General features: G+C 52.7%; 2 protein-coding genes and 1 long non-coding RNA gene across 5 annotated transcripts; 2 read left to right on the top strand and 1 right to left on the bottom strand.

Annotated features, from left to right (window-relative positions):
* Positions 1-478: 478 nt before the first annotated feature.
* AGO2 (argonaute RISC catalytic component 2) lies at positions 479-92,144 on the top strand. Of its 3 annotated transcripts, none has more exons than XM_043879088.1 (19): positions 479-661; positions 43,133-43,328; positions 51,181-51,301; positions 56,188-56,369; positions 58,005-58,141; positions 58,606-58,740; positions 59,389-59,476; positions 60,895-61,042; positions 61,725-61,844; positions 61,988-62,110; positions 64,647-64,780; positions 66,331-66,515; positions 67,548-67,707; positions 69,728-69,818; positions 70,287-70,481; positions 74,691-74,825; positions 78,258-78,359; positions 80,059-80,258; positions 80,515-92,144. In XM_043879088.1, the coding sequence occupies exons 1-19, from the start codon at positions 640-642 to the stop codon at positions 80,621-80,623; spliced, it is 2,583 nt and encodes an 860-aa protein (XP_043735023.1). In that variant the 5' UTR covers positions 479-639; the 3' UTR covers positions 80,624-92,144. The 3 variants fall into 3 exon arrangements, with proteins under 3 accessions (XP_043735023.1, XP_043735024.1, XP_043735022.1); XM_043879087.1 differs by lacking the exon at positions 479-661 and adding an exon at positions 4,862-5,022; XM_043879089.1 differs by lacking the exon at positions 43,133-43,328 and having other exon boundaries at positions 480-661.
* A 3,400-nt stretch (positions 92,145-95,544) lies between these two features.
* CHRAC1 (chromatin accessibility complex subunit 1) lies at positions 95,545-98,943 on the bottom strand. The gene is made up of 3 exons (XM_043880253.1): positions 98,680-98,943; positions 96,754-96,880; positions 95,545-96,168 (listed from the first exon to the last, which is right to left on the bottom strand). The coding sequence occupies exons 1-3, from the start codon at positions 98,824-98,826 to the stop codon at positions 96,056-96,058; spliced, it is 387 nt and encodes a 128-aa protein (XP_043736188.1). The 5' UTR covers positions 98,827-98,943; the 3' UTR covers positions 95,545-96,055.
* A 73-nt stretch (positions 98,944-99,016) lies between these two features.
* Positions 99,017-107,167, top strand: LOC122679501. The gene is made up of 3 exons (XR_006336419.1): positions 99,017-100,002; positions 100,695-101,565; positions 107,056-107,167. It is a non-coding gene; the product is annotated as an uncharacterized LOC122679501 (long non-coding RNA).
* The last annotated feature ends 2,177 nt before the right edge of the window (positions 107,168-109,344 follow it).

The following is a 109,344-nucleotide window of genomic DNA, read 5'->3' on the forward strand; positions in this document are numbered from 1 at the left end:
GCGCGAGTCAGGGAGGGGAGGGCTGTGTTTTCTTTTCTTTCTTCCCGGTCTCGGCGGCGGGGGTGCGGGGGCAGCGACGCGCCGCCCGCTCCGCCCAGTCGGAGGAGACGTCGCGCTTCTGAGTGGCTGCAGGGGACCCCGCCCCCCCGCCCCGCGTGCGCCCCCGCTGCCGGGCCTCGCGCCACCCTCGCCGGCCCCCGCCCCTGCCGCCGCGCCCCCCGCCCGCCTCGGCCGCCGAGCGGGTCCGCCCCTCCCCTCTCCTCCCCTCCCTGCCCCGCCCCTCCCGCTTCCTCGCCCCGCCCCCGCCGCGCGGGCCCCGCCCTCCCCTCCAGCTTCCCTCGCCCCGCCCCCTGTCGCGCGGGCCCCGCCCTTCGCCCCGCCCCCGCACCTCCCGCACCTCCCTTCCCCTCCTGCCCCGCCCCCGCCCGCTCCCTCGCCCCTCCCCCTCCCCTCCCCTCCCCCTCCCCCGCCCGCCCGCCGCCGCCTCCGCCCGCCGCCCCGGCCGCGTCGGGTAAACCTGTTTGGCGGCCGCGCCGGGGCGGATCGTGCGGCCGGCGGCTCCCTCGCGGCTCGCGGCGTCGGGGCCCGTGGCGCGCGCGCGGCCGCCCCTCGGCCCCGGAGCCCCTCGGCGGCGCCACCATGTACTCGGGAGCCGGCCCCGGTGAGTCCGCGCGCTCCTCCCCGCGGCGGTTGGCGGGCCGGGCGCGAGCGCGGCGCGGGCGGGCGATCGCGGGCCGGGGGATCGGGGGGCCCGGGGGTCGGGGGGCTGCCGGCCGTTCCCTCGGTCCCAGGGCGGACACGCGGCCCCGGCCTCCTCTTCGGGCCCGAGTCGTCGGGGCGCCCCGCGCGGCCTGGGCCCTCCCCGCGCCCCGTCTCCGCCGCGGCCCGGCGGGCTGGGACCGGGCCGGAGCGTGGACTGGGCCAGGCGGCCCGCGTGTAGGCCTGAGGCCCGGGCGCCCGCCTGCCCGGCCTCCTGCGCCCGGCGCCTGGGCGCCTGGGCCCCTGCGCCGCGCGGGGCCGGCGGGGCTGAGGCCGGGGCCGCGCTCGAAGCGCCCGGGGGCGGAGAGGCCCCGGCCGGGGGCGCCGAACTCGGGGTGCGGGCGGCGCGGGGAGGAGCGCGGCAGCTGGGCGCAGACCGAGCCGCGGCGAGCCTGGAGCGCTCCCAGTTTCGTTTTTCTTTTTGCCAGCACTTCTGCGGCCCCTTCTCCTAAGGAAAGTCTCGAAATGCTGAATTTTGGCCAATTCTTGCTGGTAGTTAGGACCGCGGACAGAGAGGGATAGGAAGGCGCCCTAAAACCCTAAACCTGCGCGCGCCTCATTTTCATTCCAGACACACAGGCTCCTTATTCAAGTGTTAATTGCCTTTTACAATTTACTAGAGGAAGGTGAGGGGATGTGCTGATTTCCTTAGCATCTTTTCTCACTAGCCAGCCTCCCTCTCTTTAGAAAAGTTCTGAAAAACTTAGAGCAGTAACACATTTTTTTAAGAACTTTTTTTGGGGGATGCAGAGTAGACGGGCGATTAACTTGCTGGGCCAAGAAAATGGTCAAATGTTGTTACGCTTTCCCCCTTCTCCCGCCAGGCACGTGGCTTCTAAATTTCCCGCTGGCCCTGCCACTTGGACAGGGCACATCCTGTCCCCTTTGTCCACCAGGCTCCAGCGGGCTGCAGGCCCTGCCGGCTGGGTCCTGCCTTCTGTGGGCCCTGGCCCTCCCAAGCCTCCTGCTGCTGGGGCTTTGGCGGGACCTGTTGAGGCTCTTCTGATCCATTTGGATCCCGTAACACTTTCTGCTCACAGTCCGGTGCCTTGTCAATACTCACTGTCTTGTTTTCTGATGTCACTTAGTTAGAAAGCTTCTCCAAGGCTGAGCCAGAGCAACTTTTAAATTGCTCTCAGCAATTTGATAGAAGAATGGTTTTAACTGTAATGGTTTTAACTGTAATCTGGAAGGTGACTCAGCCCTGGTGGGGAAAGGCCCAGGGCTCCAGTCACAGTCCTGGGGGCAGACAGACTTGGCTTCTTAGAACCCTGGGTGGGCAGCTCCCACCCATGACGTGGCAGGGTAGCCCGCACACCTGGGTGAGAATCTCCCCACCCATCCCTCTGAAGGAACCCAGCAAGTCTTAGCCACTACACTGAACATTTTTTCAGATTTTCAGTATAAAAGCTGGAGGCCCAGAAAAAGTGAAGAACCTTGGGGAAGGTCAAGCTTTTGTGTTGCGTCTGACATTAACTGACCCACTGGACAGCTTGCTAAGTTGGTGGTGGTCATTTTGAAGATGGACAGCAGAGGCACAGAGAGGTTATGAGCCTTTCGAAGGTCATCCAGCCAGCGAGCAGTAGGACGATGTGTGTGATTCCAAGCAGACTCTCCATACACTCCCTTTAGAGAAGTGGCTCTCGGTCCTTTTGACCTTGACCCCCAAGAAGAAACACCTGTTACATGTAGACTGGACCCAGGGCTCGGGTGTTAGAGTATAATTGAAACACGAGCTTCAGGAAGCACGCTCGCCAGTGCTGTGTGCTCTGCACTGGGATATTTTTTTGTCTATTTTCCAAAAAGCTTTAGTTCTCTGAATCTCCAGGCTCGTTCCGAGTTCTCCATGGCTCTTGGAAGAATCTTGCTCTGATGTGGGCCTGTGCATCGTGGCCTGGTGGGGAGGGGGCCTCTCATTCACTGTTTGCAGATAAACCTGCTCTGAAATCGGACAGCTTTGGTTGAAAAAATAAATGAGTCTGTAGGATAGTTCCTAGCCAGTGAACGGCAGGATGGGAATGAACCCAAATTTCAGGCTCTACAAGCGTGCTGTAATTATAAGGTTGTGATGCAGTTCAGTTTTATTCTACACACTCAGGCTTTTAATTTTATTTAAGAGGGGTATTTGGAATAGTCTCTTCGGTGAAACTCTTTTTAATGTATTTCCTAATTTAGAATAATAAGACATTTGAACTGGATTGTAGAAAAAATTACAAATGGTTTTGCTACTTCCCATTTTAATACCATTATTAAGTGACTTACTAAGTCAATTAACTTAAAAAATAGAGTCTTGTGATGGACTGTGTTGTACCTGTTAGAAATGCTAGTAGGTATGTGAATTGGTATCTGGACTCTAAAGTTAGGTAGTTACTATTTCTTAGTTTTTTGTTTTTGTTTATTTTTTTAATTATTCGAAAGAGTTAGTGGTTTAGGAGGGGTGGGTTCTCCAGTGACCCTGAACCTTCATAGATGAACAATTTTGTTTTTTTTTTTTTCCCAAACCACTTAGAGACCTTAAAGGGAATCTCAGTATTGCCTCCTGAAGGGGGCTTGTTGGTCCGTTTCACTGTGCTCAGACTCTTGTGGGTTACATTCCTCACAGACCTGCTACAAAGTAACTTCTGCCACATGGAAGTCTTGTTGGAAAGTTGTCTGAACAGGATTGTGACTTTAAGAATGAGGGACTTTCACTGTGGTTTCTAGAGTCATTTCACTCCTCCTGCACCCCGCTGCTTCTCCCCCCCCCTCCGCCCCCCCAGTCATCTCAAAGAAGATCTGGGCCAGTTACTGGGCCAGTCTCCAGTAACGGGGCACCTTTGCCGAGCGGTAGCCAGCGCTTCACCCCGGGAGCTGCTGCAGCCACAGGGCATGGCTGGCTTGTGGTCCACCTCTCCTTGATGGATCTGTTAAACCTTGAAGGATTTAAGTTTAAATGTGAAAGGTTCAACTCCTAAAACTTATGCAGTTCAGAAGAATATTGTTTCCTGTTAACTTCAAGTTTGTGTCAGAGTTTTTAAAAGGCCAGTAGGGTTTATTCTTTATAATCTGTTATGCAACACTATGGCAGAGTCCCAGTCTGATAAAATATATTTTTGTTTTGTGAATTGCTATTGTGAACACTCAAAATGTATCGCTTGACTTTTAAAACAGTATCTGTATGTGAAATAATCTAAAATGCACAGAAGTAGAGTGACTGGTATCATACGCTCCCATTTATCCATCACCAGCCTCAGCAATTATCAAGATTTTCCACATTTGCTTCACATCTTCCCTTTCCCCCCTTTTCTCTGTGGAGATAGTCTAAAGTGGATTCCAGCCCTGTGGTTTCACCCTGAATGCTTAAGTAACGTGTCTGAAGAATGGGGGCATTTAAAACTCAATGCTGTTGTCACACTTAACAGTCCATAATCAATTTCTCTCATTATCTCAGAAGTGTGTTTACTTCCTGGTTGTTTTGGATCCTGAATTTTATTAAAAGTTCACACATGAATTTGGTTTTACGCCTTTGAGGATCTTCAGAGTCTCCCGCTACTCCCCACCCCACTGACTTGTAAGATCTCTTCTTCAGAGGGTGTGTATCTTTCCCCCTAGTTTCCTTTAATTGTTTCTAGAAAGAAGCCGGCTGTTCAGGGTCCCTGGGCTTCCTTGGGGAAGGCTGATGAGACCCAGCCGCTCATGACTTAATTCAGACACACTTATCTTCAGCGACATTTTGGGGCTGGCCACTTGGCGTCTTCAGCATTCAGTGTGGTAGAGCCCGCTTTTTACGCGGGGCTGTTTCTGCAGAAGGGTGGCGGGGTGAAGAGGGGAAGCCCTGCTTCTCCTGCAGCTTCACTCCTCCTCATCCCCAGGAGGAGGGAAGGACCAGCAGGCTGTGCGGGGAGAACCATGCGTCGTGTTTGCATGCATCAAGTTTGAGGTTCTGGGCGGCTGAGGCGGCGCTGGAGGGGGTCTCGGGCTTAGGCGGACACGAGTTCGTGGACCAGCCCACAGCCTGGGCTCGGTGAGTGGGACCTGGCGCCCACCCCACCAGCTGGTCTCAGAATCACCTGAAGGCTTTTCTCCACCTCTGCCCCTGCAGACCCAGGAAATTATATTTTGCAGGTGTCCCAGGTGCTTGCTTTTTAGAAGGAGCTTGAGACCCATTGGTGTTGGGAGGCGGGGCCAGAGAGGATGTTGAGATGAGCCTGGAGCAGCCTCCACGGAGCACCTTCATTGGGGGTCGCCCCCGGGAGCAGCCCATGCCTGAAACACACTTTGGAGGTCAGCCCCCAGAGAGTGGGGTCGCCGGCCGGGGTGGGTGGGGGTTTGGGTGTGTGTCTAGGTGAGAGTGTGGGTGTGCTAAAGGGCCTTTATGATGGACCATAAGAGGTTAAGTTTACCTGTGGTTCCCTGCCTGGTAAAACTTAAAGGTCTGATTGAATGACAACTGCGCCTTTCATTGACTGTATAGTTGTGGTTCATATTGCTGAGGATGCAACTTAGAATTGGGGCAGAAGGAGGCTTCTATAGGTTGTTACTGGGGACTCCAGTAAATTCTCAGTGAAAATTGTTGTGTATCCATCTTTAAGAAGCCATAGCAACAAACAAGCAGAATTGTGGCCGGGTTTAAAACCAGCTGCCTTAGGAATTCAGGTACTTTCTACCTGCCTCTGTCTCATTGTATCTGAATCCTGCTTGTCCCTTGGAGCCTCCTGCCTCCCAGAGGCAGTCTCCCAAGGGGCATTGTTTTTGGGGTTCTTCAAGTTACTTCTGGGTGTTTCAGCTCTGAGCTCTAGTTCTTAGAGAGTTGCACATAAAAGGTCAAAATACTGAGGTTCATAGGTCAGAGTCATTTGAGATGTTCTGTCGGCTTTGACTCAAAGTGAAACAGTATAGCCTCTGAGAGTCGGTTCTCACAACAGCACGTTCATGTCGGTGGAGGAGCTTGAGCCCGGCTAGCCGGCCGTTCATGTGGTTGAGGGCTGGGTGGGGGCCTTTGTGTGTGAACCGGGAGCGGGGAGGCCCGTGCGCTGGAAACTTGCTTAGCCCCTTCTCAGGCCTCCTGGGTCAGCCTTGCTTTCACCGAGCTTACGTAGGACACGAAGGTGTCAGGGTGTTTGGTGTGACCGGGGTGTCTGGTAGCGGGGGCTCTGGGGGGCGACTGCCTCTGAGTCTCAGAGACTGGCTGATGGTCCTGACCTGGCAGTGCTTGTGTTCTCAGGGTCCTCACCGCTGCTCTCGTGGGCCGTGGGCCCGTCCACGCGGCGGGCCGAGCAGGGCCAGGGAAAATGGAGGCCTTCTCCTGGCCTTGCAGGCGGTGGCATCACCTGCTTTTTGTAGGAACAAAGGAACAACAGAGAAGTACAAGTAAGAAGTGGAGAGAAAGCAAAGAAAGACAGTGACGAAAAGGACAACTTTGAACAAACCCGGGCCGCCGGCGTGTCTGCCGGGAGCTTCTGGGAGCCAGGTGTCGTCGTGACGCAAGCCCAGAGCACAGGCTCCAGGTCAGGCCGACCTCACTCGAGTCCTGGCTCCAGGACTGGGCGCACGCTTAGCCTCCCTGGACCCCAGTCTCTTCCTTGTGCAGAGAAAGAGCGCCTGATGGTGGAGGCGTTCTGCTTGGGGAGAGGACGCGGGAGGTGCTCCTAGTTATTGCCGTCCCCCCACCCCACCCCCCTCCCCCCGGCCCTGCCGCAGTCGGTTTATCCTGTGTCTCCTCTGCGCACAGTGGCTTCTCCCACTCTGGTTCCGCCCAGTGACTGCTCCTCTCCGTGACCCTCCTGGCTGACCTTTGGGTCTTTACTTCGCAAGCCCTAAGAGCCACATCGCTAATAACTGCCACAGGTGCCGGGTGGTCACAGCTGCTTTGAAGGCTCAATACTGGGAAAGTGAAAGCTTAGCCCTGATGCTCAGAGTGCGTGCTCCTGGCAGAGTCATTCCAAGCAGACCCAGCCGGGCAGCAAAGCCTCTGCAGACAGGCCTGGGGAGTGGACGGGCACGGCCCACGGGGGTGACGCCGAGGGAGCGCCGGGCTCTGTCTGCAGGTGGGGAGCCGGCAGAGCTGGGTGAGCTGGGAGACGCTGCTCTGCTCGCGATCCCACCAGGGGACATTGCTGGGACCTTCGGTTCCCTCTGCGTGCTGCTGCCCCAACAAGTGTGCTGCTTGTTAAATGTGAATGCGTGTGGCTCAGTCCACGAACCTCACATTAGACTTGGAGGGCATCTCAGGGCCAAGACTGGTAATTACAACTTAACCTTGGGCTGGAGGCATCAAAAGCTTTTGGGGGAGAATGGCAGGAGCCCATGTGAGGGGGGATGGAGACGCGAAGCAAGTCGTGCGCAAAAACGGCGGTTGTGAGGTGTGTCTGGGGCCCCTGCCCGGCGCGCTGCCCGGGACCCTGTGGAACGGTGGCCAGTGCAGCTGCATTGAGAAGGTGTCTTGGAGCAACCTGGGCCAGAAGAAGGGGTGAGAGGAAAGTCAGGCTGAGCTTGGAGCCTTTGGGGGGACGTGGAGCCCAGGAGCGGCTAGAGATAGTTTTTTCAGTGTTGTCCATGGGCTGGTGGAGTCAGGGAGCTGGCCCGGAGGGGCTGAGCCGGGGTCAGCTGGAAAGTGTGGGCAGAGGAAGGAGCCCGTGTGCCGCCCCACCTGCACCCACGGATGGCCCTGTCTCCCCGGGACCGTGGTCCCCGCCCTGCCCCTGGGCTCGATGCAGACCCCAGGCGTCTCGGGTCATCTCCAGCAGGCCGGAAGAGTCCCGTGAGAGCAGGGGGTCTGTCTTTACCTCCCCGCCCCTCCCGTGACCCCTGGTTGCCAGTGTCCCGCACCACGTGCTCAGTGTCCGTATCTGTTAACGGTTGGTGAGCTAGGATCCAGGTGAGGCCCACATGTGACTGGCTGACGCATCTCTTTGGGATTGCCTTCAAGTGAGAGCTTTATCGACATGGAACTCATGTACCTTTGCTCTTTAGTCTCTCAGTCATGTCCGACTCTTTGCGACCCCAAGGACTGTAGCCCGCCAGGCTCCTCTGTCCATGGATTTCCCAGGCAAGAATACTGGACTGGGTTGCCACTTCAGGGGGTCTTCCCGACCCAGGGATCGAACCCCTGTCTCCTGCATTGGTAGGCAGATTCTTCACCACTGCACCAACTGGGAAGCTCAGTGTAAAACGCAGTGTGTTTTATTTAGGACATTCAGACTTTTGCAGCCATCACCACAACCTGACTGAGGACATTTTTGTCTCCCGTCCCCAAAGAAAGGCTGTACGCGTTAGCTGTTGTTCCTCACCCCAGCCCTGTCCCTGAGCGGGCTTCACACTCTGTCTCTAGTTGTCGCCTTGCTCTTCCCCAGTGCTTACTGTTGCTGGGCTGAAGACACTGGCTCGTGTGTGGTATCTCGTCTCCACTGCTTGGACTTGGCTGATGGCGTCTCCTTGGTGTAATTCAGCATGTTTGTCCTGTGTGACCTTCCTGCAGATTAGTGGTCAGATCCAAAGGCAGGTTCTACTGTTCTTGGGTTCTGGTGCTTTTTTTTTTTTTTTTAGTGTGAATACTACCTGCTGTTGATTGTTAATCATTCAGTTCAGTTCAGTTCAGTCGCTCAGTCATGTCTGACTTTGCGACCCCATGAATTGTGGCATGCCAGGCCTCCCTGTCCATCACCAACTCCCAGAGCTTACTCAAACTCATGTCCATCGAGTCGGTGAGGCCATCCAGCCATCTCATCCTCTGTCGTCCCCTTCTCCTCCTGCCCCCAATCCCTCCCAGCATCAGGGTCTTTTCCAGTGAGTCAACTCTTCACATGAGGTGGCCAAATTAGGTTCCATTAATTCATTAGAGTTGGTACAATACTGATGCTCTGTTTCCACAACAAAAACTTCCCCTGGCTGGCCGGCTGGCCGATCAGGTTTGTATCTGTCTTAAGGCAGAGAAGTGTCAGTGAGCAGCATTAATGACGGCAGGAGCCTGCGGAGAAGAGAGGTGGTCCAGGTAGGTGGGCGCTGGGCATGATGTAGGAGGTTTGGGGGGTGATGCTGTGGGTACATGAAGGTGGGCTGAGGGTAGGGCTCTTTTGTTCTGTAGGTAACGGGGACCCTCTGAGAGAATTCGGCAGTTGTGTTGCAGGAAGGGGTGGTCTGGCCTGGTGGCAGGAGTCTTTGTCTGTGTCTGGTGGGATCTTGGTCAGGTTTCCTATTGGTGGCAGGTCAGTGCCAAGCAGAGCAGCATGTGTCTGGGGCGGGGTGAGGGGTGAAGACCATGCCCCCAGCTGACCTGCTGGCCTCTCAGTGCTGACCCCTGACCCCGGGGAGGAAGGAGCAGCAGGGGTCAGTTATTTTTTATAGATATGCTAAATTTAAGGCGATTCTAAGAAATCCAGGAGATAAAAATCTGTGGTCTTCACTTTGCATCTATTTATATAGCACCCAGTGTGCTTTGCCTAGGGGAGTCTGTCTTTGTCCACTTGTAAACTCCCTTTGCTTGCCCCCAGGACCATCTTGGTCTCTTTCTGGTGTCTACTGTAGTCTATTTTCTGCAATAAATCCTTATTGCAGTCAACTCTTGATTGTTCAAAAGTTAAACCTGTTGACTTGAAACTTGTGTACACTCTGAACACCCACCCTGTGCTCTGCGTCTGGAGTGGAGGTGACCCCGCAAGGATGCTGTTGAGCAGTGTGGAGGAAAGTGGGTCACGGGGGCCACTGGCCGGTTGATTTGCTTAAATAGACAGTGGACGCGGACGTCCGTGCAAAGGTAGACATATAGCCTCTCAGAGGCAGGTGGTGGTCTTCCCCTCTGGTGAGTAAGTTGGCTCCCAGTGTTGTGAGATTCTCTGACGTGAGCCACGCTGACCTGGCCAGTAGAGGCCGAGGCAGGCAAGGCTAACCGCCTCCCTCTTGGCTTCCTTAGATCTTGTCCAAAGCTGTGCCCTCAGGAGACAGGCCTGGAAGGCGCCCAGTTAGAAGCTCTGTGGGCACGTGGAGTGGGAGCCTGAGGAGGCAGCCGCGCCTGGTTTTAGCCCAGTGTCTTCACGAGTCAGTCAGGGGTGAGTGCCTCCCTTCCTGTGAGGGTGAAGTGCGGTAACGCCCAGGGCGGGGCTGGGCAGGTGTGGGACATGGGCGCAGCTGTGGTTTCACCAGGTATGGGGTCCTGTGATGCAGGGCTGGTGAGCCGCCTGTCTCACTGATGGGATTCTAGAGGTGCCTTAAGGAAGAGGCATCTGGGTGAAAATTCTCTGAGAAATAGTGCTGTGAAGTAAATAGAAAAGATGGTGAGAAATTTGGTTGTAAAGCTACAGGAGCTCTGGGTGACTTTTTTTTTTTTTGTCTTTTGTCTTTAGAAGAAAGAACTTGGTTGGCTTTTTAAGGGATTTGAGGCTCATTTCAGCAGGAGGCATCTCAGCTGATGGTCGCAGCCCTGGATGCTGGAGCACCATGGCAGAAGGGGCTGAGCCCAGTCTGGGCTTATCGCAGGAGGAGGGGCACCCAGACGGGTTTATCAGCGCCCACCATGGGGCGGTGGGTGAGGGTGGTGACCGCCCGGGTGGCCGGCAGGTTGACATCCCTGTGGGATGAGACACACCCCGCTGAGCTATCTGATGGTTCCTGGTGTTCCAGCAAGCACTTATTTGAAGAGTAGTTTCTATTTTATTTTTGCGTGTTTTTCTGAAATAAGATATTTTTAAGTCCATGTTGTAGAGTGATGGCTGTTGACGAACTTTGCAGAGTTGCTTTTTGTTGGCGGAGGTTGGGGGGCCAGTGGTGATTCTCAGACTGTTGCTGCAAGGTCTGGCTTGGCTCCCCTGCTCCAGGCCCCCTGGCCCCCTGCTCTGCACCCTCAGCACAGTTAGGAAGGTCTTCCCTTGCCTTAGCTTCGGGACGGGCCTGCAGCCCTTGTCCTTGACTCTTTCTGTTACTTGTGTGGTCTGTCCCAAGTGTGTCTGAATGTTAACAAATGCAGAGAAAAAAGATCATCAGTGTTTCAGAGAGGCCGTGTTTTTCAGAATGTCATAGGCTCTTTGTTTGATTGAGCGGAGACTCACACAACATAAACTGTTTTAAAGTGAACAGTTCAGCGGCATCTAGTACATTCAGTGTTAGGTAAGCATCACCTCTGTCTAGTTCCAAAGCATTTCCATGACCCCAAAAGGAAACTCTGCCCATTAAGCAGTCCCTTCATTCACCACTCCCTCCAGCCCCGGGCACCACCAGGCCTCATTGCCTGTGGATTTGCCTCCGCTGGGTAGTTCACATAAGTGGAGTCATAGAGCATGTGAGCTTATGTGACTTTGCCCGAGCGTTTCAGGGCTCGTGTCTCCGTGTGTGTGGCACTTGGTGGCCGACTGGTCCGTTATGTGCTTCCTCACAGTCTGTCTGTCCATTTTTCTGTGATTGATGGGTGTTTGGGTGGTTTCTACCTTTGGCTGCTGTGAACATCACAGCGTGGTGTGTGGCGTATGTCTTCATTTCTCTTGGGTGCGTACCAGGAGTGGAATTGCTGGGTTTTACTCTGACTTTGAGAGGAACTGATACACTGTTTCCACTGAGTGGTTTCGGTTTCTCCATATCCTCACCAACACCGATTATTGTCATCACAGCCTTTTAGAAAGTGAAGTTAGTACTGTAATATATCACGTCTGGCATATTTTATTACTTACCAAAAGTAGAAAAAAAATACTAGATTTAGGTGTATTTTACCCAGATCTACCTAATAGCTGTAAGGTGCATCCATTTCTTTGTGCTAGAGTTTAGAGGATGTTTGGAACCTGGAAAACTAGATAATACAGTAAAACTTCATAATTTAATAGGGTGGGAGAGAAGGTAAGAGTCCAATATCCAGCTCCGGCCTGTGTGTCTGAAGGCAAAAGTGTGCACTCTCTGGGTACACGCTGAGTGCCAGGCGTCGTGCCCGATGCCCAGCGCCTCCTGTGTCCCCCTACCAGCTCACTGAGTCAGCACCACCCAGTCACCACAGATCCCTGGGAGACGTGCGAGGAGGGCACATCCCAGAGGGAACGTGACGGGGAGCCTGGCTGGGGCAGGGGACGGGGTGGGTGGTGGCCTGAGACTGGGCGGGGCAGAGGCCGCCCTGAGCACATAGGTTTTCATCCAGAACCCTGGGGGCAAGTGGGAGAGATGCACCAGGCCATGTGTGTTTCCCGGGAGCCCCTGGCTGCGGGTGGAGGGCAGGGGGGAGGGGGCTTAAAGATGCCCAAGACTGGCACGCTGGAGAGGCAGGGGGTGGCCGACGGAGCACGTGGGGGTGGGGGGCAGGCAGTCCAGAAGATGTCTGATTGCTCTGGGATGGCTGGGCAGTGAGGCAGTGCACTGGTAGAGGCAGGCAGATTTAAGTTGTATCTGCAGGCTTTGAGAAAAAATTTTGTGTATTTTTTTTATTGGAGTATAATTTTGAGAAATAGTTTTAAAAGACTTTTTAATAAGGAAGCATTCAAATATTCAGAAGAGTCGAGGAGACAATAGGAGGCCCGTGTCTCGGCACTCCGCCCGGCCGTGCGGTCAGCCTGGCGTCAGTCCCGCCCTGCTCCCCTCCGCTAGCGGAAGCCTGTCAGTGCGTTTGTCGGGGCTCATTTACTGTGGGAATGTCAGACTTACAGGAAAGGAGCCAGAGGTACAGAATTCCCACACCAGCGCCCCCCGGTGTTACCCTCTTGTATCGTTCGTTCGAGGGCAGTTACCAAAATCGGGAAACGAGCATGGGTCCAGTGCTGCGAGCTCGTCTGAAGGTCTTCCTCAGGCCTGGCTGTTCTGACTGCGTCCGCGTCCTGGACACCCCCGGCCAGCCTGGGGGCCTGCCTTCGTTTGCTGTCACGGCCCCGCGCCGTCTCTACACTTGAGAAGGCTGGAGCCCCTCTTCCCCCCGTCTTTTGTGACCTCGCTGTGGGCGCTCTCAGGCTGCGCTGTGTCTTCTCGGCTCACCCCGTTGTTTTCTGGTGGCTTCCCTTCTGGACCTGCAGGACACTCCAGCCTCTGTTGTGATTTTCCAGCCCCGCTTCACTTCATCAAGGAGCCCTGGTTCTTCTTTTGCTGGAGAAACGGCGTGAGGAGCTGGAGACCTGGGTGCTGAGTGTGCTCCTGGCTGCAGGCTGTCCTTGCGCCTGCTTCTCCGTGGACACAGGATTGACGTAGGCGTTTCTCTGTGTGTATTAAAAACTGCGTTCTCACCGGCGTTGCTGATTGCAGCCCAGTGTCTCTGGGTTTACTCTCGCCTCCCTCTGTCCTTACTTAGAGCTTCTTCTTCAGATAGTTGGGTCTTCATCAGACAGTGAGAAGTCTAGGTCTCGTTCCCCCAGTGTATTTGCTCATTTGTTTGGGCTGAGCAGACGTGGAAAAGTAGTTTCAGAATTGCTGCCCGCCCCTGGAGAGACAGGCAGACCCGGAGAGCCGGTCCGCGTGTGGCCGCTCCACGTCCGGCCGGGAGCACACGGTCAGGGTGTCTGCCTCCTGAGTTCTCCCTCTGCACGCTTCTAGTAAACGAGAGATTCAGCTTAGGGACTTCCCTAAGCTGGTCCAGTGGTTAGGACTCCAGGCTTTCACTGCCGAAGGCGTGGGTTCAATCCCTGGTCGGGGGACAAGATCCACAAGCCACACAGTGTGGCCAAAAAGGAAAAAAGAGGGATTTGCTTTAACACTTGTGAACAGTAATAAGCAGCCCGGTGTGAAAATAAGACCGTTGTCCGCGTTGCAGTTGAAATCGGGAACGAATGGGCAGACGCAGGACCCCACTGTTGTAGGTGCTGCACTTGGAACCGTCAGCGTGGTAACTGGGCCGTCCCCCTGCAGAGGCGCGGTGCTGAAGAAGCAGCGAGGAGCCGGGCGCCGCCCGCTCACTGGCTCGCGTGGACCCTGAGGGCCGGGGCGGCCTTCCTGGGCCGGGAGCAGCAGTGCGCTCCTGGCAGGGCCCGCGCCCCACCCCACCCCGAGTCCGCCTCGGAGCTTTCTTACCTGGATGTGACCACAGGCGCTGTTGGCTTTTGGTTCTGTTTTTTTTTTTAATTATTTTATCTTTCATAATAAAAGGAATACATGCTTATTTCAGATAATTTAGAAGATACTGAGACAAAAGGAGAAAAAAAATCCACAGGTGATGACCCTTGGAAGAAGTAGTGAATGTGTTTGCTTCCGGACGTTTTTTTCCTGTGCATACGTAGATAGCTGGGGGCAGCCTACACTTAAAATTTTGCGTTGTTCCTTTTCACCTAATACCATGAGCCCTTCTGAGGGGCGTCTACATTTGCTGGGGGGATGTTTACAGTGATGTTTAAAGTAAAAGATGATTCAGGCGCTCGTGTGGGGCGGCAGCCTCCGGGGGCAGCCGCAGCTTGGTCCCTGTGGCTGCGTGCCCCCCGGCCATGGGGCCAGCCTCGCCCCCGTCTCCCCAAGGGTGCCGTGCAGCGCTTCTTCAGGGCCTTGATGACGGTCCGGCGGGTCGGGGAGCTCGGGCGCTCCATGGCTGCAGGCCTCTCACTGTCCTGACACACGCTAGGAGCACGCGCCTCTCCTTCACTGTCCCCAGTGAAGTGCCGAGGGGCGGCCGGGAGTCTCTCGCCAACTGGAAACTGCTAGAGGGCAGGACCACGTCTCCTGGCTGCATCTTCACTGCTGTTGCTGGGAAGCAGGTCGTCGGGGTCTATCTGGTGGAGGGGTGTGTGTGCTGGAGACAGGCGGTTTAGCAGAAACGAAGCACGGGCTCTTAGCTCTGCCTATCCTCTGTAGTCAATTACAGACACTCCATGTGTGAGGCGGGCTCCAGGACCCCTGTGAGTCCCCCTTGAGTGGGCACTGGACCCTGAGGCCCTCCCCTCTTCGGGGGAGTCCCCTGGGAACCGGGCAGGGCCCCTGCAGCTGCGTCCTGGTTTGCGGCATCTCGTTACTTCTGGTGCCTGTAAAATGGGGGTGATAACTATGTATTCATGTAAAATGATGTGTCAGAGAGCCAGCAGAACATTTGTCGACATATTGTATCTATAATGTAGAGAGAGTTTAGTTAGAGCAAATGTTGATTATGCATACTTACTCATAATTATCAATGTCATATGATTGTTTCATTACATGTGTTCAATGTGCCTGATTGTTACAGAGATCATATTTAACAGCCGTTTTATTGTGACAGTAAAATGAGTTAACATGCTAAAGTGCCTGCTGGTGCCTGGGATGTGCTCAACGCATGTTACTTCTTATTACCGCAATGATTTTTTTGTTTAGTTGCTAAGGCATGTCTGATTCTTTGCGACCCCATGGACTGTCAACCGCCAGGCTCCTCTGTCCATGGGATTTCCCAGGCAAGAAGACTGGAGTGGGTTGGTGATGTTAGTGGGTGGAAGAAATGTCTCAGCTTCTTTGAGGAACGTGCCCTTCTTAGGGGATTTTGAAAGTGACACTTAGAGGCCCATTTGTGCCAACGCTGCCTGGGGCTGGTGAGGGCTGCATGAGGTGGATATGGCTGAGGTGGTGATGGGGGGGTGGATGGGGAGGCTTCTGTCTGACCTGGACCCTGGAGGTGGAGAAGTTGGACAGGGCTTGGTCACGGGGGTGCCTGTGCAGGGACACGGACCACCCAGTGCAGACCCCCAGAGCTCCCCCAACACTGCACTGGTGAGCCCCATGTTGCTGCACGTCCATCAGTCCATGGGATTGTCCATTATGTTCCAGAAAGACGCATCCACTGGGGGCAAGCTTCGGTTTGGAGATTAGAGATTACAAATTGATACAGATGAGTGGTGTAGCATGTGTCTCATAAAATGCCCTTCTTCGGACGGGAACAGATGCTCCTGTACCTCTAACTGGCTTTGCTGTCTTTGGTCCCAGTTGTTTGCTTGGACATTGTCAAAGTCGTTTCTAAACAAAGCCCCAACAGAAACAAAGCAGGCGCGTTAGTGCTGTAACTCAATAGTGTGTTTTAATTTAAAGCAGACCTTATGGACGGCGGCCGTGGAGCTGGAAATTGACCCTTGCAGGAAGCGTGCCCCTTCTTTTAAATAAGCAAGACTACTCTGAGCGTGTTAAAGTTTCACCCAGCCTGTGTTTATCTTCCCCAAATATGCCGCGTTCCGCAGAAATGACTATTCTAACCTGATGCGTGGTGCCCTTGTATCCGGAGCCGAAATGCCGGCTGCCAGTCCACTAGTGGAGAGGTCCCTGCTGCTTGGTCTCAGTTCTTGGGTGTTGTTTCTGCCGCTGCTCAGACGGTTGTTTCAGGGTCATGCAAGGTGGGCCATGCGCTCGGCGCCCTCCCGCCAGGCCCGGGGCGGCCCTGATGGCCACCTGTGGGGCCTGGGGCCTGAGGACCGGGGTAGGTAGCTGATGGAGGCTGACCCCTGCTTGGCCGCTCCTGGGCTGCCGGGACCTGAGTGCTGCATGGTGGCCTGTCACCGTCCACTTTATTGCATTTTTGTTGATTTTAAAAGTGGTTTGTTTTCAGTGTTTGCATTTGGCCAGTCGATACCTGTATCCTTACAACTGAGAGTGCTGTTCACAGCATGATCACGGGACTTAGGAAGCAGTTAGTAGTGGACCGTGCTGAAAGCTATGAATGAGTGAATGGCGCTGGCCTGCAGGGAGCGGCCACAGGTCTGCGTGTGAGGAGGGCACTGGTGAGCATCACACCCGTGGCGTGGCTTCTGCTGCCCGGCGTGCACCGCGAGGTGCGGGAGGCCAGCAGGTGAGTTTGGCCGCAGCAGCTCGGCGGGCATCCTGCCGGCGGAGCACCAGGCACCCGGGTGCTTTTCGGGTGTGGACTCGACCCTGGTGGGCCCAGTTACCCGCCCCCCGCCCCCCACCATTTTAGGAGAGAGGGAACTGAGGCACAGAGTGCAGGCAGGACAAACAGCAGGAAGTGCCGGATCCCGGATTCAGATCTGGGCAGCGCCCTGCGGTCCTCGGACCTTGACCCCAAGGGCCCTGGCAGGTGGGTGAGGGCACCGGGCTTGATGAGCACCCAGGGAAAGCAGCCTTCCGGCTTTGCTGCAGTTATGCAGATGTGCAGGACACTGTGAGAGCGTTCCGTGTCGTAGGGCAGACTTCTTTACACAGTAAAGGGAAAACGGACTCAGCTTAGGTGGGTTTGGGTTTTCCAGTATTTTAATTCAAGAGCAGTCAGTTGATTTGGGGGGTGGGGAGTGGAGGGATGCTGTTTTGAATTAGTGGGTACTGACTTGCTTTTTGCTTTCTGTGAAACCGTGGATTTCTGAGTCTGTTCTGGGCCTTGGTGCCCTGGTTTGCCGCGGAGGGAATTCCCGTTAACCATCCTGTGCTAACTTCTCAGGTGTTTTCTTTTTTTCCCTCACTGCCCCTGCTGCTCACCAATCATTTCACGTGCTTTGGTGGCAGGTGATGACCAGGCTGGGGTGATGGGGGAAAGGCCTTGTGAAAGCCCAGCTCCTGGATCTCAGCACCTGTTTCCCCCACTTTTTATGTCAGAATGAAAAGGGCTGTGCCTGGTGAGCCCCAGGTGCCCGGATGCTGCTGCTCCCCTTGGCCTGCAGGACGGCCGTCAGCCTCGGTCTGTGTCATCGTAACGGGTCACTGTGCTGAGACCCGGTTCCACCGTGTGGCCGTCAGCCTTGGTCTGTGTCATTGTAACGGGTCACTGTGCTGAGACCTGGTTCCACCGTGCGGCGTCCTCATGCAGGAGGTTGTGGGAGAGGGTGCGGGTTGATCTGAGGGACAGGAGGGCAGGCTGTGGCCATTCTGAGAGTCCGCAGGGGCCATCCCCTTTCCCCTGTGGTCTCGTGACCTGTGGGGATCCCGAGCCAGGTGAGGAGAGCGGGCCCCGGCCAGTGACCCTCCATCGAGGTGCCTGCTGGGGACGCTGTTTGCTCCCTGAAAGTGGTGAAGAGAGCCTGTTTGCTCTGATCTTGTCCTGGTGAAACGTTGTGTATTTTGAAGTGGATGATGTTTGTCTTTGACTTGAGCACTTGATAAATAGTTGTTTAAACTGAAGTAACTGGATACACTTGGAGGTAACATGATGATTTGCCAAACCTCAAAAAAAAAAAAAAACCAAAAAACAAAGCGGACAGGAAGTGTGCGCACTGCATGCATCTCTGTGTTACCGGGTCCTGGGAGTTCACCGCCCGCACAGACCGGTCCCCACCTTCCCCCAACCCGGGCTGTTTACACCAGGAGGAAGCCAGCAGGGCTCATCCGACGGCCCTGCAAGTCGGTTAGCCATTGAGGCCGGTCGTGGATCATTTCAGTTCCTCTGGAACAAGCGTGGACGACGCACTTCCCTGTTTACTGGTGGTTGGGCCTGTGTTTCCTCGGGTGACACTTCCTGTGTCCGTTTCCTGTCCTGGTGGACCGCTCAGTGCTCACATCAGCGAGATGCAGCCCCGGTGGGGCGCCGCCTCTGGTCGCCGGTGCTGGTGGGAGAGTGCAGCTGCCCCGGTGGGCAGACCACCCAGCCTCTGGCGTGGCCCTTCTCCTCCTCTGCTGGGAGCCAGATCACACATGGCCTGTCTGCGGGGCCTCTGTCTGCTCCGTCTCTGCTACGTCCCTGGCATGTGCTGTCCTTGGCTTTGTTCCTGGAGAAGTGCACGGTGCACCCACCGGCTGACAAGACACACCCACAGAATGATCAGTTCCGGTGGTGGTTCTGAACGCTTTCTGTTTCAGGACCTCTTTATATTCTCAAACTATCGAAGGCCCAAAAGACCCTCTGTTTATGTGGGTTAGAGCCGTCATTACTGTATAAGATATTAAAATTGAGGGCATTAAAATGTTAGATGGGCTGTAATGACCGACATTTAATGTATTATGCTGACAAGAAATCTGATATGTATTAATATATTTTTATGAAAGCATTGTTTAAAAAAAATGAGTATTGTTTCAGGCTTTTGTAAACCTTTAGGTTTGCTTGATAAAAGCAGCAGTCAGTTTGTGCTTTGCGTCTGCTGGGATGTGCTGTTTTGGTTGCAGTATATGAAGAAAATCTGGTCTCATGCTGACGTGTGGCTGAAAGGCAGGAGTGTTAGTGGTCTTCACATGTGGTTGTGCATGCTTTTCTTTGCCACCACGCCAGAATGCAACAAGTCGTAGTTTCTTAAAAGCTAGTTGTCCCGCAGGGTCCAAAACCAGGCCAGGTGCAGCGTGAAGCCGTCTGTAGCTGGTGGCCGTGTGACGTCACGCGTCGTCGCTGGAGAACATTGGATCTCAGACACGGGGGCCTCCAGACACAGGGAGGTGTCACATTCAGGAACATCACATCACTGCTGCTCTCGCCACAAATCTGTAAGTGTTTGGAGCCTTTACGCTCATGGTGGCCAGTACATGTTTTCCACAGTTCTAGTTTTCACTTTAAAGTTTGAATTTTATTATTACAGCAAATACCGGCGGCCATTTTCCTGGAGGGACAGGTCGGGTTTTGAGAAAGTGTCTGCCCAGCTCCCAGCCCCGGTCTCTGAGGAGAAAGGGGTCAGCCCACAGCTCACCCTGCTGTGGTCACTCTTCCTCAAGATCCTGTTGTTCTTGGGGAACAAGCGTTTCCTGTTTCTCTCACAGAGTGGGAAGGCCGGAGCCCGTGCTTCGTGAGGCACCTACGGCCCCTTTAAGCACATCACCAGGATAACCGCCTCCCCGCTCCTCTCACCATGAGTGTGTGTCTGCTGGCGGACCAGTGATAGCCCAGCTGGGCCGCTGCCTCCACCGGAGCCGAGGCACCTGCAGCTGTCTCTGCCCGCAGAGAGGGAGTGTGCCGGCTCAGTGTCAGAGGAACACAGCTTTAACCCCAGGAAGCCCCTCCAAGGGCCTTAGGGACCCCCCAGGGGTGCCAGGAGCACTCGGGGAGGACTGCTGAGTCAGGGGGACCCTGCCTGTGTGGTGTGTCTCCCGAACCATCTGCATGCACATCCTTAATTCCAGCGTGTGTAGAGAGACGTTCCGATTTGATGAAGTGGTTTCATGGCTTACAAGCATGGTTTCATAAAACTGCCCAAGAAGTCAGTCTGACTTGGGGTCTGAGTTCTTGGCTGTGTGGCCGTCTGGGACTGCAGCAGGGTCTGGGGCTGGGACAGACCTGGACGGCCTGTTCCGTGGTGCCGGTGTGGGTGGGAGGCCACAGGAGTGACCGTCTCCGGCGTGGAAGGACATGGGTCGTCCGCTGGTTCTTGGTGAAGGAGCATGGCTCTCCCTCAGGCCTTAGAACTCTTTGTGAAAATAGGCAGCTCCCGTGAGCGGTGTCCTTAGTTCTCTGAATTCTGCTTGTGTTTTCTGTGAAGGTGTTTGTGAAAGTTGTCTGTTGCGAAAGCCCCTGTGTTTGCCAGCAGTTGCTAATGGTTTTTACGATGCCCTGAGTACGCGTTGTGTTTGGGTGTCCATCTGAGAGAGATTGTCAGTCTGGAAGGGCTTCCGTTTCCGGCTGGCATCCAGACTGAGTTTAAAGCATTTCTGTGGGCCTAGGCAAAGACCCTCCCCCTTCCCTGCCACCGGTCCTGCTTGCTCTTCATCACCTCTGTGTTTAAAAGTAAAGGATACTCATAGGTGCAGACAAATGCTGTTCAGCTCCACTTTCACAACAGTAGTCAAGTTTGTAGAGGCAGAAAGTACACTGGTAGATGCCGGGTGGGGGGAGATGGGACGTGAGTGTTTGACGGGGACAGAGTTTCAGTTTTGGAAGATGGAAAACTCTGGAGATGCATGAGGGTGAGAGTTGTACAACAATGTGAATGTCCTGGGTGCCACAGCCAGCTGCTGAGCGGTTAGATATGGTTAAAATAGTACGTTTCAATTTATGCGACTTTTACCATAAGTAAAATGAAATTTAAAAATATCCTTTGCAAAAAAAGAAAAAATATGCTTTGCCATTAAAAAAAAAGCACGGTGTGTTTCCCCTCCCTCCCCAAGAAGCTGCCCCGAGGTGCCCGGCTGGGGTGCTGGCGTGAGGCCCATCAGCTTGCTATGTCTCACAGTGGTGGTTGTGGGCTTCTGCTTGTGGCTTCTGACCTGCCCCAGGAGAAAATGGGAGTGAACGGTGCAACCTACATAGAGGATGCCTTCTAATTGATTGCTGACCAGCGGGCAGCCACTCCGAGTGCGTGAAAATTGTTGGTGAAGAGTTAATGCTGACATACTGCTGCCTTGTCGCAAGCCTGGCCCAGGGACATGGCAGGAACCTCACTGTCTGTGGCCGAGGTCAGTGCTGCCCCTACCCTGGCCGCCCTCTGGGCTCTGGGTGGGGGCACCTGCTCTGGCTTGTCCCGGATGCCTGAGAGAGAGTGGTCCAGAGCAGAGGGTTCCAGCTCTCAGGGAGCTTGTGGTCTGGGGGCAGATGGGCGAGCAGTCAGCGGGTAAAGGGTACGGGCTCGTGGTCAGGAAGGAGCTCCAGACAGCAAGTCCCCGCGGGAGTCAGGAGTGGCAGGTGCCCTGCTGGCGCAGTCCTGTGGGCCTGCGGCCAGGGCCCTGCTGTGGTCACACTGCCCGCTTGGACAGAACCAAAGGTTGCCGGCTATTTATGGAACTCGGTCTAACCCCTGGAGCGGCGTCAGGGCCAGGACGTCGCCCGGCTCACCTGGCTGCCGGCTGCCCGCCGCCGGCACAACCTCCACACCCCACCTCCCGGCCCGGCACTTCCCCTCCCCGGGACCCAGCCCTTCTGGCCCCCAGTCTGTGGTCTCAGAGATGGTCCTGGCCCCGGCCCTGGCCCCCTTCCTGCGGATGGAAAGTCCTTCTCAGGATCTGTTCACAGCGGGTTTCCTATGAAACCCGGTTGGAATGCCCCGGTCTCCCGCACAGTCCACCGGCAGCCAGCTTGTTTCCGAGTGTTTGTCTCCTTCCCTTCGTGTCGGCCGTGACCTTGTAGGCCCGTCTCCCCCACGACGTGACTGGCCAGCCCGTCAGGGAGCCTGTGGTCCTGCCAAACCGGTCAATGGGGTCTGGAGGGGTGGGTCCCTGGAGGTGGTGCAGGTGGGGCGTGGAGGGAGGCCCAGTGCAGTGTGAGGTGCCAGGTGGACGGGAGGGGCAGAGCGCTGGACGTGGACGGACGGACAGACCTGGTGCTGAATGCGGCTTTGTGATCTGCATCTTGGCCGCGCTGGTCTTGTGTGGGGGACCCTCCTTGAGGCCATAAAGGTGCCCATTGAGGTGTCTAGGCCTTCAGAGCACTCTGTTCTCTGACCCTGTCGGCGACCCTGGGGCCACTCTGGAGCAGGAAACCTCACTCCTGCTCCCGTCCTGCCCCTTTAGCGTTTAGGACACCTGGCATTTTAGGGCTTGTAGATTGCGGACTGAGTGCAGGACCTGCTCGTTTTCCTGGCATCCACGCCTGCCTGGGTAGCTGTGAGCCACGGGCTGTGACCAGCCCTCCGCCCGCCAGGCCGAGACCATGTGTTGGGGTGTCCACTGAGATGAGAGGGGCTGAGGCCGTGTGCCTAGGGGCTGAGCGGGGCGGGCCCCGGAGGGGGCTGCAGAGAGGCAAGAGGTGGAGTCAGTATCATGAAAGAAATGGCTAGAAACCTGTGTTCTGATTGGCTATCTCTGTTCTATATGACACGGATATTCAAAAAGACAGCAGGCTCATTTTCTTAAGATGCAGCTCGCAGAGCCCCAGGTTAGCACCGTGTTGAAGATCTGAAGAACCTGCCAGAGCTGATGACCCTGCAGTGAGTGCATCTCCACTGAAGCTCCCGAAGCGGGGTGCTGAGGAAATGCATCCACACAGGGGCAGGTGTGTGTGTGTGTGTGTGTTATAAAATATATACGCCATAACATTTACCATTTTAAAGTGTACCGTTTGGGGCATTAAGTGCATTCAGAGTGTCTGCAAATCGTTGCCTCTTGCCTGGGTCCAGAACTTTCGCATCGCCCCGAACGAAGCCCTGTGCCCACAGCCCTCAGTTTTCCATTCCGTGTTCCTCCAGCCGCTGCCGCTGCCCCTCTGCCTTCTGTCTCGGTGTGTGCCTGAGTGGACGTTCCGTAGGAGTGGACCAGGCGAGAGCTGGACTGTGGCATCCGGCTTCCTTCCAGGGCTCATCCAGGCAGTAGCAGGTGTCAGGCTTCTTTCCTCTTTATGGCCAAACAGTACTTCACCAGGAATAGACCACCTTGTGTTCCCTCCACTCATTTGTTGATGGAAATTTGGGGTTATCTCCAAACGTTAAATTTTTGAATCACGCGATTCTTAGTTTGCCGTGCCTCTGAGCCTTGCCAGGCTCCCATCGGGGGCTCGCCTTGTGTGGCGCCGGGAGACTGCTGCCGTTGGGCCCTGTTTGCGCTGTGGGAGGGGCGGGCAGCTGCAGGTGCCTGCTGGTGGGCCCCCTGAGCCCCTCCTCGGGGACTAGGAGCTACCTGATTCCTTCAGGCTAATTAAAACACGGTTCATGTTCTTCAGTGTTGTTCCTCTGTGTATTGCCAGGGGGAATCGTAACCTTATTTTCAGTAAACCTTTCTGGGCTGTAAGGTGTGTGTTTGTTTTTGTTTTGTTGCTTGCACCATGGGGGATCTTAGTTCCCTGACCAGGGGTCAGACCCACGGCCCCTGCAGCGGAAGCGCCGGGCCTTAAACGCTGGACCGCCGGGCAGGTCCCAGCTCTAAGGTTTAAGTCAGACTCCGTCAGCATGACTAAGCTATAAGCACGAAAAAGCAACATATTCTGCCTAATTTGTTTATCATTTTTTTTTTTTTTTTTATCATATTGGTCATAGTATATTTCAAGACCTGAAGGCCCAGGGTGTTAAACAGTGGGGAGAACAGTGACTTTTGACACTTGGCCGAGGATCTCTGCAGGCCTGGAGGTCTCCCCTGCCCGAGTGCTCCTAGCGTGCCTGCTCCCGCTCTGCTTCTGGGCCGGCGGGAGGCCTCTGAGCAGGCTTGCGGCTTCCACTCCCTCCGGAAAGGTTCCCCTCGCTTAGCTTCGCCGGCTGTGTTTGTGGTCACTCATCTCCCTGCTCATGCGAGCGGGCAGGAGGAAGCTGTGGAGGCCCATGAGCCCGTACCGTGTGCAAGGGTGCCATCGGCTGGTCCCAGGGTTCCCGCTGGCCTGGCGGCTCCAGCCCCGCCACGTGGTTCCCAGAAGGTCAAGGCAGGCTGTGCCCCTAGGGTGGGCGGGACTCCATGTGCAGGCCCTCAGACCCCCCTGTACGGCTCCACGTGGAGACAGTTCGGCAAGACTGCCCTGAGTGAAGTTCTGCCCCACGCTAGGACGCGCAGGTCCATTTGTGTGACATGCCCGTGTAGGTGGAAGGCTGAGGCAGAGCCCATCAGTGGCCCCCAGGGGACAAGGGTAGGCAGGGCGTATGGTTTCTTCTTGGGGTGATGGAAGCGTTCTGGAAATGCGTGGTGATGGTTGCAGAACGTTGTGAATGCGCTAAAAGGCAGTAAATTGTACATTTTAAATGGTTAGGATGTAAATTTTATGTTGCGTGAATTTTGATGTGGTTAAAAGAACAAACCCCACCTTGATCATTCCTTGCATATTCATGACCCCAGATTTCCCTATGTGGCCTTGAACTCGAAAGCACCGGCACACTTGGCCTTGAAGGATGCCTTTTTGACTCCCGACCAACCAAAAATGACATTTGGGGTTCCACCTTAAGCTCAGAGGGGCTCACCAGGATGCAGGAGATCCCGACCTTGCCTTGGCCAGCCTGCAGACGGCACTGGGTGTGCCTGGAGGTCTGGCGTGGATGGGAGAATGCCATGATTGTGTCATTTCAGGGCGAGAGCCAGCTGTCTGCATCGGGCACCTTCCACAGTCAAAGCCATGGGCCAGTGTCATTCAGCTTTTTTCAGTCTTCTGAAAAACGCAGAAATATATTTCTAGTATGTTTTAAATCGTGAGCCTGTTTCTCTTATAGAAGAATTGATTAAAGAGACCCAACAGTCCTGTTTGGTTTTCAACAAATTTACTCCTAATTAATTATTCTGACTCAGAAAGACTGTGCCTCTCCGGGATGCCACCGTTTAGAAGTGAGGTCTCAGATATCTGGTTATGCAGATTGGGGGGTTTTTCCAATTTCTGTTATTTGGTGAATTTGCTTTTACGTGTCCCCTCAGGGAGTTGTTGGTTCCAAGTGTGGGGATTACAGATGAATTAGTGCCCAGGTGAATTGGATTCAGCCGTGAGTATCAGCCACAGGAGCCTTGCTAAAGTGTGCAAGGAAATTTTATTTCTTAAAGCTAAAGCTTATTTATTATTTAGTCTTTTCAGATGCTCTTCTTGGTACAAGAACATTCTGGGATTTGTTTAGTAAGAGCATTGTGATGTTTGCTATTCAACATGTGCCTTAAAAAAAAATGTGCCTTGTTTTATTAACATTAAAGTAACATTTCTTTTTGAAGTGTTGCAATTATAAGTTAAGACAAACATAAGAGTATTCCTATAATAAAATCTTAGTTGAAATGCTTGGTTTCTAAATATATCACTAAGAAAGGAAGTATTCTTTTGCTCTATTACCATGGCAGTGTTGTGGACATGACCCTGTAGATTACCCAGCCTGAGAATAGTTTGATGTGTAACAAGAAACCATGTTTTACCAAAAAAAAAGATATAAAGAGAGGCTGAAGTTTTTCCTTAGTAATGTTTATTTTTAACCTCTGTTTTACTCTATTGAAAAGACTCGTATTCACAGTAGAAAACATAGTGACAGCAAAAGGGTGTATTATTAGTTGGGGCACATGAAGCCCTAAATAGACCCCAACATCACATCTCCTGCAGGAATCCAAGCCTGTGTGTGAATTTCCAGGGGCGTGTGGGCTTCCTGCTCTGTCCCAGGGGCCAGGCTCAGCGTGTCTCTAGGCGGGGCAGGCGAGGGGCCTGGAGGGGAGGAGGTACATGGGGTTCCAAGGGATCCACCCACAGCTGACCTCCTGCCTCCACACACCTAGCCCTCCGCTGCCTGCACAGGCCGTGTGGCTGGGCAGCATATGCCCACATGCCGGGAGGAGCAGGCAGCCAGGCCGTGGCAGACGGCCAGCAGACTCTGCCATGGCGAGGGAGCGAGAAGGAAGCGAGAGTCTACCTGAGCTGGCACGTCAGGCCACTCCGGTCCTCCCGCCTGCTCTCCGCCACGTGTTGCCCCGAGTGCTGGCTGTGCCTGGTGCAGGGAGGACCCACGTGGAGCACGCCAGGCCGCGGATGCTGTAGAGGCCGCTGGAGCGGGAGGGGGCGGCGGAGCAGACGCTCCGCTGTTTCTAGCCAGGCGGTCAGCAGTGTCCTCTCTTAAGAAGGTGACCCCTAAACAAAGACCTGAAAGAGTGAGCAAGCCACAGGGATGGCTGAGGAAAGAGGGTTTCAAACAGACGTGACAGGCGCAAAGGCCCTGGGGCAGGAGCCTGTGGTGCAAAGAGGGGAGAGAGGCCAGGGCAGCGACAGGACTGTCCCTCTGGTTGAGGTGGGGGCCGCTGGGGCTTGAGCAGCCGCACTGTTGGTCCTCCAGTCTGCAGCTGCTGCGAGCACGCGGAGGGGCCCTGTTGGGAATTGCAGGGCCGTCCACCGGGAGATGGCGAGTGATGGCTGGGACCAGCATGCCAGCAGCAGAGATGGTGAAGCTGGAGGCGTCTACACGGTGCAGCTGGGAGTGGGGCCGGTTGGCTTTAGTCGTGGGCCAGGTGAGGGGCAGAGGCGGGGCCACCAGCACGCTGGCCTGGCCTCGTGAGTGAAGTGAGGACGCGGGCTGGGGGTGGGTGTCAGTCATGCAGGGTTCTGGTGACCCTGCCAAGCGGGCTCAGAGCGGTCGGGGGAGGGTCAGCAGGTGGGGAGGGCGGGGTGGGCAGGTGCCATCAGAGTCCAGGGGTCTGAGCAGAGGTGTTGCGAGCGCAGCAGGGGGCCTGGACAGCATGGACCAGGGAGGGGTCCAGTGGAGGTCAAGAGGGCTGGCAGCTGTGCCGCCAGCCATGGTCGTGGGGTGTGCTGTGGCCGGACAGAGCGGGGCTGAGGGGCCGCAGGGGCCAGAGCAGCAGCAGGGAGGCAGGGAGGGGAGCTGGCGGAGAGTGTGGGGCTGTTGGGGGGCTGCCGCGGGCAGGGGCGCAGCCTGACTGGAGAGGGAGGGAGGAGCTGGGGGAGATGAGCGTGTGGGGCCAGCTGCTGGGCCGCGGGAGCGGGGAGTGGGCGCCAGAGACTGTTTCTGCCCCTGACGTCTGTTGGGGCTCGCTGAGAGCATCCTGAGCGTCATTCTCTCGAGGCCGTTTCTCTGAGGCACGTTTGTAGGCTGACGGCCGTCCTCTTTAGCACGTCGGTCTTCCTCTTCTGTGGCCGTCTGCTTGCTTTATCACGGTCTGTGTCTGTCGCCAGTGTCTTGCCTTTTCTCTGTCTTGTTTAAGATGGGAGTGCGCACAGTGTGAGCTGGCGGGGAAGGGGGGGTCATGGCTCTGGGAGGAGGAGGGCTGGGGGAGCACCCCGACGATGGCCACGGTCTGCAGGGTGGGGGTAGGGTGGTCCCGGTGAGCCTCCCCCTGCCCTGTTTTATCCTGATGGCAGGCGAGGGGCACAGAGCCCGGGCTGGGGGTGCTGTAGGAGCTCCCTTCTGATGGCAGTTATTCCCTCTGAAGTACCAGGAGCTGGGAGCAGGGTTGGGGGGCAGGGCGGAGGTGCCAAGATGTGGGCAGGCATGGGCCGCGGGCGTACACAGAGGGTCCCAGGAAGCTGGCGGCTGCAAGGGGACCCTGGGACCAACTGATGCATGGTTTCTGTCCCCCCACCCCCATGCCTGGTCAGACAAGCATTGCGTCAGCATCAGTCCTGGGTGGCAGGGGACCCACTTTCTGGGAGCTAGCTGTGCCCTCAGAGACGTCCTTCCTCGGCACGGCCTCCCGGCCTCGGTTGCCTGGCACTGGGGGCCCCTCCTAGCGCCGGCTGTCTGTGCTCAGAGTACCCGGTGACCAGACTCGTGCCGTCCACCGCTGTCCCCTGGGTCCTGGTCGGGAAGGTGGCCGTCAGAGGAGCCCCTTGCCTCCACGTGTCTGTTTGAAGATCTGCACGTCCCTGCTTGTCCCCACGGGTCTGAGGCGCAGGAGGCACTGCTTGGAGGTCAGCACTTACCCCAGCGTCTGGTGCTGCAGACTCGCCGGGTTGGGGTCTGGACCGGGCACAGTGTGGGGGGTCTCTGCTCTGCAAAGCCTCGGCTGTGGGGGAGTGTGGCGGCTCCTCATTGGGCTCCTGGGGGCCCGGTCCCCAGGGCCGGGACTGTCTGGGGACCTCCCCTCTCATGTCTGGCTCCTGGGCCAGAGGGCTGACTTCGGCTGGGCTGCCCGCCAGGGGCCTCTCCCTGGCTCAGGCTGGTTCCTGAGGGGGCGGGAGCTGCCTGGCCGTGGTGGCCCGGCTCGCCGCCCCTCCTCTCAGCCGGCCCGGACTCACGGGCTGGGGGCATGGACCCACCTGTACGTGCGGAAGGACTTGGCTGTTTTAAAACAACTGGTGTGTCGTCCTTCCAAAAACTACAGGCTTAAGCAGCAGCCTTGCGGTTGGCTGTGTTGTTGGCAATGACGGTCGAATGCCGGGAATTCCTTGGCGATGGGGAGGTGCGGGGGGGCGCCTGGTCCCTGTGCTGAGTGGCAGCAGGAACCGCTCGCCCTCCCGGATGGACCCCGCAGTCCTGCCTCACTGCGGGCTGTGTGACCGGGAAATGTGAGGTGCCTGCCGGCCAGGTCCTGGGAGGTGTCCCTGGGGACAGCCCCGCCAGGCTCAGCAGGGCTCCTGGAAGAGGGTCAGGCCGTGAGCCTCTGCAGCATCCTCACATGAGACGCCCCCCGGAAGCTGAAAGAGGGACGCTGCCTGGATCTTTCAGACCCCGTGGTGTGTACTGCGGGAGTCTGACACAGCTCTTCTGTCACCACGAGGCCGGTGGCGGCTGTCGCTGAGGGCAAGACTAATTAACTGAAACACCTTTGAAGTCTGATTGTACCTGCCTCCCTTTTGCACCTTACAGGTGGTGCTTGTCTGTGAGTTAGCTTCCCTAGTCAGCAGGCGCTCGCTTGTGGGGATGCAGCGGTTCCTGCAGGCTTCTTTCCAGCAGCCCTGCCGAGCCTTTAGTGCTGGCGGCGTCTGAGGGTGCTGTCTTGACTTTGTGTTGGTGGCCGTGCGGCCCGCGTGGGGCAGTTCTGTGTCTCTCCGGTGGCACTGCGTGTTTCGTCCTCTCGTCACTGCACCTGCCCAGCTCTGCTCACGTGGGGGCTGCAGGCCTTGTGGCTTGGCTCTGTCCTCAGAAGAGATGCTTTGCTGTGGGACTGCGTTCAGCAGGCTTTTTACTAGATGGTTGTTACCGGGTCGAAGAAGTCCCACGTGCTAAGTTGGAAGGGGCTTTTGTCTATTTTGTTTGTTTTTATTTTCTAAATTGTGAGAGGATCTTGTTTTCCAATAAGTAAAAATTTAAAATAAGCCATAGAAAGAACATCTGTATACGTGCCACGCAGTTTAACAAAGTAGCTTTAAAATGGTTCGAAGTGCTAGGGCTGCTTCTATGTGTGTGTCGAACGTCTCAGTTGGGGGCTGCTGCCCAGACCTTCCAGGCCATGTGACCTCAGCACCCCAAAGCCCCTGATTCCCCGGGCAGAGGCAGCCCCCCGTGGCCGCACAGTTGTGAGTCCCCATGCTCCTGGCTGGCTGGGGTCTTCATCGTCACCAGGGGTGTGAAGCCTCAGATTCACGCAGTCTTTTCCTTCAAACCCCAGCGTGTCTCCCTTCTAGCTGCGGGGCCCTGATCATTCATTTCAACCCATCCCGTCTATAAAAGGGAGCTGGCAGTGGAGCGCTTTAATGAATTCTTAATTCCTGTTGAGAAAGGGAATCCAGTCCATGGTCACACATCACATGGCGGGTGTTCAGTAGGCAGCTCATTCAGACTCGGGCTCACTCGTCAGCGGGGTACGCACGTTGTGGCAGGTCCAGGAGCTCTCACCCGCAGCGGCCCGCCAGGTCCGACAGCGTGTGTCAGCCTGTGGGACAGCGGGCAGCTCGGCCTGTGAAAAGCCCAAATGCCGGGTAGGACGGACCTGACACACATACGTGGAGAAACGTCCCGAGGGGAGAGGTGACCTGGGTGGGGTCACTGTTGCTTCTCTCCAGGTGAGCAGGCAGAGCAGATGTGGAGTCCTGGGAGGTGTGCATCCAGGGGGCTTGTGAGCCCTGGAGGTCTGTCTGCAGGGCTTCCCGGTTCCAGGGGAGGGAGCGAGGAGTGGCTCACGAGAGGGTGAGGAGAGGGGCAGAGAGTGAGGAAGGGCTGGGCCTCGTGGTGGTAAAGTGATCTAAAAGGCAGTAGGTTGAAGAGGAGGAAGTGTGAAATCATCCCAGGTAGAGGTTTTGGTGTGACGGTTGTTTAGGGGGAACTGCTGTGTGACGTCACCTCTGGGGACCAAGCCAGAATTCTGACCTGCCGAGTCCTGCTGCCTCGGTTCCAAGATAGTTCTTTTTGGTGCAGTGACTTCAGAACAGCTGGCCGTCACCCCTGAAGTCACCCTCCAGGTAGGGACGGGCTAGGTTCCCCTGCAGGTCAGATGTGGACACCCTGGAGTTTATCCCACTCCCCCTGGTGTGGCCACGATGGGTGGCTGAGCCGCGTTGAGGGCACTTGGGACTGTCCCTTCTTGTTGCTCTTCCTCCTCCTCCTGTGCTGGACCTCGCACAACAGTTGACTTGGTGGTGCAGCCTGGGCATCCGGGGCCACCCGTCAGTTCCCCAGACGGGCAGGTGACCTGGCACTTTGGTTCTGAGTGACACGGGCGTGTGTCAGCAGGCAAAGGGGCGATGCTGACTGGTGGGTGGCAGAAACAGATGTTTACTCTTTTCAAGGCAGGCAAAATGCTGAGACCTCACTCAGAAGCCCTGTGGGACAGAACTGAATGTTTTCATTCTTGATGTTATTTTTTTCCTTCATGGTGCTTTTTCTCTTAACATTCATCAGGCCTCACCGGTAGTGCTGAGAGATCGGGTTTTCGTGGATTTACATTATCTGGAGCTGTGTGGGTGCTCCGAAATTGAAGTTAAGGCTTGATGTCAGGAGGCAGTTCCCAGGGAGGAGGCCCTGGCTCGGAAGCTGGTCAGCAGCCAGGCCCTCAGTGGGGGTGGGAGGAGGGGCGGGGTGGGGACCAGCCCCTCCGCCCTGCTGCTCACCTGTGTGTTTGCAGAAGGCAGTGCCACCCGTGGGCTGCCACCTGCCGGCCGTGTTGCTGTCCCAGCCGGGCTGAGCGCTTCTCTTGGACCTAGCCCCGCCGAGTGCAGCTCATGCTCCCCAGGGCAGGCCTGCGGTGTGGGGATCCCCCAGTGCCACATGCAGACCTCAGATGATTCAGCCTGTGTGGCTGGAGAAGGGGGATCCGGCCTGAGTCAGCAGCGCGCTGAGCGGAGAGCAGGCCCCCCCCCTGGTGCTGCCAGCCACGTTCGCAGATGGGCAGTACCAGCTTCCGAGAGGCTTTTTGCTCATGTGCGGTTCCAGTATGGGTCCTGTATCTGGGCTGGAAAACCCAGACCGTGGCCTTAATCTTGTGTTTCAGATAACATGTGCACAGGCAGTTTTGGGGCCCGGACGGCCCGGTTCCCACCCTGCCCCGGACAGTGGGTGCCCTTTGGCAGCTCCCCAGGCACTGCTTCCACCTGGGGTCCTGCCAGCCTCCTGGCTGCAGAGTGAGGCAGTGGTGGCCTGTCTTGAGACAACGGAGCCGGGAGCTTGCTGCCTGCCGTGGGCAAGGAGCTCCACCTGCCCGTCTCCCTCTGTCCATCTGTAAAACACAGATGGAAATCTTAACCCGCCTGCCGCAAATCCTGAATTAGGGAAGTTTAGAATTAATATGGACATCTATCAAATGGGGGTAATGACTGCCTACATCTTGTAATCAGTATTTTTCCAATAATAGATACAATGCACTCATGTACAAAATACACAGGCATAAAGACCAATTGTAGTATGGCCACTAGGGAATTATCACTGTTAGTATTTTGTTTTATGATCCTTCCATAAGTTTTGCTATTCATACCCCTGGGGTGTGTGTGTGTAAATAGAGGGCAAATGCAATTTATTACATCAGATACTGTTTTGGAACTTTCTCCTGCTTGGGCATTGTTCCATGTAACAATTGTAGATGAGAGGTAACAGGAAATTACTGTAGTGGTATTTTACATCATTGTCAATTGTATGATTTTGATTCTACAATAAATGCTCTTAGGCATAGACTTCCCTGGTGGCTCAGAGAGTAAAGCGTCTGCTTGCGATGCGGGAGACAGGGGTTCGATCCCTGGGTTGGGAAGATCCCCTGGAGAAGGAAATGGCAAACCCACTCCAGTACTCTTGTCTGGGAAATGCCATGGACAGAGGAACCTGGTGGGCTGCAGTCGACAGGGTCACAAAGAGTCGGACACGACTGAGCAACTTCACTTTTACTTTGATGAGTATTTTAGAATGAATACCTAGATGTTGAATTACTAGATCAAAAGGCACATGATTTTAAAAGATTTCTGAGACATGACATTCCTTCAAAATCACCTAGTTTGGATGACAGTGGTTTCTCCCCCAAGTGCTAATAAATGCCAGATGGGCAAAAAGTTACAGTTTTGTTTGTTTGTTTTTGTATTTCTTTGACTAAAGGCTGAATGTGTTTTCTATGCTTTCTGGCTGCTAGGGTTTTCTGTATCACTATCCACTCATAGATGCTGCCCGTTTCCCAGTTAGTCTTCAATCTTCAGAAATTCAAACTCTGTGTCCAGGTTTATGCCTTCTCTGCTGACTGGGTGGTAAAGAACCCACCTGCCGATGCAGCAGACTCAGGTGTAAGCCCCGGGTCGGGCAGATCCCCAAGAGTTGGACATGACTCGGCCACAAAGCAACCATCCAGCTTTATATTTTTGGGTTTGTGAATTTATCATGTCTAAATTTTGTGAGTCTATCCAGTGATTCCCTCATAGCTCAGCTGGTAAAGAATCTGCCTGCAATGCAGAAGACCCAGGTTTGATTCCTGGGTTGGGACGATCCCCTGGAGAAGGAAATGGCAACCTGCTCCAGTATTCTTGCCTGGAGAATCCCATGGACAGAAGAGCCTGGCGGACTACAGTCCATGGGGTCACAAGAGTCTGTCACGACTTAGCGACTAAACTGCCTACCTACCTATCTAGTGATTAGAGAAATCTAAAAAATTTCATGTAGTCAAGCTTGCCTCTTGTGATCTCTGCCTCCCATCCTATAATTATAAAAGGTTATTCAATTTTAATATATGCCTTTGGATGTTTTTGTTTCACTTAGAGATGTCTGTTTACAGTTGGTACCCATTTGGAACTTATTTTTAGTAATGTGTAGAAGCTCACCCAAGTTTTTTAACATCCAGGAAGCTGTTCTTGTCCTGTCCACCTCGTGGACGTGCCACCTTCGCCTGCCCTGCCCTGTCCTGGCGGCCTGCTTACGGCCTCTGTGCTGTCCCTGCCTGCCCGCCTTCTGAGGACGAGCCGCCCGAGCACAGGGCTGTCAGGGTGCTCGGGAGACGCCTGGGGAGGTGGCGCTGAGCTCGGGAAGGGCCACGGGCAGCGTGCGCGGCCAGCTCACACGTCTCGTGTGGTTCACACACACCTGTTCTCTCAGGGGGCCCGAGGCAGCTGAGCTTGGTGGTGAAGCTCCCATGTGGTGACAGCAGCAAGACCCGTGTCTGGGTCCCGGCTTTGCCTTCCGTCGCCTCGTTTCTCGTCCAGGGTTCTGCTTGCCTCCCCCGTGAGGACCGGAGGGGACCCAGCGTCTGTGCCTGCACCCCCTGTGGCCATGGCCCCTGCGTCACTGTGGGGGCTTCGCGTGATGATACGCACCTTACAAAGAAGGCGCGTGTTCCTTTCGGTGCTGAGAGTTGTTCTGAACGAGGACGGAGGAGTCAGTGCGGAATGGCAGGAAGCGGAGTTTTCTGAGCTTTCCCAGCTGCTCTAGAGGGACGGTTGATTAGATTCTTGTACACTGCAGGGGATAAGAACGATCTAGGTTCTTTGGAGAGAGACTTTCCTGAAGCAGGAGAGGTGCCGTGTGGGCTCTTCCGTAGGGGGCCTCAGCAGGGCCACTTGGGGCCGGCATGCAGCCTGTGATCTGGCGGCGCCTGCTGTTGGAGCCGGCAGGTGTGGGGATGATGTGTCCTGGTGCTTGGTCATCTCTCTGGCCTCTGGAGGTGAGATGGGCAGGTTGCTCGCCGGAGGTGGAGTGATAATCTTCACCCTCGTGGCGGCCTCGTGCTTTTCTCCAAAACATGCCTCTGCTAAGAGTTAGTGAGACACTCATATATTCCCTTTTTCATCTGATCATTCGTTTGTTCATTTATTCATTGAGCAGTTGCACCAAGCCAGACGTAGTCTCTGCCCTGGTGATGCCAACATTGGTGGGAGAGGCAGTTACCAATCAGAGAGTCACTGAGTGGATGTAAACTCAGAACTAGTCAATGCTGCAGAGAAGTGTGTGGGAGAAAGGCGCAGATAAGCCAGTGTTCACGTTTTCGCGGGTTTTTATGTAAAGTGCGTCTAAATGTTCTGACAGGCGCTGGAAAGAGCTGCTCGTCCACGCTAGTGTCATAGCAGTCGTTTGGGGGAGTGTTTCCATGGGAGGTAATTTACATTTTACAGGTGTTTCTTTAATCCTTCCTTGTATTTATTTAGGGTATTTCTAACATTGCTGAGTAGTGACAGATGGTGAATCAGAGGGGACAGTTTTAACTTAAGAGGGGAAAGTTTATTAAAATACTTATTATGAGGGGAAAAACGTTTTCTTCTTACCGATCACAGAGGTGGCTTTGGGGGCCACTCCTCAAAGAAGACTGTTTTAGATGCTGGTTGGAGTTTCAGGCTAAACCACAAGAGACCACCTAAAACCCACTGCCGTCGGCGTTCTCTGAGTCTGCCGCAGACACAGAGGCGGCTGTCCTCGCGGGCACGAGGCAGCTGGGTGCTCGTCCTGTGGGCACCCCGAGCGCCAGTCCGGCTTGCGGCCCGTGGGGCCTGCCCTCACCTGGGCGCACCTGCCCATCGTCTGCTCTCTGTTCAGGCTGCCTTCGGGGCCCTCTCTTTGGGCTTTACCAGGAACCAGGCTGAGACAGGTGGGAATTTCCCCCGAGGGAGGGGGAAGTGAAGGGCTTACAGGAACTGTGGCCATGTGAGGCTGACACATTTCCAGAGAATTGCCTTGTGCCCACGCTGGCTGCCTTTCTCGGGGGCTGTCCCCACCCCCTCTCTGGTCTGGGGAGGCCACCCAGGGGGTCAGCAGTCTCTGCCTAGCTGCCCTTCCTGCTCATCTGGGTGGAACTGCTGACCAAACCTGCCCGAGGGCAGGAGGAGGAAGTGAAGGTCCTCTGGGCCCATGGGCCTGGGGGTGTTGGGGGGAGGCCTGACGGTCAGCCTCTCCAGCACCCCCTGCGTTGCTGCTGACCACCTGCTCAGAACCCCGGTCGCACCAGATGCTCCTGGTTTCCATGCTGCTGGGGGTGATTCCTCCCTCCAGTGACTGGGGCCGGGTTCTCCCTGCCCCAAGCGTCCCCCTTCCTTCGTGTCCCCCAGCCCGGGGGGCACGAGCTGCCTCTGAGTCTGCAGGCGTCTGGGCCGAGCCTGGACCCCCCTGGCAGGGCTCTCGCTGGATGTGCAGAGAGTCTTCCTGGGCCGTGGCATCTGGCCAGACGTCGGTCGCCTCTCTGGGAGCTCCGCAGGGTTCAGCCCGTTTCTGTGCTCCCGGTGGGCTGCGGGCGCCCGGATCTGGGCCTGTGGTCCTGTAGATGGTGTGTGTTTGACTTGCCCTCCAGCCAACAGTGTTCTGTCTGCGTTCTCAGAGCTTTGTCCCAAGGCTGCTTCCACTCACTCCACCGAGGAGCCCGGTGCGATGGTTCGACAAGGTTCAGTCAGCTCAGGCCACAGGAGACCGGCCCGTGTGGGCAGCAGGTGGACTTGCCCGGTGGCAGCCGCATGCCCTGGTTTTAGGGGAGAGTGCTGGTCTGACAGTGTCTGCTTTCTGGCCCGTGCCCTCGATGAGGCGTGGTGTGGGGGACACACAGACCCTGGAGGTGGTTCTGCGTGGCCACTGCCTGACCAAGGGACCCTGACACATGACTCGTCCCATGCCTCTGTGTTCTCCTTACAGTGACGTCCAGAAGCGCAGAGCAGCTGCACCCCCAGCTTGGCCGCAGGCGTGGCGTGGAAGGGCTCAGTGGCTCTGAGCTGCTTTCATCACTTTCTCTTGCCCTCATAGTTGCTGTGAGACCCAATATGATGAGCGCAGAATTCTAAAAGGAAGGTAGAGGATACGTGACTTTGAATAATAATGCGTGCTTTGAGATTCTGCAAAGAGCTTTATGATGGCTTCCTGGTGTTTGGGTGCCAGCTCTTTAATCCCAGCCCCACTAAGACACGAGTGCCGGTGGGCTGGGCTCGCATCCCAGAGGAGGGCCCTCCAACCTCTCCGAGAGGCTCTGACCCAACTTCCAGGGGCACAGAACAGCCAGTGAGTACAGCCCAGAACCTCGGTCCCCTTGCCAGTAACCGAAGCTGCTTAGTTTAAGAGCCAGGATGTTCGTTTGTTTATTGACTCTGTAATTTAGACCTTTCTTAAGGAACATTTCAGTCACCCGGGAGTGAACAGTCAGGCAGATCTTTTTGCTTTTGAAGGTCAGCTAACTCGTAATAAGACGAGGCGGCAGGAACACTGTGTGTGGGGGCGGGGTGGTGCAGGCAGCTGAGCCCCTTCTGGGAAGCCCTGGTGCCCGCTGCCTGGTTGGTACTTCCTGTTTCCAGCCCTTCCCTAGACCAGCCCCCAGACCTGTCTCAACGTCACGGCCCCAGCACTTGCCCAGAGCCCTTCGCAGTCCATGACTCAGAGCAGGGAGTGGGGAGGGGGCTACCCTCTCTCTCTGACTCTAAGGTGACTCCTAGCTCCAAGTTCTGTGATTTATTTCCAGTGGTCTGTGGCCAGGGATGCTGTTCTCAGACTGATGGTGTCGGCTGGCCCCTGTTTGTAGCAGCAGACACCCCATGAAGGCTGGAGTGAGGCTGCCGCAGGCTGTCTTCTCCCCATCAGATTTCCAGGTCCAGTGCCTGACCTGATGTAATTTGCAGTTTTTGGAAAATTCAGTTCTATGGGCTTAAGTATGTGGAAAACAGTGGAAATGAAGTGCTTCTCTGGACAGTTCTGCTTGTCCCCCTGCTCACCGGGATGGCCTGATTCCACACTTCTCACCGGGACACTTGGCTTGCTGCCGTGGCCCTGGGTGAACTGCGGGCAGAGCCTCCAGGCTCGGGGGCGCTGCTGTCAGGCCTTATCAGAATGTCTGATTTCCAGTTCCCGACTCTGCCGTGTGGTAGGCGGCCTGTGTGATGAGCAGAAGCCTGGAAAGCCTGTTGTCATGGCAGCGGGTACATTGTGAGCTCACATCACATCAGGGATGGGTGATCACGGGGCAGCCATGGAGACAGAGGCCCCGTCGGCCCGTACGGCTGTTCCTGGTGGAGGAACATCAGACCTGCCCACCCTCCATGCCGCCGCAGAAACCGCAAAGGCTTTGTGACGTTAGCAGCCACCAAAACATCCTCTTCCCTGCTTAGAGACGAGGCCACCCTGTCCCCTTAGAGGAGGGGGTTCCCCAGGGCCTGTGGTCAGGAGCCCCTCTGTCAGTCTGGTGATACGTGTGATGAGTCCCTTTCCAGAGTGATGGTTTTTTAAGGCAAAAGCAACGCACATAGGATGACAAAGAAAACTGGTTGTATTGAAATGGTTTATCAGGAAAGCAGAAGGGTGACACCGTAACACGTTAGCACGTTTAATAACCAGGCCCAGCAGCAGGCTGTGCACTCCCTGAGTTTGAAGAAGCACCTGTGAGTGCTGCCGCCTGACAGGCAGGCCCCACGTGCGCTGCTCCCCCCGGGCGCACAGTCAGACCTCAGCGGGTGGCGGCTGTGATCGTATGCCAAGTGCTGATCAAGGGACCTTGCGGGGCCGGAGGCGGCGCGGCCTGGGGGCAGAGCCCCCACACACAGCTTCCGGCACAATAGGTGATCGAAGTGTTCTTTGTATTTTTCTACATCTTCTGTAATAAGTGTGTGTTTTGATAATCAGAGGGAAGACTACAATACAGGAAGGATTCACCCAGTCCGCCCGCGTCTGCCATCGTGGGCAGAGAAGCGCGGCGGCTCCTTGAATGGAAACGGTGTTCTGTGCAGGAAAGGACCTGCCACCGTCATCTGAGCGTTTGCAAGGAGGCGGACTTCCTTCTCCCGGATGGGGGCGAGGGCGGGTCTTAGCCGACTGTGAGGTTGCCCTGAGTCCTGGGGGCCTCCTGCGGGCTCTCCCTGGGAGCTGGGAAGAGCTCTGCCCCGGCCCATGCTGGTCCATGCAGTCAGTGGGCTCTGGGCGCCTCCTCGGGTCTGTGACCCCGGACCCCAGCTCCGGGTGGGGGATGGGACCAGTGAAGCGCTCCTGGGGGCTGGGGTGGGGCTGTCAGGAGTCGGTGAGGGGGCAGGGGTCCCGCGCCCTGCTCTGGGACCCGCCTCTAAACTCTGCAACAGCCCAGACCCTGGGGGGTGGGTTTCTGTGGGAGGACCAGCGGGGTGACAGGCTCGCCCCTGCGGGCTCTGGGGAGAGCTCTCTGGTTTCTATGACCTGGTTAGTCACACAGGAAGTCGATTACTCATTCACTACACGTTTCCCTTTCACTGATTGAGCTGTGGCTCTAAAAATGGAGGCCTGACACACGCGCTGGACCGTCAGCGGCCTCGCAGCACGCTCCGGGTGCCCGCCTTGTCCCTGACGCTGCCCTCTGCCCCCGCACCATGGTCAGGAGTGGACGCTGGGGGCTGACTCACCCATGTGGCGGGGCTGTGTTGGCAGCTCGCCCGCTGTGACATCTGGTACTTCTGGATGAGAATGGAGGACTCGCCCTCCAGACCCCAAACGTGTGGCCCATGCGGAGGCGAGCCTCCCAGCAGGAGATCATTCCAGACCAAACGATCTGACTGGCTGCAGGATGGAAGATGTGCTGTGCCCGTGGCCTGGGGTTGGCGAGGGGCGTGGGCTGGGGTGTCTGCCCGCAGCTTCACAGCGGGGTCAGACCTGCGTTTCTCTGTGAAAAGTGTAGGAGGTGTGAGAGAGGCTGGGAGCTGGGGACTCGCGTGCCCGGCTGGCATGACAGGGCCGTCTGCTGTGGGGATTTGCAGCGGGGTGCCTGCTTGGGCCGCCAGAACTGCAGCCACCTGGCCTAATGCCAGCTCGGTGGCGTCTCCTCCGGGAAGTCTGCCCAGATGCCTGCTCCTCTCGGGCTGTTCCCTGGGCTTCCATTTATTTAGATGTTTGGTGGCACCCGCTCCTGGAGCCCTGGGCAAGAAGGTGGACCAGGGAGCGTGTGCCCCGAGGGGTGGGGACCGTGTCCTCGCCTCATCCTTCTCTCTGATCCCAACCCCCCCAGGTACCTGTGTCATAGCCCCCGTTCCTGCTGTGGCCGTGGAGGGCAGACGTCTGCAGAGCTCACCTGGGTGAGGCTAGGCTGGCTGCTAAGCTCTCCCAGATCAGACGCTGTCCGTGCCCATGCGTCCCTCCTTCGGGGAGGAGAGCTGGCGCCCCCTCCACCTCCCAAGCGTTGTTAGTGGGTCCTCCTGCCTGTTTGGCAGTTTACCTGCGGGACTCTCTGCGCCTCGGAAAAACAGACCCGTGGTGTCCTCAAGGGCCGAGGCCGTGCAGCTTTCACATCCCTTGGCGCGAGGGTTTCCTTCCCGAAGGTACAAACACAGGTCCACACCTGTCCCCTCAGCTCACAGGGCTTTACCCTGGGGTTTTATATTCCATACGTCTTCCCACAAACTGTCCATGTTTTCATGATTGAAAGCTCAAGGCGGGGAAGAAATGCCTTGTGTATTTTATGTACTTGTTGCCACTGCATTGCCCCATTGCTTTTATTAATACAGGTTAGCAACACCACCTGGCCAACAGTTCTCCTTGCTTCCACGGCTTCCCCGTCCAGGTGGTGGGTATTGGGGCTGTAGGAATGCTAGGCTCAGCCTGAGGGGGGGCCCAGGCCGGCCCCAGGCCCGTGGCCGAGCTGTGGGGTGAGGCCGGCGGAAGCCCCACCCCGGCATGGGCACATCAGCTGTGTCGCTGTCCGGGCCTTGGATGGCTTCAGGGTTCCGAGGCGACCCCTCTACCGCGTAGCTGAGAGGCAAAGTCAGGAACCGCGCATTAGCAGGGACCTACTGGGAGAACAGGGGACTGTACTCAGTGCTATGTAACGACCTGTGGGGGAAAGACTCTGGGAAAGAGTAGATATGTGTGTGAGTATGGGCTTCTCTGGTGGCTCAGATGGTAAAGAATCTGCCTGCAATGCGGGAGACCTGGGTTCCATCCCTGGGTTGGGAAGATCCCTGGAGGAGGGCATTACAACCCATTCCAGTATTATTTTCTCTTTTTTTAATCGTAGGTATCTGTTTAGTTTTATTTATTTATTTGTGACTGTGCTGGGTCTTTACTGCTATATGGGCTTTGTCTGGTTGCAGCCAGTGGAGACTACTTTTCGCTGCAGTGCGCAGGCTTCTCATTGTGGGGGCTTCTCTCGTTGCGGACCACAGGCTCTAGGCGGGCAGGCTCAGTAGTTGCAGCACGGGCTTAGCTGCTCCGTGGCATGAGGACTCGTCCCTAACCAGGGATCAAACCTGTGTCCCCAGCACTGGGAGGTGGAATCTCATCCACGCCACCAGGGGAGTCCCCGCTCCACTGCTCTTGCCTGGAGAATCCCCATGGACAGAGGAGCCTGCTGGGCTACAGTCCATGGGGTCACACTGAGCGAGTAAGTGTGTGTGTGTGGGACTGAATCGCTACCCTGTATACCTGAAACTTCCATGATCTTGTAAATCAACTACACTTCAATTAAAAAAAATTTTTTTAATTAAAAAAAAAAAACTGAAAGTGATTTGTAAGCTGGGACTCCGTTCCCTGTGGGTTGTGCTCTGGTTCCTGAAGTTGCCCTGTGGCTCTGTGGCTGGACCTCTCCGGGGACACGCAGTTCAGCCTTGACGCCACACTCACAGCGTTCTTCTCACTGGATAGAACCCACCTAAGAACAGGGGTCTCGTGCCTGTGGGCACTCTGCGGAGGGCAGAGAGTCTGCATCTGTCCTCGGGGAGTAAGTGGGGGCCGCTCCTTGGCGTGGTGGGGACCCTCAGTACGAGGGTCCTGTGACGCCTGCTGACGGTGGAGAAGTAGGCACAGTGATGCGCTGGGTGACCCGCACTCAGACGTGCTCCCGGGAGGTGGCACGCGGGCCTGGGTCCCCCTGTGCCCTCTGTCTCCTGGCCCGGGCATGCTGCGTGCGTGGGGCACACAGGCAGCTTGTGCAGGGACTGGCTGTTGTGAAAGGCTGTGAGTGTCATCTGTGAAGTCACACTAGCCCCGTGCAGAGACCGGAAGGTCTGCAGGTGGTTTGACTCAGAGAGATTTAATAACCCTTAGAGCATGTTTGTTTTCTCATAGAAAGAAACCCAAACAGAAAACAAGTAATTCAAGGACTCTCTGAGTTTTTTTTTAATGTCAGAAATACAGTAAGAATAGCTTCTATTATTTTTTGTAGAGTGCTTTTGTTTCCCGTGAATGTCAGTAGGGTCTGAAGTACATGGAATTTTTTTTTTTAAATGAGGACTTTTTTGAAGCAAAGATATTTGAGCGAAAATTTAAGGTATTCTGTTATTGGAATTTGTTTTCATTGGTTTTTTTCCCCCCCTTAAAACAGCTTGAATTTTATTAATGGAATTACTGAAAATTTGAGTTGAGATGAAGTTTCTTTTATTTATTTATTTATTTTTCGTTTATTTTTATTAGTTCGAGGCTAGTTACTTTACAATATTGTAGTGGTTTTTTATTTATTTTTTAATTGTCTTTGCTGAGTGGGAGCACTCCTAGACTAAATTAATTGATTTAAGACTCATGGAGGAAAGATACCACCATGAGGATCTTGGTCCCTTTAACGACCCTCTGGCCTTGTCTTCTTTGCTAATAATTCATACTGCTCCATCTTTAATCTCTCGTATGCAAAGAAAGAACCAAAATATACATAGCAAGTATGGTAACCAGAGAGGTTTATAATTTTTTTTTTTTAAATTTTGGTGTATATGCTGCATTTTTAAGTCTTGAACTGGCTTACTGTTGAGACGCCCCCTTTGTGGGGAGGTGATCTTGGCCTGTGGTAGAGAAGGGGGTGATTAGCCTTGGCTTCCAGGCTGAGAGATGGCAGGCGTAGTCGAGTGCCGTGTTGACCCAAGCACAGCTGTCGGAAGCCCCTGGGAGAGGGGCGTCGTGGAGGAAGTGGTCCTTGGGATGCGGCATCACTGCGTCTGCGTGACTGTTGGTGTCGGGAGGCTTGGCTTTGGTGACTCTTGGTGTTGCGAACCCCCTCCTGTGTGACTTCGGTGGTCCGTCATAGAGGACACTGGTGACCTTCCTTCATCTGAGTTGGGTGTCTCTGGTGTGAGTGGGAGTGGTGGATCCGGTGTGTCTGGGCTCGTGTGCATCACATGCTCTCAGACCAGATCCTCGGGCTTCTCCTGGTCCGGCTGGGGAGGCCGAGGGCCAAGGGTGGCGGCAGCACACGCGGCAGACTCGTCCTGGAATTGGAGCTCAGAGAGCTGGGCAGACGGGCTGTGGGCTGAAGGAGCTGCTCGGGGTTTGTGGGCGGGAGCGGCGTGTGCAGGGCTCAGAGGCGTGAGCTGGCTCTTGGGGGCGGCGTTGGTCTGTTCGCGGCAGGAGATGAGGCCGAGGCAGGAATGCCTCAGTGTTGGGGCTGCGTGCTGGGGGCCAGAGAAGTGTTTGCACAGAGTGAGGGGGCACCTGGATGACATGTCACCACCAGGATGGCACGGGAATCCAAGCTGAGGCAGAGAGAGTGAAGTCGCTCAGTCGTGTCCGACTCTGCAACCCCATGGACTATAGCCTACCAGGTTCCTCCGTGTATGGAATTCTGGAGTGGGTTGCCATTTCCTTCTCCAGGAGATCTTCCCAACTCAGGGATTGAACCCGGGTCTCCTGCATTGTAGGCAGACGCTTTACTGTCTGAGCCAAGGTGGATAGGAAAGGAGGCGTTCAAGGGAAAAGCAGATGAAATTGATGAGCACTGTTGAGCAGTCGGCCGTGGAAAGTGTGTGGGAAGGGTCTTGACCGGAGCAGGCCGCAGCTCACTCACTGATGGAGGCGCAGGCGGGGGAGGGTCTGAACTGCGCGGAGCCCGTCCTCCTAAGAAGTGAGGAGGGCTGAGCACAGCGTGGGGAAGGAGGCCGCCGGGGGTCGAGGGGCGGGCGCCCTGGGGGGCCTCGGGCTTGGTGCCTGGGGGCTCTGTGACCAGGTGGCCCGGGCGGGAGTGGGGTGAGCTCCAGGAGGAGGAGGTGCCGTGGAGCGGGCGGGAGGGCGTGCCCGCGGGCCTGTGGGCCGCCCCGGGCGGGAGGCAGCGGGCAGCCGGGCCCTGGGTCACGGGCGTCCTCTTTGTGTTCCAGCGCTCGCGCCTCCCGCTCCGCCACCGCCACCCATCCAAGGATATGCCTTCAAGCCTCCACCCAGACCCGACTTCGGGACCTCCGGGAGAACAATCAAGTTACAGGCCAACTTCTTTGAAATGGACATTCCAAAAATTGACATCTATCACTATGAGTTGGATATCAAGCCAGAGAAATGCCCAAGGAGAGTTAACAGGTATTCTGTTTTGTCTGTCTTTTAAGACGAATCCACCCTTCAGGTCTCAGCAGATCCCTTGGGATCTCTTTCCCTCAGAGAAGCTTCCATTGTGTTCTCTGCTTTTTAACATTCTTGTGTTGAGATACAGTGAGTGCACACTGTCAGTGTGCAGCTCAGTGAGGGTTCACCCCAGAAAGCTGCTCTGTAACCCAGCCCCCCACAGCGTTCTGGGGTCTGCCCTGGAGGCGCCCTGCCCCCCGGGGTGAATGGAAGCGCCCGGCCCACAACAGAGCCGCCTTCGCCCTGCTCCTCTCACTCAGCGGGCTGTGAGCCTGGCCTGTGGCTCTGTGCAAGTTGAGACCTTCTTGCTCTTACTGCAGAGGAATGTGTAGTGATGCGATTATTTCATCATTCATTTCCTCTTCCTTCCATTCGGTGCCCTGGCTCTCTGCTGTGATGAATGAAGCTCCTGGGAGCATGCTCCTTCAAGTCTTTCTTGTGGACGAGTTTTCGCTTCTCTTGGGTGACCTGGGGGTGGAGTAGGTGGGTCAGAGGGTTGTGCAGCTTTAGCTGCGTGGGACGCCGATTGCACCATCTCCCGCTCCGAGCAGCCATGAGGCTCTGCTGCCCCACGTGCCACCATCAGCACTCGGCTCAGTTAGTCCTTGTGATTTTTGCTATTTCAGTGAGGGTGTAATGGTTTCCTCAGTTCAGTCGCTCAGTCATGTCTGACTCTTTGTGACCCCATGGACTACAGCACGCCAGGCCTCCCTGTCCATCACCAACTTATTGTGGTTTAATTTCCATTTCTTGATAACCAATGAACTGAGCACCTTTTCATGTGTTATTTTTTAGTAAAATATCTGTTGAGGTCTTTCCCCTATTTTATGGGTTGTATTTGTCTTGCTACTGATTTGTAGGGTTTTTAACTAGTATATTCTAGGTTTGAGTCTATACTGGAAATATTTTCACCCAGGCTGAAGCTTATTTTCCTTTTCACTTTTCGTTTCATTTTCTTTTGTTGTTCAGTTGCTAAGTCATGTCCGACCCTTTGCAACCCTGTGAACTGCAGCATGCCAGACTCCCCTGTCCTTGACTGTCTCCTAGAGTTTGCTTAGATTCATGTCCATTGAGTCAGTGATGCCATCCAACCATCTCATCCTCTGCTGCTCCCTTCTCCTCCTACCCTCAATCTTTCCCAGCATCAGGGTCTTTTCCGGTGAGTTGGCTCTTCTCATCAGGTGGCCAGAGTATCAGAGCTTCAGCTTTACCATCAGTCCTTCCAATAAATAGTCAAGGTTGATTTCCCTTAGGATTGACTGGTTTGATCGCCTTGCAGTCCAAGGGACTCTCAAGAGTCTTCTACAGCACAATTTGAGAGCATCAGTTCTTTGGCACTCAGCCTTCTTTATTGTCCAACTCCCACATTCATACATGACTACTGGAAAAATCATAGCTTTGACTATACTGGTCATTGTCGGCAAAGTGATGTCTCTGCTTTTTAATACACTGTCTTGGTTTGTCATAGCTTTCCTTCCAAGGAGCAAGCCACTTTTAATTTCATGGCTGCAGTCACCCATCCACAGTGATTTTTGAAGCCCAAGAAAATAGTCTGTCACTGCTTCCACTTTTTCCCCCATCTTATTTGCCATGAAAGGAGGGGACCAGATGCCATAATCTTAAGTTGAGTTTTAAGCCAGCTTTTTCACCCTCAAGAGGCTCTTTAGTTCCTCTTCACTTTCTGCCATTAGAGTGGTATCATCTGCATATCTAAGATTGTTGGTATTTCTCTCAGCAGTCTTGACTGATTCCAGCTTGTGATTCATCTATCCCAGCATGTCACATAATGTACTCTGCATATAAGTTAAACAGAGTGACAATATACAGACTTGTCATACTCTTTTTCCAACTGGTTCGCATTTTGAACCAGTTCCATGTAAGGTTCTAGTTGTTGATTTTTGACTTGCATACAGATCTGTCAGGAGACAAATAAGGTGGTCTGCTATTCCCATCTCTTTAAAAATTTTCCACAGTTTGTTGTGATCCACACAGTCAAAGGCTTTAGAGTAGTCAATGAAACAGAAGTAGACATAGGAGATGCGTAGTAAACAGGATTCAAAGCTTCCCTGGGAGACCCAGAAGGATTTCCAGTCCCTTTATCCTTGTGCAAACCTGCCAGTGATGAATCCTCCCAGCATTTTTTAAAATCTGAAAATATAGTTAACTTTCTCCTCATTTTTGAAAGGTTTTTGCTGGATGTAGAATTTTAAACTGGCAGTTTCCCCCCAGTACCTTAAATTAGATGTTATTACATTGGCTTTGGGGCTTCCCTGGTGGCTCAGATGGTAAAGAATCTGCCTGCAGTGCAGCAGACCTGAGTTTGATCCCTGGGTTGGGAAGACTCCCTGGAGGAGGGCATGGCAACCCACTCTAGTGTTCTCGCCTGGAGAAGCCCCATGGACAGAGGAGCCTGGCGGGCTACTGTCCGTGGGGTCTCAAAGAGTCGGACACGACTGAGTGACTAAGCACACTCATTATCTTTTAATCCTCATTGTTTCTGATGGAATCTCAGGGACTTGTTCTGTTCTGTTTTTTAATTGTAGTTCCCCAGTATGTATCTGCCTTCTTCCTCCAAATACTTTCAATTTAATTTTGCTTTTCAGCAATTTGACTGTGATGTGCCTAGGTCGAGTTTTCTTTGTATTTTTCCTTCTTGGGATCCTTTAGTTTTTTTAGATTTGTATGTTTGTGTCTTTCATGTTATTTGGGTGAAATACTGGCCATCATTTAACTATTTTTCCTGTCCAATTTCCTCCTCTCCTACCAGGATTGCAATTCTGTGTATGTTAGACCATGTGATACTGTCTTGTGATTGTAATTTAAAAAAAAAAAAGGTTCCCCTTCTTTTCTCAGTTTGGGTAGCCTTCATTGGTCTCTCTTTAACATCACTTTATTCCTCCCCACTCTTTTTTGGTAATATCCGGTCTTCTGTGGTAACCATCCAATAAATTTTTCTCATTTATATACTGTAATTTTTGGTCCTGGGATTCCCATTTGGTTCTTTTTCATAGTTTACATTCTCTGCTATTTCTCATCTGTTCATTCTCATCTTTTTTCTTGATGACTTTGAATGTTTTTATAGTAATAGCATATTTATTATAGTAGCACGTGTCTGCTAATTACAACATATGGGTCATTTCAGAGGTTGTTTCTATTGGCAGGTTTTCCCTTAGATTACACGTCACCTTTCTTTACTTATTCACGTGGATGCTGGGTTTTTTGTTCACTGAACATCATGTATTTGCTGTTTTCTTCGGTACCCAGCCGCATGGATTCCCACCTCTGCTGCTCCTGTATCCTGTTGTGGTTTGGAAATTACTCCCAGCAGAGTGAATGTGTGTTTTCCTTCCCCCAGTAATCACAGTCCTAAACTGCCTCAGTTCCAGTGCCATAAATGGTTCTCATGTTTTTACTAGTTTTGTAGGATGGGAGGATGTCTTCCTACTTTGTCATGGTCAGAAACAGAATTCTGAGTTTTGCAGTTTGAAAAGTCAGATTGGTTACCTGGTTTGTACTGGTACCCTATAAAATACTCTTTGCTGTAAATTTTTTCCTGATGAGTCTTTGTAAGAGAAAGAATGCTTGGGGCTTGTTTTCCCTTATCTGTAAAACTAAACAGTTGGATGGACTCAATGCGGCTCGTACACATTGTTTCAGACTTTTTAGAAAGTGACTTGGTGTACATGTTAAAATAAAAATAGTACACACCCTTTGACCCACCAATTCTATTTCTGCGTATTTATCCCCAAAAGACGTGTCTCCAAGCAAACAATACTTGACAGTTATATGAGGTCCTTTAAATACGTGCTTACTAAAAATGTGTGTGTAAACCAGGGTTTTGGGCACAGCTGGTTCAGACACTTTGTTCATGAAGGTCTTCTGGGGTCTTTTACTGTGCCCTACATGCTTTGAGATGCTCCATGAATGGGCGGGCGTGTCTGATTTTGAGTCTCCTTGGGACAGAATCCTGTGAGAATCTGTGATTTGGTTATAATCTTAGAGCCGGAATGAAGGCATGGAAAAGCACGTCTCCTGAGCTTTGGCTTGGTGTGGCAGCAGTGGGTTCTTATTATGCCATCAACCACAGCATACAAGAAGCTTTCTTTTATGAAAATAGGCATGACTAAGGCTTTGTCATCTGGCAGCAGAAAAAGGCTGATGGTGATTAAAATGGGATGTGTTTACCTGACTCTGCTCCCACAGACCTGTTGTAGTTGTGACTGCAAGGTTCTGAAGTTGCCCCGTGTCTAGAACTTGAGTCAAACAGGAAGTAGCCCCGATGAATCTTGAGCTGCACTTTTGTGGCCCGGCCAGCCCAGGCACTAGTGTGCCCTGCTGCTCCCCTGGGTTCAGAGCAGACCTGAGGGCTGCTGCCTCCTCCCGTGTGCACCTTCAGCGTTCATTTTGCTGGTGACTCTGATGGACCTTGGCTCAGGTTCAATCTCAAAAGTGTAATCAGTCAAAATAGCTTGGAAAACATCAGAAGTCAAGTTTTTGTGTTAGGAGAACCCATGACGCGCTAGCACCTTGACATAGTCCCTGTCTCCAACCGTGCTACCACTGTGCAGCCTCCAGTGTGCCCTGGGCTGCAGTGGGGGCCAAGGGGGATGTGGTTCGTGTCCCCAGTGGGCAGGGCCCTGACAGGGGCAGGGCAGCGCTGGAAGACGGGAGCCCGGAGTGGGCGGGAGTCGGACGCAGGAGGTCCGTGCCGCGGGCTGTCCCCCAGACTGATGCCGTCCAGGGAGACCTCAGAATCCCGTGTGCTTCCACGCTGCAGTCTGTGTTAAAGCACGTGTCAGTTCTGAGTTCCTAAAACTTGTGCAGTGCACATAGTAGGCAGTTAACACATTCAGCCCTGAGGCTTCGTGCAGCACTGGGAGAAAAATGCCATCCACACAGGTTCTGATGCGCCATCATGAATGCTAGCCCAGTGTGCCCTCACCCCTGGCAGTACAGTAGTCACCGTCCTGAGTGGAGCTGTGGGAGGGGGTTCAGTATAAGGCGGGGTCCGTCTTCTCAGGGGGCTTCTAGTGTCCCTGTGGCTGCAGTTGGTCACCTGCAACAGCCAGTGCCCAGGGCTGGTCCAGGCCGTGCAGGCCTTTCCGCCAGCACCAGAAACCTTGCCAGGAGGTCAGAATTAGCACTTCCGTGCTCAGACACACAGGATGGGCTGCTCGAAGGAAGAAGCTGTGCTCTTGATCTCCGACTGTCCTTTCCCTCTTACTCCTCTTGAGCTCGGTCATGTGGCTCCTGAAGAACCCTGAGCAGGAGCTCAGTCTGTGCAGGGGAAGCGGGGGCCGTGCAGCCTGGCCGTGTGGTTTGCAGCCTGCTGCTCACAGGAGGAAATGTGCACCAGTCCAGGCTTCTCAGAAGGTGGCTTCGTACCCCATAGATCTTTGACTCACTCATCCTGCTTCTAAGTGTTTATCCCAAAGAGATGTGTACAAGCACATCTAATATTGTCATGGCAAAAAGAGAGAGGGAAAAGAGATCGTTTCAAATCACCCCCTGGGGATGGTTAAATAAACACACTGTGGACCACTGTGAAACCATGGACAGCAGTGAAATGGAGCTTCCCAGTATGAATACCACAACCGGAAGTGTAGACAACCATATGGTTTGTCAATGGTATGTTACAGTACACGATGCAGCAACATCCCTATCTCTAGACTTGATGCCACTTTGTATATATAATGACAAGGGAAGGTCTTAAACACACATCCTGGGAAAACAGCAAGCTCCAGAACCATGTGTTTAAAAACGTAATACGTCGTTTGTTTTGTTTTTTAATGTACCTATGTATTTGTGTAAAATGCATAGGTTTGAAGATAATAAGGTTGCTTCCGGGAAGAGATGGAAGTAGAGCTGCTCTGGGCGGACTTAGCGCATTATCCATGTTTGAAATTCACAATGGGAGTGTGTTAATGCAGAAATTTGTGTAATTAGAGATTAACCAAAGAATACATTAAAAATGTTTAGTAACGTATATTTTTATAACTGGAAGTTTGTGTAGCTCTCGATCTCCCTCGCGTGCTTCACTCATCACCCCTGAAACCACGTGTGTTTTCTGTTTCTATGAGTCTCTCTGTTTTATTATGTTGGCTCGCTTGTTTTGTATTCTGTCCTGTCTCTCTGCTCCTTCTCTCATAAGTGAAATGTCTGCATCTGTGGGTCATTTTCTGGGTCCTCGAGTCTGTCTTGAGTTCAGCTTGTCTGTCCCTCCACTGTCTCTGCCACGGTTTCTGCATCCACTGTGTTCTTTTTCAAGAATGTGCTCACTGGCCTTTATCCTTCAATATTTCCAAATACACTTTACAGTTTATTAAATCCTGTCAGATATAAATTAGCCCCTCTGGATTTTTATTGGGATTGAAAGAGTGAATTTGTTTGGGAAGTTGAATATTCCTGTCCACGAATATGGTTTATCAGTTGGTGGTTTTGTTTTCAAGCATCTTATGGTGTTTTCAGTGCCCCAATAAAGAGTCGTGTATGCCCCTTGGCACTAGCTGTCCCCTGTCCCTCATCCCCTGCACACTTGACCATGGGGAAGTCTGCTCTTCATTGTCATAGACTTCACTGGTCCCTTTAGGGAGGACCACATTGGTTTGGCTGATTTACTCCAATCCTGGGGGAGAAAGGAGCCATGAAGGGTGTGGCTTTCTTATTTTGTTCTGCATCTGTGTTTATACGTGAGGTTGTCCCATAATCGCCTCGTCGTGTTTAAGAGAAAAGTTGGGGCGTGTGCCCTCTTAATTCTGTTCACAATAAACTTGAATTCAGTTGGGTGATTTGTGCTTTGAATGTGGGTGGGACATCCCAATAGAGCCATCTGGACTTTGAGTTGACGGTGAAGTCTTGGCCAAGAAGATGGGGTCCTCGCAGCCTGGGGAGCAGTGGTCTGGAGACAGCGTGGAGGCAGGGGCCACCCTGCCGTGGGTGACCCAGGGTAGTGTGTGGGGCGGCGGGTGAGCCTGCACCCCGGCTGTGGGTCGGGGCAGCGGGGTCAGGGTCAGAGCGGCACCAACTGTCCTGGAGGCTTCATACCTGCTGGGCTGGGGTCTCTTGGTGGGTGTCAGAGGCTCGGTGCATTCCTCATGAAGCCAGTGAGGCAGAGGCAGAGGCTTGCGGCAAGGCTGAGCCCCGGCACGCCTCCCCGTCCTCTGCCCTTGACAGAGTCAGGAGGTGGGCGTGCAGTGCTGCTCTGCTGGGAGTGCGGAGAGGCTGGTGGGTGGACAGGTAGGCAGAGCGGGGGGCGAGGTGGGGTCACAGGCCGCTCGGTCCTCGAGCCCCATAGCAGAACAGCTGCTTCGTGCCCGCTGGGTTCCTGCTGCCCGAGGAGCTGACAGCCCCAGAATCTTTGTCGCTTAGAACAGCAAACCTCCGTGTCAGGTTCAGGGTCTTTGTTCCAGAGCCCAGACTGAAAAGGCAGCAGCACCCAGAGCGTGTTCTGCAGCGGGTCACAGAAGCGGGAGGCCAGGCCGCGCCGGCCCCCGGTGTTGTGGGGCAGGAATGCTCTGTCACGGGGCAGGGGCCTCGGCCTCAGGAAGGGGCGCACAGCAAGGGCGTGGAGGGGCTCTCCCGTGTTTGAGCCTCGGGGTGAGTGAGCGTCAAGCACCCAAGGGTCTAGTTTGGTTTCTTGTAGGTGGAAGTTGAAAGTCAGGTTATTATTATTTTTTTTGAAAGTCAGGTTATTAAAATGAGCCACAGGGCTTATAAAAATTGCTTAAAAACCTGTGTCAAAAGAATGTCATCCTTGTATGCCCTTTCCCTGATTTTATTGACGTTTTGCTCAAATTCTGTCTTGTTTCAGGGAAATAGTGGAACATATGGTTCAGCACTTTAAAACACAGATCTTTGGGGATCGGAAACCAGTGTTTGACGGAAGGAAGAATCTCTACACAGCGATGCCCCTTCCGATCGGGAGGGATAAGGTGAGCCCATGGAGGCGGGTTGGGTGGAGCAGTGTGTGAGCGGTCAAGCCTGCTGTCTCTCTGGTCACACACGGAGTCACTTCCCCCAGGGGCAGAGTGCCCCCAGCGGTTGTGTGCTTCACGGTAGGGTCCACAGATGCCACCTTCTGTGGGCTGTGGTTTGCAGCGGCAGAGGGTGAAGTCATCCAAGTCCAGGGAAAGACACCGAGAACGTCCCGAAACCATGAAACTTTTAAATGAGAACCACATATGTGTGCGTGCATGCTCCAGACCAGCCCCAGACAGGAGCCTGCATCATGGGGTGGGTCTGTGACGACCTAGAGAGAAGTGTGTTCGTGCAGGTGTAGACAGGTGCCAATTGGCAGCAAAAGCAAGCGGTCACTTGGCGGTAACTAGCCATTCGTCCAAAGTGATACCATGATTCATCAACCTGGGGTCATGGTTGGATTAACATGTCACCTCTCCTTATTGTCTTTATGCTTGCTGTGGCTTTATTTAAAAGGCAGTATCCCTTCTGCCTAGCACCTGCCACTTCTTGGCACATCTTCCAATCAATGGGCTGCCCTGCTTTGATGATAGGTGTTGTTTGTAAGGGAGGAAAACCGAAGATGGCGTGGAAATCATTTTTACATGTACGGGTGGGGGAGGGGAACAACATCAAAAAACAAACAAGTAATTGAACAATTATCCCAATAAGAATGTAAAAGCTGATTCCCTTCAGGAATGATGTACACAATTAGCCTCTTACCAAAAGAGTCTCTGAGAAGGAAAATAGCTCAGAGCTTAGAGGATCTGAGATCTGAGGCTACTGCCCTGTGACCTGCAAGTTCTCTGCAGACAGGACATTGTGGTTTTGCTTCTGCATTTTAATGATAACCTTAAAATGACTAAGCTCCTCTGCTGGGCTGGATGGCCAGCAGGGCCTGTTGTTTCAGCTCCCAGCGGCATGGCTGGGAATTGCGGTGCTCTGATAGGAGGCCTCCGTTAGGACTGAGGCGAGGCGGAGCAGTGATGAGGGCCCCTGAGATAATAGCCTGCCTCTCACCAGCCCTGCCTGGCTCTGGGGACCAGATGCCAGCTGGTCAGCTGAGCAGAACCACCTCTTGCAAATGAACATGCTCTCTGCTTTTGAAATGGGACTTCCCTCGTGCTCAGGTGGGAAGGAATCTGCCTGCAATGCGAGGGACCCGAATTCAATCCCTGGAGACGGGAATGGGTGGACCTACGCAGTCTTCTTGCCTAGAGAATTCCATGCAATCTGTTCCATTTGAAGTGTGTTAGTTACAAAGTTTTACGTTTGATTTGCACATTTGTTCTTGTTTAAAGTTGTATAAGAAAGAAAAGCCTAAGGCGCTTACTCACAGTGTTGTCTCTTCATGTTTATAATTAGGTACTGGGGGGCCTGAGGAATATTTCCTTCAGAAGGGGTGGGGGAGGACGTGTGGTGGTCAGAGCTGAGAAACGTCGTTGTCGACGTTGACACAGGGCCGGGGTGGTAGTGGGTGCGAGCCAAGTGCCTTCCTGGCCCCAAGTAGTGGTGGCGCCTTGGGTGAGCTGCCTCTCCTGCCCCCCTGTGAAAGGGGAGGTGATGTGGCAGCCACCTGCCAGGGCCCTGTGCCCCCACAGGGAGTGAATGCACCCTGAGAAGGCTTCTCCACTGTTTGTGTTCCCCCGCAGCCCTGGGGCCTCTTTAAGTGCTGGTTCTGGTTCCAGGTCTGGGGTATCTACAGCTTTAAGCAGCTCTCCTGGGTGATGCCCACGCTCCTGGCCCCAAATCATGCCTGGGGGGCGTCAGGGTTTAAAGTACTTAGTCACAGCGCCGGGAGCATAGCACACACTTAGCAGATGCTAACAGTGACGGTTGCAGGTCTGAGGGTTCACCTCTGTCATCTTAACCGCTGTTGTGTGGGGTGTCCGGTGCCCACAGCAGCACTTTGGACGTTTCACCAGGTCTCGGTGGGCGCTTTGCATGTGTGCTCATTTGTGTCCAAGTTTTTGTGATCCCATGGACTGTAGCCCGCCAGGCTCCTCTGTCCATGGGATTCTCTAGGCAAGAAGACTGGAGTGGGTTGCCGTTTCCTCCTCCAGGGGGTCTTCCTGACCCAGGGATCAAACCCACGTCTCCTGCATTGGTAGGCCAATTCTTTACCATTGAGCCACTTGGTGTCTCTTAGCTTGAAGCCCACCCATCTTCATCCTTTCCTCAAGTGGGCTTAGAGAACCTGGCCACAGCCTCAGGGTCTGGTTGGGGTGGAGTCTCCAGATTCCAGACCCCTCCTTCCAGTCACCTGTAATATCTGTCACATATTTGCAAGGTGCAGAAATTCACCTCTTCTGTTTGGGAGCTCATGTGAGATGCTACCCTTTTCTATTCCCGTACATTCACATCTTGTAGCAAAGTGTCGTCTTTTTTTTTTTCTTCCCCTTTTATGTGTGCTCTTTTTTCCATACACTACTTTTTTTTTGCATCACAGGCACTTGTGTAGTAAGAGAGGAAATCCTTTTATGTCCCCAGTTGCCCTGAGTCTGCTGGCAGCTGCCCGGGGTGTCCACACCATGCCCGGGGCCCTGACCCCGGGCGGGCAGCTGTTGCCCTCCACTCCTCATCTCTCCCGCCAGCCCTCCCTCCTCCATGCCAACCCCGCGCTGGCTGAAAGCCCCCCGCATGCCAGGCCTGCCCTTCCCTTCTCTGTGCAGGAGACGGGGAGCTGTGCGGGCTGCTCGCCATGTAGGTGTCCCTCCTGCTCTTCTTCAGCAGGGATGCGACATGAGTTGCAGCCGGGAGTGTGTTCGCTTGTTGCCCGTGATGCTTCCCCAGTGGGTCTATAGACGTCTGGGCGAGCAGTGCTCCCGGCCCACCCGGTGCTCCTCCAGCCGCAGGGCAGCTCCAGGCGGGACCCTGCTCTGTCACCCCGGTGATGCACAGATAGGAAGGACCCAGCGTGTGACTTCCGTCTGTCCACAGAGGTCGGCCCTCGGGGCCGTCTCCCGTTTTCCAGGCCTGTAGTGGTGCCTCTGCTGACTGCCCACGGTGAGAAGGTGGCGGGAGGCGTCTTCCTGGTCATGGCTCCCGTGCGCTGGTGCCCTCGTGTGCACGGCGTCTGTGATCCAGGGGGCCGCCCGCTGTCCCGCGTTATAGATGGCATCCTGGAGGAGCCCCCTGCCCAGGTCAGGCTGCAGGGGGTGGCCTCTTGAGGCGTGTCTGACATAGAATGTCACAGAGTCTGGAGCTTCTTCCGTTCCCTTTTTGCCGGGGACCGAGAGGAGGCTGGTCTGGACTCTGCTTGAAAGCAGGAGGACCTCTTCCTGAAGGGAAATGCCCCTCTGAATCCCCCCTTGGTGTGATTATAGAGGCATTTCTGAAGAATGACCTTAACAGGCATCTAATTTAGCACCAGTTCCCGAGCATGGCGGGCGTGATGTGCCCGCTGGAGTCATGTGTGAGGGGAGCAGGTGTGAGTCCCCGCCCACCTGCTGGCCGAGCTCTGCAGCCGCATGCGGTCTCTGCCGGCCGCACTCACACCTCCCCTGGCTGCCCCCACAGCCCCCGTCCTGACGACTCAGGCTAAGCTGATGCTCTCTTGACGGCTTTCATCGGCTGTGTGCGCGCCCTTAACATGTCCTCTGTCTTGAGACAAATCTTACCGTAGCAGCCTCTGTGGCTAGCTGCTTCTGTTCAGTGTCAGGTGCTTGAGATCCGTCCACTGGGAAGAACGGGCTCCTTTTCACGCTCTGCTCATCCTTGGCCGGAGCCCGGGCCGTGTCCAGTTTGGGGCCTGCGTGCATCCTAGGCGTGCGGGGCTCCATGAGTTCTGGTTGCTGCTCTGGGGTACCTGAGCGGGGGTGTCAGTGCAAGAGGGAGTGCTCCCCGAGGCTGGGGTGAGCGGAGGGCTGGTGCAGGCGTTGGGGGGGTGGTGCGAGGGGGTGAGAATGAGCCCCCAGTCATCACGTGTGCGTGGCAGGGCCCCTGACACCAGCCCCCGTCTGCCCTTTCATGGTGGTGATGGAAGCTGCTTTCTCTGCCTTCTTGGCCCTCGTGATGCTGGTCCCGCGGCACTTTTGTGCGCAGGTGGGCACAGACAGCCCTCCAACAGTGTCATGACCTGTTTGCCCGGGGCCAAACCATCCACCACCATCCACATCCTCCTCTCACTGTGGTCTCCCTTAGCAACAAGTCTAATCCAGCAGAAAGGTTGGGAATGTCCGTCCATCTCGATCATTGTCAGTGTCTTGCTCTGTTTTCTCTCGAGTCTGTTCTGAGAAGGCTTGTGCTCATGATTTATTCACTGCAAAACTAGCTTATGGACTCAGAGACTCAGGAAACAGGAACCCCCCCGCCCAGATCCACTGCAGTTTTCTCAGTCCCACCAGAGAAAGAATAACTGCCCAGGACCCCCAGAGAGCTGCCCACACCCCCTTCCTCTGTCCCAAGAGCAGCCTTGTTTGTGCCTGTGTCCTGCTTTCCCCGTCCTGGGGTTTCCTTCTCTCAGAAGCTGCCCCAGCCTCCAGCGGTCCTGGCCACTGGCTCTGGCCATCACCATGTATCTGGTCAGGCTTGGGAGGCATGAGACCTCCGGGCGGGGGGGCGGGCATGCCCATCCCCGTGCATCTGGATGAAGGACCGGCTGAATTTCCCTAACCTCAGGTGTTCTGGAAGCCAGCTGGCCCTGGGAGGGGTGTGGATCCTTCCACACGTAGACCCACCACCCCCAAGCGAGGTCTGCGCTCAGGATCTCCCTCTCCGCCCTGTGGAGGAGCTGAGCGGGGCTGAGTGGGGAAATTTGCGCGGAAACTGTGCTCGGCTGGCTTGGCCACAGGGAGGCACCTTTCAGGGAGGCTTCCTCAGAAGGAAGCATGAGTAGCCGTGTGCTCGGGTCCCCTCCCAGGTGGAGCTGGAGGTCACGCTGCCGGGAGAAGGGAAGGACCGCATCTTCAAGGTGTCCATCAAGTGGGTGTCCTGCGTGAGCTTACAGGCGTTACACGATGCACTTTCGGGGCGGCTGCCCAGCGTCCCCTTTGAGACGATCCAGGCCCTGGATGTGGTCATGAGGCATCTGCCGTCCATGAGGTGAGGACCGCCCACGGGGTGGGGGCTGGAGGAGCAGGAGGGTCTGCCTCCAGCGCCCCCGTTTCCTGAGAATGTGAATCTGCTCTCCCAGGATGCGCTGGGCCTGGGGGTCAGGGTGGTGACACACACAGGCTTATCAGGCGAGGGCAGCAGCAGCGCCAGCCAGGAACATGAGCTGGCGGGGTCTCAGTCAGGCACGCACAGCACAGTCCCACCCGAGGAAGCGTGACTGCCCAGGCCTCCCTGGGAGCTGCCCTCACCCCCTTCCTGTGTCCCGAGACAGGCACACACTCCCCATCTCTGGGCGCAGTCGCTCCACCCGGCACATGCACGGGGTCCCGCTTCTTGGGCGCCCGCACGCCCATGTTCCAGCTCCATGCTCAGTTGGCCTGTGCCACATGGAGGAGCCTCTCAGGACCATGGAGGCTTCCCACTTTGGCTCTATCCTGTGGGGCTTTTTCCCCCACTAATCAGCACATTTGAACCTGCCGGGACAATTGGGACAGCTTGTAACTGACCAGATGGAGGCTCAGAGTTGCATGGGTCCCCATGCGGGAGCTTGGGCTTCTCCGGGGGTCGCCTCTTCCTTCCACATGTGTCCTGCACAGTGGGACCCCAGGAACTGGTTTGAATGATTAAGTAAAAGAGGGAACATTTGAAACTGAAATGAACCTCTCAACTGCACTCTCCCAACCCCGACCAGAACTCTTAAGATGTGAGTGTAAGAGGAGGCGCCTTGAAGGGCCGGGTGGGTTTTTACAGGGGGCCCTGCTCTTCTGCGGACAGAGCAGCCTGTCCCTCAGGGCAAGGGTCCCCTCCCACCCCCAAATGTAGTCTGTCACTGCTTGAAACTGTTGCTGGGGGGAAGGTAGGTAGGTGAAAAAAACAAAAAACAACTCTTAAGGGCTGTTGCCAAAATGTCAAATCCATTTATTAAATGAGCAGCAGGAATTGCTGTGATTTCCTGCCCCCCCCCCGCCCCCGGAATTGCTTTGAATTAATCACCAAGTTACTTTTATCATCAGGAGGAAAGTCTTTGGGGAAAGTGGAGAAAGAGACAGGATGAGCACGTCTGTGGGGCGGCAGAGAGTGGGCCGTGTGTCCTGGTTGGCGGCTGCGTCTGCAGGCAGCGGGGTCTTCCCTTGGGGACCCTCAGCGATGCCATAGCCACTGACTGCTGTCCTGAGAGTGTGGGGGCCTCCAGCTGGCCCCGGGAGGGGTGTGGGTCTTTCCACACGTAGACCCACTACCCCCAAACAAAGTCTGAGTTCAGCATCTCCCTCTCCACCCTGTGGAGGAGCTGAGTGGAACGGCTGTGGCCCGGGGGCTTGGTCTCTGAGAGGTCCTTGGCCTTCAACGCCAGAGGCCCTGAGGCCCGGGTGGGGCCTGTCCAGCTGGCTGACCGTGGTCACCTGAACCCCTGCCCGCCCCCCCAGCCCCACCCTCCGCCCGAGAAAGGTGTGAAGTGCTGGCTGCAGGCAAGGCATCGAGGTGGGAGGGTCCCACGGGAAATGGAGGCAGGACCAGGCCACGTGCCCTCAGCTCTCGGGGGGTGTTCTCCCGTGTGTTCCCTGCGTGTGGGACATCCACAGGGTGCGTGCCTCCTGGCACCCCCAGACGAGGCTCCCATTGCAGGTACACCCCCGTGGGCCGCTCCTTCTTCACGGCATCCGAGGGCTGCTCCAATCCTCTGGGCGGGGGCCGAGAGGTGTGGTTTGGATTCCATCAGTCTGTCCGGCCTTCTCTCTGGAAGATGATGCTGAATATCGACGGTAAGCAGAGCCCCGGTGCCAGGGCGGGGTTCAGGGGGAGGGCCCCTGAGGCCAGCTCCACCCGCACCTGCTGGTGCACAAGGGCAGCAGCACTCAGGCTTGACCGTCGGAGCCTCTGCGGGGCCCGCTCCCCAGGCTCCCGGCTGCCCCTGTGTTGGATAAACTTCAGCGAGATGGAGGCCAGGAGGTGATCAGAAACTGCCAGAAAACCCACGGCTTGTGGCCGTCAAGCCCAGCTTTACTCTCAGAGGGTGACCTTAGCCTCTGCCAGCACCTAGCGCTGCCCTGGCTGGAGTGGGCAGTGGCAGCCTGTGCTCCGGTGCGAGTCCCCGCTGCGGGTCCGCTCCACGGGCAGGGCCACGGAGGCCAGGTGCCCTCCCGCCTGCCGGGGGCTCAGCCGCAGGAGGGGCTGCGCCAGAACCCAGTCACACCTGTGCTCCCGTCTCTTCTCTTCCCACCCACAGTCTCGGCGACAGCGTTCTATAAGGCACAGCCAGTCATTGAGTTTGTTTGTGAAGTCTTGGATTTTAAAAGTATTGAAGAACAACAGAAACCTCTGACAGATTCCCAAAGGGTCAAGTTTACCAAAGAAATCAAAGGTAAGCAGCTGCCTGCCTCAGGCCCGAGGGCATATGGCCGAGGGGGCCCACGTTTCTCCTTGGAGGTGGGGGCAGTTGACATCAGACTCGTCAGCACGGGGACAGGATGGCCCATGGCGTCCGAACGTGGAGGAGAGCGGCCCAAGGTTGCAGCAGGACATAACCAGCGTCTCAGAAGTTTCAGAACGTTGGCTCCTCACCACTTGGGGTGTCTGTACGCATCAAGCCTGGTCTCCACTTGAGGAAGTGCAGTCCAGCGCGCTGTGGCCAGGCTGGGTCCTCCTGCCTGCCATCTGGTTGCTGGAAATGCCTCAGAGCCCGGCCCTTGGCACCTGTCCTTCCTGGGGGTGTACAGAGGCCAGCAACAGGGCTTTCTGCTAAGAATAACCCCGCAAGAAGCACAGAAGGCCATGGGCGTGGACACCACGCTCTCAGCGGAGCCCCGTCGTCTGTTGTCTCTGAGCGCAGGCCTTGGGCCTCACCACCCCTGGGCCAGGGGGCACCCCTGCGGGTGAGATGGCCCAGCCCCAGGCCCTTAGCGTGGGTCTGCGGGTGAGGGTCCCCTGAAAGCCAAATGGTCTTTGGTGGGGTGTCGCAACAGGTCAGGCCTAGTCTTGATGCTGAAGCCCAGCCGCTCTGTGTCCTCAGGTCTAAAGGTGGAGATAACGCACTGCGGGCAGATGAAGAGAAAGTACCGCGTGTGTAACGTGACCCGGCGGCCGGCCAGCCACCAGACGTAAGTCCCTTCAGACTCCCCCTAGCCACCAGACGTGAGTCCCTTCAGACTCCCCCGGCCCCCGGACGAGAGTCACATCAGAGTCCTCCGGCCCCCCGGATGAGAGTCCCTCCAGACTCCCCCAGCCCCCGGACATGAGTCCCTCCAGACTCCCCCTAGCCACCGGACGTGAGTCCCTTCAGACTCCCCCAGCCCCTGGATGAGAGTCCCTTCAGACTCCCTGCAGCAACTGGACGAGAGTCCCTCCAGACTCCCCCAGCCCCTGGACGAGAGTCCCTCCAGACTCCCCCAGCCCCTGGACTAGAGTCCCTCCAGACTCCCCCAGCCCCCAGACTCGAGTTCCTTCAGACTCCCCCCAGCTCCGGCCTCCTCTGTCTCTCAAAGTCCAGACTCTGCACTGTGACTTCTGGAAGTATGCCTTTGGCTTAGTCGATTCCATACTTCACGTTGTGGGATAAAATTGTGAAATTCCTCGTGTTTGGGGCAGGAGTGGGGGTGAGATGGGATATGGTGGGGGTGGGTGGGGGGACTCCTCGTCAGTTTTCCTTGAATATTACTGGCAAAACAAGGGCCTTTTGGGCTCATCTTCCAGCCCTCTGCACTGAGCAGGGGCCTAGGGGGTAGTGGGCATGAGTGTTCACTGCCTGGACTCAGGCTGTGCCTGGCGCCCCGTCACATCACAAGCAGTGTGGGGTCCCTGTCGAGGTAGTAGGTGTCTTGGCCTCACGGGTGCCCTGATGCCTAAGCCGTGTGGCCCCCTGGAGGCCTCCTGGGTCTAGTGAGGACTTGTTAGTTTATTTCGTAGTCGTTCCAGGAGAAGCGCCTGGTGTGTCGCTGGGCACTGGTTATAGCAGGGCGCCCAGGGCCCCGTGAAGCAGGTGGCCACAGTGAGCCTGCGTCCTGGTCCCTGTGCCCGGCACCTTTGGCCCCAGCCCAGCCTTTGGCCCCTGCCCAGCCTGTGTGACCGCAGAGGCCCGAGCTGACACAGTTCATCCCTTTTGCTGCCCTGTCTGGAAGGTCTCGGATTCTCTGGGGCAGGCTCTTGGAGCACGCAGCCTGTGAACGACTTTTGGAGTCGGTGCGAGGCGGGGCTGGGACGCGCACAGACCGTTCTTCCCGGCTTTGTCTTTGTCTGGATCCTTTCCATGTCCCCTAGATGTAGGTGTCTCTTGTGATTACTGCATATTGTGGGTGTAGGGGTATTTTCCCCTTTCCGACTCTGGAAATGAAACACAATTGTGGGACTTGGGGATGTTCCTGATGGACCCAGAGGGCGCAGTTTGGTTTTGACTCCCAAGAGATGCTTTGGATGCTCCTCCGCCTCCTTCACCCCTGAGAAAGCAGACCCAGAAAGGCTACGTGAGCAGGTGTGTGGCCCGGGGCGGGCTCTGAGCCTGAGCAGTCTCTCTCTCCCCTAGGTTCCCGCTGCAGCAGGAGAGCGGGCAGACGGTGGAGTGCACGGTAGCCCAGTACTTCAAGGACAGGCACAAGCTGGTTCTGCGCTACCCCCACCTCCCGTGTTTACAAGTCGGACAGGAGCAAAAACACACCTACCTTCCCCTGGAGGCAAGCCCCCGCCCTCTGTCTCTTTGGGCTGGGCCCAAACTTTGTGACTCCCGCCACAGTGGGACCTCGGGCAGGTTCACAGACGTGGTCCAGCCTCAGTTTCCACATTAATGAGATGGGTTTGGTAACTCACAGGATTCGTGTGAAGGTCGGGATCATGTGTGTGTGTGCCCAGCAGGCCCCTGGCACAGGAAGTCTAAAATCCACTTCTGGTTTGAAAAATCCTTGCCTGGGAAAAGATCAAATGCTGAAATGGAGACGCGAGTTCTAACTATTTTCTGTTAGTGTTTTAAATTCTCCGTGCTTGCCCAGTGGCTCGAACATCTGGGCCATGGTTGGGTTTTTCCCATCTGTGTCCCTTCCCAGGCAGCCCTGCCTACGCCCCCTGCCCCCCGTCTGAGGACGGGGTCCACACACCCGTGCTGAGGACGCACGCCCGCCCGCCCTGCAGCTGTGTTGCTTCCCCCACGCAGTTCCCAGGCTGTGTCTGTGTTACACCGAGTTTCCTCGGGGGGTTCTGCTGTGGACCGGAGGGCCTCCTCGGGGCTGCCGTTCCTAGTGGATCTCAGGAACATATCCCCACCCCCCACCCCCCACCCCGCCCCTCTAGGGTCTGTGCTCAGCCCCAGACCCTCCCGCTCCCCCAGCCCACTGCTGACCCAGCTCTTGCGTTTCCTCGCAGGTCTGTAACATAGTGGCGGGACAGAGATGTATAAAAAAGCTGACCGACAATCAGACCTCAACCATGATCAGAGCGACTGCCAGGTCAGCCCCCGATCGGCAGGAAGAGATTAGCAAGCTGGTGAGCGTCCCATCGTCGGTGCAGGCTTCGGGTGGGGACAGGGTCCCCAGGCATGGCACCCTGATGCTCTGGACAGATGTGGCTTCTAGAAGGAAGCAAAGATCGCCCCCCGACTCTGAGCCTCTTCTCTCTTCCCTTTCAAGATGAGAAGTGCCAGTTTCAATACAGATCCATATGTTCGTGAATTTGGAATCATGGTCAAAGATGAGATGACAGATGTGACCGGACGGGTCCTCCAGCCGCCCTCCATCCTCTACGGGGGCAGGGTAGGTGGTAGGCTGGGCGCGGCCGTTCTGTGGGTGTTGGGAGTGTGTGACGGAATGCTGACAGTGAAGCAAGAGCGTCCAACCCCCTTCCCCACCCCCAGAGGTGTAGACCATGGTCAAGGTAGAGTTCTAACCCCCTTGCCTGCCCACAGAGATGTAGACCGTGGTCAAGGTAGAGTCCTTCCTGCTCCCATGTGAACCTGTAACAGCTGTCGGGCTTCGTAGAGGACTGGTTTCCTTGACCCTTTAAGGTTTCCTGAGTCCCCCTTTTACTTTTCTAAAGGTAAACTTTATTATCCCACCAAACTTTCAAAAGCATCGTTCTTTGTCTGAGGGGGACGCAGTCAGTGATGAATTGTTATCCACCAGTTTCCTGCTGCTTCTCTGCTTTCTAACTGTTGTTTGGGTGGTATTTGGGAACAAGTACCTCAGTTTAGTCACAAGCACAATTCTGTTTTTGCACATTTGACCTCTGGCTCTGGTCAGTATGATCCTGACCCTTGAGCCCTGTAGGGCTCATGAGAAATTCTTCTTTTCTCCTGGGCTTTTCTCCAGCAAGGTGGTGGGTAGGCGGGGGGAGGTGGAGCGCAACTTCAAAGGTCACAACTTTAGGAATTCCCTGGCGGTCCAGTAGTTAGGACTGGATACTTTCACTGCCGGGACCTGGGTTCAATCCCTGGTCAGGGAACTAAGATCCTACACGCTACGTGGCCCCCACAAAAGAAGAGAAAAGCAAAAGTCATGGTGTTTGTCCATTAGGGAGCACCCATGGGAATCTGCGTTCCGCCTGACTTGACACTGTTCCACCTGGTGGAGTGGGGCAAGCTTTCATTTTGTTTTGTTTGCAAGTTTTCCCCTTTCTTATTTTAAAGTGCAAGTTGTATGTATAAAAATGTTTAAAAGTTCAAAAAATGCAAAGAATTATAGGGGAACATACCTCTTTTTTCGCCACATCCCAGCTGATCTCCCAGGAGGCAGTTTTCTTTGTAAAATCACCCTGAGGATTATCCTTGCGTTTTTTTTTTTTCACTCCTTCCTGTGTGCATAGCAGTGTATTAAATACAGTTCTATACCTTGCCCTTTTTTAACTTACTTTTCTCTTAGATCACAAGGAGGTCTTGGAGTGCGTCTGACACGGGGCTCCCTCATTGTTTTAGAGAGTTGCTAGGTAGTCCCCTGTTGGTGGGGTATGCCCCCCAGGCCGTGGGTGTTTGGGGCTGCTCCCTAATCTCTGCAGGAGGCCTCCTGGCTCCTTCTCAGCCCCCTTGTGTGCCTGGGAGCCCCGACACTGGCCCTGGGGCACCTTCCTGCCTTCCTGCAGCCCAGCGGGGAGACGGATTCCCCTTCGCACAACAGAGGGAGTGAGTCCTGGTATAGCCAGGACTGCAGATCCTGTGTCTTTAGTGAAGGCAGTAGGTGTCTGGAGAACAAAACAGCTCTTTAACCTTGCAGAGGATTCGAAGTTTTTCATGCTTCTAAATGAACAAACTTTTCAAAATCTCTTAAACATTTTCTTGGAAGCAAACACTTCTCATCACCGGCCCCATGCATTGTCCTGTCAGACACAACATTAAATGTCCCCCAGAAACGTTCCCTGATGTCTGGAGTCTGACAATAGCCCACACATGGTGGTGGCTCTCTTTCTCACAGGAGGAGGCTGGCCAGAGCAGGGTACCAGTTTAGGAAAACATATGAAACAGAAACATTCCTTAATGTTTGATTTTTACCATATCCTTGTATCACTTCAGTAAGAAAAATAAAACAGTGACAGACAGAGTTAATGACCACAGCTCAGACACGCCGTGTCCCTCGGGGCCTCAGGCCCGCAGGCCCCACTCCTGCCAGCAGCCCTTCCCCGCCACCCCTTGAACTCCGGCCTCGCTTGGAGGCAGCTCACAGGTTCCCTAGGCGACAGTCAGCGTGGAGACCTGGTCCTTTCTGGTGGAGAGACGACAGAATGAAGCGGATGCATCATCCGTTGTTTCTGTTCTCCAGTGGGAGTAGCCTGAACAACGGCGGGCAGTGGGGAGCAGGGCACAGGGGGGCTGTGACTCGGTCCCCACCGGCTGGTCCGCCCCCAGGCGTGGGGCTGGGAGAAGCACCCTACTTCTGTGCCCTGCCCTGGCTGGTCCTGGAGGAGGGAAAATCCTTGGAAACTCCTTTCTGAGACAGGGGGCCTTCCTGTTCCTGCAGGCTACCTGTGAGGGTGGGTGGGGCTCTGGGCCCTCCCTGCTCACCTGCCCACCCTCTCTCTCTGTCTGTCCTCCAGCAATCCTCTGCCCAGTTCACCTCCCCCACCCCACCTCCCTGTCCCTGCATCCTTGGTCTGTGCATCCGTCCGGCCCTCCTGGGAGCACCTGGCGGCCCCCACAGGCCCCCACAGTGCGGGGCTGCGCAGCGCTGGAGGCTGCATACAGGCTCGGCCCTCAGCCTCAGGAACTGCCCTCTGCTTGGGGCCCAGGTGCAGTGGGGACAGTGACAAAATCCAGGTCAGAGGCCTGTTTTCTCCTCACTCTGAACGTCTCGCCATTTGCAGAATAAGGCAATTGCCACCCCTGTCCAGGGCGTGTGGGACATGAGGAACAAGCAGTTCCACACGGGCATTGAGATCAAGGTGTGGGCCATTGCCTGCTTCGCCCCCCAGCGCCAGTGCACGGAGGTGCACCTCAAGTAAGGCTGCCTGGGGGGGTGTGGGGACCGCGGGGAGGCCTGCTCTGCGGGGCCCTGAGGGGAGGGCGGGGCTTGGCGAGGGCGTTGCCCGGGGTGGGCCTGGTCAGGAAGGGGGAGCTTTGCTTCTCAGACTTGTTGTTGGAGTGAGTGTGCAGAGGTGCAGCAGCCTATGTGAGAAACGGAACAGTAAATGAGGAGCAAGTGTACGCTCAGTCGTGTCCGACTCTGCGACCCTGTGGCCTGTAGAGTCCATGGAATTCTCCAGGCCAGAATACTGGAGTGGGTTGCCGTTCCCTTCTCCAGGGGATCTTCCCCACCCAGGAATAGAACTGGGGTCTCCTGCATTGCAGGAAGGTTCTTTACTAGCTGAGTCACCAGGGAAGGCCAAATATACTGGAGTGGATAGCCTATCTCTTCTCCTGTGGATTTTCCCGACCCAGGAATCGAACCTGGGTCTCCTGTATTGCAGGTAGATTCTTTAGCAGTCAGGCCCAATAAGTGTACAAACTAGAGGCAAAGGAGAAAGTTGTGTTCACTGAACTAGCACTGTTTTTAAAAGCACTTTAGATTCATATTTCTGTATCAGGCCAGCCTGACCCGGTCGGTGTCAGACTCTGAAAGCAGCCAAGACCTGACGGAACGGAAGGCATGTGCCTCCCGCCTCCCTTGGGCAGGAGCGGGAGGGGCCCACGGAGCTGAGAGTCGCCAGTGGGAGTCTGAGCGGGCCTTGGTGTCCCAGGGAGCTGCGGCTCTCGGTGTTCTGGAGAGCTGGCATGAGGGCCGGAGCCCTTTCTCCTGCACCGCTGGCAGAGAGCGGGGAGGGCCGGGATGTACAGTCTGGTCTCAGGCCGCCTCCCCCGCTTCTGTCTGGGGCCCTTGTGTCATTTCTTCTGAGCCAGATGGCCCCAGGGCAGGTGCACTCGTGGGCGTAGGCACAGATACGCGCTCATGGGTTTCTTTAACTGCACTAATGTGCTGGAGGTTGGGCGCTAACTGGTGGGGTGGGTCGGCGTGTCCTTGCTTTATTGTAAAAGGCTGGGATGTTTGTATCCCTGCGCTTAAAATAGAAGCTGTGGATCTGTCTCCCCCGCCCCGCCTGTGACGGCCGCAGCTGCTGGTGCTACTCGTAACTGTGGGCTCTCTTGTTTTCTCCCATGACCATGTCATCCGAGTCCAAGCTGTGCGCGTGGGATAAACCGGGGGAACCCAAAGGGACAGTCAGCTCATGGCTCTCCTTGCCCTGACAGTGCTTGGCGTCTGCGGGCAAGTGAGCGGCAGCTGCTCATGCCCGACTTTAAAAGGGCAGCCCTGTCGCTGCCTGGGAGGGTCACAGCTGGTGGGGGCGGCAGGGCCACGACGTGGCGTCTCCTGTTTCATCGTGACTTTTCAGGGGCCTGTGTGCTGAGCACGCGGGCCGCCTCCGTGCATTGTCTTGTTGAAACAGCCTCGTCTTGGGCTTCAGCGGGGACTCAGAGCTCAGTGAAAACAGCTTGGGGTCTGGATCGTTGGCACTCTGGGTGGTTCTTCACGTAACAACTCTGCTCCTCCAGGTCCTTCACGGAGCAGCTCAGAAAGATCTCAAGAGACGCGGGCATGCCCATCCAGGGCCAGCCGTGCTTCTGTAAATACGCCCAGGGGGCGGACAGCGTGGAGCCCATGTTCCGGCACTTGAAAAACACGTATGCTGGCCTGCAGCTGGTGGTGGTCATCCTGCCGGGGAAGACCCCCGTTTACGGTAGGCCTTGGTGCTGCTCCAGCCCCGGCCCTACGCCGCACCCAGGAGGGGCGTGTGTCTGAGCGAGACCAGGTGGTGTCTGACTGTGGCCACGCACATGCCCAGGGCCACCTGGGCAGTCTCCTCTGAGGACCCTGTTCCCTGCGACGGGCGTCCCGAGGCGGGGTGGGATGCGGCAGCCATGCAGGTGCCTTGTCCGCTGCCGACACAGACTTGGGCTGGATGAGGACCTGCCTCGCAATGTGCACGCAGTAATCCTTTGGGGGGCGGGAGCAGTCCTCAGCTCCTGTCTGGGACTTGGCCCTCCTCTTGTGAGCCGTGCCATCTCAGAATCCTCTGGGATTTGAACAGAGTCCTTTCTGCCAGAAAGCCGGTTGTCCTTCCACCCCGCTCAAAGTTACCAAGCCCTGGGATGGAGTCCCAGGCCCTGGTGGGGGAAGCTCCCGGGTATAGACAAGCGATGGTGAGATGGGGAGGTGGGTGTGAGTGTGTCTCCTGGAAGCCCGGTGGGAACCGGAGGCCCTGTGCAAGAGTCTTGTGGGCACACGGGGCAGAGGGGAGAGAGGCACGTTGGCTTGCTGACTGGCTTCCCCGTCTCCTATGGGCTCTGCATCCAGGAGTGGGAAGAAACCCAGGTGACTCTTCTCCCAGGGTCACCCGTCCAGGGAACAGTTGCCCACTCGCTTCACAAGAGAACCCAGAATGGAGGGCGTGTGGGCCTGGAGAGCGCTTTGACGTCGGGTTTGCATTGGCCAGGGACTGAGGATTCAGGGGTTTATATTTTTAACTACTTGAGCATTTGCTTGCTGTCCTGAATGCCTGGCTTCCAACCTGGCCCCGCGCACACTGCCCTGTCGGCCTGGAGAAGTTGCAGAAACGCCCCTGACTGAGAGCGGGCCTCCCCGGGCCAGTGGGGGATGCCCTGCAGCTGACATGGAGCTGGGTCCCGGGCTTGGCTGCGTGTGTGGTGGGCGCGTGGGGTGGGCAGAGGAGTGCCGGGGAGCCGTGCTGAGCACCCCCTTCTCTCGGCAGCCGAGGTCAAGCGTGTGGGAGATACCGTGCTGGGCATGGCCACGCAGTGCGTGCAGATGAAGAACGTGCAGAGGACCACGCCGCAGACCCTGTCCAACCTCTGTCTGAAGATCAACGTCAAACTGGGCGGCGTGAACAACATCCTGCTGCCACAGGGGAGGTGAGGCCGGCCCTCCGCCGTGCGTGGGGCAGCTGGGGCGGCTCTGCTCAGCTATGCCAAGCGCTGTCCCGGGCTCGGCAGGTGCAGGAAGTGAGTAGGATGAGGGTCTTGGCTGCTCTGGGTCTTGGGGCCCAGGGCCACTAAGGGCGGTGCCGGCCCAAGGAGAAGGGCCTTCTGACCCCAGCCAGAGGTGGGTCCCGCACGTGAGGTCTGGCAGCTGCGGAGCCAGTCAGCTGCAGGAGACAGCTGCCGCACCAGCGCCCCAGGTGCCCAACGGTGAGCTCTGGGACGGGCCTTCAGAGCAGGAGGCGGCGCTGTCGGCCATAGGCCAGGGCCAGGCACTGGGGGCTGAGCAGCGGAAGGGCGAGGCCTCATGGGGAGCTGGCACTGGGGGCAGGGCTCTGTGGACACCGGGGCAGTCTGCTCCAGAGGGTGCAGGCCATGCAAGGGCCCTGGGGCAGCCTGCCTATTGGGAGCAAGGTGGTCGTTCTGCTGAGAGACTGAGGGGCGAGCCTGTGGGGGCCTGGCACTTGCTCTAGGGGAATGCAGCCATGGGGGGAGGTTCACAAGTGCAGATGTAGCCCCACTGACCTTGTTCTGAAAGGCAACCCCAGCTCTGGATAGATAGAGGGGCCAGGCCTGCCGGCATTGTCCCAGGAGAGCGGCTGGTGGGAGCTGGGCCGGGGGTGCCCAGAGCTGTGGGTGTTTGGTGATGGAGCTGTCAGGCTTGCTGAGAGGATGGGTTTGGTCTGTGAGTGGAAGAGGAGAGTCTAGATTGGTCCACCCTGCGCTGCGGGAGCAATGAGGGGGGCAGGGGGAGCGGACAGAACCTGTGCTGGACAGACTTGTTCAGGGCTCCTCATGTGCGGGTGCTAGTTAGAGCCTCTAGGCTGGAGAGAACCCCAGGGTGCGGTGTAGATAGGAAGGCCGGCCAAGCCTGGGCCCTGGGGAGTGCCGGGTTGGAAGGTTGTGGAGGCAAGGCGACAGCTCTGGAGCCTGGGAGGGGGGTGGTGGGGAGCCCGTGAGTGGCCGCCACACGGCACCGACCCTCCAGGTGTGACGAGGTGCGAGGCTCGGCCACGGGGCTGGGGGACGTGTGCAGTTGCAGGTGACCCTGCAGAGAGCAGTCCTGTTGCCATGGCCGCACGAGGCCCGGTCAGGGAGGCAAGAGACGGGCTCAGCTAATCCCAGAGCTCTGCCACAAGGCGAGCCAGGGAGCCGGGGGTAGAGTGATGTCCAGTGGCCGGTGTGGTTCTGCCAGTTCAAGGTGTGAGTCAGAACTGCGTGTGCAGGTGCGCCCGGGACCCATCACAGGAAGGGGGGTGGGCAAGAGGAAGAGCCACGGGACCTGGGGGCGCTCGGCGCAGGGCAACTGGGCAGCACGTGAGTCCAGGAGGAGAGAAGGATGAGGCATCGAGAAGGCCCCCAGTTGCACAGCTGGCGAGGCTGGGACCCACCAGCTGTTGGAGAACCGGGCCCCCAACACCGCCTCTTTGGGGTGGCGACTGCCGGAGTGTGGCTAGCATTGAGAAGACCCTGGGAGAACAGCCTAGCTCCGTGCTTCCCCACTGGGACACATTCATCACCCCCCCCCGAGAACATGGGGCTGCGTCCGGAGACATTGGGTGCCGGGTAGAGAGCTGCGGCTGCCAGGCGCCCTGCAGTGTGGCCACAGGTCCAAGGTCGGCTGGCAGACGTGGACGCTATGGGCGTGATTATCTTGGAAACGTTTGGTCGTCTCCTTGGGGAGATCCCTCCTGTGCCTGGGCCCAGCCTCAGCGGCTGTCCGCACCTGACCACCCTTGTGCGGTGTACGCGCCACCTGCCCCGTCTCCCGCACTGGGTCACTCTGAAGCAGATCTCACACTAAGCCTCTGTCCCCGTAAGGTGTTCTCTTGTCTGTGCCTGAAAGATAAGGAGTCTTTACAAGCAGAGCCCCAGAGTAGTGCCGGTGCCCGTGTCCTGAGAGGTCCGGGCGGCGTCCCCAAGCCGCAGCCTCTGACGCTCGCTTCCCCCACAGGCCTCCGGTGTTCCAGCAGCCTGTCATCTTTCTGGGGGCGGATGTCACTCACCCCCCAGCTGGGGACGGGAAGAAGCCATCTATCGCTGCCGTGAGTATCGCTTCCTGTGGTCCCTCTGTCCATGTATGTTCCTACCTGTCCGGCATCTCTGTGATTGTTGGATTAGCAATGAAAGTGCAGCAGGTCGGCCCAGTGCGGTCCTGTGCCCAGCACACTCACTGGTTCCTGCTGGCTGGCACCTGCAGGCAACTGCTCTCAGGCCAGCGTTCCTGGGGGATGCTCTCACTGCCGGGGCTGGGAGTCTTGGGGTGCCGTGTGTGGCCGTGCGCCTGGCTTGGGGAAAGCAACGTGCTTGGTGGAGTTACACACACTCAGCCTCGCCAGGGTCACCTCTGAGCTGATGTAACTGAGCCGCATCCGATGAGAAGCAGAACAGGGCTTCTGAACAGTCGTTGAGTTTTTTATTAGGTCCCTTGGGCAAACTTACATTCTTGGGGACGCATTCATAGACACCAGGGCCGCACACACGGAAGATGCTGACCCCGCGCCGCCCCGCAGGTCGTGGGCAGCATGGACGCCCACCCGAACCGCTACTGCGCCACCGTGCGCGTACAGCAGCACCGCCAGGAGATCATCCAGGACCTGGCGGCCATGGTGCGCGAGCTGCTCATCCAGTTCTACAAGTCCACGCGCTTCAAGCCCACCCGCATCATCTTCTACCGCGACGGCGTCTCCGAGGGGCAGTTCCAGCAGGTGGGCCGCCGCCGCGCTCCCTCCGCCCTGCACTTCCCCGTCCCTCTGCAGGATGGCGTCTCGGGTTTCTGTTCTGCCCCCGGGTTTACCTGGTCACCCCGTGGTAGGGGTGGGGGGTGCGGGGTGGTCAGGACCCTGCCGCAGGACAGGAGGAGTGGTGGGGGCGGGGGCAGGGGTCAAGAGAGGCCAGTCCAGCAGGTTCGGTCCAGCACGCACCAGCCAGGGCCTGTCCCAGCTCCACGCTTTACCTCCTAGGCTGTGGGGAGTCTCTGGGCTGGGGGACCCGTTCTGGGGGCCACCTCTTCAGGGGAGAGGAGAGCAGACACAGGGGCCAGCATCCTTGTACCCCAACCCCTGGTGCTACTCAGAGGATGGTAGGCGTCACAGTAGGTTTCAAGGTGGGAACGCTTCTATTTTCAGTTCAGTTCAGTCGATGAGTCATATCTGACTCTTTGTGACCCCATGGACTGCAGCACACCAGACTTCCCTGTCCGTCACCAGCTCCCTGAGCTTGCACAAACTGATGTCCATCAAGTCAGTGATGCCATCCAACCATCTCACCCTCTGTCGTCCCCTTCTCCTCCTTACTTCAATCTTTCCCAGCATTAGGGTCTTTTCCGATGAGTCAGTTCTTCGAATCGGGCGGCCAAAATATTGGAGCTTCAGTTTCAGCATCAGTCCTTCCAACGGATAGTCAGGACTGATTTTCTTTAGGATTGACTGGTTGGATCTCCTTGCAATCCAAGGGACTCTCAAGAGTCTTTTCCAACACCATAGTTCAAAAGCATCAGTTCTTCGGCATTCAACTTTCTTTATGGTCCAACTCTCACATCCGTACATGACTACTGGAAAAACCATAGTTTTGACTAGACAGATCTTTGTCGGCAAAGTAATAGCTCCGCTTTTTAATATGCTGCCAAGGTTGGTCATAGCTTTTCTTCTATGGAGCAAGCATCTTTTAATTTCATGGCTGCAGTCACCATCTGCAGTGATTTTGGAGCCCAAGAAAATAAAGTCCGTCACTGTTTACATTGTTTCCCCTTCTATCTGCCATGAAGTGATGGGACTGGATGCCATGATATTTGCTTTTTGAATGTTGAGCTTTAAGCCAACTTTTTCACACTCCTTTCACTCTCATCAAGAGGTCTTCAGTTCCTCTTTGGTTTCTGCCATAAGGGTGGTATCATCTGTGTATCTGAGGTTATTGATGTTTCTCCCAACAATCTTGATTCCATCTTGTGCTTCATGCAGCCCAGCATTTCGCATTATGTACTCTGCATATAAGTTAAATAAGCAGGGTGACAATATACAGCCTTGCCATACTCCATTCTTTATTTGGAACCAGTCCATTGTTCCATGTCTGGTTCTAACTGTTGCTTCTTGACCTGCATACAGATTTCTCAGGAGGCAGGTCAGGTGGTCTGGTATTCGCATCTCTCTAAGAATTTTCCACAGTTTGTTGTGATCCACACAGTCAAAGGCTTTGGCATAGTCAATAAAGCAGAAATAGATGTTTTTCTGGAACTCTTTTTTTGCTTTTTCAATGATCCAATGGATGTTGGCAATTTGATCTCTGGTTCCTCTGCCTTTTCTAAATCCAGCTTGAGCATCTGGAAGTTCTCAGTTCATGTACTGTTGGAGCCTGGCTTAGAGAAGTTTGAGCATTACTTTGATAGAGTGTGAGATGAGTGCAATTGTGCAGTTCGAACATTCTTTGGCATTGCCTTTCTTTGGGATTGGAATGAAAACGGACCTTTTCCAGTCCTGTGGCCACTGCTGAGTTTTCCAAATTTGCTGGCATGTTGAGTGCAGCAGTTTCACAGCATCATCTTTTAGGATTTGAAATAGCTCAGCTGGAATTCCATCACCTCCGCTAGCTTTGTTTGTAGTGATGCTTCTAAGGCCCACTTGACTTCACACTCCAGGATGCCTGGCTCTAGGTCAGTGATCACACTGTTGTGGTTATCTGGGTCATGAAGATGTTTTTGTACAGTTCTTCTGTGTATTCTTGCCACCTCTTCTTAGTATCTTCTGCTTCTGTTAGGTCCATACCCTTTCTGTCCTTTATTGAGCCCATCTTTGCATGAAATGTTCCCTTGGTATCTCTAATTTTCTTGAAGAGATCTCTAGTCTTTCCCATTCTGTTGTTTTCCTCCATTTCTTTGCATTGATCACTGAGGAAGGCTTTCTTATCCTCCTTGCTATTCTTTGGAACTCTGCATGGGATGGGAATATCTTTCCTTTTCTCCTTTGTGTTTAGCTTCTCTTCTATTCTCAGCTATTTGTAAGGCTTCCTCAGACAACCATTTTGCCTTTTTGCATTTCTTTTTCTTGGGGATGGTCTTGGTCACTGCCTTGTATACAGTGTCACGAACTGCCATCCATAGTTCTTCAGGCACTCTGTCTATCAGATCTAATCCCTTGAATCTATTTGTCACTTCCACTGTATAATCGTAAGGGATCTGATTTAGGTCATACCTGAATGGTCTGGTGGTTTTCCATACTTTCTTCAATTTAAGTCTGAATTTGGCAATAAGGAGTTCATAATCTGATCCACAGTCAGCTCCCAGTCTTGTTTTTGCTGACTGTATAGAGCTTCTCCATCTTTGGCTGCAAAGAATATAATCAATCTGATTTCCATATTGACCATCTGGTGATGTCCATGTGTAGAGTTGTCTCTTGTGTTGTTGGAAGAGGGTGTTGGCTATGACCAGTGCATTCTCTTGGCAAAACTGTTAGCCTTTGCCCTGCTTCATTTTGTACTCCAAGGCAAAACTTGCCTATTACTCTAGGTATATCTTGACTTCCTACTTTTGCATTGCAGTCCCCTGTGATGAAAAGGACATCTTTTTTTGGTGTTAGTTCCCCAAGTTCTTGTAGGTCATCACATAACCGTTCAACTTCAGCTTCTTCAACATTCATGATTGGGGCATAGACTTGGATTATTGTGATGTTGAATGGTTTGCCTTGGAAACAAACAGAAATCATTGTGTCATTTTTGAGAGTCCATCTAAGTACTGCATTTCGGACTCTTTTGTTGACTATGATGGCTACTCCATTTCTTATAAGGGGTTCTTGCACACAGTAGTAGATATAATGGTCATCTGAATTAAATTCACCCATTCCCGTCTATTTTAGTTTGCTGATTCCTAGAACGTTGAAGTTCACTCTTGCCATCTCCTGTTTTATCACTTCCGATTTGCCTTGATTCATGGACCTAACTTTCCAGGTTCCTATGCAGTATTGCTCTTTACAGCATCGAACTTTACTTCCATCAGCACACATCCACAACTGGGTGGTGTTTTGCTTTGGCTCCATCCCTTCATTCTTTCTGGAGTTTTTTCTCCACTGATCTCTAGTAGCATATTGAACACCTACCAACCTGGGGAGGTAGTCTTTCAGTGTCCTATCTTTTTACCTTTTCATACTGTTCATGGGGTTCTCAAAGCAAGAACACTGAAGTGGTTTGCCATTCCCTTCTTCAGTGGACCACATTCTGTCAGACCTCTCCACCATGACCCGACCATCTTGAGTGGCCCTATACGGCATGGCTCATAGTTTCATTGAGTTAGACAAGGCTATGGTCCATGTGATCAGTTCAGTTAGTTTTTCATGATTGTGATTTTCATTCTGTCTGCCCTCTGATGAAAAAGGATAAGAGGCTTGTGGAAGCTCCCTGATGGGAGAGACTGACTGTGGGAAAAACTCCCATGTTAAACCTGAGGAAACTGGGGATCACACAGGTTTTGTGGCTTTGATAGCCACAGGCTTGCTTGGTGGTGGAGCTGGGATTTGGACTTGGCTCAGCACCTAAACTAGTGGAGTTTGTTTGCTTGTGTGTTTTTAAGTACATTCTCTCCAATCCAGAAATAAGTTGTTGGATTGATTTGTGTGTGTGTGTGTTTCCCACCATGCCTTCATGTCCACTGTGGATGGTAGCACTTAGGACATTCCAGACACCGTGCTCTGCCTGTTTATGCATTATCTAACCTAAGCCATTTAACCACGAAACCTGGGAGCCATTTGCTCCATGATAGAAATGAAGAAACAGGCTCAAAGAGACAGAATCACAACAGCTAACAGCAAGCTAGTGGAGCTATAAGACTTAAATATGTATCAAACATATATGTGATAAAGGGAGTCATTTTAAGGTAACGAGAGGCCCCAAAACTTAAGAGTCCTCAAGCATGTCCTGCTTCCTTTCCGCAGGTTCTCCACCACGAGTTGCTGGCCATCCGTGAGGCGTGCATTAAGCTAGAGAAGGACTACCAGCCAGGCATCACGTTCATCGTGGTCCAGAAGAGACACCACACGCGGCTTTTCTGCACAGACAAGAACGAGAGGGTGAGTGTCCCTGGGCCCCCCCAGCCCCATCCACCCTGCCCACCACACCCAGCCCGCCCCGCCGCACCCAGGGCGGGTGGCACGGGCGGCCCAGGTGTAGGCGCTGGGGCAGGGCTCTCCTCAGCTTGCAGAGCAGCTGCAGCCTGTAAACCCCGCAGGCCTGCGATGCCTCTGGGGGGGTGTCTTTTATCCCACAAGGCAATGACCAAAGGTGAGGCTTCAGAGCTGGTGAGCAGCTGTGGTCCTAGACAGCGTGGTGTAAAGGATGAGGTAGAATGTGGGGAAGTGGGAGCCCTCAGGGCACCTGGGGTGCTCCTGCAAGGGGGCCTGGGAGCTCTCCAGGGGTCCAGGCTCTCTTATGCCACCTGGCTACTCCAGAATAAGAGTTGTGTGTGAGCAGGAGGCTTGAGACTTAAAGATGTGACTGCTGAGAATTGTCCACAACTGAGGAGAGATAGGATTCCTTAGATTAAAAGACTGTTGCTGTTCCTAAAGTAATCCACACCTAGACACATTGTCCTAAAACTGCATGGTGTCAAAGTAGCTGCATAAGAGAAAAGACCTCCTAGAAGGGAAGGACATCAGGTCAGACTGCTCACCAGCAGGGCTGGATGTTGGGGGTTAGTGTCCACGCAGAGCAGTCCCCTGAAACCACCTGGCACCGCAGCACCAAACATGCTTCTGGCCTAAATGGAAGACATAATGCAAATTGAGAGTTAATAGTGAGGAAAAGGGACGGTCCGCCGAAAAGACACGACTGCTCTAAGCGTAGATGTACCTCAAGCCATGGTCTAAAAATATGTAAAGGAAAGAAGATGAAGCTCAACGGGCAGAATTTCAGGGAGAAATTGACAAACACACCACCAGAGAGGTCTGTTTTAACAGACCGCTGTCAGAAAGGGAAACAGGTACAAATCAGTCAAGACTGAACATGGGAAGAGTGGAGGAAATAAGCTGGGCAGACAGAACCCTGCCTGTGATGGCCGAGCTCACGCCTGGGGCTAAAACACGAGTTGGCCCCGTCCCAGGTCACAGAGGAGGTCTCACAAGATTGCGTCTTCACCCTTCTACAAACCACATTTTCCGTTACACAGTTTTAAATCCGTAGTAGAAAAAAGCATAAGAAAACTTAAAAATTTCAATTTGATTGTAAGGAGCACCTGCACTAAAAAGGTAAAGAGAATAATCCATTGTGAAATGATCAGAAATGAACAAAAAGGAGAATTTCGTATCAAACCCTGTGCAGTGCAGCATTTATGGATGGGAGTATAGAGACAGCTGCTTTGTTGTGAAACCAGAAAGAGAGCTCCTAGTAAGTCTGGAGCCGCAGGGAGGATGTCAGCCCCGGGGTCGAGGGTCAGCTGAGGACCTGGTGTGTGCGGCACCCCTGCACCTCAGCCTGCAGGCCTCTTTTGCCAGGAGTCGGGAATCAAAGTCAGCTTTTTCCTGCACCCCACTTTCTCTTCTTGAAATAGAAAATCGTGAACTAGAAAATGAATCGCCTATAGCACAGATTAACACAAGTTAGGCATGCTTCTCTGAAGATTATATAGACCTATCGGGACTGAACAACAGAGAGAATACTCTTGATGATGTTGGGAGCAGAAGGCAATAATGGCTGGCTGCAGAGGGGGTGTTATTTGAATCATACTGGATAACCGCTTCATGATAGCACGTTGGAAAACAGAAGAAACAGATGCAAATGCTCAGTTGTAGAACGACCTCAGTTATCAGAATCAGCTGAGGAGGATAGTCCCAGTCGTTGTCCCAAAGGCATCAGGCCCAGAGAGTTTTACGGGCAAGCTGTACCAAGGCGTCACGAGTAGACCATCTTAACGTGTGGTGCAGACTAGGAAAAAGAGAGAAACTACTTCGCTTATTTGATGAAGTTGGTCCAGAGGTTTTTATAGGCAAGTTTTAATAAACCTTCAGAGAGTAATCTTGTACAAAGAATTTCAGAGGACAGAAAAAGTCTGGGGGACTCACATTATGAGGTTAGCCTGATAAAATCAAAACGTTGTCCAGGATGTGGGTACTGTGGTGAGTAACACAGGGTCTGGAGCCAGAAACCCTGGCTGCAGTCCATCCCTGCAGCTTCCGGCTGCTTGACCACAAGCTGTCAGCCCCTCTGCCCTGGACTGCCCTGTGAGAGTGCTGGGAGGGTGGCTGAGCTGACATCCAGCACTCAGCGCAAGGTCAGTGCGCTGTGAGGCCGAGGATTCTCCTGCCCTTTGGACAGGAGTGGAGATGGATAGCCAACTTGGAGCACAGTTTGGCAGTTCTAGACATCTACCCTGGAGAAACCCACATGCCTGTATTCAGGGGGACATGTATAAGAATATTCTGGCAGTGTTGTTTATAATAGTAAAAAAATCTGCCTGCTAACAGAAGAGTTTGTGGTGTGTTTATATATTGGCATTTACATAGCAGTGAAAAGTAATTTTTTTAAAAAAAGTAATAAACATTATCTACCAAATGACTGTTTATCAAAATTGCAATGTGGAACAAACACAGCAAGTAGCAAAATACATAGGATACATGTATACAGTTTTTAAATGTGCAAAGTAACACAGTATAATGCTAATAGAGGCTTAAATATGTAACAAAAAATGAGAGTTTGTGTGGGAGTAATGAAGTCTAGATTTGAGACTGCAACATGGAAGGGGGTGCAAAGGTAGGCACTCTTCTCAGATATTTCGTTTCTTTTTCACGTGTCTCTGAAGCATCATGCACACATTCAGCAAGCACTTGCAGAAGGTACATAGGGGTTATATGGGAGATTTTCTTTCGTGTGTGTATTTGAAATTGCACAGCTTAACAAAAAAAAATTGAGTGACTTGGTGATTAATTGGGACTTTGCCGTTCCAGGAGCTGGGGTGTTGGGTGGATTTTCAATGCTCAAGTTGAAGTTAAGTGATTTGGTAGGATTTGTAGTCCCACTCACACCAGCTCCTGGGTTGGTCTCTGGTGGAGCGGCTCGCCCGCCGCCCCAGTGGACTGGAGAAGCCCTGGGCATCTGTCTGGGTTTTCCAGCTCTTCTGCCTTGGGCATTGGGCTGGGGAGGAGGGGCGGGGGGGGGGGGGGGATGGCGGGCAGATGTCCGTTGTCTGGTCTTAGGTTTGTGTGTTGGTGACAGTTTCCATCTTAGCCTCAACTGTAAAAAAAAAAGACCCTTCAAGTGGTCCACACAGATGCTTCAGTGAAGGTCCTCAGGGGCCTTTATGAGACGACAAAAAATAACTCCAGCCCAAACAGAACAGGAACTAGTTTAATTTCAGTTGTTAATACGTGTTTAATTTTAATGCTATAGCCCTGAGCAAATTTGTAGGCCAACTTAAGGTCTCAAGAATAGACGACGGTGTGGCCGAGTCTTGCTTGCTTGCGTCACTTTGCCGTCCCTGGCCTGTCTAATGGGCTCTTGTGTTGCTCAAGGTTGGGAAGAGCGGAAACATTCCAGCAGGCACAACCGTGGACACGAAAATCACCCACCCGACTGAGTTTGACTTCTACCTGTGTAGTCATGCTGGCATCCAGGTGAGGATAGAGGGTGGACAGTCTCGGTGACTCTGAGACGTCATGCATGCATTTAGCAAGCGCTTGCAGAGTGCAGACTGTGTGCCAGGCACTTGGGTGGTGGTGGTCAGCAGTGAGCCTGGGGCTCCCTCCGGGCAGCCCTGAGGGGAGGCCAGCGGGTGACCCCTGGACAGTATGGGCTCAGCACCGGTCGCTGCTGTCGGGGGTGCAGGGGAGACTCATCTCCAGCAGCAAGGGCAAAGGCCTGGCAGGCTGGCAGGGACCAGGGGCATCCCTGAGGGGCGGGGTCGGCCTCGCGTGGCCACCACGTGGGTGAGCGGGCAGGTTCACATGGGCATGCCTTGTCCCTCCTGGTGAAGAGACCCGCAGGCTGCCAGGCATCCTGGGGGAGCCTGCCCCATGCAGCCATGCCCGCTGTCAGCGCTACGCCGCCCCATGTGCGGCTGTGCCCTGCAGGAGGGGGGCTCCTGGAGGATGGGCTGGAGCCCCCTCCTGAGGGATCTGATCTAAACTGGGAGGATCACTGTGGACTCCGTACTTTGGATATTCCGCGGGAACCACACACCACCGAGGCCCTGGAACAGGGCGTGGCCGACTGGCCATGGGCGCATCCAGTGTGCAGCCTGTGGGCACTGCCAGGGGCTGAGTGGGTTGTACATCTTTAAAGCCTTGTTGAAAAGGAGGAAGAGGAGCGTGGCTTAGAGAATGCGGAGGCTCCCATTGTGTTTCCTGTGGCGGCTTCCATGTCCGGCAGGCGCCTCTCCCATACCCGCCACCCAGAGTCCATCACTGTCCCTTTCCTGGCTTCCTGCCTTCGGGTGGTGCTCCGGCCCTCCAAGGCCTCAGATTCGGTTGTCAGACCAGCCTTTCCCCTTGCTTTCCTACACAGGCCCTCTCTATTGAGGGCATCTTGCTTTTGAGACAAGTGCTGTGACAGGATGAGCCTCTGGGGCCTGGCCCCGCTGTGTCCTCAGCAGACCCTCTGACGCTAATGCCCTGCTGCCCGTGGGCCCCGTGACCACCCGGGGTTAAATCCCCAAAGTGGGCGCAGGCCGTGGCTCCTCAGAGGACAAGCGGGCCTGCCGCCCATCAGTTCTGGGAGCCTGAGCACAGACAGGCGGTGGAAGCAGCAGCACCCAAGCAGGGGCGTCAGGAAGGGCTGGCCGGCTGGCTTGGGTCACGCGGCAGCCGGAGAAAGCCCTTCCCCCGGCTGACCGGGCACGGGTGCCCTGCCAGGCAGGACAGCGGCCCTCGGGCACCCCCACTTTGGGGGGAAGTGAGGGGGGCAAGTGACCAGCCCACTTCCTTCAGTTTCAGACGTTTCCAGACTACACACACTGCACAAAATAAATACATGTTCAACCTCTGATTTAAAAGGCGTTAACATGTAACTTATTAGAGATTTCTTCTTGTCTTTATAAATAAAATGTCATAGAGAACCTAACGTATACAAATACTGTCCTCAAAACGGTTACTGTACAGTACTGTACTGTTGTCTTTCCTCTGATTTCCTGTGCACAAGTGAATGTGTGTGTGGTCTGTGTTTGACCAGTAGGCGGTCACTTGATGGTACATTGTAAGTAAGACGAAGGTCGTCTGGTCACTGGGCGCCCTCCGTGAGGCTTCCCAGCACAGCTGGCGCAGGGGTCTGGACCCTCTCGTGGGGGTCTGCCTCTCTCACCCTCCGACCTGCTTTCAGGGAACAAGCAGGCCCTCCCACTACCACGTGCTGTGGGATGACAACCGCTTCTCCTCCGACGAGCTGCAGATCCTCACCTACCAGCTGTGTCACACCTATGTGCGCTGCACGCGCTCCGTGTCCATCCCGGCCCCAGCGTACTATGCTCACCTGGTGGCCTTCCGGGCCAGGTACCACCTGGTGGACAAAGAACATGACAGGTGAGTGGCATGCCTCTCCTGGCTGGGGTCGTTTCTGCAACAGGCTTTGGCAGCTGCTTTTCCAGAGAGGGACTTGGTGGGGTCCCCAGTGGCTGGAGCCGATTGTGACGCAGACACCCAAAAGCCAGCCTCTTTGCCGCCGCTGGCTAGCTGTGTGGCCGCCTTGCTAGAGGTGTGTGGCCCTCACTTAGCTGCCAGTGTGCTGCCTCGTGATGCACTAAAGGCTGCGCGCGCTCTCTGTCCCCCATCCCCGCAGTGCTGAAGGAAGCCACACCTCCGGGCAGAGTAACGGACGCGACCATCAGGCGTTGGCAAAGGCCGTGCAGGTCCACCAGGACACGCTGCGCACCATGTACTTTGCTTGACATGTTCCAGTGTTTACGATTGTGTACCGAGTGGGATTCACATGAGACCAGCTACACTCAGACCAACCAATGCCCAGCCCTTCCGTGACAGCCAGCATCGAACATGACACGTCATCCATTTTAGTAGATTCTCCGTTTTCCAGAATGCCTTCCGTCCCAGACTTCAAACTTGGATTTTGAACTGCAGACCTGTATGAGACCCCCATTGTCGTAGGAAATATGGTTTGCCAAAATCTTATAAGCTGCTTATTGAAATAGAGTCCCGTGTTTCCTAAAAATTTCCTAAAACCAGTTTATGAACTCAGGGCTTTAAAACATTTTTAATTTATTTGGTCATTTAATTTACTTGTTTTTAACACATGATTCTCTATGAAATTGATGGGCTCAAACTAGCTGTGAACGTTCTATGAGAGTGAAAGCAACACAAAACACGCTGTGGTTTTAAAGCCTTGAACCTTCTGACGTTGTCACTAAAGTTTGTTTCAGAGTGACGCCGACGCACTCCTGACCTGGCTCCCACCAGCTGTCCGGGACCCGAGGGCAGGGGCCAGGCGAGACGCCTGGCGTCTCTCGTTCTGCCACCGGCCGCCTTCCACGCAGCTCGAAGGAGGACATGGTGGCAGAAGATGGGCCGTGTGTGTTTATAACATTTACAGGTCCAGAGAGATTGGCAGACAAGTGCCATTTTAATAAATAATTATTTAAAAAAAGAAAAAAGACAATATGCCGACAGTCTAATCATAAGATTTGTCCCATAGGACTGTGACATTTATTTTCCAAAGTTTCTAAAGAATACGGGTCTGTGGTGATAAATACAGTACAATCCTTTTTCACTGTTATGTCTTTAATGTAAGAGAAAAAATATATATATCTGGTTTGCAGTATTAATGTGGTAGGTAGATGCTGTTTTTCATTTTATTGACTACGGGGTGCTTCTTGTGATCTGTTCAGCATATCAAGAGTGTCCTGAAGCCTGGACCACCCCCTGTGGTTCTCAGTGCTGAAGGGCAGGAGTATGCGGTTGACTCCGCGTGCCCGTGGCCCGCCCCCACGCGTTGAGTGCACAGCCTGGCCCTCCGGGGGCCCGGGTGTGCTCCTGGCAGTCACGCCCCTTCCCCGCCCCCTCACCCTTGTGTGTCGTGCAGACGATTAAGCACAAATGGAATGTATGTGTCCTTCCACTCCCGGGAGCGAGTCCGTGTAGCAGCGTGCACATCCATCTGCGTGTGTTTTGTTAGCCAAGCGTCATAGGATCTATGCACTGAAACTGGAGAAGGCTGTCGGTGGTGGCCCTCTGCCGGACGTGAGGCCAGTGGTCTGCGAAGGAGCGCTGCCCTCGGCGGGTGGCTGATGGCAGAGTGGCGGGAGAGGCAGGCCCTTCTGCTAGGATTTGCATCCTGGCCCCAGACGTGGGTTCGCCAATCAAGAAACCGTTGCACTAAGAGTAGTTAGTACTGTGGACAGCTCATGAGCTCCGTTGTGCTAGGGGGGCTTTCTGTCCTCGTAGGCTGTTGGTACAGAAATCAAATCCACGTTCAGTGCAGAGTCCAGGGAGGAGGCGAGCCTTCCCTGGTGCTGATTCACGTCTGTAGGTTCCCTCAGGCCCTGCCGATGGCCCTGCCCATCCAGGCCTAACACTGGCCTCTGGCGCTGGGGTGTCTCCTGCTGGGGTGAGTGCCTGCCTCCGTCTTGTGTGGGGGCTCTGAGGGGCCAGGAGGGGCGGGGACACGCTGTGCGGGACGCTTGGCCTGGATTTTGGGGGCAGCGACAAAGGGATGACTATTATTTGTGTCAATATATACTCAGAGTGGTGTATGTGTGCACGCACAATGTGGGTGTCTTATTAATGGCATTAGTCTCTTCTTGCTGTACCTTTTTTTTTTTCTTTTTAAATGACAGAAGCCTCTGCTCAAAGAAATGTTGCAATTCCCTGTCATTTTATTATCAAGTGGCACTTTCTCTTATTCTGAGGGACACCAGTACAGTCCACTCTTGGCTTAAATTACTGGGAGCATTCAAGCGAAGGAGGGAATCTTCTCACTAAAACACTTTTAAAGTCTTCAATGAGGTTAGTTTTCAGCCATGTTCAGTATCATGTAGAACTGTGTCTCCAAGGTATGTTTTTACCACTTGCAACAGGATCTTGGGGGGTCGGGGCGGTAGTGGTAAAAAAAAATTCAGTCTCCCACGCTCGCTGCCGAGTCAGAGTCTCCAGGGTGGGGGCTGGGCATTGAGTTTGTCGCCATCAGCTGGGGGCTTGGGCTGCCTGGAGTCTGAGAACCTCTGATCTAGAACCTTCTGGAGAGGATGCTCCCCCAGGCACTCCTTTGGGAAATGCAGGAAGACGTCTTCTGAGCTAATGTGCTGGGGAAGACTACAGGCTGGCAGAAGATGAGACCTAAATTCTTAAAAAAAAAAAAAAATCATTTTGAAGAAAAGTTTTCTTTCTAGAGGGCCAAAGTACTTTGAGACGGGTACTTTTTATAGCCCTAGGCTTGTTTTATAAAACTTTTACTACTTAAGAGCATTCATAAACCAGACGTCTCCAGCTGAGGTAGCTACATACCTTTGTGCGTGTCTGATGGTTCAGAATTGAAATGGCTGTAGTTACAATTTCTCAGGTAAAGAAGTGTTTTCCCAAATTCCTACCAATCCCCCCACTATTAGGATAAGTTTTGAGACAGCATGAAACCTCAGAGTACAGTAGAGTGAGTCCAAGCCCTGCTCGCGTGGAAGCCGAGAAGGACCCCTGCCTGTCTGAGCAGGTCGTGCCCACCCACCCCCCCCCCCAAGAGTGACCTTGAGGCTGGCCCGAGAGGGGCTCCGGGCACCTCGGGACTCCGCCCGTGTTTGAAGGGTTTCCTGAGGTCCGTGCAGGTTGCAGAGGTGTCTGCTCGCTGGCTTTGCCCCACCCCACTGTTAAGGAAGGTGTGCCTTGCTTTAAGCAAACTGAATGTGAAAATTGTGATGTAGAGATCTGGATTCATTTCAAAGGAAAACTGGGATTTATCTCATCTCTTTAGAAGAGGTGTCTCAATTAGATTCTTATCCTGGTACTCTTCCTAATGTATTTGGTAACATTCACCCAGAGAAAAGTTAACGTAGGCCCCTGTCTTCACCACTTCCTAGTCTGTTGGACGGGCTCTCGCCCTGATTGCTGAGTGATGAAAGAAACCCAGGGAGAGGTGTTGGTCGCCGTGAGGAGAGCCCCCTGGCCCTGCTGAGATGCCATCCTGCTGTTGGTGTACTTCCTTTGATAAGCTCAGATGTCCCCGGTTCAGACACATTTTATAAAATGCATACCTGTACCTTTAGAAAGGGAGTGTTTGGGTTTTGGTTTTCTGCTTCAGAAAGTCTTTGCAGACACATTTGATGCTACGTTTTCGGGTCTGCCTCTTTTCAAGATGGTGTTGCTTTTTGGCAGCATTCTCACACTCCGTGCTCGGGTGTTTGCGCCCTGGAACCACAAGAGACCCCTGGCCGCTCTGCGGGCTTCCCCGGGAGGGCTGGTCGGAGGTGGAGTGACCTCTGTGTGCTGTGTGAAGTGCTGTGACTGAGGTTTACCCCAGCGTGCGCTCCTTAAAAGACACAGTTCAAGTTCAATTACTACAGCAGGGTTGTGGGGGGGTGGGTATTGATGTATATTGTACGTTACTCTTATTGTTGTTAAATGCAAATGTTGCTATTTATTTTTTTTTTCCCTTTCTGCTCTGGTTTGATTTGCCTGACAATGGATATTACCGTGCATGTGGTACCTGGTGAATATGATAGAAATTATTTCCCCCAACTTTTATAAATTACCTGATGTTTACCTTCGAGTTTGCTGGATGATTTATTTTTGAAAGCCACAAATGTAATTTTTCTGGATGAATTGTTTTTCTTATATATGCAGCGGTGTAATTTTGCATTGATCTGCAGGGTGATTTAAATTTTATTTTTACAAGGCAGTTTTTCAGGCAGATTATATATTTGATACAATACGTTAAGGGTAGGCCAGCCAAGCGTCCTGCAGTGGGGAGACCAGACTGCCTTGAGGAGGCTCTGGAGGCCGGGGCAGCTTCTCTTGGCCGCTCGGTGCCAGGCAAGCGCTTGGCTCATTTCATGCAGCCGTCCCTCGGGATCTGACGGAATCCTTGAGTGGGACTTTGATCTGTTGGACAGTTCAAAGGATTTTTTCATGGGCATTTTCCTACACCTAAGGCAGTTCCATTAGGAGGAGCTTTAGAAGCTGACATAATCCAGACAGTGGACAATCCCAGTGGCCCGGACAAGCCATAGAATTTCCCTGTGACCTCTCTCTAACTCATCTCTCACGCTCATGAGAAAAGGAATGTACAAATAAATAGAAACTTCCTCAGTGTTCATACACCTCACTTTCAGAATGCAGATACCTTATTTATATTTAAAGCCCTCCCCCAAAGCAACCAAGAATATTCTCTCTAGCTGCCGTGCCAGCAGTCGCGGCTGCAGTGACGTTTCTCAGTGTAGACACAGTGCACGTGTGACTGTGTAATAGGGCTGTCCGTGTTACACACACATGCTGACTTTTTGTAAGGAAAATTTTCAACTCAAAATAATTGCACTGATTTTTTGACAGCTTCCTTTTTATTATGTCCAACTTTGCATCTGCTGTACTTGTTTGAAATGATTGTAAATAGATTTAGGATAGCAGAAATGGTGTGAAACAACATGTTGCTTTGTTTTGGTGACTCTGCCATGGTTTTCAGTATTATGTGTTAGAGCTGTGTGGGCTGCCCGCTGCCCTTCCCCCTCTGCAGCCGTGTCTGTGTGTGTGCGTGTGTGTGTCTGTCTGTGTGCGCGCGCGTGTGTTGACCATTCATGAAGGACAAATTAGCCTCTTTGCCGTCTTTTTCTGGAAGGAAGTCTGTGGTCTATCGGAAGGAGAATGTGCTCCCTCCTTGCAGTCTGAAGATTTAATTCTAAGAGGATTAGTTCTAAATCCCTTGAATACTTCTGGTCTGTTTAATTCCTTGTTATTTGCCATGACTCCCTAAAGCATGTGCTTCTACCTCCGTCCAGCATTTGACAGCTCAGAGAGGAAGTGTCTGAACGGCCAATGTTACTAGCGAGTCAGGGTCCCTCTTGCTTCTCTTTGGTCAGCCGTCATTTGAAAGCCTTGAGGTTGCTGTTGCGTCAGAACTGTCATTTGTGGCTTAATCCACAGATGCCAGGCAGACCTGAGCCCCAGTGCTGTCCGTTCCTCTGGGCCTCGCGCGTTGGCCAGATGAGAAGTGGGGGCTCCAGCCCAGCGTGTGATTCCACTTGTGGGCAGGCTCCCCAGTCGCAGACACACAAAGGAGCTTTTACACCCACGCCAGCCAGTCACCTGAGTGTGTGTTCCCGTCACGTTGACGCCATCTCGGCGCCTTCACTTAATGCTTTTTTTTTTTGGATGTTTTGCCATTTTGTTGTCTAAAGTGAATGTATTGGCTTAGCCATATCACTACAGAAGGTGGTTTCTCGTAAGTACCTTTTAGTTTAAAAATAAATAAACGCAGATAAAGGCTACCTCTGAATTCTCAATAGATTCATGTTTGCTTTTAAGCGTAGCTGTCCACACTGAAAATAGCCAAAATGTTGCCTGAATAAACAGAATCGTGAACATCTCTCTGTTCAGTTCTGGCTTGAACATTGCGTGCCATACTGTGACCCACGGGCAGTCCCCTCCCCCCACCCGGCCGTCCGGGTGGACCAGGGGCTCCTCAGGGCTGCCCAGCTCCGACGTGCTGGGACCCTCAGTGGCCGGCAGGAAGGACGCGCGAGGGCCCTTCTGCGCCGCCCTCGGGAGCGGGGCCTCGGGCAGCGGGACCCGGAAGGGACCTGCTGTCCTGGCATTTCCCTGTCCTGTTTGATATAAGGAAGCACTTTTTCTTTCCTGCTTTACTTATGAATGGGTTGAAAGTGGCTCCTTCTCTCTCCTCCCTTTTTGTACACTCTGTAAAATCACAAAGGTGCTTAAACACCAACTCTCGTGCAAATAGTTCTTCTACAGTAGCTGCATGGTTTCAAAATGCAGTGCAGGTGTCATTGACCTCTGACTTGGGAACCCTTGAGTGCTCTCACTCCATACTTTAAAACGAGCCAAGGTTCAAAAGCAAAATATTCTGTTCAAATCCAAGACCCTTTGTCTGAGAGGAGCACAGGGGCCAGGGCGGCAGCATCCTGAACGGGCGGCCGTTCCCGCTGCCGGCGCCCCGGACTGGACGCCCCCTGCGGGGCGGCTGGCCTGGGAGAGCTTGGCAGCCTGTGTGATTTACCACTTTGCCGTCAGAAATGTGCTGTGCCCACACGCTGATGTGGGACTATCAGGCTCACCCTCTGCTCCTTCGCATCTTTTCTTTAGGTTCCTCGTGTTCTCATCTTCAGAAGGTGAGCATTTGCTTTGAAGTCTGGAGGGACAGGCGTCTGGGTGGGAGGTGGCGGCTCCGAGCTCCTCTGGACACACCTCAACCTTGACTTTGGCCCAGAGAGATTCCAGGGGCACCATTAGGAGGAAGCCCTTGCCTTTAACGCCACATGCTGTGCTATAATGCCCAGAGCGCCAAGTGCCCTTTGCAGTCTTAAGAATGTGCAGTTCTGCAGTCGCGCTGTCCTGTAGACATAGACCACCCCAAGGGGTGTGGACGTGGGGGGTGCCCGCCACATCCACCAACCTGCTTCAGCCCAGAGCTGCTGGGCTCTTCTTCAGTGACTCGGTTTGCAGCCGGAATTGCAGGCAGGGTTTTCTGGTGGCCCCCTGGGGCCCCAACGTGGGCCTCCTCCCTCTTCGCCACCTTTGCGCTCATGAAAGGTCACTAAAGATGAGGGAACTGAAGAAGATTATTGGTGCTTTTGTTAACATGTTTCTGTCTTACTGGTTGCTGTGAGAAATGCAGTGTGTTAGACCTTAGATGGCCCTGATGGTGTGACTGAGGGCTGAGTCCTCACCCTCAGACAGTCAGAGGAGGCTAGTTACAACTTGCTTGGATGTGAGTAGTTCAGAGTTAAAGCTAAAACACCAAATACTGACTACCCCAACCCCATGTGTCTCCGGGAACCTCATGTTCAGGCCAACCTCATTCAGAACTTCTGGAATCTTCAAGGTCCTCAGACCTGGAAGTCAATCCCAGGATCGACTTGACAAAACTGGGCGCTCATGTGGGGAGCGCTGGGCTCCTCTGGGCTCCTCTGTGCTCTGGAGATGCTGGCAACAACCCTAGGTGTGGGCGAGGGCAGCCCCTCTGGCCCAGGAGGCAGGTGGTGCCCAGGCCTCCCTGGCCTCTGTGGTGCCAAGTGGAGCACGCTCTGGAGACCCCATCTCGGCCTCTGTGCCTTTCATGTCCAATCCTCAGCGTCCTTTCGGAATCGCATCAGGGCTGCGTCGTTGTTGGAAGGAAGCTGGCCCTCTGCTCTTGAAGCTGCCTCTGCTCCTTGGCTCCCATGGACGGCCCCCTGCAGGAACCGCTGGGTTCTGGCTGGGGCCTCCTCCCAGGGCCTGAGCACATCTGTCCACAAGACCTCTCTCTCAGTCAGGCACTGACCGTGACCACCGGCCACCCTGGGGGTTTTGTTCTCATTCACTCATCGAGAATGTTGAGTGTAACGGAGTGAGACTGTTTTCAGGAAGGAATTGGAGCCGGCACTGTGTCTTTGTGAGATGCGTGTGGAGACTCGGAGGTCAGGTGCGTCTCAGGCGCCGGAGTCTTCTTTGTGGTGGTTTGTAACATGCGGGGAGTGGTGTCAGCTGGAGCCCTGCACGCAGGACTCAGGCTCTGCCACCTCGAAGATGTAGGTTTTAGCTCTGACTTTTCCAAGCCAGGTATTGAGTTGAGCAGATATCTTGGCTGATGGTCCAGTTAAAAGCCACCCTTCTCTGTCAGTGGATGGTTTTAAGTGGGGGAAATGACCCAATGTTTAAACTTAAAAAGCCTTCTTGGTGGCCACCCTTGGTCCTCTCCTCTCCCCTCACCCTCCCTCCTGGAAGGCCGAGGCGCCAGCCAGCAGGGGGCTGGACGGCAATGACCTTGGGTTCCTCTTCAAAGCCAGATGCACATGTGACTAGAATCCTGGGAAGTCTGCGGTTTAGCACTGAACTGAACGTCGCCTCCTGAGTTTGATCGTGGATTTTAAATGTAGTTGTTCAAGGTATCAACTCATGTTTTGTAATTATAGAGGCAAGTGAGTTTTTACTTTTTTAAAGAGTTTTAAGGGAATAATTGTGAGTTTCTGTGCAGCAAAGTGGCTAATTACTCATTAAACATAAGAATGTAGTGTCTAAATCCAGATTTTTTCTTACCTCTGGTACACTTTAGATTGCTTACCTAATATGTATTGAGGGGTTTTTAACCCTGAGTTTTATCAACTTTTCTAGTTTTATTTTATTTTTATAAAATAATTGAAAAAACCAAAAATGAATTCAAAAGTTCCATAGGTAGATCTTTCCCCTTAATTTCCCACCCGCCTCCCGCAAAAAAAAAAAAATTTTAGAAAGACATTTTGAATCAAAATGTATATGACCATGTAAAGTTTACTGTTTTCTAAGAAGCTGAGCAGCTAAAGGGCCTCATTTCAGGTGGTACTGTGCGTACTGTCTGCGGACGCGTCTACCTGTGTGGTGGGTCTACGTGGCAGTGTCTTGTGCTTGCAGTATAGAGACCGTGCATTGCTGTTGTGTAAATGGACAGTTCCTGTATAAACTAGTGTTTATATGCATTGGCCTCTGTATGACTTTTCATTTGCTACATGATTTGTAAAATTAAATATGAAATTATAGTACCTACTAAATACGCTTCTGAGGCTTCCTGTCCTTGTCTTTTAGTTTAATACCATTCTGTGTGTTCTGAGGATGTTCCATGCTTGCATGATGCTAGGTGGTAATGCCACTTTAAATTAAGCCTTAATCGGATATTAAATTTGTAAGTTTCAGAGTATGCAAAAATATTAGGCAGAATGAGTTTAAACTGTTCAGATCAAGATGCTATATCTTCATTCAACAAGTCTCTTCTCCGGAGTTACAAAGGGAACTCTCACTGATACAGCGCTCTCGCTCGCTGTCTGGTCTGGCTGCTGCCGTTGCTTGGTGAAAACGGACCATTGTGCATTTCTGTGGCAGTCGGTCAAAGACCTGTTCTGAAAGTCTTGAGACTTTGTCAGGGTTATTTTTAAATGTTTGATTTTTTTTTTTTTCCCTCCAGTTTGAGATGTTTTTATGGCTGATGGAGAGTATGATTTGGGTATTAATCTTTGCAGACCTGCTCATGTTCTAAGCTTTCTTCAGGTAGTGCCACCTGTCATTGCTTCTGCTTACGATTAAATGGGTTTTTGTTTTTGTAAAAGCATCTTAAATTTAGACATAAAATGGAGGGGACCCAGCTTTCTTTACAATGTGGATCTACCTCAGTTAAACAGTTGGGTGCTATTTACTAAGCCTGTCAAACTAAATTGGAAAAAGTAACAAAACAGTGACATATATAACTCCACACAAAGCTTGAAAACATAATTTCCGTTTATTTAATAATATTTTTATTTATTTTGTGCCTTTCGTGTTTAATCCTAATACATTGAAAAAATCAGTATGAAATTAAATATTTTATATTGTACGTGGGAGAAAAAGCCCAATTGGCCATGGAATCTGAGAGATCACCCCAGCTAACTACTAACACATACTGGAATCCCAACTGCCCTCTTGTGAAAAGAAAAAATTAGGCCCAAGAGCAAATATGACATTTTACAAGCAAATTTCAAACTCTTCTATGCATATATTTGTAGCTATCACTTCATTTTCTGTGCCAATGAAGGGGCGGCCAAAACAGCTCACACACACTCTTGTCCTTGCTTCTTTCATCACGCGTGCCCCCCCATCCCCGCCCCAGGCATATTTTACTAGTTCATTTCATAAGTAACGGATGGACTGTTGTCGATTTAGTCTCTCCCGACCTCCTGGTGGGGGTGCGGATAGCCATCGACAGAGGAAGGGAGAGCCCTGGGCGGTGGGGGAGGCGAGCAGGGGTGCTGCGCAGCACCCCAGGATTTCTGTGAGTTAGAAAAGCTTTCTGGCAGGTGAGAAAATAAGATAGGAGATCGATGACTTTCCATGCTTTTATATTTGGCAGTTTACAAGTCTAGACTTTTCCTACTATGGCAATCTTTTTTAATTCTTTGGAGGTAACACAATATTTTGGAGTCTTAAGAATTTGATTTTATACCAATAAGAAATAAAAATTAGGGATCTTTCCTGTAGTATATAGTTTTACTATTTTAAAGAGATCTCTGAATTTTACAAGAGAACCAACATTCCTTAGTGGCAAAACTCTGAAGGTTGATTTGGGAGGCTTTTTGCTGCAGGATCTCAAAAAAAAATTGGGATGATTCTAGTTAAATGTTTTTTAATTTTTAAACTTCCATCAGGTCAATATGTAAGCTATATTTTGTAAAGAGTAAATCATCCTTTAGTATGCTGCATGTAAAGATCAGCGTTGTTGCACTTTCTCAATAATAATACATGCCCTGCAATTGGCTCACCAGTAAGCATTTTGTTTTTACCTAACAAGAGTACTTTGGGGCAGGTGATTAAATTTATATAGGTACCTCAAGAAAAAACCTGAATATGCTGCATTTTGTTTCTTTAGCTTGTATATGTAGCATTTTGTTCTGCTCTTATTTTTTTTGTTTAGATATATGCTTTTTGGACCCCAACAGGCTGTTGAAGAGATCTTAAAGTTACTCTTGTAGGGTTACAGTAGCCTTTTTTTTTTTTTTTTAAACTTACTGCAATATCTGGTTCAAAGGTTGCCCACCAGGAGATTATACTTTACCCAAATACACCTGAGAAAAAGGATACCATGTTTATAAGCAGACAATAATGTTTCCAATCCTTTCTGTTCATGCTGCTTTCTTAATTCTTTTCTCCATATCACCAAGAGGTTGGATGACTTACTTCTAAGGTCAGACTTAAACATCATGGCATCTTAATGTTTTCAACACAGACCTCATAAACTTGCCATTGAGTAAAGTAGCATGATCCTAAAGGTATTGCTGGCGCTAGGCAGCCGCGTCCATCTGGGCTCTGAAGAGCCGGTCTTGACACTTCTCTGTTCCCGGCACTCACCCTAAACTGAACAGACGGGGAGTGGTCTTAATTGACAAAGATTAAACTGGTGAAGAAAGCTAAAGGCTGAGACACTGAGCATCTATTGTGGTGTTTAAGCTTAGCTGGGTCCTTTCGAGTTTGTTTTACAGCTTACTAGATTAAGTAGTTTGCACTATTTTTGCAATAAATCCATGGAAAACCTAACAGTTATTTGTTTTTGTTTCTTATTGTGTGTATATAAACTAATACTAAAAAGTTTGGCATAGTGTTTTTTTCACCTCCTTACATAACCTTTAACATGCACAGAATGCTGTAAATCTGATAAAATATGATGTGAATGATATTTTATAAAGTTATTTTGTATGGTGTCAATTTTGTTTTGCCTCATAGTATGTCAGCAAAAAAAATAAAATAAAATTCCTTGTATTTACAGCTGCCTCTCCCAAAGACCTTCTGTTACTCATGTGTTTATTTGTTAAGATTAAGATTAACACAGGTTAAGATTCCAGGCTTCTGAGGTAGAAGCACGCCTTGGGTGACAGAAGCCTACAGCCTTATTTTATACGTTGGGCCCCTTGAGAATTGGGAGTCTGGGGATATAAGCCTTAGGATTGAACTGGATGGAACAAATGTGGTATCTAGGATGAGGTGGGTGTTCCCACTCTAGCAGCCATGAGAAAGGGTGAAGTAAAAAGTCATTCAGCTAAACCCCAATCAAGTGTGAACCCGAGCTCCATGTTGTGTGGGATACAGCTGACCATATCTGGGGTCTGAGCCTAGTGGGTCACTTACCCTCTGCTTGGTGGCCTCCCTCTGGGCTGTCTGACTTCTGTCTGTACTGGAAAGAATATGTCGTGTTAAGAAATAAGGAAGGTGGGGTTAAGAAAACAGGAAAATAGCTGAGAATCCCTAGGATAGACATTGAGCTAAAGCAGGCCAAAGTTTTTGTTTTAAAGCTATTTTTTGATTTTTAAGAACAATGTTTTTTTTAAAAAAACAATATGCGTTCACTATAGAAAATGTAAAATTTCAGATAAACATAGAAATTTTTAATTAACAGTAATCACAACAAAAAATCACAATCACACAAAACCTGTACCAAATATTTATAGGGCTTTATTTCTAACAATTAAAATGGGAGACAAGAGAAAGTTTTTCAGATTTTTAAAAAGGAAAAAAAAAAATGGGGGCGGGGGGGCGGGGAGGGGACAAAGAACAGGAAGCAACCCAAATTGCGAATTACCCATTCACCTGTGGAATGGGTAAAGAAATGGTACATCCATACAAAGGAATCCTACTCAGCAGTAAAAAGGAATGGACTGCTGATACCTGCAAGTGCACTAGGCTAAAAATAAAGATTCAAAGCCTGCATACTATATGATTCCATTTATATGACATGCTGGAAAGATGAGTGGGCAAACCATGGTCTGTGGGTCCAGTGTGGCCTGCTATGTTTTTGTATGGCATATAAACTAATAATATTGACTTTTACATTCTTAAATGATTGTAAAGAAGTCAAAAGATTCCATGACCCATGAAAATAATACAAAATTTAAATTTCAGTGTCCATAAAGAAAAGTTTTCTCAAGTACAGACATGCTCATTCTTTTATATGTTGTCTGTGGCTGCTTTTGAACTAGTAATAGAGTTGTCTAGGACTGAGAGATCCTGTAGCCCACAAAACTGAAAAGTATTTCCCTGTGGCCCTTTCTGGAAAAAGTCTGTGACTCCCGCTCTGGGGGGAGTCTGCCAGGGCGGAGGAGAGGAGCACGGTGCCTCGGTGGTGGCGGTTACATGCCTGCCTCTGTGAGCTCTGGACTGCACACTGGGGCTTCCCCGGGGGCTCCGTGCTAAAGAATTCACCTGCCAATGCAGGGGACACAGGTCTGACCCCTGGCCCAGGAGGGTCCCACACGCCCATGTGCCACGACTATTGAGCCTGTGCTAGAGCCCGGGAGCCACAGCTCCTGAAGCCCGAACAGCCCAGAGCCTGTGCTCCACAACAGAAGAAGCCACTGCAATGAGCAGTCCACACACCGCAGCTGCAGGCTAGCCCCCCGTTCGCCACAACCAGAGAAGAGCCTGTGCAGGAACGAAGACCCAGCAGAGCCAAAAATAAATTATTTTTTTAAAAAACCCTGTACATTAAAAAGTGGATTTTAAAATATTTCAATAAAATTTAAAAACAAGAAGGACAGAAAACAGCAGCAACTGCCTGGGGATAAGGGAAGGAACTAACTTCAAGGGGATACAGAGGAACATCTGGGGTGACGGAATCGTTCTGTATATATTGACTGCTGACACGACCAACAGAATGGACATTAAAGGATGATTTTACTGGGTGAAATTTCAAACTCAATTTTAAAAAAAGACTGAAAAGGCGAGAGCTAAAATATACCCAATGTGAATAGAAATAGGGCTTATGGTTTTCTCTCGTGGATAGTAAAAACAATTACTATGAAGGAATAGTAAAAATGATGGAGGTCTTCAATAATACAAAATGCTTTGTAATTTTTTAAGACAGACATGCTTAGGCAGAGGTAATATTTCTTACTGTATTTCATTTAATAATGTGATATGAAATTTTTCTCCAAGAATAGAAATATTAGAAAGTGCTTGTTTTTGGACTTCCCCAGTTATTCAGTGGTTAAGACTGTATGCTTCCACTGCAGAAGGCTCAGGTTTGACCCCTGGTTGGGGAACTAAGATCCCACATGTTGGCCAGTCAATGCAGGAGACCCAGGTTCGATCATTGATCCGGGAAGTTTCCACAAGGCTCGGGGCAACTAACCCTGTAAGCCATAGCTACTGAGCCCATGCACCTAGAGCCCTGCTCTGCAGAGAAGTCACCACAAAGAGAAGCCCACAGACCGCAACCAGGAGTAGGCCCCTGGCCACAGCCAGAGGAGGCCTAAGCACAGCAACAAAGATCAGGGCAGCCAAAACTAAATTAATTTAAAAAAAAAAGTAATAGACGATTCTAAAACTAGTTCCATAACACATTTTACTATAAAAATATATACAGCTTTTAAATCAGAACTACAATGAGGTTATCACCTCACACGGATCAGAAAAAGTCTACAAACAATAAATGCTGGACAGGGTGTGGAGAAAAGGGCACCATCTTGCACTGTTGGTGGGAATTAAAACTGATATTGCCACTATGCAGAATAGTATGGAGGTTCCTTAAAAAACTAGGAATAAAACTACCATATGACCCAGCAATCCCACTACTGGGCATATATGCTAAGGGAACCATGACACATACACCCCAACACTCTGCAGCACTACTTAAGATAGGACACAGAAGCAACCTAGATGTCCATCGACAGATGAATGGATAAAGGAGCTGTGGTACATATACACAATGGAGTATTACTCAGCTATAAAAAGGAATGCATTTTCTAGAGCCTATTATAAGAGTGAAGTAAGTCAGAAAGAGAAAGAGAAACATTGTACATTAACACATATATAGGGAATCTAGAAAGATGGTACTGATGAACTCATCTACAGGGCAGCAACGCAGATGCAGACATACACAGGCTTTTGGACATGTGGGGTAGGGAGGTGGGATGATTTGAGACAGTAGCATTGAAACATACACATTACCATATGTAAAACAGTGGGAATTTGCTGTATGAAAGAGGAAACCCAAAGCTGGTGTTCTGGGACAACCTAGAGGGGTGGGATAGGGAGGGATGTGGGAGGGAGGTTTAAGAGGGAGGGAACATATGTATACCTGATTCATCTTGATGTATGGCAGAAACCATCACAATACTGTAAAGTAATTATTCTCCAATTAAAAATAAAATGTAAAAAAAAAAAATACAGCTTTTAATAAAAAAGAAAAATTTATTTTACAGTTTAAAAAAATGCAGTAGTTGGACGAATACAAAGCCAGATTGTCTTGAAATACAAAAATCCTACCTACAGACTACATATTTAGCTAAAACAGGATCTAGCTGTTTACCAGAACTAATTTCAAAATATACATATGTGGATCTACACAACTGGTATTTTACAAGTTCTTGAAAATCTATCTTCAAACTAGAAAGTTAAGCAGAGTCCCGTTGCCTCTGGAGCTCAGCGCTGCAGTCGGGCTGTGCCTTCCGGTTCATAGTCTGTTCGCAGTCCCCTCCCACTCCAGCTGCAGCGTGAGCTTGGGGGAGAGAGGCTGCTGCCTGGGCTCCTTTCCTGTTGGCTATTTATGGCAGAGGTGCATTAGGCCCGGTCTCAGCCAGGGAAGAACACGATGTCTGTGCAGTCTCTGAAGGGTGGACAGACGAACGCCGCTTCACAGCCAAGGTGCTGATGCGGAGGGTCCTCGCTGCTGATCTTCGGGGTCAGGATTCCGCTTCGTCGTCCTCACTCTCATCCTTGTTGTTCTCCTCCTCTCCTCTCTTCTCTTTAAGCATTTTCAGATATTTACTAGCTAAAATCTTCTTTGGTAATATATCTTAAAAACATAAAACTAACGTCAGCAATGCAAATTTCAAAACGTGCTAGTCCCTGCTATGACCTCTAAAACAGGTTCCAAGAGGAGACAAATTTCAGACTACACTTCTGGGGTGAAATGGCAGGAAATTAGCACTGCCTCCTGACTAATGCTAAGTACCTGTTTCTGTTTCACTGATTGCAAACTATGCTTTTCTCTGTGCTGATAACCACTGGAAGCAACCCTGTCCAACCCACCGGACACAACGCTGGCCCCAAGGACCACCTTAAGCTCTTTTTAGCTGTGGTGCACACAGCTTGTTCTGCGACAACAACGATGAGTTTGTTTCCCCATTCAAGTAAGGAGGAGTCTGAGGGAGGGGCCTGCCCGGCTGGCCCAGACACCCTCTGCAGGATGCCAAGTTAATTCGAGCTCTAGGTAAACCGCATTACAAACACTCAGGCAAAACTGAACCTCTAGTCCCGTGCCAGGTAAACTGGCACCTGGAGGAAGCACCAAGATGTCTATTTCAGTGAAAGCAGAAAAAGAGCGCAGGAAAAGCTGTAATTACTATTTTTTGACCAGAATGTTTCAAAAGCGAAGTACCTGCAAGGAACTGAAAAGTTTCCGACTCCTCCGCAGTATTTGATAAGTCACTATAGGTGAGTGCTTTCTTTTCTTTTCCACTGCCATGTCTATAGGAATACGTGGCGAGATATTGAACAAAGAGTTCCTAAAACAAAATGAAAAAGTAAAATGAAAGGAGTGCTTTGAAAACCTACCAGACCTCATTAAATTACATTAAGTTTAGATGACTGCAGATTATCTTGGTTCATCAAATTATAGGAGAAATAAAAGGAGAAAGGAGAAATATGAGGTCAGGAAGAGAGTAAGGCTGAATTAAAGTTGGCAGGAAAGCAGGGATTTCCTAAAAGTTTATTTTAGATTTCTAACTTACAAAAAATATATAACAATAAATCGTAACTGTTTAATGCCCAACCTCTACAGTTAAAGACGGGCAAGAGACCATCCACAAATTTTCTTCGCTCAAGAACACACATTGTGTATTCAATGTACATTGTGTAGGGTGGTCCCCCTACAACCCTAAGTCAACAACCTGAAGGTAAAAAATGATCAATTTCCTGTTTCACCCAGATACCTTCCCTAAGGCAACCATCTGAAATGAGCCTCTCTGTTTTATTTTAAATCCATATAATTGAGTTAGCAAGGGATTAAAGAAGTAACTGCAAAACTCTTAACTCCTTAATATCTATAGAATAAAATGGTACAAACATCCCCAAAACCACTCAATTTCCTACTTCCTTTAGCTACAGCTTTGACCAACATACCCTAGGGACACTGTCTACCCAACTAAGAGGGCTGGAAAATGGATTCCAAGGAAAGTTAAAGACTGTGAAGCAGAAACCTGGCCAAGGGTTAAGAACAGGAAGGTTCTGGCCTACCTAGACCAAAGCAAGAGACAATTATTTGGGCCTACGAGGGGGCTAAAACTTCAATTCTGGCCCAGGGTCCCTACAGTCAAAGCTATGGTTTTTCCACTAGTCATGTATGGATATGAGTTGGACCATAAAGAAAGCTAAGCATCAAAGAATTGTGCTTTCCAACTGTGGTGTTGGAGAAGACTCTTGAGAGAGTCCCTTGTACAGCAAGAAGGTCTAACCAGTCGATCCTAAAGGAAATCGACCCTGAATATTCACTGGAAGGACTGATGCTAAAGATGAAGCTCCAATACTTCGGTCATCTGAGACGAAGAGCCGACTCTATTACAAAAGACCCTGATACTGGGAAAGACTGAAGGCAGAAGGGGACGAGAGATGGCTGGATGGCATCACCGACTCAACGAAACTACGGGGGCTAGTGAAGGCTGGGGTCCCGCAGCCCACGCGGTCGCCAAGGGTCGGACACGACTCGTCGACTGTACAACAACTGGCCCAGGAGACTCGGGACAGCGTGGGCAAGCGGCCAAGCCCGGCCGCACGTTCTGAGGAAGCCGCGGGCCCTCTCCCTGAACCGTTTAAGGAGCTGCGGCACAAAGCCACGAAAAAGACCGGAAGCAGCAAAAGGAGGGGCTGTGGGGCCCCTGGTACAGTGACGCTCGAGGAGGGGACATCAAAAGTCACCTATGCGCCGCAGCCCAGACCTCCCCCGCGCGAGGGACGGCGGGAACGGGACGGGCGTGGCGACGAGGGCGCGAAGGAGGGCGGGAGCGGAAAGAGCGGGCGGCCTGGCGCGCGAAGGAGGGCGGGAGAGGAAAGAAAGGGCGGCCGGGCGCGCGAAGGAGGGCGGGAGCGGCACCGGGGGGCGGGGCGAAGGGCGCGCGCGGGAGCTGGGGCGCGCGCGATGCGAGAGGGGCGTGAGGCGACCCTCAAAAGAAAAGGGGCGGCAGCGCAGGGGCCCGAAGTGGACACCGCAGCTCGCAGGGCCCGGTGGGCGGGGCGGGGCGCGACGGTTTCGGGCGGCCCCCACCGCGGTCCCCCGCTCCTCAACTCCTCCCCGCACGGCCCGCCTCACCGTGGCTTTGGCGGTGAGCACCAGCGCCTCCTGGTTGATGCTGGACACTTCGGGGGAGCTCTTCATGATGACCCGGATGCGGGACAGGGGCAGCGACACCAACCGCTGCTCCCCGCACTTATCCTTGCCCACGACCACGTCCGCCATCTCTGCGCCCCGCCCCCGCGGCGGCGGCGGCAGCCCCTACCAGCCGCAAGGTGGCCGGCCTACACGGTCGGTGTAGGGGAGCGACGTCCCACTGCCCCGTGGGAGTTGTAGTGTTGGGTGGCGCGGCGGTGGGGGCAGACTACAAATCCCGTGATGCCGCGCTCCCCCCGCGGCTGTGCGCGCGGGGCGGAAATGCGACCTGAGGCTCCGGCTGGGCGGGGGTGGCTGTGGGTGATGGTTCGGCCTTGGGATGCTGAGAAATTCCGTGAAGGAAAACAGCGTGGGAAGAGAGAAACCGGGGCAAAAAGGGAAAAGGCTGGGCAGTGAGGAGAGAAAACAGCCCTACTGATTAGAAAGCGCTCTGCCGGCTAAAGGAGCCACAAGGCAGAGGCCCTGAGGGACGACCCTTTTAAGAAGCGCAAAATGACCGCTGTGTAGGCAGGTGTGCTAGGTGAAGTCCGAGAGGTAGCCGGGGGCTAGGTCCTGTTGGTTTTTATTCTAAGAAAAATGGGAAGTGGTTGAAAGATACCAGAGGGATGATGGGATATGTCTTAAGTTTCAGAAAGATGCCTCTGCTGACCGTGAATAGACCAGAGAGCAGTCGCAAGGATAGAGAGATTGTAAAGGTGGAGGCAAAGAGATTGTAGAGTTGAAGGTGATTGCAAGTGAGGAGTTGAATGCTAATGTGACTGAAGTTGTCGTGAGTAAGGACTGATAGGAAATAGCCACGGGCCGGATCAGATAGAGTCTTGTAAATCATGGAATTCTTTCCAGAAGAGTTGGGAGGCCCCACTTAAGTTTTGCAAGGAATATTCAGGTGGCCGTATGTGAATAGGCCATAGAGGAGTGAGAATGGAAGCAGGCAGAGTTCAGGTAAGAAGCTGTTACAGGGATGGAGAGAGGTGGTGGAAATAGTAGGTTGTAGATTTTGGGGACCTAATTTGAAGATAGAGCCAACAGGTAATCTCTGAAAATTCAATTAACTATCAAGAAGAAAAAGGGATTTTATTCAAGCCAGAGGTTTATAAAGTAGAAGCAGATTCTCAGAAACTCTGAGAGTCCTTAACACCTTTTAGAAGTTGAAGGCATAGCAGGTACATTTTCAAGACAGAGGATTGTACATCAAAATGACATACTGATGTTCTACATAGAGTTCACCAAGGATACACAATCCAGGTAAGCATGTGCAAAGCAAGTCACGTGACCCCCTAAAGAGCCGAGAAAGCACAGTGTTCTTACAAGAAGCTCCATCGCTAGCATGAAAAGAAAGGAAAAAAAAAGTTGATCTTCACAGTTGAGCAGGCACTCCTGCCTTTGAGGAGCTGTGGTGAATATGTAGTGCAGGTGCACACTACAGGTCAGGGAGAGAAGGAGGAGGCCCAAACAGAATTTAAAATGTAATTGTTTCCTTGTCTTGCCATAAAATACAAATTTTACTTCATCATGGTCTTGCTAAGGGAAAGGATGGTGGTGAAAAGAATTGAGTTAAAGAATGGTGGTACTGTTTACTGATCTGGGGAAGCCTGCAGGAGGAGCAAATTTGGCAGGGGTGGGTTTAGAGCAAATTAAGTCTCAATTTCCTTGAAACACTAGTGGCAGTGTTGACTGGCCGGTTGGCTATTCCAGCCTGGAGTTCAGGCTGGAGCAGTGATTGTCCAGGTGATAATTAAAACCAAGGACTTGAATGAATGTATCTGGGAGGAGAGTGTAGATAGAGTACAAAAATCTGAGGACTATAACCTGGGTTACCCCAACATTTTGAGATGAAAAAAAATCCAGCAAAGGAAACTCGAAAGTGGCCATTGAGTAAAAGAAAAAACAAGACTATATGTGTCTGTAAAGCCAATTGAAAAATACTGTTTCAACAGGATTGAATACTGCTGGGAGGTGGAGTAAGACTTGTCTTTCCACTCACAACAAAGGACTGTCTCCAAACCACTGTTTCCTCATTTGCAAAGATGAAACAGGAGAATCGCACCCATCTTGGGTTGTTAAAAGGTGTGAACATGCCTGGTGCATAAAGATCAAAGCCATCCGCCCATCCATCCAGTGCTGCCTCCCTCTCAGGTCAGCCGTGAGTGTCAAAGGAGCTGAGAAGGAGGAAGTGCTTTGCCAACTGTGCAGCACTCTGCAGAAGCCTAAACTACTGTGGGAATTTTTCCCTGTTCCTGTTACAAGGTTCTTTCACCCCAAATCAACTTCAGTTCCAAAATTCACATGAAAGGGGTCCGGAAGATTAAAAGTGTACCTTGTTTAACCTTTTTGATTCAATTCTGCCTATCACTTAGGCAATGATTACAAAACATAAAATGTGTACTTTGCAGAGCGTGTTTCTGCAAGTTTCGTAGGCTCTGAAAACCACTGCCCTTCAATCTTAATGAGAGGAGCTGAAGCCAGAGAGCACAGATGCCCCAGATTACTGAAGTCTGCAGTGCCATAAGTCTTCACATCTCCCTTCAGCCGTGATGACCCAGCCACCTTAGCACCTGCTGCGTGCTTTGTCTCTGGAAGGAGAAAGCTGAGAACCCAAGGACAGTGTGACCTCAGGTCTTGGAGAAGAGCCCCCAGTACATGGCAGGCCCTTCTAGGCACAGAGGAAAGCTACAGGCAGTGAGCAAGACAGCTCTAGTCCCTGTTCTCACAGCATGGTTTCAAATACAAGGAAGATAAGAAAAGTAACATCCCCTGTGGTAAATGCCATGAGAGTGATGGCATGGTGTCTCTGAGAAATGAAACGAGGTCAGTTTTTTTGTTTTGTTTTTTTTTTAATGTTTATTTGTTTGGCCGCTCCCCATCCTAACTGGGGCTTGTGGGCTCTAGTTCCCAAACCAGAGATCTAACTCGGGGTCCCTGCTTTGGGTGGGCGGAGCCTTAACCTCTGGACCAACAGCGAAGTCCCTGAGGTCAGATTTGGAGGTAGGAATGGAGCACTCTCACAGGATAACGTGTGGGAAAACACCTGAGCTGGAAGACGCCTTGGCAGATTTGAGGAACAAAAAGGCCATTGTGGCTGGAGCTTAGCAAGTGAGGCAGAGAGTGCAGGAGACATGGTGAGCCAGGTAGGTGGGACCCACTCCACTGGCAGGTGAGAAGCTCGGCTTGCTTTCTGAGAGCAGTGGGGAGCCTGAAGAGCCTTGAAGCTAGGGAGCAGACCCAACTAAAACGCTCATCCTGATTGCCGAGGGGTGACTGACTGGCACCACGCCCTGTGCCAAGCAGAGATGGAGGTGCTGTTTCAGCCTGAGGATTCAGCTCAGAGCCAAAGGAAAGCCTTTCCTCTGCAAACAGGCTACCCATGAGGGTCCCTGGTCCACACAGGAAGCAGACTGGCATCGTTTTTAAGTTTTGTTTCTCTAGCAGGTATTGTCTGTTTGTTAATCAGGTTTCTCCTCTTCCAGCATATTTGACAGCAGGATGGGTTAAGTTTAGGAAGGAGTGTGGCAAGCATCTGGAGGATGAAAAGAGCCAGAATAATTCAAGGAGAAAAGGAGGGTGAGAAGCTCAGGTTGTGGAATTGGCAGGACACGTTGCTGTATTTGGCCATTTTGAGAAGTAAGGAGTGAGGCAAAGAGAGATCTGCAGAAAGAGGGAATGTGCCCAGCATTTGTAAAAAAGGAAACAAGCTTGGAACCTAATCGAGTGGGAGAAGGAAAGAATCTGAGATCCTCAGAACTTCCCTGCACGAGAAGCAACACATGAGTTAGCAGATCATTCTGTCGTCGGTGCTCTTGTTTACCATGTATCCTCACAGCCTCTCAGGTGTGCCCGCTGCTTCTGCTGCCTCCCCACTGCACCTGCCCCTGTACCCCGGGCGCTAGGTAACCACGCTTCCCAGAACCCCCCGCCAGCTGGCTTCTGGGAGACCCAGGTGCGAGGGTGCAGCACGGATGGAGGAGGAAGCATCGTTTATGGTTGTGTGAAGTTGTTGGCAGCATGCGGGGATTTGGGGTGGGGGTTGGTTACAGGGAGTCACCTGCACTGCGCACAGTGGGGTGGGGTTCCACTCTGCAGCAGCACCTTGGGCAGTCTAGGGGGGAGTGTTGGCCCGGCCCCCAGCCAGGGGCAGCAGCAGCTTCCTCATCTCCAAGCTGCATCTCAGCGGCAGCTCCCTCATGCTCCAGCACATGCCCTTCCACACCCTCGAAGTCATTTCTCGGCTTTAAATCCCTGTCTGTCTGAAATAGCTGAAGAAGTTTCTGCTTTCCTGATTGAACGTTGAGACATATGTAGTTGGTACAGGAAACAGACCCACAGAAATGGGGATCTGGAGCTGATGATATGATTGTGCTAGAGCAGAGATGACCTGCCTGGCAGCAGGCACTGGCCAAACAGTCATTTAGGTTGTCACCTGCCACTGCCTGGGTGGACAGCCCGCTGAAGGCAAGGCTGCCCCAAGGCGGTGGAGCGTTGTGAGATGGGCTTTTCCTGAGACGGGGAGATTTCAGAGAGAAAATTGGAAGCTCTGACTGTAAACTCTCAGAGCAAGCCTTCAGCCTTTCCTGATCTTTTGTAGGCTCAGGGCTGATGGGGCTAAAGGTCAGACCTGCCTGTAGTCTTACCTGAGACAAAATTACCACAGAAGTTGAAGTCACAAGTTCACCTGGACTTTTCTGTGAAGTTGGGCTCTTTATTGGGAAGAGTAGGGTCCTGAGACTTAGGAAAGGACAGTTGGGAGGATACTAGCAACCCTTTAACCAGCCCCCCCACCCCTCTGAGCCTCTGTCAGAGAAAATGGCCCCTCTGCCTGCCTGAGATCACCCCTCCCTCACCCCCTTGAAGTCCTCTTAACGAGCTTACTTGTGCTTACCTGGAACAGGGACGCTGACCCTTCTCAAGACACGCCTCTCATTAACTCCAGGCCATAATTGGAGTCAGATCCCAGCATGCCCGGGATGAAACAGCAAAGCCCAGAGATGTTGACACAATGAAAGAATTGCAGCATACTCACTGCTTTTATCATCGGAAACTTGAGGAGTGTGTGGGGAATGGATTCTTATGACATCAGTCCAGGTGGACAGAGATTAATGTAGGTTTGGCTGGATGTATCAATGTAACTGATTTACCAGAGAGTAAATTAGGTTAGGTCCATGAATCAAGGTAAATTGAAAGTGGTCCAAGAGATGGAGATGGCAGGAGTGAACATCAACATTTCAGGAATAAGTGAACTAAAATGGACCAGAATGGTGAATTTAATTCAGATGACCATTATAATCTACTACTGTGGGCAAGAATTCTTTGGAACAAATGGAGTAACCCTTAGAGTCAATAAGAGTCTGAAATGCAGTACTTGGGTGCAGTCTCAAAAATGACACAATGATCTCTGTCTGCTTCCAAGGCAAACCATTCAATATCACAGTAATTCAAGTCTATGCCCCAATCACTAAGGCCAAAGAAGTTGAATAGTCTATGATGACCTATAAGACCTTCTAGAACTAACACCAAAAAAGATGTCCTTTTCATCATAGGGGAGTGGAATGTAAAAGTAGGAAGTCAAGATATACCTAGAGTAACAGGCAAGTTTTGCCTTGGAGTACAAAATGATGCAGGGCAAAGGCTAACGGAGTTTCACCAAGAGAATGCACTGGTCATAGCAAACACCCTCTTCCAACAACACAAGAGATGACTCTACACATGAACATCACCAGATGGTCAATATGGAAATCAGATTGATTATATTCTTTGCAGCTGAAGATGGAGAAGCTCTATACAGTCAGCAAAAACAAGACTGGGAGCTGACTGTGGCTCAGATCATGAGTTCCTTATTGCCAAATTCAGACTTGAAGAAAGTAGGGAAAACCACTAGATCATTCAGGTATGATCTAAATCAAATCCCTTATGATTATACAGTGGAAGTGATAAACAGATACAAAGGATTAGATCTGATAGAGTGCCTGAAAAACTATGAACAGAGGTTGGTGATATTGTACAGGAGGCAGTGATCAAGACCATCCCCAAGAAAAAGAAATGCAAAAAGGCAAAATGGTTGTCTGAGGAAGTCTTACAAATAGCTGAGAATAGAAGAGATGCTAAAGGCAAAGGAGAAAGGGAAAGATATACCTCTCTGAATGTAGAGTTCCAAAGAATAGCAAGGAGGATAAGAAAGCCTTCCTCAGTGGTCAATGCAAAGAAATAGAGGAAAACAAAAGAAACAGAGGAAAACAACATTATGGGAAAGACTAGAGATCTCTTCAAGAAAATTAGAGATACCAAGGGAACATTTCATGCAACAATGGGCACAATAAAGGACAGAAATGGTATGGACCTAACAGAAGCAGAAGATAATAAGAAGAGGTGACAAGAATACATAGAAGAACTGTACAAAAAACATCTTCATGACCCAGATAACCACAATGGAGTGATCATTCATCTAGAGCCAGACATCCTGGAGTGTGAAGTCAAGTGGGCCTTAGAAGCATCACTACAAACAAAGTTAGTGGAAGTGATGGAATTCTAGCTGAGCTATTTCAAATATTAAAAGATGATGCTGTGAAAGTGCTGCACTCAACATGCCAGCAAATTTAGAAAACTCAGCAGGGGCCATGGTACTGGAAAAGGTCCGTTTTCATTCCAATCCCAAAGAAAGGCAATGCCAAAGAATGTTTAAACTGCACAGTTGCACTCATCTCACACGCTGTCAAAGTAATGCTCAAACTTCTCCAAGCCAGGCTCCAACAGTACGTGAACTGAGAACTTCCAGATGTTCAAGCTGGATTTAGAAAAGGTAGAGGAACCAGAGGTCAAATTGCCAACATCCATTGGATCATATAAAAAGCAAAAGAGTTCCAGAAAAACATATTCTGCTTTATTGACTAGGCCAAAGCCTTTGACTGTGTGGATCACAACAAACTGGAAAATTCTTCAAGAGATGGGAATACCAGGCCACCTGACCTGCCTTCTGAAAATCTGTATGCAGGTCAAGAAGCAACAGTAAGAACTGGAAATAGAACAATGGACTGGTTCCAAATCGGGAAAGGAGTATGTCAAGGCTGTATATTGTTACCCTGCTTATTTAACTTACATGCAGAGTACATCATGTGAGATGCTTGGCTGGATGAAGCTCAAGATGGAATCAAAATATCAGTAACCTCAGATATGCAGATGACACCACCCTTATGGAAGAAAGCAAAGAGGAACTGAAGAGTCTCTTGATGAAAGTGAAAGGAGAATGGCTTAAAACTCAACATTCAAAAAAACAAAAGATGATGGCATCCGGTCCCATCATTTCATGGCAAATAGATGGGGAAACAATGGAAACAGTGACAGACTTTATTTTCTTGGCTCCAAAATCACTGCAGATGGTGACTGTAGCCATGAAATTAAAAGACACCTGCTCCTTGGAAGAAAAACTATGATCAACGTAGACAGCATATTAAAAAGCAGAGACGTTACTTTGCTGACAAAGATCTGTCTAGTCAAAGCTAGGGTCTTTCCAAAGTCATGTATGGATGTGAGAGTTCACTTAGTTCAATTCAGTCGCTCATTGTTGTCCAACTGTTTGTGACCCCATGGACTGCAGCACACCAGGCTTCCCTATCCATCACCAACTCCTGGAGTTTACTTGAACTGTGAGAGATGGACCATCAAGAAAGCTGAGCACCAAAAAATTGATGCTTTTGAACTGGTGTTGGAGAAGACTCTTGAGAGTCTCCTGGACTCTAAAGAGATCAAACCAGTCAGTCCTAAAGGAAATCAGTCCTGAATATTTATTGGAAGGACTGATGCTGAACCTCCAATATTTTGGAGAACTGACTCATTGGAAAAGACTCTGATACTGGGAAAGATTGAAGGCAGGAGTGTTGCCCTAAAGGTCCGGGAGCAAGTGATGAGAATGAAAACAGAACACGAAATCTGGTGCAATGGGTCAGGGGACCTGCAGCCTCTTATTGGACTGAGGTGCAGAGTCCACTCTGAGTCCAGCTTTTATTCCTGATTGCAGACTACAAAACTTTCTTTGATCTATCTTTCCCAGGACACTACATTGACACAGTCCAGATCTCCTTGTTTTTACCCCAGGCCATTCCCTTCTGGGATAGTCTTGGGAACAATCAGCAAGTGCGTAGGCAGTGATCATACCTAATGCCGACCAGGTGTTCCAAGGTCCATGCTTTCATGATCCCAGTCATACTCCCTTCTAGATCTGGCCTTGGGGGTTGTAACAAGTCTATTAGTCTAAGCAAAACATGAAAAATAATCATCAACACAGTTTCTTAATATATGCTGTTATTCCAGGTGCTATTTCTATGAAATTTCTCAAGGCTGTGAAAGGACATTATTAGAAATTAAAAAAAAAGAAAAGAAAGAAAATCCCACTATACAGGAGAAGGGGATGACAGAGGGTGAGATGGTTGGATGGCATCACCGACTCAATGGACATGCGTTTGAGTAAGCTCTGGGAGTTGCTGATGAACAGGTAATCCTGGCGTGCTGCAGTCCATGGGTTCACAAAGAGTCGGACGTGACTGGGTGACTGAACTGAACTGGATTCAGTGTGTGTTCACTCCAACAGCTGGGAGGGGCTTGATCACTTTGCTTAGCTAAGTTGGAGCCTCTCTGACCTTAAAAGACTACTTAAAAAAAAAAAAAAAAGACTACTTTAACCACATCTGAGTGTGCTTCTTTGACCCCTTCACCAGATAACCCCACAGATCTAGCGCAGGGTGTCTGGGGGCAGATCCCAGGAAGAGAATCCTAGAACAGACACTAAGGGGCACGTAGCAAAGATACAGCTGCTGAAAATAACTATTCTCCATTTGAACAACAGCTCCAGATCTGCTGCTGGACACTGGTAGAGACCAAATACCGGACCCCACGAGAGTATGTGAGCTGAGCTGCATGCCTCACTCCACTGTCCAGGGGAGGTCAATGTGGACGATGATGCCAACCTTGAGCAGGTCTCTGAAGCACAAGGAAGTCACATGAACAGGTGGCTGAGACTCCAGGACACCTCCTTCACCCCCCAAGCCCCCCTCTCCCCACAGGGATGGCCTCAGGAGATTCTCTGTGGGCAGAAGAGTGCCAACCTAGGACCCAGGTAATAGACTGCTTTGTAAACGTGCTGCCACCAGACACGCTGGGACTGCTACACCAAGCAGCTTCACCCAGTGTGCCTGGAAGGTGGAGATGAAGGGGCTCCCCTAGAGGGCCACCTGCCTGGGCAGAGAGAAAGCCAGAGGTCAGGATCGACTCCAGTTCAGGGGCAGCAGCTAACAGATTGACTGGTGGTCTGGGAGCTTGGAAAGAACAAGATTGGAGACTTACAGACAAAAGGGTCTGGGCAAGGGGTTTGTGGGTGAACTTGCCAGAATGAGGAGAGGTGTGAAGTTAAGCGTAGCCTGCATGCATGCCCACCGAAGGGCTCCTGCATGGGAGGCCTCTGGTAAACACGTGGCAGGATGCCTCACTTGTGCACCTCAGTTGTTCTGTCTGCAGCCACTGTGGCGCTGCCCAGTCCACTGAGCTTACATACAGTGGCCATGGCCCCATTTGGAGCTGATGTGGGGAGGATATCATTATGGACCTTCCATCTTTCTGCTCTGTCATTCTTAGAATGTTGGTTTTAGTCTTCATGCTTATTACCTCATAGTTCCAAAAGGGCTGCTGCTGTTCCAGACTTCACTGCATTAGGCAGGAATAAGGGGAAAGGGTCACAACCAAAAGGCTCTTTCCTCATTGGGTCTGAAGCCTTTGTCTTTTTCCTAAGGAAGAGAAGATCTCCTTAGGGGTCTTCCTCTTACATCTATTTGTCAGAATTGATTCACCCTGAGACCAATTACTGTCTGAAGAGAAGGAGACTGCTAGGATTGCTTTATACCAATTAAGATTTAACCCCTAGGGCTATCTTCCTGTGATCAAAGGATATCTTATACCCACTGACAAAAATTGAGGGACATGGGAGGTGAAGTTTGAGGCAAAGAATCATTGTAGATTAGAGAACAACCAGTATCTTGCCAAAGTTGGCAACATTTAAAATTCTGGAGATTTCACTTGTAAATCTATCTCGAAGAGTGGGAAGGTCAGGGGACATGACCCCATGTTGCTTCATGGCAGAGTTGGTGGCTGTCATTAGATGAGTCACATGCTCTTGGGTTTGCCACAGTTCCCACCACTCTCTATCACTCACCTGTCTGCTTTATCATCTCCACTGCCTGCTTGACCCCTGCAAGCATTTGACTTTGTGATCCCAGACTTAGGACATTGTTTTAGAGCCATCTGTTTGTGCATGTGTTTCTCCCACCAGACTGGCACTGTGTTTGGCCTATAAGATGCAAATAAGGTGGAAAAGAAAGAAGCTCTTCCTAATAAGCCAAGCTATCACATTGCATGAGAGAAGTGGTAAAGGCTTTCCCATCACAAGGATCTAAATTACTAGCTCCCCCAGTCTGACTGTCATGTTCCTCCCCTGTAAGCTGAGGGTGATCACACCTGCTCCCCGAGCGTCACTGAGATGCTTGTATGAAATAAAGAGAAGCTTGTATAATATAAACTTTATATGCATGTAAAGCCCAGGCAAAAAACAAA

Source organism: Cervus elaphus, chromosome 21 (genome assembly GCF_910594005.1).
Source record: "Cervus elaphus chromosome 21, mCerEla1.1, whole genome shotgun sequence".
Taxonomy (NCBI): Eukaryota; Metazoa; Chordata; class Mammalia; order Artiodactyla; family Cervidae; genus Cervus; species Cervus elaphus.

Coding starts and splice junctions, on each gene's coding strand:
- AGO2 (XM_043879087.1), top strand. CDS start 4,941: ATGAGCCTGGAGCAGCCTCCACGGAGCACCTTCATTGGGGGTCGCCCC. Junction 62,111..64,646: donor CCATCCTCTACGGGGGCAGG/GTAGGTGGTAGG, acceptor CGCCATTTGCAG/AATAAGGCAATTGCCACCCC. Junction 80,259..80,514: donor GTGGACAAAGAACATGACAG/GTGAGTGGCATG, acceptor CCATCCCCGCAG/TGCTGAAGGAAGCCACACCT.
- CHRAC1 (XM_043880253.1), bottom strand. CDS start 98,826: ATGGCGGACGTGGTCGTGGGCAAGGATAAGTGCGGGGAGCAGCGGTTG. Junction 96,881..98,679: donor TGCTCACCGCCAAAGCCACG/GTGAGGCGGGCC, acceptor ATTTTGTTTTAG/GAACTCTTTGTTCAATATCT. Junction 96,169..96,753: donor AACTTTTCAGTTCCTTGCAG/GTACTTCGCTTT, acceptor TATGTTTTTAAG/ATATATTACCAAAGAAGATT.